We start from the raw sequence: 101,343 nt of genomic DNA on the forward strand, positions 1-101,343 counted from the left end.
TCTATGCTGCTCAAGAATGCTCGCATGAACCTCATGTTTAGAAAACCTTAAGTTTTCAATTGGAGGTGAAAGATCGCACAATCTTTCCTTTAAGCTTCAACTGCCCCCTATTGCAAAACCCTAGAAATATCACTCTAGCGTACAAAGATAAACCCTAATTTAAGTAACTCGAAAGAATCACAAAGCATAATTGATGTCCAAGAGTTTTCAAAGAGATGGAAGATATGAGTGTTTGAGAAAAAATTAGTAAAAAAAATTCATACTTAGAAAAATAGGGTTGTGACTTATATAGTTTTTTAGAATAGAAGGAGTGAACTTCTAAAAATGTTGAAAAAAAAGACTTATGAATCGATTCACTCAATTACATAAATGAGGTGTGAATCGATTTAGTCCTTTAAAAATCATTTATTGGCAAAAAACAAGGATTGAATTGATTCACTCTACAAGGTGTGAATCGATTCACACTACATGGTGTGAATCGATTCACACTAGCAAGGAGTACATCCAACTTAAAAAACACAAAGTAAATTGATCCACTTAGTCTCAAAATTAGGCGCGGATGAATTCACATCAACAGAAAGTGTAATAAGTCATTTCTCATTATGTGAATCAATTCATATGTATAAAAAAGTGAATCGATTCATAACAATAATGCTTTCAAAAACATGTGAAAATGAGATTTTAGATTAGTGATGTGATTCTTAAGAGACACTTAGGCCCCGTTTGGTTTGAGCTTATTTTGAGCTTATGAAAAATAGCTTATGTAAATAAATAAGTTTTTATTTTAATCTATAAGCTCTTATTAACGAAAATTGTATCTTCATCAACGGTTTTTTCATAAACTATCTTAAAATCTTATAAATAATACATAAAAACTTATTTATTTGCATAAGCTGTTTTATATAAGCTCTCATATAAGCTAATCCAAACGGGCCCTTAGTTACATCAATTCTAAACTTAGTTTATGTTTGGTTCCATTTCTAGAAGGGTTGTAATTGATTTTGGAGGTGTAAAATTGATTCTAACATGTTTGCTTGTTTTTGAGTAGAATTGACTTTGCCTCCAGAATTGATTATGCTTAAAATTAAGATTTGTAGCTTTTGAGTATAAAATTGATTTGTACAAACAAGATTATAATTTAACCCACTTTTACATGAATGTATCAAAAGACAGATCACTTTATTTACAACTCATTTTTAATCGAAATCAATTTTACATAATTAATTCACTTAAAATCAATTATTCTCAAAGCATAATCAAACATACACTTAGTTTTAACATCTAATCAAAACAAAGCACAATCCAAACTGTAGATTTAGTGTCAATGCACTTAGATATTTAAGTGGAAATAAAATTCGATCCTTAAGTTTAAATTTTGTTGATGGAAATAAATTGTGATTGAAAACAGCAATAAGATAGAGACAATGTCGTTGGATAATTTAGGGGTGTTCAAAACCGAATCAACCCAATAGAAAAACCACAAAATGAACCAACCCAAACTAAAACCGTACAAAATTGCATTTGGTTCGGATGTAATCGTATAAGTTTCTTGCTCAACCGCATGGTTTGGTTTTGTTTGCGGTTTTCATTTTACCAACCGAACCAAACCAAACCAAACCGCAACATAAGAAAAATGTTAATTAGACATATCTCACCTAGAGCAATACTCATAGAAATTCAATAGAAACTTTTATAAAATGACATAATTTTCTCTTGTTAGATTCCTTCTTTGTGTTTTATTTAAAAAAATGCATTTATGTGCTAATGAAATTTTAGAGAATGATAAAATTTTAGTCTTTTGCATTTCTTACTAAATAGGATTACGTTTTGTCTTTTTTTTTTTTTGTCTATGTTTTAAAATTGGTCTATGTTGTTGGAAACATTCTAAAATGAAAATGAAATTGTAATATTTGATGAAATTTAAAACATTGTTGAAAATATGTTGTGCTTCGGCTTTTTAACTTGATTTTAATGTTAGAAACAAAAAATTGTATCGTCTCGAAAAAAACCCGCATCAATCGATCTAACGCAAACCGCATTGGTTTGGTTTGGTTTGGTTCAAATTTTATTTTAAAGTCAACTGAACCAAAGCAAACCGCGTGCTTTTTTTATCTTGTCGTTCAGATGACTTTTACCTTCAAAGTCGAACCAAACCGCACCACGAACACTCCTAGGATAATTCATACCATAACATCTTGATATTAAAAAAATATAAATAATATTTTATTAAAATAACATGATACAAAAATAGTTTTATTATAAAAAAAAGTTATATATATATATATATATATATATATATATATATATATATATATTTTTAACTAGTTTTTTTTTGAGTGATATTTTAACTAGTTTTTAAAATATACATGTGACGTGATTTGCATAATTAAACTCAAATCGTTGTAATTTCTTCCTAAAAAAAATAGTTATAATTTCTTTATTTTATCGGTTATTTTAGATTAATGAAAAAACAACCTTAAAAAAGTGTTTGTGAAAAGGGGAATTGTAGGAGAAGTGTTCCGGGATTGAAACCCCCGACGGAGACATGGAAAACGACGACGTTGATATGATCGGCGCCGATAACAACGAAGCCGTATGTAATACTTTCCGTTTTTCTCATTCTCACTAACTCAATTTCAGTCCCAAAAACCCTAATTGTGATTCACGCATCAATGTTGATTATGATGATTGCAGGATTTGGATGATATGAAGAAGCGGTTGAAGGAAATGGAAGATGAAGCTGCTGCTTTAAAGGAGATGCAGGCTAAGGTCGAGAAAGAAATGGGATCTGTTCAAGGTCACTCCTTTTTGTTCCCCTATTGAATCTGGCGTGCTTTGTTTTTCTGATATTTGTTAATTGTTTTCAATTCTGTAATCATAAAAAAAAAAAAAAAATTATGTTTTCATATCTGGGTTTTGTTCTTCATGTGAAGTAATGTTTGTTCAATTCGAGTCTGCGTTAAATTGGTTACGTTTGATTTAGCTCTAGTTTGTTTTGTATCTAATTTTATAACCTAGAAAATTAAGATTTAAGTATGTTGCCGATTTTGGTAATGCATTGGTGTTAAGAGTCTTGACATTGGATGAGAGATTGTCGGAGGATATGTTTATAACTGGGGAAATCCTCACCTTACAAGTTGGTTTTGTAAGGATGAGTTAGGGCCATTATAAAAACTTAATGATCAGTGTTGTGTCATTGATTTGTTTGTGGACTAAGACTGAAGATTCACTTGGAAGTTGTGAAAGACGGTGTAACTTGGTGATCTAAGATAAGGCATTTCATTGCATTCCATAGAGATTTTTATGTAGGGTAATGATGCAAGCTGAAAATTGGTCCACTTTTTTTTCTACAACTTTTTAGTTCTTGGTTGATACTTGAGTTTTTTTTTTTGTTAAAATGCTATGGGTTGCTTGAGTGCTCTGATGATTAGGATGCCTAGCATTTTTCCTATTAAGGGATGCATATCGCATGAAGATGTTCTCCATTATGTGGATGGGATTGGAGAGGCGTGTACTGAGATGCTTGGACGTCTCCTATAACAATCCTTTTATTTGACATACTTTTCTAAAAATAAAAAACCATAGGACGAGTAATTTTATATGTATTGTTTCTTCTAATTTTTCTTCTTCTCCTAGCACTTTTACATGGTGTGATCACTGTACTTTCTTGCTGTGCAAGACATTTCGTTTATATATATTGTTGGACTCTTGTCTCTGTTATTTTTGAACGGAAAATTCCTGTCTCTGTTATTGATTGTTATTATCTCCAAACAGATCCCGCTAATGCTTCTGCAAGTCAGATTAATAGGGAGGAAGTTGATGCTCGATCAATCTTTGTGGGCAATGTGAGCTGTCTCTTCCCCTGTTTTTGTTAAAATTTTATATTTTGCTTATTAAATTGTCTTATTGTCATGTTCATAATATGGTCTGTGAATATCATTGAGATTAACAGATACATTTTGTCATAAGTGATTAGTTCAATTATAGTAGCCAACATATACATACGTATATGCTGCTTTTGGGAACAAATTGAAGAGTTTGTTATGCCTCTAGATTTTTTTTACATTAATTGGGTAGGAGGTTTCGGCTTAATCTCAACCGTCTCTAGTATCACATCGTTGTACATGATTTGGGGATCATTAAACCATTATCATGTGTAAAACATTTTGTGGATTTGAAATTTCGCACAAGGTCAATTGTGTATGCATGTCTGTGGAAGTGCCATCATTATAAGATGGTAAAACTTCCAATCATTAACTAGTCATGATTTATCATTAACTAGTCAAGATTTTTCTTACCATATATTTCCAATAGCAAGATCCGGAAAATTTGCAATCTAACACAGATTAGATTGAACAGCATGTGGCATGTTTAACACTGTTGTACACAGCTTTATATGGTTTTCCACTCTTCCTTTTGATCGCTAAGTTTATTATATACAGTGAAATGCCTTTGTTCATGGGTAGCATTGTTCATATAGCGTAGAGGAGATAGTAGGGGATTGACTACATTTAGACGAGATAAGGTGGAAGGAAGAAGCAAAGGAATTGGAAAGTTCTGCTTGTATATATACCTCGGGAAAAATAACATTCTTAGATATTAATGTTTGTGATTAAGTTGACACAAGTAGAATTTAAGGACTACTTTTTTTGCAAACATTTCCATTTAAATTAAACAGTACATGAGCTGGATGCTTACCAATGGTTATTAGTTTAAGAGATTAAAAACTAGACTGGCAGGATAAGTAGATTTTTTATTGAAGTTGAATATGGCATGAGATATAGCAAATGAAGTCTCCCTCTAGGCCAAGTCATACATTCTTTCGTAAGTTGTATCATTATATAGGTTTATGCTTTACCTGATTCTGTCCTCGTATTACTTTTCTTTCTGCCCAGTATGTTATGAGTTGTTACTGTTTGACCTTCTACTCAAAGCTACATCCACCATAGTCACTTGTGCTTCTCCAGCTGGCCGTTATCTTTATATTTCTGATGCTAAGCTACCTGAAACCCCAATCTTGCTTCTAGAACGCCCTTATACCAAAATCCTTAGCTTTTCAATTCTGTTGGACGAATGAACCTTTATCTCACACAATTGTGCATGCAGTCTTCGTAAAGTTTTTTCAGGAAGTCTAATTGTCCATGTGTTGCTTGTATCGGTGCCTCTTCCTTTCCAAAATATTCAGTGAATGACAATAACAATTCTCGCATTCTTGCAAAAACTTATATGATTATCAAGATGGTGATGATGATGATGATGGCTTTCGTCAGGCTACTTGTACTTATTCATCTAGACCTTCCCCCTCTTTCCTCGAGAACTTTTGATTTTAATTTCAACCTGGTGTTTATTTTTTGCTCCATTTGTTATCGATTGCCGTTCATGGTCTTTTGTATATACTCGTACATACATTTTTTCTGGTATACCTAAGCCAAAGTTCTCCATATTTGTTGCAGCATATTATTACCACTGTCACTGTTAATTGAATTATAAATGCATTAGTCTAAATTGAATTTAGCTTCTCCAAATTGAGCTCTCACATTTGCGGGTAAAGTATAACTCAACGATTGATGAAAGAAGTCTGTTTATATTTTAAAACATTCATGATTTGTTGTCATGTATGTCTATGGACTATCTTCATTTATTTTTCATCAATGGTTGATATTTCTTATTCTACCCTCAAAAGTTATTTGTGTACTCTAAAGGAGTTAAATCCATTTTCAGTTCACTATACTCTATCAGTGAAAGTTTGAATTTTGTAAAGATTATGGATATGTAGGTAGTAAAATTTATTTGTTTGATGTTCAATCTTTAGAATTTGATTGTGTTTTCTACTGTGAGCATTGTGCTTTGACATAATGTTTGACTACAATTGCAGGTTATGCTTCCATCTATAAGTTTCTGCTCTAGTCATGCTGCAGTTGGAAGTATATGATCTAAATGTAAAACATATATAGCTGGTGGAGAAAAAAAAAATATTAGAAAAATCAAATTTATGAAATTAAAAAAAAAAAAGAGTGGAAAAACAAAAGATGTAACGTAACAAAAAAAAAAAAACATTAGAGGGGTAGAAAAGGGGATAAGAAAGTTGAGGTGTCAGTTATTGAGTTGAAGAAAGTTATGATTATGGTTTGGAGAATGTAGGGATTCCGATACTGAAAAAAATTAGGGGGGAGAGATCAAAGCAGCATAATCTATTATTTAGTGTGAATAGGAAAGGTGTTTCGAATGGAAAGTTTTAACTACTATACTTCCTGAGTTTTTGTGGACGGATGGACAGAGGAATGAATAATGTTGCAGATCGAGAACTTGGACTTCTACTGGTGAGAAGAGGACACCCTTTATAGGTAAAGAACTATGCATTGGTATCTGGAGTATTGATTGCAAAGCCAAAGGACACTTTTTGTGACGCTTATCACTCAAGAAATTTATAGCCATTATTTTCTAACAGAGGGGTCTTTGATATTCCTGTTTTTATCCATGGGATCAAGAGGAAATTTTGAATAATTTTTCTTTCTGCTTGATTTTTACAATTCACCCACATATAAACTGTTTTCATGGACAAGCAGTTCGGAATTGTTGGGCTGGAAACAGTGATAAATGTGTACTTGGGAGAAAGATCCTTTTAGAGGCTAAAGGGCAAGGTGCACTTCAGAAAACAAATTTCAGGGTGGATAGCTGATTATGACGAAAATAGTGATTGGAACTTTTAATTAACGAGTACACCCTCTAAATAATAACTACGAAATTCCACTTCCTTTATTTTACTTGTCTTTATTTACTGGCCCTTTGGTTTATCTATTAGTAGCTTGTACTTTGGTAGAGCAAAATGCTGATACTAGCAATTGCATGAGTAAGGGAAAATTGATTTCTGTTGCAGCTTCTTTTCATGCTATAGTATGCCCACATTTGAAATGATTTTTTATTTATTTTTTGTTGAGCTGCTATTGAAAGTTGTTCTTCATCAGTCTCGAATTACAGGCTAAATGAAAATATTTGGTTGGTGGAGTAGCTGAATTAACAGTCTTTTCCTAAACTGTTTTCTCTTATGAAAACTATAGCATATTCTCAAACAGTTTTGACTCTGCCATCATTTGACATCAAGGGTTTAATATTTTTCTACAGGTGGACTATGCATGTACTCCCGAAGACGTGCAGCAGCATTTCCAATCATGTGGTACTGTAAACCGTGTCACTATTCGCACCGATAAGTTTGGCCAACCCAAGGGTTATGCTTATGTAGAATTTGTCGAAGTAGAAGCTGTTCAAGAGGCTCTTTTGCTGAATGAATCTGAACTACATGGACGTCAATTGAAGGTTATTACAGCAAGAAGCTCCTGCTTTTCTGAAAAAGAATTTGTATTCCTCTTTGCAGCTATCTATACTTATTTGGACTTTTTTGCAGGTTACTGCTAAGAGGACCAATGTACCTGGGATGAAACAATTTCGTCCCCGCCGGCCTAGTAATCCTTTCATGGGATTTCGAGGCAGAACTCCATATGCACCTCCTTTTGCCTATGCTCCCGCTCCTTATGGATATGGGTATGTATGTTGTACCCAGTTATTTCCTTTCCAAAAATTTCTCTGTTTTCTGTGATAGACATGGTGTAGATTTAGAGCATTCTTTTGTTGATTGCAGAAAAATACCAAGGTTCAGAATGGGGATGCGTTACAGCCCCTACTATTGAATGCCCAATTATGCTAAAATGGATTTATTGATTATTGGATGAATGGACATAATACCCTACACCCTCACATGTTATGCTTTGGCCTCTAATGAGAGTGTTATCTGACTGCCTAGACTGAGGTGGTTTGTTATGTGAAGATTGAACATATTTATAAGAGTGAACCTTGTAAACTTATGGTGTTTTTCTTGTGATTTTGCTGTAGTGTTTATATATATTCAGATGTTCTTTGTAAAATTATCCATCGTAAAAACGGAAGTTCATATATGGGGTTTACATTTGCCTATTCCCATCCCTTACAAATTGCAATATGCTATATGGGTTAATCTCTCTGCTATCTTGGTAGTTGGTATAGTCCCATATCTTCTTGAAGAAGTCCAAACAATGGTGTTTGAATTCGTAATTTTTGTTACTTGATAGACAGTTTGTCTCTTAACTGTCAAAATATATGGTAAATTGGTAAGAGTCCTGCTCTTTACCCAAATGATTTCGCTCATTCCCAAAGTAAAATACCAAACTACCCCTGCGCATGTTAAGTTACGCTAGTACAAATATTTACGCATGTTAACATGCGTTACGTAGGTTAACATGCGTAAGTGTTATTTGTTGAAAAGCATTGCGCATATTAACATGCGTTGGTGTTATTTGTAAAAAAAAAAAAAACGCATGTTAACATGCGTTAGTGTAATGGATTGCGTGAGTTAACTCACGTTGCCATTTGCACTGGCGTGAGTTAACTCACGTTCATAGCAGAAGCAGAAACTGCATGCATGCATGCAGTAGCAGAACAGACTTTTGATAAGTCTAGAAAGACCTGTAATCACGCCACATTCATAACTTAACCAAATTATGCCAGTTTAAGAAGTTTATCGGATAATACGACATAATTGATCAAAATTAATTAAAAACATCGTTTTTCTCACAATCACATAATCACACATAAACGATCTAAACGGTCCAAATTTCACAAATACGCCGGTAATGACCCGTAATAATTTAAACACACTTAATGACACATAAACGATCCAAAATAATTCTTTTCATATATTTATATAATATTAGTTACATATTGGCCATAAATATCAAAATTACACAATAGGCCATCAAAAAATATGCCTACACCGGAAGATTTACCGGAAGCTTTGTTTTTGCCCGGTTTGGGCTCAACGCCATCCTCCGCCACATGTTCCACCATGCCACTCAATGTCTACTCAATAAAAAAATACAAAGAAAACATAAATAAATGACTTGTGCGGCAAGCAAAGCAAGCAAAAAAAAGTGGCGCAAAATTTCAAATTATGGGCACAGACTGGGCAACACACACTAGCGTGAGTTAACTTGCGCTAGTGTTATCTTCCTACGCAAGTTAACTCACGCTCAGACCTAGTACCTACTGACAAAAAATGACGTGACAGGCAGAAAAACCAGGAAAATAGGATGAGTTTTGGTGATACATTACCTGTTCTTTGATGCTTGATGAGCGTAGAAACTTGCTTCCTGGCGATTTGCAATGATTTGGAGTTGAGATTATGACCCAAAAATTCGCACTTTTTGGGTTTTTGGAGGTGGAGGGAAAGAAAAAATGGTGTTTTGGGCTTGCATGCTGGGTTTTGAACTAAAAACGGTACTTAGCGTGACTTAACTCACGCTACGTGACTTAAGTCACGCTACGCAAGTTAACTTGCGTAACGCATGTTAACATGCATAGGGGTAGTTTGGTATTTTACTTTGGGAATGAGCGAAATCATTTGGGTAAAGAGCAGGACTCAATTGGTAATCCATAGTTGGTTATGAAAAATAAGGTATGAAATGAGTATGTATACTAGAGTAACACTTCACTTTACGACCTAATATAAAAACAAAGATATTATAGTCTATCTCATTGGTCATCCTCCATACATACATATACGTAAGTATGTATTATGTATGTACAGATAGAAAAATAGTGCTTGCAATTTTCACCATACATGTCAATTTTGTGAGTAAGTGTTAAGCCAAACATAAAACAAGCTTATATTGTTTTATTCATTTGTTTGTTTGACATCTAAAATCAAATGATACCAAGCAATCATATGTATATTTGTGTGTCTGTGACAATATTGGTAAACACATGTCATAGGGGATGTAGTCTCAAAACAACCGCACTAGCCATTCAAACACTAATCACATTTGATTTCGTATAGCACTTATTATTGGAATTTTTTTTTATTTGGTTTTATGCAGTTGCTTTCATATTGGACTTCTACTTGTCCTTCTCTATGACGTTTGTCCTGTCTTAGTGACAAATTCATGAACGTGACATAATTTCAGTGATTCCTGAAATATTTACAATGATTTGATCTCAAGATTCCACACCCAATGTGATCCAAAAATTTAATGCTTCTGATTCTGAATCTACTGTCCTAGCGTGTATTATGAATCATTCATCAATGAACATGCAAGTTGGAGTCCATAATTACACCTTAGGTTAGAATTATTTGTTCATTACTGGATACCTCTATGGTTGATCAATTGTAGAAAATGAGTCTGTGGCAGTTTTGAGTGCTGAGATATTGCTTGGCATGGATTGGAAACAGAAAGAGACAATGCATTGATTTGAAAACTAGTAATGTATTGAGTATGGACTAATCAACTTTTACTTATTTCACGGAAATAATACCAGCATTTTTTCAACTTTGGTTGAATAGAAAAGAATAACGGGGAAAGCTATATGACCCCCAAATCCAATGGCCAATCCTCACATTTTAGCAACAGTAACACTAAAACTTATCCGAATCATGATTGAAGAGGAAGAGGACCCACCTAAATAATACAAACAAAAACATCCTTGTAGTCTTTTATGCCGAATCAGATTCACCTCACCTCACCAATGTCATCATCACTGCTACATCGCCATAATGGTCTCCAAGGCCCTCAGCACCACAAAAAGAAACCACCGCTCCATCATATGAAGAGATGAGTATTCTCCTTTTTTTCTTTTTACCATAGGTAATCAAAGTTACCCTCTTCCTTTAACCTTATCATTCATTCCACAACCACCTTACTTTACCCAAAAATAACACATTACTTTTCTTTTTAGGCTTAAATATGGTATTGGTCCCTGCAAAATAGGCCAGTTTTGGTTTTAGTCCCTGCAAATTTTTTTTATAGTTTTTGGTTCCTGCAAAAAAATTTATTTTTGGAAATAGTCCCTGACCCCATTTATGTGATGATTTGTCGCTTTTATAAATTAAAAAATAATTATTGTTATATAAATTATAAAAAATAATATTCTTTTCATAAAGTAAGCACATATGCACAAAAGTGACAAATCATCACATAATTGAGGTCAGAGACTATTTTCAAAAACAAAATTTTTTGCAAGGACCAAAAACTATAAAAAAAAAATTGCAGGGACTAAAACCAAAACTGTCCTATTTTTGCAGGGATCAAAACTATAAAAAAAAATTGCAGGGACTAAAACCAAAACTGACCTATTTTTGCAGGGACCAAAAACCATAAAAAAAATTTGCAGGGACTAAGACCAAAACTGACCTATTTTGCAGGGACCAATACCATATTTTAGCCTTCTTTTTATCTTATCTTACAATTTAAAATTAAAAAAGAGGAATAGAAAAATGAAAAGAAATGTCACTTGAACAAATACATACATATTATTATATTAACAATATGCCTCTTTTTTTTTTTCAAACGTTTTCCAGATTTATAACAAGTTTTTTATAATAACACTCATTTTCAGTCTTTAGTAACAGAATTTACACGTCACACTAAACGACAAAAGCTGCTTTAATAAAATTTAATTTAAAAATACACCCACCCTTCCCAGAGCATCATTCACCTGCCCCAGTATTTATCAACCCACCATATATATCTACACCATGTCACCATAATATGCCACGTGTCAATTATCCGGTCCCCACCTTAGACGAGAGTCTTGCATGCCGAAGTTTGAGGGTCCCACATCGCCGGCAAAAGGTACTTCCTCCCATTAGCACCGTGGGCATTATAGCTAGATCCACTTGCCCCATCAACAAGAACCCGACCCGCGTAACCCGGATAAGCTCCACTTCCAAACACACCAGTACACGCCGTTACAGCCTCAAGCGGCGCCGCCGCTGGTCCCTGAAAATACCCGTTGTTAAACGGATTGGTAACAGTACCAGCCAAAAGTGTAGCCAAGTTTATCACCATCCCGTCAACACCCACGTCACCGTTAGGAGCAACTAACGGCGGTGTCTGTGGTCCGTAAATAGGTTGATGAAAAGGCCACGCGCATTGTCCGGGACAGAGCGTCTCAGCGTTTCCAACCCAAATATAAGGAGTTCTCGCTCCACCGTTGCCACGTCGGACAGAACCATGGGTCCCACAACGACTCATACAGAATCCTTCAACGTTAACATCTTTCGCCGTAAGCACAACAGTTATAGAAGAGAGTTCGTTAAATTTCGTAGCTAAAGCAAGAAGATCTTTTCCTTTTAGATTCTTTCCAAGTGTATAAGCAGGGTGTAGGAACTGTTTCCCTACGATAAGAGCAGAGGATCCTACCTTGTATTTTTCAGTAGTTTTCCACCACGCGGAGGCTGATGGAAGAGGCGCACCGGTGGTGCTGAGAGAGTTTACGAAATCAACGATTATGGAGCGTTGGATTGGGGTGAATGTTCCGTACCAGATTAGATTAACGGTGAGCTTTCCTTTAAGAAGCTGGCCGTTATGGTACTTGAGTACAAGTGGTTGTTCTTGTACAAGCTCTCCAAAGGAGAGTGTAGGTAGAACAAGAAGCAACACTGCAGAGAGAACGATGGCAAAGTTGTAATTAGAGGCCATGTTTAGGGTCCAATAAGTTTATTTGAAATTTAGTAGTGAGAAGTGAGATGTAGAGAAGAAAGAAAGAGGAAATCTGAATGTGTTTGTTTAGGTTAAGACACGAATTGAATTGGAAAATGGGAGTGGGTATTTATATACCCAATAAGAGGAGACAGCTGTGAGAAAAAGAGGATGATGAAATTTCCGCGTGGATATTTTTTATTTGGTGTCTTCTTTGCCAGCCTGTCATGGTTTGAATTGGGGTGACGTGGCAGTCTACAAGTACTACGGAGGACTAGTAGTGAGATTACGGATTTGACCCTGCTTTGATTTTGAGTTTATGATCCCAAGAGGGGTTGGTTTTGCTTGCTTGCTTGCTTGCTACACTACACCATGAGTTTCAACACAGGTTTGAACCTGACTAAGTGGGTCCCGTGAGGAATTTGGGTAATCATGTTGGCCTTTGGATTGGAAATGAAGGGTGAGATGGGAGCCATATAATTGGAGTGGGTTTGCGTTTGGGACCTTTGAGTTTTGACGTCATATGCAGAGTTCTAGGAAGAGTGTTTCAGTAAAGATGCTGCTACTGCTGAATTCATCATCTTTCTTTCTATTCTCAAAAAATATCTCTGACACTAAAATTTATTTTTAGATAGTACTCCTTCTCTTTTTATAAAAGGGTAGTGCTAACTTGTGCCCTTATGGCACATGTTAAGAGACCTAAAAGAAAAAATATTTTTTAAAATTTTATGCATTTAAATGATTAAAAATTTAAATATTAAAAGTGATGCACACATTCCAATAATTTTTCTATATTTGAATCATTAACTTGTGCTTTGAGGGCACAAGTTAACATTTCCCTTTATAAAAATACTCCCACTATTTTAAAATTGATTTCATTTAAAGTTTTTTTTTGAAGAAAAAAAAAAGAAAAAATATAATTTTATCAAATCATCTTAATCAATTATTATTGCATTAGAAACTTAAAGTGACATTCATTTTAAAACAATTATTTTAGCTAAAATGACATTCATTGAAACAGAGGAAGTACTTTATAAAAATAACGGGTATTAAAAAAAGTTGTTTGATATAAATTTGTCTAAAAATGTGTTATTTTTATTAAGTTGCTTTTTTTTAATAAATAAATGCATTTGATGTGATTTTTCATCCTCCATAATTATTGGTGGTATTAATAAGGGTATAGTTGGAAGAAAAAAATAAATGCATCTAAAAATTGTAAATAGTCTTATATTTAAGGACAATTTTTTTTTTGAAAGTAGACTTATAATTAGGGATGGAGGGAGTACTATTTTCATCGCTTTCGATTCAATGTATTCTATTTCGCATTTATGATGAAGGAAAATGCAACAATCACCCTATACATACATTTTAACATGGTAAAAATGAACAATCCACTTGACAATCTAAAATCTCATAACAAATCAAATGACTCGTGTCCTAATATTATCAAACAATTCACTTGAAATTTTTTGTTGATGTTAAACCTTTCAAATTAAATTGCGTTAACATAGTAGTTGATAAATCAACATTAATTGTTCGATTTTTTTTTTAATTGGAAAACCATACCCTAATCTTTATTACCATTCAAATTAAGTATCGTTAACATAAGGTTAGTAAATCGACATTAATTGCTCGGTTTTTTTATATTGACAAACCATTGACACTAATCTTTTTTTTTTGTTAATGATAAACCGTTGAAGTTAATTGGCATTGATAAGCCATTCAAATAACATTGACTACATTGGGTCATGGGTTTAACATCCAAAAATCACCTTGATCTTTCAAAAAAAAAAATGTTGACTACAATTTATTAATTCACATTAAAATTGCTTTGATCTTGGCATTTAGACAAAATTAAATTAAAATAAAATCATATTAAAATTTGTTCAGTGTCAACTCTAAATTGCCTACCAATCATCCTATAAATAGTGTTCATTCCCTACAAATTTGTGCACCTCAGCGAGACATTCGTATCTAATTCCTTTTTATCATAAATGGCTACCAACTATAATTCCCTCATAAAAATTAATGACAACAAAAGAAAATGGTGTTTTTTTTTTTGCTAGAATTGTCGTATTATGGAAATCAACTAATTCGACGAACTCTGAGAAACCATTGACCAACCATTTGATTTAAAAAGGTCGGAATGTTACATGAATATTTTTTTGATTATTTTCGCATGCAGGGTAACAAATTAAAATTCATGCCATGGTTTGAAGCGAATTTTTAACAAGTTCAAACTTTCTTTGAAAGAAGAGATTGTCTATATCATGTATAATTTTGAAACCAGTGTCAATAAAATAGAAGAAGTCATGACAACATTGCATAAATATTATCTCAATTTTACAGATAAGACTAAGATCTAATCAATTGATCATGGAATTGTGCCTTATAATTCTTATTTTTTACACTTCGATTTTTCTTTCAAATAATTTACCAATCTGAAGTTATGATCAGTGAGTTTCAATTCAATTAAGTAAATTTTATTAAACATAATAATATGATGTAATATATTTTAAAGTCAATATTTAACTACATAAGTTTGTATAAATTTTCAAGATATAATCGGAATGTTGTCTAAAGTTGAGGTTGAAGATGAATATAATTTCTACTAATAAATATCAAAAGCACGGGACACATGTTTATCTTTGATGCATAAAAAATATCATTGATGAATAACAAAACATGGGTCTAACATTCGTCACAGATAAATATAAAGAAAACAAAATAAATATTACACTCTTATGTATAAAAAAACACGACACACTTGACCAAAAAAAAAACATGAGGCATATACATTTGTCATCGATAAATAAAAAAAACACATGTGTAATATTTTTCCCTAAAACACAAAAAAAATGTGAAACAATATATATCTTTGAAAAAAACACGAGACTATTATTTTTCATTAATACATAAAAACTACGGGACAAATATTTCTCAGTGATAAATATTAAAAAGATATATGACACAACTATTAATCACTGAATCCTAAAAAAAACATGGCAAAAATATTTGTTATTGGTAAAATTATTTTTTTTTAACAAAATTGATGCTAGATGCATTACCCAAATTCATTAAGAAAAAAAAAACAGAAATACGAAGAAAAAAAGGGAAATTAGGTCAACACATTTTCAAAAAGACATAAATCTAAAGTTATGCAAGCCTAACTTATTTCTTAAGTTATATCCAGGTTAATTCTATTAGGAAGAGAAGGGAACTAACAAAAAAATAAAGGGCTAATCCAATGTTAACTAACCTATATGCGCATGACTTTTGTTCTTTATGAATTAATTGATAAATATTAAGAAAACACTAGACAAATATTAAAAAATACAAGGAAATATTTATAACTCATACACACAAAAAAATACGGGACAAATATTTTTCACAATTTTTATGAAGTTTTTATATCTTATAAATATAAAAAAAATGGTTTATGAAGTTTTTATCTCTGATAAATATAAAAAAAAATGGGACATATATTAGTCAATAATAAACGCATAACATATATTTGTCATTATAAATTTTAAAAAAAACATATGACAAACTCTGAGTCAAATATTGTTCACTGATAAAAAAAAAAGACTATTAAAATATAAGTCATTAATACATAAAAAAAATATGGGAGAAATATTTATCATCAGTAAATCTAGAAGAAAAAAAAGGATAAATTTGTGATTGGTACATAAAAATAAACAGAAAAAAAATCGTTGATAAATATAAAAAAGTAATAGAAATATATTTTTAAGTTTTTTTAATCAAAGTAAAAATTAAATTATAAAGATAAGGAAGTGCAAGACTGGGGGGAAGGACCTGACCCAATAAACCACAAAAGCAAAACCCAACAATTCAATACAAAATGATAATAAAGAGAGAACAACACTAAACAACCACTGCCACAAACAATCGCGCGGCGAATGCACGTAGGGGCACAAAAACGAATTGTAAAAAACATAGAATGAATATTCTAAGCATTTAAATAAGTCTATGGATCGTCTGCCAACACAGAAACGACTCAAGTTCCAACAACCCCCTTCAAAGTATCAGGAGGCCATAAATGCCCTTTCGAGGCAAAGCAACCAATTACGAACTTAATCCAAAGAGTCGCATTGGTCTTGAAACTTTAGTCGCATTCCAAGTCGAGGCATGAACAAATGACATAAATCTATCACTGTCCACCAACGATACAAGAAGCAACCACATCGGATAAAATCTTTTTGGTACGATGAACGACTACTACCGTCAATACGGAGTATCTACACACCTAGCCATTTCGAGCAACATCAGGATAAAACCAGTCATTTGAATCGAGATATGCATCCAACAGAACAACGACAGAACTAAAGAACCCGTATGTTTAATCCAAAAAATCATATTTAAGATTTTCAGACCAAATCACAGAGCCGAAACAAAGCCACCACCTATCTTCATCTCCACGGAACAAAACGAAAACAAACGCGAATAAACAGAAACGAAAAAAATAGCAAAAACCAGATCGAGACTAACTCAAAACCGCATCGGGACCAAAGCTCTACAAGACAACAACGACGTTGAACGAAACCAGTGACCAAGACTGTGAAAGGACGGCCGCGACGACGTTTCATCGACGACGATCTGAAACCCATAAATGTATTTTTCATTTATACATAAAAACCCTGGACATATATTCATCACTAATAAATATAAAAAACATGTGACACATATTTGTCATCATTGCATAAAAAAAATACTGACATAATTAAAAATTCATGGGATAAATAACTTTCATCTATAAATAAAAAAATAAAAAAATTGAGATTAAAAGTAATAGAATATCAAACACGGGTTAACACACTAGTATTTAACAAGACACTCAAAACCATTTTTCTCTTTATTTCATTTATATAGTTTTTCTTAATATGTGTGAAATGAACAAATGATTCACATATACTGAGATGAAGGGAGTATTAAGTTTGTAGGTAAAAGTCTGGAAAACAACAATTTTACTGTCAATTATGTATTGTTTATAGATAAATATGTGCTAGTAAAAGTCATATTTAAATCATCGTCATATATTTATCTAATATTTAGTTTTCTGTCATAATAAATGGTGTTGATTTTTTTTTTTTGAATTCTTTGTAGATGAAAATTGTCAAAATTATAACGGAACATCCAAATCATCGTCGACGACCTTACTGTTGAGTAAAGACCAAATCTTAAAATATTAATTAGACCTAGATTTATAGGTCATCCCTCTCATAAAATGTTAAACCACCATGTTTCCAATAATGTGATATTTTTATTCATACCTGTTACTCTACACTCTTTACTATTTTCTTTTCTCAATTTTTCCCCCTCTGAAATTTCGAAGAACGTGTTGGAAGGTACCAGCTCCAGGTGGCATTTAGGGTGGGACTAGGAAAGAGTTCCCCACTGTGGGAAAGTTGATTTTGACAATTAGATCAAATGAAAAACACTGTATTATTATACTCTCTAAACACTAGATTTGTTTCCACACTATCTTCCACCTCCACTCCCCACTCCATGTCCCACTCACCCACATCAGCCTCCCTTTCCCAACTCTTCTTCATCCACTAATTCTCTTGTCTCAGTTTTTTCTTTTATTATGCCAAAATTTCAGTGATAGGGAAGAAAAAGAATGGTTTTCCACTTAAAAACTAATAAAACACAAATTTTCACAGATAATTGAACAGGAGCAATCTTCATGAAATTGTACAAGTAAGAATCTAATTACATAAATTGCAAATAACCATAGCTGAAGGTTAAGGAACTCTAGATATTCAAAACAGTCAAATTTTGGTCATTGTAATTTTCATTTCCCCCTTTTCTTAATTAGGGTTCATCGTTATTTTAATTGAGTTTTATTTATTGAAAATCTTATTGGGTATTAGGACGGTGGAAGAAAGAGAGTTGACGGAATATATGTTTAAAGTTCATGTAATTAGATTTTGAAGATGTGTGTAGAATTAGGACTGTGAAAATCTTTTTTTGTAGCTAAATCCTTCTGGTTCCAATCTTCCAAATATGAAGATGTGTAAGAGAGAAAGAAAAAAAAATGGTCATCCGTGTAGACAAATCAAATTAAATGCAGGTCAATATTTTTTTTTTTAATGAAGGTAAAAATATTTTTTTGTTTGTGGTTGATTTGAAGATTTGCATTTCTCATAGGTTGAAGATGATATGAGAAAAATATATAGTATGGGCAGACCATCATAAAATCTATGCACCTCTTAAATCTAATGGTGGAAAAAAACTTTCCTATGATGGGAAACTCTTTCCCTCACCCACCCTAAATGCCACCCCAGCTCCAATATTTGCCCACGCATTTCACATGGAGTCAAATGGAATTTCAAAAGTGTTGTGCTTGGTAGTATTGTACAATGAAAAAGTGTTGTGGTGGCCTGTTGTTAGACATAAAAAAACAACGAAAAAGAAATCCATTGCATTACAATATGTGTTTACAATGGAAGAAGAAAATTTAATGCATGGGAGCAGATGAAGAATACACCAAGGAAATTAAGGGTTAACTAGATTTTTGACCCGTGCCCGCTCGGGTTTACCGTAAAGAAATTGACATATGAATAATAAAATGCAATACATAATTGGTAACGGTGAAAAAAATAACACGTGATAATCTATAGTAGACAAAATAAAACACTTCATAAAATGTATGAAATCTGAAAATATTATAAAAGAAAATTCAGTAATCCTATCAATAATTCGGTAAAAGAAATATGAAATTTTTAATACATTGGCATGTAGTTTCATCACACTTTGCGAAATACTTCCTCATATATGACATTAGACGTTACATTGGTATCTTCACCATCTTCATCGGTGATCAATATCTTTAGTCTTTCTCTGGATGTAACTCTTGAAACAGCAACATACAACAACTGTCCGTGAGAAAATTCAGGTTAAGTTGCTGCAGACTGAACAAAATTAATAAATAAGGATTTGTTAGGTTAAATAATTGCAAACCTAAAAATGTAGAAAATATTTGCTTCAAAAAATAAAAGGCAAGGATAAGAATGAAATTGGTGCGATGCATTTTTTTTTGATGAAATTTGTTAGGTTAAATAATTGCAAACCTAATTTGCAAATGAGCGGGAAAAAATTAGGTTAAGTTGTTGCAGACTTAACAAAATTAATAAATAAGGATATATTCTAATTCTAACAAGTATTTTTTTTCCTTCAAAAAAACAAGTATTTTTTTTATAAATAATTTTGTTCAAACAAATTTTATTTGAAATTTTTACTTTTAGTAAACTTGATTCCGCGTAATATACAATTAACTACCTTTACGTGAAGTAATTGAAGTCCTAAAGTTTAGTACCGTTTATGTTATTGCAATGGTTTTTGAGAAAGGAAAGAGTCAAATTTATTAAAAGCAGAAAAGCAACGAAAGTTTAGGAGGTTAATACGGTGTGGTGTGGGCATGTCTCATTAGTTGAAAGCTTAAAATAATTCATGTACCACTCGCACAAAAGTCATTTTATTGAGAAAAGTAGAGATGAAATTATGGTAAAGAAGAAATTAAAGTGATTTGAATTGATTTTACATGAAGTTAAGTTTGCACTTTATACTTAAGCTAGTCTTTTTCATTCATTCATTCATTATGCATTTGTAAATAAAAAAGATAGAAAAACAAGTTTCCCGCATAAAAAGAAAAAGGGGTGAAAAGAAATAGTAGGGTGTGTGGATAAAAAGGATGGCAAGTGGAGAGTGAAATATAAGGCAAAGGATCACGTGTGATTAAACGAAGAAGAGCAGTGTCTGTCGTGTTGTGTCATCGTCGGCAACACACGGAGACAAAGGTTTAGGTCGGCTTCAAAGTTTAAAGTTTGAAACCACAACAACTTGTTTTACAATGAAGTGAACCAATGAGGACCCATTCATTCGCACGCCACTCAGAATTCAAGAATAATATTAATAATCCAAATCTAAATATCAACACGTCGTAATTAAGCACGCACTGGAGTGAGGTGAAAACGAGTTTTATCTCTTTATACTCTATTTTTTTTTTTACGTATTTGTTACCTTACTTATATTTAGCGGAGATAAGAAATCGAATCTCATCTCCGTTTTCGATGGGTTCGAGTATCTCCGCTTCATCTTCATCTTCGTAATGGATAATTTTTTTAAATAAAAATAAAATTATTTTTCAGCCTTGCGTGCAATGTTGTAATGTACTATGGTGAAGGAGAAAAGAGAGGGTGGGATATGGAAGAAAAAAAGTGAGAAATTAGATAAGTGAGTGTTATTTGAAACACTATGACTTGACCGTGTAAGTAAAATGATTTAGGGTTTGAATTTCTATTTATATAAAATGGATAATAAATCGATTTTCTATATTCAGGACGAGTTTGTGTATGAGTTTGGGGTGGATACATATACCCGTACCCACGTTTTAAAAACGGAAAAACTATACTCATACCCACCCAGTCAAAATAGGAAAAATCCGTCAAATTAAATTTTAATTCAAATGAGTACCGATCGATGTGAGTTTTGTTGTCATGTCTAATCGTGACTCATGAGTCATGAGTTAGTACCCGTACTAGTACACCCTTAGAAAATGTTTGTTCCAATTGGACGGATTCATTTAATTAACATGCATAAGTGCATGTATAGTACAGTTACCACGTCCATGTCCAATTAAAGCTTTGACGTGGATATTAGTAGACCTAAGGTAGCTAGCTAGCTGGAAATTTAATTATAATATACTATACAATAATTTTGCTTGTTAGAAGTTTTGTATTTAAATCATATTAGGAGAAAAATGATCATAACTATAGTACTAATAGTATATTTAGAAAATTCAAAGTTTCGATATAGGGTAGGTCAGTGAAACCATTCATGCTCATGGGAATTGGCTCGTTGCGATAGATTGAGATAGTCAAACGTACTAGCACTACCCATGCTGTGTGGACCATTTTGAGCCATACAAAAGCAAGGACAATCCTTATGGATATTATCACATTTTCATTGCATTGTGTTACTGTTAGGAGGGGAGTTTAAGATCATCACGTTAAATTAAAGGATCATGCTAATAAATTGTTTTAAGAGTATTGTATACTAGTAAGGAATTAATAATAAGATATTTTATCTCGAAAGTGAAAAAGTAAAACTTATACTATAATTTTGTATGCAAATGTTAACATTTTTTCTACAAATACTTGTAAACTTTTTTTTCTTCTTCCTTGGTATATGAGAGGGCCAAAGTCCAAAGAGAAAACTAAGTAATTAATAAACGAGAGATATCATCAAAAGGGAGACCATTGAGCTCACTAAGTGAGGTCTCCAAAAGAATAAAATTCTAAGAATTCATAGTATGGTTGAAGTTGGCAAGTCAATCAACACGTATGTTGCCTTCTCAAAGCGTGATGAACCTGAATCCGTCAACTACAATTCAAAATATTTTGAATACGCTGAATGAGCATAGGGGTTGTCCCATTCATCTAGCAATTATTTGTTACCATGTCAATAAGCAACTTTGAATCACTTTTAACGCAAATCTGAGAAATGTCGTCCCTCCAAGCCAACTCTAGACCAAGGTACATACCCCACATCTCTGCATGAAGAGCATCATAAACGCCAATCTTGCGGACAAAACCTTTGATCCATCTACCATTAGCATCCCGAAGCTGGCCTCCACAACCCGAACGATCTCTATTCTCTTTGCACGCCACATCACAATTGAGTTTGAACCATCCCTATTGTAAACATTTTTCTAATAAAAGAGATTATGTTAACAAATATCATAAACGCATGGAATTTCGATCTATATTGGCACAATAATATTAAATTAAGGAAGAAGGTTTGAGTTAGAATTCAATGGAAAAGCAAGGATATGGGCTCGTGTAAGTTGGAAATCAAAAATATTTCTACCACATCCCAAAAAATTTCAATTCCACCCAAAAATTTCTTGGTTTAAACTTTTTCTGACGTAATTATTTAAATGATTTTTTTTACAATAATTATTCAAATGAACCGAACATCCATACTTTTTCATACATTCATACAACATATCATTTTATCTTGGGTTAAATATGTTTTTGGTCCCTATAAAATTGCGACCTTCTAAGTTTAGTCCTTACTTAATTTTAATAGCTTTTTTAATCCCTATAAAAAAAATTTACTTATAATTTTAGTCCCTGCTAAAATAAATTTTGTTTAATTATCCTTAAACTCTTAAATTTTTTAACGATTCTTTTTATACAAGTTTAGAACACTATGACAGGTTCATTTACTAATATCTATAATTTTTTAACATGAAATAAATTAAATATGAATTTTTTAAAACGACAAAAGTTTAAGATATAAGTAACAAAAATATGGACGTAGAAATCAAATTTTTGCGATATTTTTATCGGAGGACCTTTTAATAACGTTCTTAACACGCCTGTAAAAAATTGTTGAAAAACTTAATATTGAGTGCAGAAATTTTTTGTAGGATTAAAAATGCTATTAAAATTAAGTAAGGACTAAATTTACAAGGTCGCAATTTTACAGGGACCAAAAACATAATTAACCCTTTTATCTTTGAGAAATGATATTCTAACAACCATTTTGAGACAACGTATGTGACAACTTTATCTCTCATACTCACATTATCTTTTTACTTTCTCTCTCTATTGCTTTGGTTTCCGTGTCACTATCTACTTTTCCTTTGAAAATTGGTGATTGTCACAAAAGTTGTTGATTTTTGGTTGTTAGAATATCATTGCTCATTATCTTTGGGCCTGTTTGGTTTGGCTTCTGAGAAGCAATTCTAGCCCAAATCAATTCTCTACAGTGCCAAAAACAATTCCAGCCAAAAACAACGTGTTTGGTTCAGCTTTTCAGAATTGCTTTTGTCCTCCAAAAGCAATTCTCCATGAAGCTACAAATCCTAGCTTCTAGCTTTTCTAGAATCAATTCTCCTTGAACAACGTGTATATGTTTGTATATTTTATTATTACAACACGTTATTTTACTTTATTGTCCTTTATCAATTCTCATTCTTTATCAATTCTCCTTTAGCTATGTCTATTTTAGTAATTATACATTCAAAAGCAATTCTACATAATTGCATCCAAACATAAATCATTTTGTTTAATCAATTCTACATAATTGTATCCAAACATAAATCAATTCTCTCAGAATCAATTCTGTCAGAATCAATTCTGTCAGAATCAATTCTCTCAGAATCAATTATATTCAAAGCTGAATCAAACGGGCACTTTATCTATCTATTCCTATCATAACATTAACGTATCACATCTTTCCAACCACTCATTTTTATTCTTTGATTAACTATGCACATCAAACATTTTTCTTATTCTTTGATTAACTATGCACATCAAACATTTTTCTATTATTTGCATCATCAATTGAGTAAGCCCCATTCGCTCATTTTACATAAATTAATGTGAGTAAACACTCCAGAAAATGAAGCCAAAAGATGTTGATATTTTCATAAAAGTTTGGCAAGTTCCTCCTAAATTTCATATATAAAAAAGTTTAAATATAATATTATATTTTTGACCAAGTTTATATTAATTATATATATATATATATATATATATATATATATTTATATATGATATTTATTTATGAAATTCACTATAGTTAGATATTTGACTCTAAGAATATACTTTCTTCGATCTTATCTATAAGAAAAAGTTCGATCAACAAAAATTAACGTGTTTGTTCAATTTTAAATCTGATACATCATTTTTTTAGTCTTGTTAACGAATGTTTCCGAGACACTTTTTAAGGATTTTAAATTAATAAATAATTTTTTAAATTTTTTTAAATATTACAGTTTCCAATGTATTGAATACACAAATTATTATAAAAATTTATCATTTAAGATAAGAGTACTCATCAGTATTTCTCAAATCAATAGCACAACATAATTAATAGCGCACCATCTTTACCAATTTGTAATTATAAGTTTTTGTTTTGATTTTTTTTTGTCAGGTAGCATAGTGACTATAATTCACCTTGTAAGGTGAATAAGTGGGGTGTCCGGGGTTCGAACTCCGGCCCCTAGATATAATAATGCATTGTCCTACCAACTGAACTATGCTCACGAGACGTTTTGATTTTTATTTTGAAGTTACATTGGAAATAATTAATTAAAGGGTAGTGTTAACTTGTGCCCTTAGGACACATGTTAATAAATCCAAAAAAAGAAATATTTCCTTAAACTTTGTGCATTCAACTCATTAAAACATTAAAGATTAAATTCAATGCACGCATTCCAATACATTATTTCTATATTTGAATTCTAAACTTGTGCCTTAAGGGCACAAGTTAACATTTCCCTTAATTAAATAAAAGAAAGGTTTGATCTTGACCATAAAAAAAAAATACTTAAAAAGAAAGGTTTGATCACCTTGTTGGTTGTTTGTAGGAAGTCATTGACGTGCTATATCATATCTGGACCAGGATCTGTTGCTGTAGTAAACCACACAGTTTCACACAGTTTTGATTTATGACCATTGGATCTTTATTGGCATGGTACTATTGTAATTTTATCAAAATATCCAATGTCTGAAATGAAAACTGTGTTGTACTTTACAACCACCAAATCCATATCCATCATATCTGTGTTCCTCATTTTTAACAGCATGGTAAGAAAGAAAGGTGTTGGCACAATGGTTATACTTATACTTGTTTTACAAGTAGTGATTTTTAAAACCACAATTTTTTTCCAAATAAAAAAAAGGTTAAGTTTTTTTTTTTTTTTGAAAAAGCCAAATATATGATAGGATCTAAACTAGGCATAAAGTGTGCAAAGAGAAGATCAAAGCAAATTCACAACTCTCTTAGACCATCCATTATTAAAGTATTCTAACTCCATAAGCTATAATATATAATAGGTGCTCCCATTAAGGAGAAAAGAAGATGAGTATTTAAGAAGGAAGAGTTGATCAATTAAGCTCTCTCTCTTTGCATGTCGCATAATATTTTAATATTGAAATGTAATAATATCGAGTTATTGATAGATGATATAATATTATTGGTTAGATCCATTTAAAACTTTTTTAAAAGGTTTTCAATTAAATGATTAAATGCTTATTAAATACTATTATTAAAAAAATAATAAAAAAGTAACGTGTACAAGTGACATCCACTTCGAATTCTCTTACACTATCATTTGCTAAACAAGTAGCAAAATAACATACACCCCAATATAACAACAGCAAGAGACCAAACAACACTACACCAAATCACCTAACCACTTTTATAAAATCAATAAATTGACACCTACATTACATAAAAATTTCTCCCAAATTAACATGAGAGTTGCTACATATACTTGCATCAAGAACCAGAAAAACCCTCCAATTCAAGCAAGTTGACCGCGAAGTGGCGCAAACAATTGAATTTGATCGATACTACTTATGTCACTTCTACGCGGGAGTTGAACTCGCACTCTTAAAGATATGAATTCTCCTTATCAACTTGACCAATCTTTGATGTTTAAAAGCCACAATTTTATGGTATAGAATATTTTAGTATCTCAAATGTAAGATGAAACTAGTCTGTCTATATTATCTATCTATAAATCAACAGCTTAAGAATTAACTATCAGGCTCTTCTCTGTAACCCACTACGATGAAAGTAATTGTATAATATTGTCCTTGTTCAAAAAACTTACTCCCTCCGGTCACATTTATAAGCAAAACACAATTTTTTAAGTTCATTAAATAACTAATGTATTTGGTATATGAAAGTGACTAGATACATTAATTATTCTATGAACCTAAAAAGTTGATTTTTGCTTATAAATGTGATCGGAGGGAGTATAATATTGTCGTTATATTTTCTTCGAGTCATGACCCGTGCCTTGCATTAATGAAAGGGCCTACAATACGTGCAATATGATACTGTACATGACAATCATTGGAAGGAAGGGAGTGAGGGCTATTAATAAAAATGAACCCACCAACACCATTTTGACAAAGAAACAATATTGAAACAACAAAGTGAAAATTATAATGCATGCAGTCTAGAATGGACAACTCCAGCTGTCTTACAATTCGTGCATTTTCATGTACAATTCTTTTTTTTGCCAATGTTTTTCTTCTCTTCTATGTGTGGTGGTAGAATCACATTTGAAATGTGTCCATTTGAGACTTGGAGGACCATATCAATTATTCTGAGCTAAAAGAGAGGCAAACAAAATAAAAGCTTTGGTCGTCACCTACCAAATATGCAAGAGTTCAATTCTCTATTTTCGGCTACTTTTTCAGAATTGGACTAACTTGTTTGGATGATGGTAATAGCAAGGCCAAGCAAGTTGTTGTTTTTCTTTTTACAAGAAGCCAAAGCCAGTTGTTAAAAGTTAACTATTGTATACATGATGTTGGAGGACTTTATTCTGATTTACGATCTTTGTTCCCTCTTTTTGCCTTGTGTTTTTTTTCTTATGATCGACTATATAAAGTAACTATATACATACCTAATAATTAATTACTAGTAATTACTTTTTTTTGTTGAGTAATACTAGTAATTACTATCAGTTAAAAAAAGACTTATATAACGAAGCAATTGAATTCAAATGGTTATTAAGCACCACCAACAATTTTCTATATATAATTCTATGAATAACTAAACTTTTATTTTACTGATAATAAAAAAATGAAACAGATAGATATGTGACACTTTAATTTTAATATGAATAACAATTTTCACTGATAATAAAAAAAATGAAACAGATAGATATGTGACACTTTAATTTTAATATGTAAATCATGGAAACCAATAAATGTTGGTTAGTAAAACTTTTATTACTACACAAAATCTAAATTCAGAAGATTATTGATTTCCATGAAAGTATTGTTTCTCAACACTGTATTTAGATGTATAGAGAGATATTTCTTTGATCAAAATGAATTTTGATTCTCTGATGGGATACTGATATCACTCATTTGAAATAGAGAAATGATATTTGTAAAACCACTTTATTACAACTTTTTGACAACTTTATCTCTCATACTCACATTATAATCTTATTTTCTTTCCATTTTTCTCTTTTTATTGTTTTGGACCAATGAGAAGAGAGAAAATGAAAGTTGTCATCAAAGTTGTCCCAAATGGTTGTACATATATCACTACTCTTTGAAATATCAATGGTTGATTAAGATTGAACAATAACAAATATTAGTTTTTTTACTTTATAATTCAAAATACCAAACTTAAATATATAAAATGTTCAATCTTGATCAATTTTTTTTTTTTTTGGTGAAATTCAATCTTGATCAAATAGCCACTTATATCTTAAAAACATGTGAATATGATTAACGGAAGTTCGATTGGATTGAAATGACATTTGTAAGCAAAGAAAGTTTTAAAAAGTGGTGTGTCTGTCCCACAACAATTTTTTGTTTTTTTGTTTTTGTCAAGTTTTTGTTTCTTTTCTAATGTATTTCTCACTAATTTCATTCCATCCTATTATTCTAATTTTAAGGTTATGGTTTTTGTCTTCCCCCTCTCTTTGTTTGTACTTTTTCCTTCTTTCCAATTTTAATTGTCTTCCCCCTCTCTTTGTTTGTACTTTTTCCTTCTTTCCAATTTTAATATATGATGAGGGTGCAGCTGTCAGCGACTCCTTTGCACCTCCGAAAACAATATATTTTTCTTATATTCTATCCTTTAACTATCTTTTAATCTAAACAAATATAAAAATCAAAAGCACGAAAATGAAGATCACTAATGATAGGTGTACACTTATTAAATGTACATCTATTTGACACTTCATTTCTAGTGGTTGTTGATAGTGGTCGGTCGATAGCAGAGACCGTCTTTTCACAACAGTCGACGACAAATCTCAGACAACAACATAATGATCGACAATGGAGCTCCAACGACGAGCCACCTCCTAAACACCACCATTATTACTAGCAACAATAAAATAAATAAATAAATAAAATTTAAAAGCAGTTTGTTATATATAAATTATTTTATTTCATTTATTAAATTGTTAATAAATGGGTGTCAATTCAATTGGATGTACAGTTTTGAAGGTATCTATAAAACATTAACTTTTAAAGATATGGATACCTCCTTGTACGGTAACATATAAGACCTTAAATAAATTCATAAGACCTTAAATAAATTGATATAAATTAAAATTAAAAACAATGATTAGTTTATTTAATTATAGCTTCCCAAAAAATAGTTTAGTACTTTAAAAAAATAGTTTAGTAGTATATTACATTAAATTTTCAACAATTTGTATTACTTTCCTTCGAAAAAAACAATTTCTATTATTTTTTCAATATTTTCTTGTAATTATTGAGTCTATAATCTCATTCCCTTCACTTAATAAATCATCCAAATGATTCGTATTAGGACGCACCACTGACTTTCCACCTATTTTCTTCAATTATTGTAAGAGAATGATAATGAAGTAATTAAGGATATTTAATTAAAGAATGATAACATGATAGAGAGATTTCACAAAAATGATAAAGATATTTTTCAAAAGAATTTTACATAGAAATTGAAGAATTTAAAAACAACCAGGACCATTCACGTGGCAGTTGCTTTTCACTTTTGGTGAAATTATATAAATTTGATTCTTAATCTCGATCTTCATCTCTGAATTGAATTGTTAATTAGTTTGCTATTTTTCATTTTTTGTACAACTTAACTCTTCATTTTTCTAAAGTGTTCATGGCCTTTTTTCGTGAACATATTATCATGTCCTTAATTTATTATTATTGTTTTATACAAATTGTTTAACAAGCTAGCCCAACTAATTTTAATATATAATGATTTGCATTATCTACAATGAATCTTAAAGTAAGGACATGCATGCTTTCTCATCTTCATCTAACATTGAACAATGACATGTTTCGAGCTCATAAATTATATTTGATTTAGGTTTGCAAATCAATACACTGGTGTGTAACCCTTGAATAATGTTACACTGCCAATCCTCTCCATTTATTATTCTCTCCATTTCATCAATTTGGAGAGATATAGATACAAAAAAATTTCGAAAAACTAAAAAGTAATTAATGATTGTGGGACCCACTTAATAGTAAGACATACTATCTATTTTATATGTCTATCTCTCTCCAAATTGCATACTCCATTTATTATACTAAATGGAGAGGATCTTTACCCCAGTAACTTCATACTCAATATTAATTATTACGAAATTGATTGTTGGATTGAATATGTTTGCGATTTTTACAAAAATATGAAATCATTTAACATGTTGTTGAGATGCATAAAGATTAATGTTATTCAATAAAAATAACATTAATTACAATGCACTTTAATGATACTATGAATGATTTTAGATTTTTGTAAAAATTTATAAAGATGATCTTTTGACATACATTAGTTTTTTTTAGGAGAATGTGTTACATTAGTTCAATTTCAAATAAAAAAGGGATAAACACTTACAAGAGTTGGTTGGATTGGATATGCAAAGGGAATCAAGTTCGATTTCTATTGATTTAGATTTGAGACCAGATTGGCAGAATTACTGTAGATCGTTACGACTTAAGCAAAAGTTTTTTTTTTTTTTTTTGTGGAAACGACTTTGGCAAAAATTATTTTGAGTTTTAAGAAAACACATCGTTCATCAAAACATACACTAAATGACATTTTGATTGTACATTTACACGGTCAAATCATTAGTTAATCTTATAAATGGCCCAAATTATAGAGATAACTCTTATAAGCATGGCATTATGGTATACATGTCATTATCTTTATTATTATGAGATTAATATGTAAATTGTACAATTATAAGTCTATAATACAGTCTCTGACAGCTTAATATGTGAAAGGAAACGGTAGTGAATGACATATGAACAACAAGTTGTGATAGAAAATAGGGTCAAGTTTAATCAAGCCGGTGGTGAAATGAAAGGCTTAAAGCCTTAAACCACCAATTAAACTAATTAATCACAATCAGTTATCCACTTGCTTGCTCCCTGCATGTCCAGTTAAATTATTATACTAATGTCTTGCCAATGAAACAGGAGATTTGACCTATATTATTATCCATGCCACCAATTTGTTTTAGAGTAATTAATCACATCATGATTATTTAATTAACACTGGATTAGTTTAATTCTAAATCAAATGGGGTCCTTCGGGGAAACAGCTAGTAGCCCCTTAGACAAAAACTTAAATCAAACATTAGAAGTTGACAGTAGTCGTTGATCGGATAGGTTCAAAGTGAAATCAATAATTTAGGACCCATTTGACTTTCTAAAAAGGATAAAAATCAAAGTCTTAGATGGGGGCAAATAAATGGAAGCAGGAATGTGAAATAATACGTCGTACCGCCTTATTAAGATTTAAATTTGGATTCTCTACGTTCATAAATCTCAAAGTTCCTTACATTTAGGAAAAAAATAATGAATAGCTGATAAATTAGTTTATATTGAAAAGCGGGGATAAATTATAATAGCACATTGATTGAATTTATAGTGTTAGATAAAATTAACGGTTGAACTAGTTTATAAATATAAAATGATATAATTAATTAAACCTATTTAGTTATAAAGGTCGTGAAACTACATGTCATGCCACATAATAATATTTTAAGCTTATTTTATTAAAGAGAAATTATATATATATACAACTATTTTAAGACAATTCTCCATCTCCTATGTTCTCATTGTGTTATTACTCTTTCCCCATCGCTTTATCTATGTTGTTTTTGTCCAAAAAACAGAGGGAAGAAAATAATTTCTCAAAAGTTGTCTCAAAATAGTTGTACGGATATCGTTTCTCTTTATTAAATTTTGTAGTTGTGTTAAATAATGAATTTACTAACATTTTATGTAATTTAAACATACAAGAATACATCGAATTTTGATATATTTAAACGTATTATTATAAAACTGAATTTAAATAAGATGTCAAATTTAGATTCTTTAAAAAATCATGTTAAATTTTAAAAATAAAACTTAATGTTGTTGCCTTTTTTATTTGTTTGTCTATTTACGAAAGTCTACCTCACTCACAACTTGAACGGGGTAGATTTTCGTAAGAAAAAAATATAGATTTGGATCCTCTTCATTCTACTTTTCGTTTGATTTATCTCTATTTTTAATTTAAATTTGCCTCTCATGTTTGATGGTTGATATTCTACTTTGACAGAATTTTTAATGAAGAGATCCCATTTTAAAAAAAATAATGAAGTAAGATTTTAAACAAGCTTTCAGACTATAATGCTTTAAAAAATAGGACAATACATCTTAAAAATGATTATGTTGTAGGTAATATGACTCATACTTATAAAGTAGGTTAAATTTAGGTCTTGCAAAGTTTAGCACAGCCTAATATATTCCATCCTATCTAGGTCCAATCTTTTGTGAATTTAATTAAATTAAAATCAAAGTGTATAAAAAAACCCCATTCGAGATCTCAGTTGAATGCATCATATCAGTAGATACAGACCTAAACTAATTAAAAAAAATTGCAGTATGTTATAATAGAGGATGACAAGGGCCATGTCTAATTATTATGATTAAAGAAGAAGTTGTCCATAAACAACGCTCCAAACTTTATTTCGTCAAAAAATATAGAGAAATGATATTTTGACAACCACTTTTTGACAACTTTTGGACAACTTTCTCTCTCATACTCACATGATATTGTTATCCTCTCTCTTCCTTTTTCTCTCTCCATTGTTTTTGACCAATAAGAAGTGAGAAAAACAAGGTTGTCAACAAAGTTGTCATCAAATGGATGTCAAAATATCATTACTCAAAAATATAACAATCTCCAAAATTTATCCGAAACAGAAAACTAAAGAAGAGTGGTTTAATTTAATTTAATGCCCATGTCTTAACCACGGTCCCCATAATGCTCATATTACTATCATTGTTCATAACAAAAACATTTATTTTTAGACTTAGCCTCCAATTTATCTTTCTATTGGCCAATTTAAAATAATTGTTTTTTTTCTTCCCATTTTTTTTTACTTACTGTATTATTTTATTTACTTTTGCTCCATTCTTCACATAACTTTCCTATTTATTCTTGTGCATCGTTATTACACTTATTTTGACGGGCATCCTAATTAATTAGAGATTCGTAGGGTATGCTATTGGCCCAATAACATGCATGAGTCAACGTAAAATATTATTTAATATATTGTGGATTGTTTTATTAAGTATAAACATGATTAAATTAATTAGGCATTTCTCTCAACAAACTGAATTGTGACACACAAACGCACACATTAATTACATTTTGCTAATAATGCATACTCGTAGGATATTATTTGAGCCTTATCTTTGATATGTTTGTATTATTTTGTTCTTAATCTACCGTGGAAAACAGCATCGATCTTTCCTCCTACCCCCTTTCGGCTGCTTATTGTTGCATGCTTATCGTGCATTCATTATTTTTATGGCTGAAAATGAATTGAACATATTCATATGAGACTTGATAGTTAATTTATTGAACTTGATTCATGAATTAGATGAGTTAAATTAAAGTTGAAAATTAAGTTTGTTAAGCAAATAAGTTGAACTTGAATTACATATAATTTGTCTCTTTTAATTCATAAGTTGGCTCAATATATAATTTGTCTCTTATAATTAATTTTTTGAAGTATTGTGTATAATTTAATTTTTGTTTAAAATAAATTTGTCTTGGAAGTAAGAATAATGTTGCTAGAAGATGATGTTCTTGACCTTGAGTCGAGTTGAATTTGAGTTAAAAATTTTTTTATGACAAACTCAAGTCAAATTTCGAGTTGTTCAAAAATTTACCGATCAAAACTAAATCAAGTTTAACTCGACTTATTTTCAACCCATGTATATCCTAGACAATTTTGAACGTTTTCCCTTTAATTCACAAAGTACCACAAGCTATATATGTATATTAGGTTAAAATGATGAATTGGAAAACAGATTTAAATAGCGAGTCGTTAAAAAATAAAACATGATAAATAGATAAAGTCATTTTCAAAATATATAATGTAAATCAATTTTTCACAATTTAAGAATAAATTCTTACATACTATAACTTTCATTTGATATATTTTTATTTAAATGTGATATTTATAATTCATGTAATGGGTCAATTTACAATATGAGCATTATGCTGTCAATTTTGCTCCATATACAAGTAGACATTAAATTTGGTTGTTGATATATTTTTTTTTTAAGCATTGTGGATATTCATTATAGAATTCTTGAAACAAAAACTTCCAATTGTATTAGGTGACCCATGTCACCCTACTTATTTGTGCTAAGTATGGATAACTTTTGACTATTACTTTTTCCAATATCCTATCTATTTCTCACGCGTCCTATTTTTTTCTTCTTAAAATACCTTCAGTCGCATGAAGCTCAGGAAGGAATACGATGCGAGAACCATGTTCTTGATATTTGGTTAGTACAGTACTAAAGGACCAATCAAGTTGGATGCTTCTTTGGTTAGATCTGTTGAAGAAATTCAGAAAAGTTTGTTCTGGCTCAGGAACTGTGAAGAGATCAGGGCTCTGCTTGAGGAACAAGACGAAGAAGTTAATTTAGCTGATCCATGATCTGTTATGTTTTATTTTATTACGTGTTTTACGTTGTCAAATTATGTCTCTGAAGTATTTGAAATTGTTATATTTAATGTACGTCGTTGAAATTAAATTTCTTGTGTTAAAACACATTTTTGTAGCTAGGGTGCAAGTTAGGTTCAGATTATATAATCTGAACCAGTTCAACACAGGTTTTTTGTGCGGTCCATATTGCACCAAAAATTTATGTGGTACATACGCACAAAAACTTCTATAAATTAGTATGCTTGGTTCATTTGATGTAAAACACAACAAAAAACTCTAAAAAATTATCTGAAAGGTATGAACACCAAGATGTTGTTATGAGCTAGATCTTGTTGCCATGAAAATAGAAATATGTCAGTTGGCAAGACAACGTGATCTAACTCAAAACAATTCTCTTGAAACACCTAGCTTTTTCATCATTTTGTTGCAGATCTGATTACGAAGTGGTTGTTGTGAACTTGATCCAGTTGATTTGCCGATAGAAATATGTCAGTTGGCAGGCCAGTTGGATCAAGTATAAAAGCACCTCTTCAAACACCTTTCCATAATTTTCACCACTTCTGTTTGTATGTTGTTTTACGCCGTTGAATTATGTTTTGTACCTTTTTTCCCTATGTTATTCATAATGGAAACCCTCTAAAAATCAAACTTAAACACTGTTTGTGACAATTCAGATTATACAATCCGAACCCTTCCAAATTGTGTGGACGGTGGCGTTACACTAAAAAGGTTTGAACGGTTTGTGGTGTGTTTAATGTTTTTTTGATCAGTTTAAACATTTTAAATGTTTCCATTAATTGTAGTTACAATGTAGGATAGGTTTAACGCTATAAATAGCCTTGCATGCTTCATCATATTCATTCATTTCTCATCCTTTCTTATGTTTCCATCTAATTTTTTTAGTTAGGAGTGTTTATGATATCATGGTTACTGCAAACCGCTCATCCAATCCCTGAAATTGATTTACGGTTTATGTGGGGATTGTACGACGGTCATGAGAGACCTTTGAGATCAATTACGATACACTTACTTTTTATTTTATTATGTTTTAGAGTATTCAATCCGAAAATACCTAATAATCTGTTTTAGATTATAGAATCCAAACATAGGGTATTTTTCATAAGAAAATAAAATGGTGCACGAGAAGCATATAAGGTGGAAAAAGTAATAGTCTAGACTTCGGCATATCATTGTTAATGAAATTGAGAATGGAACTTGGAAACCCATTAGATGCGGTAGAAATGGGTCTTTGATCTATCATTTAATAATATGACAATTTTAAGAGAATTACTCTTTTAATTTGTGATTTTGCTCATTCCCTTAATTTAACGTGAGTTAGCTCACGTTCGACGTTTTTCAGTGTGAGTTAACTCACACTGGAACGTTTAAGATCGGTTGAACCGGTTTAAAAAGTGATTGAACCGATCTTAAAAGTGTTAGCCTGAGTTAACTCACACTCAATTAAGGGAATGAGCAAAATCAAAAGTAAGAAGAGCAATTTTTCAAATTTGATGCATATCAAGCACGCTAAATGTGTTTTGTGCAATGTCAGGACAACAACTTAATTCTAATTTTTTTTCTTTCTCGAAATGTGGAGGAGAATAACAAACTCAACTTTAAATTTGAAACCTTGCACCAATGCTAAAATGGTTAAAAGGTAGGAGAAAAATCACTCTCATCATCTCAAAGAGACACACTCACTTTTAAACTTCAACATGATGATACAATAAGCAATTGACCTTATTTATGCTAGATAGTCAATGGAAATAGTGGCAATAGTTAATACATCAATTGCTTCTAGAGGAAGTGTTCATAACTATTCCAATTGCCTCTGGGAAGCAATTGACCAACTATTACTATTATTTCAACTATAATTTCAATTACAATGGGTCTTTAGGGTAGAGCTGTCAAAACGGGATATCCGACCCGTTTAGGGTCGGCCCTAACGGGCTTCAGACTTTATTGGGCCGGGTCGAAAAGCCCGGTTGAAAAACGAGCTTGAAATATACTACCCAAGCCCTGCCCTACATAGGTCGCGGGTAGGGTTGGAAATGAGTTGAGTCGAACCTGTCTGAGCTCGACTCGTTAAAAATTGGTTCGGTTCGAACCTCGGTTCGAGTTTGACATGAACTTTTTTTTCAGCTCAAGTTCGGCTCGTTTAAAGTTCACGAACAGTTTGGTTCGACTCATTAGGTTCAATTCGTTTGTTCAAAACACATAACTTTAGGTATGGAAATGAGTAAAACCACTTGAACCACGTAACTCAAGAGTCAAAGAATTTAAAATTTTGACATATAAATATATTGGAATTTATACCAATTTTTAATGGACTGGATGAGGCTATTATTACACATAGTAATTAACATTGGTATGCAACCACCAAATCTAGTTTTGCCTTCTTGTGGCATATGTTTCTCTTATTATGGATAATCGTATTCTTCATTTTCCATGCATGTTTCGATGTGAGACTATTTTAGTTTTGAAATCCTTAACAACAACATTGTCCATGATGTTGTCTATCAATTTTAATGTAGCTCATTTTTATCCTATTATTGCTAAGTGTTTATCTTAGTTTTTAAAGTGTGTGTGTGTGTCTATATATATATATATATATATATATATATATATATATATATATATATATATATATATATATATATAACCGAGTCATCTCGTGAACCAAACGAGTCGAACTACATATAGTTTAAGTTCAGCTCAATTAGTTGACGAACTTAATTTTCAGCTCAAGTTCGGCTCATTTGGTTTATAAACCAAGTTCAACAAATCAATTGTCGGATCGAATTACGAACTTTAATCGAGTTGGTTTGGTTCATTGCCAGCCCTAGCCGCGGGCTAAACGAGTCGGTCCGTATTAAAAATTACATTTTTTTATAAAAAAAAAAGGTACTACAACATACTCCTATAAAATTTCTTATAAATAATATTTTTAATATGTTTAAATAATGCCTAGTACATAAATAAATTGTACACATTTTCGTACAAACGTCGTAAACTAAAATGGCGGGGAAAACAATTTTAAATAAATTACATACATTATGGTTATAGATATTTACTAGATTGTCGACCCGTGCACCACACGGGTCTTATGAGCTGGGAAAACAGTTGCACCACACGATACAAAACTGTTGGAAAATTGTTGCACCATTCATGAAAGACTCCAATAATAAATTGTTATTGATGAGTAATCTACGTGAAAAACCTTTGCCTCTATAACAAAGGACAACAACTCCAAACAAAAACTAATTCGGCTCAAAAGAGTACAAACGCTTGCATTCTAATGCTGATGCAATTGACACCTGTTATCCATGTATCTGCTAAACCATCAACATTATGAAGGACTTTCAAACAATTCTATTTAGTTGTTGGTTCAACAGTATATAACAAATAAGCACAAAATACAAATACACCTAATATCAAAACTCAAGTGACCAAAAAACCATTGACCTTCCTTGCCTTTATTCTCGACAATTGATCAACTTGTTACATGTACAAAATTATAAATAATGAAACAAGTAAATATAATTTTATATTTGTGTGTTAATTCATTGAATTTTCACTTTTATTTTTTACTTTGATAATCAACTAAGTAAAGAATTATTTGAAAAATATATATAATTTATAGAAATTTTTTGTTATGCGGGCTAACGGGCTACCCGCGGCCTGTTTGGGCTAGCCCTAACGGGTACTAGACTTTTTAGGGCCGGGCTAAAAAGCCCTATAAAAATTCGGGTTCAATATTTAAGGCCCAAGCCCTATAAATAATCGGGATAAACGGACCGGTCCATTTTGACAGCTCTACTCTAAAGGCCAAATTCTAATTGAAATAAGAGCATAGTTAATACATCAATGAAAACACGATCGTGTAGAAATTGAAAATGTCAAACAGACCGACTTAGAGTTAATAGATGGTGCAAGAGAGAAACTAGCATGTTAGGTTGGTGGCAATGGAACTCGATCTTTATCACCATGCTATGCTATCTATTTTAAATTTTATTTACTGTCAATTTTTGACTGGGTGTATCTAAACATTACTCATTAAATGTTTTCCCACAATTGCAAATAATATCTTAGCTTTTATTTATTACAAAAGTTAAACACATGAATCACTAACCAATTAATTGGGTTTAAGTGGTTCATGAGCTTCATCACAAGACGAATTATTTGACATAATTAAGTTCGATTCTTAAATAGAATAATTCTTAACCATACTATATTTATCCATGATCGAACTCTAGATTTCAATTTCAATTTTGAACGCACACAAAAAAGGAACACATAACTCACCGCAACATCTTCTACTTTTCAAATTTCAATTTCAAAACCAAACTATTGTAGTTATTATAAGAAGACCCTCCAATTGATGTAGCAGCCTCAGCCTTATGCTTCAACTCCAAACACTTTTTCCTCATTTCTCCCCCCTTTTCTCCCTTCATAAGTTCCTTCACTAACCCTTCAACTTGCTCTCTACTAACATCACTCTCAATTTCTATTCCAACCCCCCATCTATTACATGCATAAAAACAATTGGTTTGTTGTTCAGCAAAAAAAGGCCAGCAAGCCATTGGCACACCCTCACAAATGCTTTCCAATGTTGAGTTCCATCCACAATGAGTTAAAAAGCCTCCAATAGACGAATGACTTAGAACTTTCTCTTGTGGGGACCACCCCAATATTAACCCTCTATTTTCAATTTCTTTCAAAAATTCATCATTTGATATCACCTCATCTCCACAATCCACAAGATTAGGCCTAATGACCCATAAGAAATTGTATTTGCTATTAGCTAATCCCCAAGCAAACTCTCTTAATTGCTTGGTAGTCATAATCACTAAGCTCCCAAAATTCACATAAACCACTGAACCTTTGTCTTTTTTATCCAACCAATTCATGCAGTTAACATCTTCCTTCCATAAATTAAAATCAATGGAATCCAATTGATTATTTGTACTTGAATTTGAATTTTTTTTATGTAGCATGGATAATGGACCAATAGGGTAAAGGTGAGGGTATTTCATTTTGATTGTATCTAATACCTCTTGCTCTAATTCTTGGAAGGTGTTAAGGATGATCCCTTTTGCTTTCATTGCATTGTCCACTGATTCTCTGTTGTAATTGAACATTGTATCATTAGAATTTGTAGTCCTAAAGAAAGTGGGAAGGTCTTTCAGTTTAACTCCCCTCATTGCTGGTATCCAATCAACTTCAGTTTCAAGATATCCATCACACACATTCTTCTCATCTAACAATACAACAAAATGAATAAAAAAAAATTAACGAGTTTAAACATAGCCAGCAGTACCCTTATATTATAAGATTTGTATAAAGTGAGGGAGACAATTGATACTGCCTAAAGATAACAAATTTATAATAAAAATGTAAAGTTTAAAATCTAATTTTTGGTCCTATATTGTTAAAAAAAAAAAGAAAATTGTTTGGTCCTATAAGTATACTCAGAGTGACATTTGATATACTCAAGCGCGGGTTTGAGTAGAAATTGAACCTCCAATTTTCCACTTCACAATGCTTGGTCCGTTTGAGTTTTGTCGTTAGGCTCTTTTAACCAACAAAATATCCTTGGTTATATAACAAACATGGTTCTGCCTTTAATCATTTCCCTTATCTGCGGGTACAAGGTAGTTAGTAGTGTGGTATGGTATAGTGGGGGCGAATGTAGTGTGGTATCAATATCATTGATGATGAAATTTGCAGCATGGGAAGGCATCTAGTCTAGTATGGTGTGTCGCTAAGTGGTTGATATATTCACCTCACCACTATCATTAATTCATTACGTAATGGAATGTCTGTAAACTATCAAATCCTATCATGAATTGTGCTTGCGAATTGTTTATTTTACTAAATTTTACCCCTTAAAAAATCAATAAAGTTCGAATCAAGGTTTTCAAACTTGATTTAGATTGAATCAATTTACAAACTTCGCTTATAAACTCATATGAGTACTTCATATTAAAATCATTATAAATATGACATATATATTTATATAATACTATAAACAAATCAATACTTCAAGATTTCTCTCCTAAAAAAAAAAATAAAGATTTCAATTTAACTATAAAGTATTCTTCAAAAAAAGAAGAAGCTATAAAGTAAAAATATACCGGTCATCCTAATAAAGTGTCATGTTGATAAACTTATATCGAACTACATAAATTACCACTACCGAATCACAAAGCATCTAAAAAACTATATATAAAAAAAAAAAACAAGAGTTTCATAAGTTTTTAATGTTATTAAAAGTTAAAACTATCCACGCAAAAAAAGAAGTTAATTTCTTTGAATTTGGATTAAATCGAGTTAATTTCATACGATTATGTCCAATGTCAAAGGGTTTACTATGTGCTAACTAACTCGGGTAAAGGTCGGATTCATCTTCAATTTTAACATATTCAATGTTACAAGCAATTTAACTCAAAATCCATAATAAAATAGACGTTAAATCGAGCGATTTTTCAAGTTGAATATCAATTTTAATGAACTTATAGTTTTTGCATGAGCACTAATGTTTATAGATGTAACAATCAATCAAAACATTCAAGATATATTTCATGTCAAAAATTAAAGGCAAATACACTTTTTTCTTGCTATATTTCTTTTTTGTGTTAACCCTTCGATTCCTTTGAAGAATTCGTGCATAGTAATCTGAAGTCCGGTTAAAAGATAAGTAAAGTTTGACAAAGAATTTTTTCATCCAATAATCGAATGCATGTTCTCCTGAATAACTGCTTGAACCTAATTGTTTAACATCCAATTAATCTGATACATCATTTCATGAACTTAAAACACATAATTTATCATATTTATTAAATAATGCGACAACATTAGACTATAAATGTGTTAAATCATGTGATTCAAAGCATGAGTGACAAAAAAATCTATATTTGCGTGCATTCGCGGATAAAATTCGTCATGGACAAGGGGTGAGTATCTTAATGGATATTTATGAGCAAAATAAATGGATATCTCAACTATTCGTTACTTAATGAATATGGATTCAAATTCAACTATACTTGTGCCAACAATTATCCAAACCCATTAATAAATTAATTAAATTACTTAAATATCCTTAGTAAAATATAAAAGTTACCTTTTAGATTTAGTCCAAAAAAAACCTCGATACTATTTACACCCTTCCTTTCCCTTCAAACCTCACATTGCTTCAATATAACTCGGATATTTATGTTTTTTTTCAATGTGATGAACTTTATTTTCGTTAGAAATGATATCTATGGATATTATTATGTTTTGGTCAAAAGAAGAAAACAAATATGATGAACATTTTTTGTTAAATTTTAGGTAATTACAAAAATTAATTTTTTTTTAAAAGAAAATGTCATCCATGGATATCCTAAAATATCTACACGCTCCTCAAAATTTTGTTGATTACCCGCAGAGATACATATGGGTGGATAAACATGTGTATCATGCTATTGGTGCTCTGCTCATAGATATCCATATAAGTGGCATGAGATGTTGGAGGATTCACTTAACTCACCCACAATGGGTTGCATCACTGAAGGTATTAGATGTAATTAATTATTACATCTAACTTAAGTCACCCGCAATTAGTTATTTTTTAAGGGAAGAAAATTTCAACCAGTTTCTAACAAACAAACGATGATGTAACAACAATTAGCCTAATGTAGCTAATTATTAAAGCGCCTTATAATGTGATTTGATTCTCATGCATGTGGAAAATAATGGCAGAGTTTTGTAACTAAAACTGAAAACAAAAAAAAACACACAAATAGATGAGTCATTTAATATTAGAAAACTATATCCAGAGAAATACGTAAAATTTTTCAATATAAAAGGAGGCAATATTATTAATTTAAATAAATGGTACCTTTAAGTGGAAAATAGCCTCTTTTCTGAAGCTCATCAAAGTTAAGATAGCCCAACATACCACATCCACTAGGAGTATATAACATAAACTCAGGAATATTGAATTCTTGTGCAACTTTCAAAGTAAAATTCATTACACCATCAGAAACTATGCATGTAACAGGAGGCACATCTTCATTTTCTGAAGAAACAAGCTTTGCTATAAGATTTCTGAATGAAATCAACCCACCAATAGGCATTGCATTGCACAAATCTGGTAGGTCCATTATTCCACGTTGATTTTCTGGTGGCAAACCATCAGATATGGTCTCAAACCGAAAATCTGGAAGGCCCTTTAAGGAATTTTGGCCACTAGATTCTAACAAACGATCAAAATTGAATTGTGTGTGGACAAAGGTGATTAAAAAGCCACTATGATGAAGGAGTTTTGCTAGTTTTAGCATTGGGTTTATGTGACCTTGTGCTGGGAGTGGAACACAAACCACATGGGGTCTTGATGGTTCCATTTTGTTATTGATGGTATCAACTTCAATTGTGTTCATACAAATTTATGGTTATTGTTATTTTATATATATTGTTATGCATAGTAAATGTTTTTATATGTATTTATTTAATTAGCACTCTTGTTTTATTGTTTGACTTTAGTATAGTTCTGGATTAATTTTATATGACTGAAAAGAAAAAGACAGGTCCAAATAAATACAAATAGTTGATATAAGCAATGCAGGCATTGAATATACAAATAACTAACATGTCATTGTCATGTGGGGCTGGGTGGGAATGGGTTGATTCCTTCTGATACATAAATAAAATTACATAATTTTAAGGTGACTACTTGGCTAGGGTGAAACACAATGAATGATACCTCTCATGTGATAAGGTCATCATCCATTGAAAATGAGAGAGAAAGAGAGTATACAATTAATGAAATAAAAATAGAAATGAGATTTTAAGGATAGAGATTTAGAAACATGAGAGAACATGGGAAAAAAAATTGAGAGAATACATTCTTGTAGGAATGAGTGAATATCATATGAGGGTCTATTGAAATCTCCATCATTCAAAGGAGAGAGAAAAAGAGTTTACAATGAAAAAGAAACTGAGACTTAAGGATGGAGATTTAGAAATATGAGAGATAAGAGAGTACATTCTCATAAAACGGAAATAGATCATCTCATGTGACATGATGGTCCATCTTAAAACGAATTAAGGAGTAGGTTTCGACCTTTATATTATTTCAATTTCAATACGGAGAAGTTTTTGGGGTAGGATAGGGAGACTAGATCAAGAAGTTTTTGTGAATTAGGGTATGTTTGAATTGTTTTATTTAACATGATCTCTTGTCATAAGTATTTGTGTGATTCTTTGAGAAAGTTTATAAAAACAACTTATGTGTATGCATAAGTTATTTTCAGATTATTATTATAAGTTTTTCATAATTGTTTATGAAAAACAACTTATAGGATATATTAAGTTAAGCATTTTGTCCTTACAGTTTATTCAATTATAATTCGGCTTACTGTCATAAACATCATAGAAACACCAGACCTTGAACACGACACATTGCGTGCATATGTCAAAAAAGTTCCATGCTCGGACAGATTTCTATTTTGGTAAAGCTTGTAATATTCTTTGAATCCAAGGAATCAAGCCAAGTTGGAAGGCAGGCTGCTTTAGAATTTTTTTGGTATAAAAACAAAGGAAAATTATACATTTTCGAGCAACTAAAGATATTAAATGTCAAGGGTATCTGGTTCTTGCTTCTTTAAATTGTGAGGAATATCGAACAGAAGCATATCTTCACTTAGACACAAATGAGATACACCATTGAAAACACATATTCTGATTTTCCACTCATTTTCTCAGTTTCTCCTCTCTTCAACTATAGTCCTTGATTGATATATTAAAAGTGAGCACTTGGCATCCCCATATTTTTAAACGTTTGTAACTAGAACTTTTCGCTATTTATGGAATAATTTCTGGTTTGAAGTTTAGTCACAATTAAAGCATCTCGCCCTCAAAATCGAACTCGAATCACGTTGATAGTCACAAATTACATGAGATACCTAAAAATATATATGTTTATAAGTAGGAGGCATCCCCTACCTTATAAACCAGTTTTGTATGATTGATTTAGATTGAACACAAATTTTAAGATAATTTCAAAATATATTCGACATCAGTTGGGCCATCCACTTTGGATCACTCAGGTCACGCTTCAAATATCCAATCCTAAGGGTCAGGGGAATGTTGAGAGTCTCACATAATATGAAAAGTGACTTGAAAATATGTTCATATAAGTGTACAACACAAATTTGAAATTAGTCCCAAAACAAATTCTAACATACATTTCAGTGTGTCTTTGTGCCTACAAATCTGCATTTTAAATATCTTGATGCTGCATGCATGCTAGCTGGGATCACACTGCAAACAATGGAAGTTACATCCAAATACAGAAGATACAAAAAGGGTGCTTCATCTCCTACAAACACTACTGTACATGGTTGCAATGCTTGCAGAAACATTTGCAGTTCTCATCACCAAAGTAGAGAAACAAAAGCACCCTGCAGAGGTAGTTGTTGCTTTCTATGTAATATTTGTAATTCAAATTCGGAACATGGGAAATCAAGGGAAAACTGTTTGGTTGGTTCGGTGAAAAAAATTGGAAACAAATTGTTCAAACTTGACAATTCAAATAAAAATGGAAATTTTCTTGGTTGGTCATCATCACCATCTCCTTCAATTGTCTTTCCCACATCTTTTCCAAGAAGATATAACAAGCGTGCCGTTCTCTGTGGTGTTTCTTATTCAACAAGAAAATTCAGGCTTAAGGGAACCATTAATGATACAAATAACATGAGAGAGCTTCTGATTAAGAATTTTAAGTTTCCAAATCAATGCATAAGAGTCCTTACAGGTACTATAAACTTTTATCTTACACTATTATAATTGAGTAAACTGTAACTTTGGTTATTGAATGTGTACGGTGTATTCATTATAGTAACTGAATTAACCAAAATTACAAAAAAAAATATCTCATGTATGTCTAGTTAGTCAGTTTGATTCTCAAATGTGATTTCTCGAAAGTTTGTTTGTTTGGTACTTAAATGTATCCTCTATTAGTCAGTTCGGTCCATCAAATTACTAACAGAAGATTTACTCGATAATCAAACAAACTTACATAATTTGTATTCATCATGGTCTCAGCTACATTGTGCTACAAATTAATTAATTAATCATATTTGTAAACTAAAACGAATTTTATGCAGAACAAGAGCAGAATGTCGATTTAATACCAACGAAACACAACATATTGGAGTCTTTAAGGTGGCTTGTGAAGGACTGTGAGGCAGGAGACTCATTAGTCTTTTACTTTTCCGGACATGGCTTGCAACAACCAGATTTCAAAGAAGATGAAATTGATGGGTTTGATGAGACTCTTTGTCCTGTTGATTTCATTAAAGAAGGAATGATTTCCGACAATGAAATAAATTCTACCATTGTTTGGCCACTCAAAAAAGGTGTCACACTTCATGCTATTGTTGATGCTTGTCATAGTGGAACAATTCTTGACCTTTTACATATCTATAACTATCAAAGGTAAATCTAATTTTATGGTACACAAATTTGACTTCCCTAAAATGAATGAATAAAGATTGGTAGACACCCTTAATGTGTACATTCCTTTGTAGCACTCTGAAAAATTTCAGCTAATCAAATATATGGTCTGTGTGACCACATTTTTTCAGTTGCGTGACCACTATTTAGAAGCTGAAAAATGTGGTCACGCAACTAAAATGCGCGTGACCACTATTTTTTCACTTAGTTAACCAAATAAATTCTGGAAAAATAGTGGCCACGCAACTAAAAAAATATGGTCACACAGACCATATATTTGGTTAACTGAATTTTTTTAGAGTGGTACAAAGGGGTGTACACATTAAAAGTGTCTACCTATCATTGTTGAAAATGAATAGAGAAAAAAGAAAAATAAATCAATAGTTAATATCTCCATACACTTTTTATTTGTAGTACATGCAAATATAATATCAATTGTACGTTGATCTGTTCAGCGATAATAGATATTATTTAAATTACTCTCTAAATAAAAGTGAATTTCTCACTTTATAGGAGGAGTTAAATCCATTGTACTAAGTAGGATGATCTAATTTAATTTCCATTGTATGTGATTAATTTTGTTTTTGCATATTACCAAAGTAAAAAAACAACTATCTTGCAGTGGCATTTGGGAGGATAACAAGCCCCCTTCTAGAGACCCTATAAGAAAACATACAAGTGGTGGATTGGCTATTTGTCTCAGTGCTTGTGAGGATAGCCAGATGGCTACTGATAGTGCAGTAAGAATAAATTAATCTTGGATGTTTAATTTTCTTAGTATATGAATATGTGTCAATGCAATGCAATAAATTAATTCAATGAACGTAGGTTTTTGGCGGAAAGGGAATGAACGGTGTTCTGACTTATTTATTCACAAAAACAATTAGAGAATACCCTCATGGAATTACTTATAGGGGTCTACTGGCAAAAATGCATGAAGAAATTAAAAAAATTAACAGAAACAGATCATGCAGTTACCGCATCTTGCACCATATCTTCCACCGTAAAATTATTGCACAGGTTGGATTCCATAACTAGCTAATATAATTCCTTGTTTATATTAATCTTTTTTGTTTACCATGTGCTCCAATTACCTGTGAAATAAAAATAATAGAGTTCTATGTATATACTATATATAGTATGTTACTTTACGAGATGTATCATGCATGCATGATTAAGTTAATATTATTGTTTGCAGAACCAAAGCTTTTTGAAAGACTAGAAAATATGTGACATAATCTTTGGAAATCTAGTTTGCTTAATGTTGTATGGATTTGATTCTTGCAACTTTCATTGCTAAATCATATTTTTCTCATGCATATATTCCTTTGGAAGTACAGTTTAGAACTTTTAGCAGGAACAATTCTTGTGACCTATTTAGTGGTTGGCATTTTATCCCTAATTTGTTGTAAACAAAATCTAGTAAAGAACCAATTTAGTCCTTCACAATTTGCTCAAAGTCCAGTTCAGTCATTGACAAAAAATAATATTTAAATTAGTCAATACTCAAATTAGTCATGACAATTTTATACGAAGGACAAATTAGTCTGTTGATTGTGATTCATTATAACAAAAGGACTAATTAATGTGGCTTCGAATGAAAATATAAGAACTAACTTGGGTGTCATTGAATTGTCAAAAAGCAAAACATGGCGTTTTTTCCCCTACAAAATATAACTATTTGTCAAAAACAACTACTTATTTATGATAAAGATATTAACGATGAAACTGAATGCATGTTGCAGGATCCTCTTTTATCATCATCTGAGAAATTTGATGTTTCTACAACAATATTCACATTGTGACAATGAGAATACAAGTTAATTGCAATTTGCTAGGCCTTGATTTGGAACTGGACAGACTGAACTTGTAGTATTTCTTTTTAGAAAAACCTGAATCAATGTTCGTATTCAATTTCAACCGTAGCATCAATAATTGTGATGTTCTACAGTAACAAGTTGTATTCACTTTGTGATTGCATCAGGCCAATGATTGCAACATTCTTAAGGAATATAAATTCCAAAATAAGTTTCCTATGCTTTTTTCTTACACCACCACCACCAAACAGCAAATACATGAACAACCATAGTTCTTAAATCACCTCCAATTAGGCAATCTATTGTGAATTTGTGATGGATTGAGTGGCCTTCACAATTTCACATCAATCTAAAACAATCAATTCATTATTTACTGTGTAACTTTAAAAAACGCATGTTGAGTCCCACAACTTATTGATATATTGTTATGGATGGTTCACTTCAACAAGCAATGTCCTTTGCAAGTAGCTGTCTCGTCAATTTTCTCCAACGGTGAAGGAAAAACTAAGGACTCACGTTTTAAACTTAAGGACTCAGAGAACAACCGTTGGAGGTGCATAAATTATACTAAACTCGAGACAGCGCTCGTATTCTTGTCTATGCACTTGCAAGTTAATATTGCAACAAATAATTGGTGCAACTCCTAACACATAAAGGGACTTCAAGTTCATTTAAGTACGCAGTTACAATGAGACAGATTTAGAGCCAAAGCTCGTAATACACTCTTTCACATTTTGCGCTACTGAACAGCTTAGCCTATGATCGACTGCTATATCATCTTCTAATTACTCAATTATACAAAACTGTAAGATCAGAATAGTTCATTCTTCATAAACTTTTTTCAGGTGTTATTTCTAATTGATTGTAAGACTTAAGTTTTTTCCAATAAGCTCAGCCATACATTTTTATATGCGAATGTCAAGCTTTACGGTACATTACATAAATATGAATGCTAAATTTCATGGGCTCCTTATTCTTGATTCTTCATCTCAACAATAATTGTCCATAGACAGAAAAACAAGTCAAGATATTCACTCTCCACTAGATAAAGCCATTAGAATCCTATTCTAAATAGACTTAGCTGAAGTTAATGTACACGTTCTCTAAACTGTTTTCTATTAATCCATTCATAATTTCTAAGCCTCATTTTTCTTTCATTGGCTATACCATTCATCATATCTTCAAACAAGAAAAGAAAATTATCACAATGGCAAGTAAACAACATAGATGTAACCAATGTGGAACATTGCTTGTGGTTCCAATAGCAGTCCAAGCCTTTAAATGTGCAATGTGCAATGGCATCACACATGTTCAATCCACTGGTCCAATGAATCAAGCCTATAACTCTCTTAATCATATTGCAGGTCTATTTAGAGGCTTCATGAATACTATAACCACTAGCTCAGCAATTAACAGCAACTCCAGTAATTATGGGACAGCTCATTTTGGGCATTATCATCAGCCTCAGCCACTAAGGCCTTCATACCCTTTGGTTCCTCCTTCTCCATATGGTTCCAAAAGGGCAGTTTTGTGTGGAATTTGCTACCATGGGAGGAGTTACAAGCTTAAGGGCTCCATCAATGATGTAAAGTGTATGAAGTACTTTCTGATTAAGGAGTTTGGGTTCCCAAGTGACTCCATTCTCATGCTCACAGGTATTACCACCTTACAAACATAATATTTATTTACATTTGGCATTAAATGTCCATAAATATATGTGATAAGAACACACAAGATTTGATCATGGAGTTCGGCCAATTGTGCCTATGTCTCCGACTGCAGAGTTGTGCGATACCTTTCTATTATTCAAGCTTAGAGTCTAAAGATTACAACTTGTGTTTAAATTACAGTTCAATTTACAAGATTACCCCTAAACCATAGCGGGGTGCCAGCTCAAGCGACCTAGTCACTTTTCAGTAAACAATGAGTTGTACCCAACAATAAATTATTTGGGTTTCTGTCACCAAAATACTTTGTTGTTAAGGATCTTAGTCATTGGATCAAGATGAGGCAACTCACTTTAACATGATATTTTAACAGCATCTAATCCAAATCCGATCACAAAAACAAAGAACAAAGTTTGAATTTTGAAATGATACTAGCATGAGTATTATCTATTAGGCAATGTAAGATTACTTCAGTCTTTATATGAACATTAAGAAACCTACCTGCAGATGATAGGGAGGAGAGAAATCTACTAAAAATCCCAACAAAATATAACATTCAAATGGCTTTAAGGTGGTTGATGGAGGGTAGCAAATCAGGGGACTCATTGGTGTTCCATTACTCAGGACACGGCACACAGGAAGTGAACATGGATGAAATTGATCATAGGTATGATAATGCAATTTGTCCTGTTGATCATGAGCACAAGGGGAAGATACTGAATAATGAGATTAATGCAACAATTGTTAGGCCACTACCATTTGGTGCTAAACTTCATGCCATTATTGATGCATGTCACAGTGGGAATGTTCTTGATTTATCATTTGTGTGCAAGATGAACAGGTAAGTTTATGAATAATGCTTATTTAGTTAAGTATTAAGTGTTAATAATACTCTTTTCTTGTGAACTGAATCTATTTTAACAGGGAAGGGTATTACACATGGGAGGATCATACAAATTCAAGAAATTATGAAGGCACAAAAGGAGGGGTAGCAATTTGTATTTCAGCTTGTGATGATGATCAAGTCTCTGTAGATACCTCTGTTAGTAATCATTTTTCTCTTTCACATATATGTGCAATTTTTTACTTTCTTATTGAGGCATGTTTAGATCGCTAGTATAGAATGAAATGGAATTGAATAGTCTAATAAGATTTAAAAATATGAATGTTATCTTGTATTATTGTATTCCATATCATTCATCATATATCAGCAATCCAAACATACCGATTCGTTGGAGAAAGAGATTGATGAATTTATTTATGTGGTTTGGTATAGATAGGCCTTAAGTGGAAAAGAAGTTACAGGTGCCTTGACTTATAGTTTCATCCAAACAGTGCAAAATGAACCTGGATTGACCTATGGTCACTTGCTTAGTACCATGCGTTCTACCATTCATGGCACTAAAACAGGCATAGTTACCCTAAATGGTCCAATTGCTTCACTTTTAAATAGACTACTTGGCCTCCGCATCAAACAGGTATTTTACTATGAGTTTCATATTAGAATAATAATATTTTACTATGAAGTATGAAGATGATGCTACAAAATAATTTGGATTTGGATTTGCAGGAGGCACAATTATCATCCTCGGAGTTGCTTGACATGTATAAAAAGCAGTTTATACTATGATATGGTATATTCTCACCATCACAGAATAGTGATATATTGGAGAATCTTGAATACCATTTAAGGTTGTTATATAGCTCTTGATAATGTTGCACTTTTCTCTTTTGTCTGTATGATGTTGATTATAACGAGGCTATACCTCTCTTTCCATTTGAACTTCCTATTTACTTTGGATTTGTTGTAGTTCTTTTATTTATTTATTTTGATTAATCAATAGTTAAATGGTTTTATCTATATCCATATATACTCTTAATTGTGTTCCATTTAGCCACCAAATGTTTGTACAAAGGCTAGCTAACCAAACATGAAACATGAACTTCTTAAACACAAACTACGGTTCCTTTTTGGTCTTTAAACTTGAAATAAAAGCCATCTAAAATAAATATGATACAGCCTTTGAATGAGGGTTTGATTATGACTTATCAAATCTAAATTTCAAATCTAAATTTCAAGCATGTTCTCAAACCAATATTAAAATTAGAAAATGATACAAATATTCCAATTCTAGAAAAATGTTTTCTACTGTAACAAATTCTTATTCTTACTATATGATTTAAAGAAAATATGATGGGCCATGCGCTTTAAAATGTACAGAGGCTACTAGGTCAACCTTATATATATAGGTGCAAAATTATTGGCAAAATCCAATAGGGTTGAATAATATTTCTGACAGGATATATGCACAAAATGAGTACAATGCCGCACCTCATCAACAGAGGTTTATCTCTTCTTTCCTTTCAAAATACCTTCATTCTGAAGGTGTAGTCAGTGTAAGAACAGAACCAAAATCATATATTAATATTTCCACATCCACAGCTATTGATTTTCACTTGGAGGGAGGGAGGGAAAAGCGCACTCAACTCGTCAATTTTCTGACCCTTTGCACAGCAAGACTAGCATCCTTGTTCTGTGGTTCAAGAACAAGAGCATGCTTAAAATCTGCAGAACATAAGAAAGAGAAAGAAAAAGGACCATTAAGGATGATATGAAGTGCAAGGTTAAAAAATAATTGTAAGAAAATGAACTGCATATGAGAAGACGAGTGATATGGCAACTAAAAGACACAACAATGAGCTTCACTACGCTACGGAATTTTCCAGTGTCTCAGAAATGATATATATATATATATATATATATATATATATATATATATATATATATATATATATAGACACACACACGCACACACACACATACATACTAGTTTTGGAAACATACCACTAAAAACAGAAATGATGTATTTCCAGGAACGGAAAAAAGATATTTAAGCTTGTAAATTTACATAAAATTTAAGGCTCACCTTCAAGAGCCTCCTTATACCGAAGTAGTGATTCTCTAGCAGTTCCACGTCTCAGATATGCCTTCACATTCTGCATGGAAATTACGCACTATTCTCAGTACAGCTGGAAATTACACACTATTCTCGGTACAGCATATTAGTGTTATAGAAAGTTATACAAATTCAGCCGGTATCATAATTTAAAGAATCCCAACAAAATAAAGGAATCTTTGGAATTAAACATCATCAAACCGATCATTATCAAGGTGCACAAACAATAATCAGCTGCTATCAGTTAAAGGGTGCAGCCAGCTCTGTGTTATTTTGAGGTGGGGAGGGGCGTATTGTAACATCTCAGAACATGAGGAATACCCCATTCGTAGAACAGTTGGTTATTAGAGGGTAAAAAATGAAAAATTAGACACCAAATATTAGAATAGAAAATAAATTGGTCCATGGCCACTGTCATAATCCCATCTTCTCACCTTCTTATCAAGCAATATTGCCTTACTGCAGTCTTCTTCCGCTAGCTGAAAGCTGCATAAGTTAACAGGTGAGAACGGCAATCACAGGAAAATGGTTTAAGTGTGAGGATACTTGACAGACAGGAAAAACCTCATACCATCCTAGCTTTAAGCAAGCAGCTGCTCGGTTGCAGTAGTAAGTTGCATTCGTCCCATTCAATTCAATAGCCCCCGTATAGTGAGTGACTGCCTTATCCCATTGCTTTTCTTTAAATGCCGCGTTTCCCTGCAAAAAAAAAAAAAATCTTTTAGTAGCTTAAATAAAATTATCCAACCCCGATTTATAGCATATAAATCACACTAGATCAAGAACTAAAAACTAAATCCTCGTGGATAAAATTTGAATGAACAATTAATCAGGAACAGTTTCATGAATAATTACTACAGATTTCCACAGATAATAGATGACTATATAATTGCATCGTCGCTCATCAGCCATACTTTTGAATTGGGTAAAAGGAAAGAGAGACTGACATTTATGTTAAGGGGATAAATCCAAGTGTACTTCGAGTGGGCATCAACAATGGTTACGAAATTTAGAAGTCCGCTTGAAGACTCAAAGGGGGCTGATCCACATAGATTATTAACAAGGAATTGAAATGATTCATTCGAAATAGTAGAAGAAATAGATGGAACAAAATGGACTTCTCTCAAGAAAGTAGCATCAATTTTATTAGGTAATAAGTTGAGAAAATGGAAGTAGCCGTCAAAGTGCGAATTTCAGAAGAGAGCTGAATTCAAGGAAAAGTCATAAGGCCAAGACCAACAATAAGCTATCCATACAGAATCGGTGGGTAAGTGTGAGAAATCAGGAAAATGTGTGGTGGGAATTTAAGAGTAACTTCAATCTTAAACTAAAAATTACCTCTCTGAACTTTGGGAAGAATGGAGCTGTGCCCCTGTATCTATAGAAGTGCAGGTACAGGAGCGATTGGTATTTTGTTACATGTTACAACTACCTAAAACAAGCAAAATGTAACTAACAACTAACTACGACACAAAGCGTAAGAGAAGGTATTCTGTGCAACAGGTTGCATAGTCTGACCTAGGCAACAGCATATCAGAATACTATCTTTTTCTATAAATTATTTTAAATTAGTTTTAAAGAATGCATTACAAGAGCCCATGAACAGATCATCAGTTTGCTCGAGTTCAACTTTGCTATTAAAATAAGGGTCATGCTAACTAGTGCCTCCGGGGCATTAGTTAAGGAAAGCAAAAGCAGAAAATTTTGCATTGAAAAGAGTATTTTTTACACTTTTAAGAGTTTGAGTACACAAGTTCCAAGATTTTTTTACTATATTAGTCTCCTTAACTAGTGCCCCTAGTTAGCATTTTCCTAAAATAACCTAATATTTAAGTTCAAATTCAATTCAATTGAATCTGAATTAAGCCCAAGCTAAGCTATCGAGCTTTTACTAAGGCACGCTTACAGTTTTTTGTAAAAGGTTCGGTGCATTTTCCAATCATACTTCGGATTTAAGGTGATACTAATCCAAGTCCTCATTTAATAACAACTTCGGATTAATTGATATTTGCATCTCATCATTTAAAGGGGAGAGAGAGGGGGGTGGGGGGGTGGGGAGGAATGTTTAAGATTGATATATTTTTGTTGAGAGTGTTATAAAAGAGGGAAATGATTTGGAGATTTTGCCTAAGCCCTCCAAAAACCCTCTCGCAATACGTTTTAAATTCCACCAAATAGGAGAGTTTTATTTTTCTGGAGAAAAATAAACCCCCCATGCAAAGTGGAGCGCGGTCATCATTTCCACTTCTCGTTCCACATTCCTTTTCCCCAAAGCCCACCCTTTCATTTCCCTCCTAACTCCAAAACAAAACCTAGAACCCCATCAAGCAGAATCCAACTACACATCATGGCTTTACTAGATAACTGAACTGACAAGCTAATAAGAAATGATATCCTGCAGAAAAATGATTATAGAAAACTAACCTTCTCCTTTAAAAGTTCAGAAGGTTCGGTATTTCCATTGATGTTTGGTAATGGAATGGAATTGAAACCAGAGCTAGCCTGCTCTTGAAGAGCTGTATACATATCCAAGATAGTGTCTAGAAGAAATTTGTCACCTCCATGGTTTGAGATGAATGAAACAGAAATACAACAATCATCATGATATCCTAAAGGAATCGTAACCTGGAAATAATGTAAGAGCAATACACAAGTCCATAAAAATTTTAGAGCAATAAATAAAATCGAGAGAAGATTTTTTTTGACTCTAGAGCTAAAGGATATCAAATTACCTGACAACAACCAGACATACTAGCAATGCTGGATAATGCAAAACTTCTATCATGGAACTCAGAGCAAAAACCTTTCTTTGCATTAAGCTTTAGTGGACTGTCTGCTACAGAGGGAATAACTAATATTCCACCATCCTGTTGGACAATCAAAACAAGGAGATAGTAGGGTAGCATGGATACATAAGAGTACAACAACAACAACAACCAAGCCTTATCCCACTAAGTGGGGTCGGCTACATGGATCAAATGACGCCATAGTGTTCTATCATAAACCAAATTTGGATCCAACTCATTGACCTCTAAATCTTTTCTAATGGTTTCTCTAATAGTTTTCCTAGGTCTTCCTCTACCCCTTTTAACTTGACTCCTCCATTTGATCTACTCTTCTTACCATGGATACATAAGAGTAGACTTGCCTAAATTATTTTGGCCACTTCACTATGAGAATCAAAGATCTAGGTTATCTTGCAATATGAATATATCTACTTTTCAATACATATATATGTAGATTGAAATACCCTATCAAGACGATCCAAAAGTTATCAAAGAAAATATTGTCACTCTGGACTCCAGGCTTGTCTATTTTTCAGTTTTCTTTTCTAATCTAACTTATAACAACATAATAAGGGTTCCTTACCATAAAAGAAATTGTACAAGAAACTAGTCTCAAATAATAATAATTAGTCTTTCTTAAATTAACAGACTTTGACAGACAAGAAACGATGGTACGAACAGACAAGTACCTTTAACAGACTTTGAAATGCAGCATGCATCTCATGCCTGACTTTATACAAGGCTTTTACATTATCGTATGTAGTATTAATGGCTTCATAAACATGTTTGGGCACAACACGGCTTAACCTGCGTTTGACTGATTTAACCCATTCTTCATAATTGGATTTAAATTCATATCTGAACAGATGAAAACACATTTGTCACATAATGCAATGATGCAATATATTCTATCAAAAGTAAATAAATAACTACATAATCAAGAAATTATTACACACTGCATAACATGTTGTTGTGAAGTAGATAGAATTATCTGCTAATTGCAAAATACATTTCCTGTCCTAAAAATCTTTCAATTTTTATTTAAAATATTCCAGGCACAGGCATCCCCAGTGATATATGGGATTCACATATACTAAATGATACTGGGAATAAAGAAAAGAAAGTTTAGGCCACTGGAAACAAAGTAGTGATTGAAATGAAATCTTTTTTGAAAATTAGGCGTTCTTCTGACAGATTTTTACAACTTGTCATTAAATATTTATGTTGAGATCCCACATTCAGTAATTGATTAGAGATATCCCAAAAATAGCCCTTACAAGGCTTTAGACAGCCCTCAACCCTTTAGCTAACTTTTAGGCTGGTCCACATTCTAAGATGGTATCAGGGTCTATTCTAGGTTTGTTAAACGGCCACCTGCATTTCTCCAAGCTCCAGATCTCCAAACATGGACATCAAAAGGTGTGTTGAGATCCCACGTTGTTTAGAGATAGGGATAAAATAGACCTTGTGGTTGTTATAACATACAAGTCTTTGGCCAGTCCTCACCCCATGAGCTATTTTAGCAGTCAGAGTTAGGACTAGCACATATTCTAAGATTCAAGGATGGAATTTTCTTTAACTGCTAATAAAGCACCGTTGACAATGATAAGAGAGTTATATGCAATTTACATGCCTTGTTTTTGGTAGATTTCATGAACAACAAGTTGGATAAGAACAAATATATTAACTAAACTTTCCAACAATTTATAAACTAAAGAAAAAATCGAAGGCATAATGGCATATGATAGGTCGGTTACAGTTTAAACGCTACACAGATTAATCGGTAACAAACAAGTACTCTTCACTCAGCAAGTGGTGGTGGGGGGGGGGTATATTTATAAAAATACTAATAATAAAAAAAAAAGTAACATTATGCATGCAATACCGACCACAGCAACTGAACAATTACTTTCTAATTATCAGAATACCTATTGTAAGCACTTGTGTGAGCTTCAGTTATCCAGTATAATGGAGTGAGACTCTCTGAACATTAATATAGAATAGCTTTGCTTTGTAATTACAGTCAGTTGCTTATTTTTCATAGCTGGTGATTACTGTTATTAAACAGATTGTCGCTTTATGCTTATCCAGTATAAATTGCCTTTTGTGTTCAGCTTATAACTTTTCTTTGGAGAGTCTCAATTACCAAGATTCATTTTGCCTCTTTAAATGGGTCAAACCTTTCCTAGACCCAATCATGCCAGGACTTTAATGGCATCAGGTTGCCCCCTTTTTCTTCTTTTTTGAGAACTGTCCAATACTTAATTCTTTACTCGTGCACCCTCTTTCATCCTTACTACCTTGTCATTTTTTCTATTATGAAAATTATATCAACATACGATACAAATAGAATACCTTTGTATTGAAAGCATAACCGAAGAGAGGGTTTTCAATATAGATGTTCCATTTTGTTGGGGTGCCGATTGCTCATGAAGCCTTAGACTGGGCACCTTTTTAGCAATATACTCACAAAGATCCATATGCTTTGGAGCCTGATCTGCAAAACCAAAATGACCAAAACACTTAATAATTACACAAAATTCCTTTTGTTTGGTAATTTTAGAGATCAACTTTTGTCTTAAAGAAAACATGCATTATAACAATCAATTTCACTAAATCTCCAGGAAAAAAAATTGGTTTTCAGAGACCCAGAAACTTACATCCAGACATATTCTCGATAGCTTTACCAATGACATATATTGTCTTTTGTGTAGCATCTTTGGATGATTGAAAGAGATCATCAGCAAATATGATACACCTTGACTTTTTGGTATCCACTGAATTCAACTGAAGTAAAGCATGTCCAACACGATGTAGGACAGATGGATCGCGGGCAAACCATCCTGCAATGCAATTAAGTAATCAGCAATCTCAAAAAAATACTAAAACATATATTCAAAAAATGTTAGAAATATTTGAGTCCCGTTCACCTCACTATGTGTAATTTCTTATTAACTTCATCAGTTTTTTCAACTAGTCAATGTTTTAACATGTGTATCTAAATTCACATTCTTAAAGCAGATCACAAGGATACTGCAGAACTTAAGATTTGAAACATATAAATTATGACCAAATCATAATCATAGCAAAAACAGCACAAAACTATGCATCTTACCAATGGTGTCTAAGCTTTGTGCATTTGGAAGAACTCCAATGGTAGATATAGCCCCGTGGGAGGGTCTAAAACCAAAAATACCACAAAGTGATGCTGGAATTCTCACACATCCTGTAGTATCAGTACCTACAAAGACACAATAATCTTTCATGTTCTCATACATAGTTAGGATAGTAAAATCAAACAAACAGCTATTGAGGCCACAACATGGTATAATTGTAAGTGCCCATTAATCATGAATTAAAAAAGAAACAGGATTATGCATGGTAATCTATGCTGCAATTATGAATCAAAGAGATCACAATAACAGACTAAGACCTGGGATCATGAAACTATTACTGCCCTTATATTGTATGGATAACAACAAAAATTGAAAACAACTCTTTAAAACACTGTCAATGTGTCATTTCCCTCTACCACAAGGTGTAATATTACTAACTAAATTCAAACTACAAATATATGAGCTCCAAACATTTGAAATATTAGCACACATTCCAGATGATATAACTTCGATTCAACAAACAGAAATGCAGTCCAGATCAAATATTTTTGAGCTGGAAGGGACTACTTTTATTCAATAGAACAAGCTAACAGGAACAGTCACAGATTGATAATCGATTTTTAATTCAAAGAAATACAGCCAAAAAGCTCTTCCAGGAATGTAGTTTAGTAGAATACAAGTCATAAAACAAAATCATATCAGAATCGCCAAAATGAATATAAGTACTAAATAAATCAGTAAATGACCAAAATATGAGAGGTTTCAATAGCTAATAATGAATGTGATAGATCCATAAATGACCAAAATATTAAGAATGTAATAAATAAACCAGTAAACCTTATAATTTGCATTTCAAGCAATTAGAGGTAGAAATTATTTATAGGTGCCATGCAAACCCACCAATGGCGAAATCAACAAGTCCCGCAGCAACTGCTACTGCTGAACCACTAGAAGACCCTCCCGGGACACACGATGGCATCTGAGGATTAGTTGGAGTACCATAATACTTGTTCTCACCAGAAAATCTGAGATAATAATGCATTAAGTAAATCACATCTGAACAATTGTTTAAGATAACTATACAGAGCTAAGGAATTTCAAAAGTACTCCTCACCCAAAAGAGAATTCATCCATAACAGTCTTGCCAACACAAGTAGCCCCATTGAAGAGCAGAGCGGTCACCACCATCGCAGTCTTCTCCGCCTCCTCGTGCGTTCTCTTCCACACAGGATTTCCAAACCCCGTCACATAGCCCTTCACGTCAAATCTGAAAAACCCCAACAACAGAAACCTCGTCACACCCAGATAAAAATGTCACATACTAAACTTTGATTCGGCAAATTTAAAAATCTGAAAATCTGCAAATTTTCTCTTTGACCCCAACAAACACAACATAAAAATAAAATTAAAAAAACTAACTCTTTGATTCGGCAAATACTATGAATGAACCAATGCTCAAAAAACATAACAAGAAGAAGAATAAAAATGTCCAAAAACTAAAACTTCCTTTATGGCAAATCAAATGTTGTAATATACAAATACATCACAAAATATCAGCAAATTTTGTATACAACCCCAAGAAACAAAAAACAAAAACAAAAAAAAATGAACTTTTTAACTCAACAAATTTTAAAAATGGACCAATACTTGAAAAACATTAACAACAACAATGATATCCAAAAACTAACACTTTTTTTATGGCAAAATACAAATGCATCACAAAAATATCAGCAAACTTTATAGACAACCCCAAGAAATATAAAACATAAATAAATTAACGTTTGACTCAACAAATTCTAAAAATGAATCAATGCTTAAAAGAATTAACAGCAACAATAATGACGTCTAAAAACTAACACATCCTTCATGGCAAATTAAGTATTGTAATATACAAATGCATCACAAAATATCAACAAATTTTGCATACAGCCCCAAGAAACATAAAACAAAAAAATAAGTTTTTGACCCAATAAAACTAAAAACTAACCAATGCTTAAAAAACACTAACAGCAACAATAATAATGTATAAAAACTAACACATCTTTTATGGTAAATCAATGCTGTATCACAAAATATCAGCAGATTTTCTATTCAACCCCATCAAAGAAAAAGTGATAAAAACCAATCTTTTCTACTCAAATAATTGAACCAAAGCTTAAAACATAATATCAGCAAATTTTCTGAGCAACCCCATCAAAAGAAATGTATAAAAACCCAATCTTTTCAACTCAAATAATTGAACCAAAGCTTAAAACACATATTCTAAGCCACCCCATCAAAGAAAAAGTATAAAAAATCAATCTTTTCTGCTCAAATAAGCTTAAAAAACTAATCATTCTAATCTCTTTGTTTGAGAAACGAACGTGTCACTTATGGCAAAAGTGAGAGAAGAAAGAAGTTGCTTGGCGGCAGGAGGAGGAGGCTGAGGAAAGGGAAGAAGCTCAAAGCGTTCAATAAAAGCACCAAAATCAGGTTTAGGAGTATTGCGGCAGCGTCTTCTACGGCGAGTCTCGGAGAGAACGACGATCCCGCCGGCGAGTCCAATTCCGACGATTAACCAGAGTTTGGGATTGGAAGCGTGATCCTTAATCAGCTTCAGTGATTGCGACATGGTGATTGATCGATCAGAGAAAATGTGTGAAATTGGAAGAAAAATAAAGAATGGGTTTTGGAAGGGTTTTACTACTTTTCAAGAAGAGTTGAGAAAGAATATTTAGGTTCGTGACGGCTTCAATTGAAAAAAAATGTCATAATTTATTTTTCTCACGCCACTCTTTTTGTTATTTATCTATCTAACTCATATTTTGTTTTTTAATTAGATTAAATTATGTTCTTGTTGCCTAAGTAAGTTTTATTTTAACACAAGCCTGTTTTGGTAAAAATTGTGTGAAACTAATTATAATTAATATCGGGTTCTTTTCTAGTTGTATATTGATAAAAAAAAAAAAAAAATCACCATCAAAAAAGGGTTATTTTATTTTATTGTAACATCATCTTACATAATGAACTAATGGATATCAATTTGATAAAGATAAAACGTGTATGTGTATTTTAAAATTCAATTTATATTTGTTTTAGTTTATATTTGTCAAATCAACGTTGATAATTTCAATTGTGAAAACAAAGAGAAGCTGTGAATTTTTATTTCGAATGACAATATCAATCAATACTTGATAACTAGACTACTCGAATATTTGTCCTTGTGAGCTTAGCTCAGTTGGTTTGGACAATGCATGATATAATATATGCAAGGTCCGGAGTTCAAATCCCGGCCACTACAAAAAAAAAAAAAAAAAACTACTTGAATATTTGTGGGTGTTGATCTAGTTTACCTTTGTGATAAGGCTTGATAAGTGCTCAAAAGTATTATAATTCATGTGTTAAAATAGGCATTTTAGTGACTTGTTCTGCAAGTTATCTAAGGAAAAGCAATCATTTGTTGTAATTTCACCATTTATGCTTTATATGTCTAATTTCATCCCTCTTATGCAGGAAATGACAAGCAAGGAACAAGAAAGAAGCTCAAGAACCAAAGTCAGCACGCTTAAGCGTCCTCAACACACTTAAGCGTCCAAAATGCCGAGAGCAACTTAATGCACGCTCTTGGTACGCTTTCAGCACGCTTCCAGAATTCAAGCAGCTCGCTTAAGCGACCTCGGCTCGCTTAAGCGACCTCGGCTCGCTTAAGCGACCTCAGCTCGCTTAAGCGTGCAAGTTCGAGAGAGCAACCATTCTGCACGCTATCAGGACACTTTTGGTACGCTCCCAAAGTTCAAGCATCACGCTTAAGCGACCTGAGAATGCTTAAGCGAAGTCCTTCATCTGCAGAAGATAAGGCACACGTGGCAGCTCCCAATTGGCCAGAGGAAGATATTTTGGTAGCACGCTTAAGCGACCGTAGCACGCTCAAGCGTGCAGACACGAATTCTGCTCATTTAAATAGCTTTCTCTTCTCTTTCCACACATTCTATTACATTTTCTTTTATATTTTTCTGGTTTTAGAGAGAGACAAGAGCATTTTCTAGAGAGAGAAACACAAAGTAAGGTAGTTAGGAGTAGATTCAAGCCAAGATTTGTTGAGACATGATGGATCTTGTCATGGAATCTTCATCTTTTCTTCATCCTTTGCAAAGCCATCATAGACATATGTGGCTACATCTATTCTTGTGGTTTTGAGGTATTCAAACAAGCTATTATGTAATCTCTTGATCTTTTAATATATGGTTCTAGCTTATTTATTCAATATTGTTGTTATTCTTGCATTTAATGTTTTATTGAGATTCAAAATGATATGGACACATACTTTTGAATCTAGAAATAGAATAACAATCTATATTAAGTTATCACTCTAGACATGGATGTTAATATTTGAAAATCACCTTTAATCTATAACTTAATGCTTTTGGGTAATTTAATCGGTTGGGAAATCGTCGATTAAACTATCCAATCGACTTTGTGATCGTTTAAATGTTTGGGAAATCGATGTTTAAACGATCCCTTAGATCAAGGCAACTCCCTGTGGAAAATAGGAAAATAGTTTTACACAAACAAACATTTTATATCCAAACACTTAATATGATAAATATTGTGAAAATGCTTAAGATATACGCAACTCCCTGTGGATACGATCCTATATATACTCACATGTAAATAGTTTTATGAGATGTAAAAATCTTACATCAAGGCTACATGTGTCATGTGATTTTATTTGTCAATGAGTGTTATATACACTCTCTTTTTAATACTCACTCTTATTTTGAAAATCATGTGGATACCATATTTTGAAAATAGATCCCAAAAAGGTAATGAAACTTACATGGGTTTCATCCAATAAGAAAAAGAGTGTTACAAAAAGTGTTCCCAACGTTTTTCTTCCCTTGTTTGAATTGGGATATGAATTAATATTATGATAATTATTAATACATGATTGACACCTATATTTTTTTTTTTTTTTACATTTTGTCACCTACATTTATGTATATTTATTTATTTTGCCAATTAGGTCCAACTGCAATGTGTCATGTATTGCTCTTTCTTTTACAAGGTGCCATGTATTGATATTGCTACATCAAGAATATCTAGACTATCTATAAAAATAGTGCATTATCAAGAATGGTTTATGTTAAAAATTAAATTTTATAAATTATATATTGAAATTGCAACTTAAATATAAAACATTAGTCTTATATATCATATGCAACTTGATTGTGACAAACGAGTTCTCTTCAACTTTAAACACTCATTTGCATTTGCAAATTGTGATCTTATAAAAAAATGACAAATTGCGATCTTATAATTAGGAAGGAAGGAACCAATGACTACGTTCTATTGTCTAACAAGGCATTGTATATTCATATTCAATCTTCATTCCAGTCAACCGTTGATAAAGATAATTTGAAAACTATAGGTTTGGACGTTTGGTGTGAGGAGGACCGAGAGAGTAAGAATATTCAACATTCATTCTTTGGACTCAGTCAACTCCACCATCAAACCAAAAAGAGAAAAGAAAAGGGAGAGATATAACAAGTTCACATCCCAAGGTGGCGAACGCCTTAGCTAAAAACGGACTTCCTCTTGATTTCATAAGCATGCCCGGCGAAGGGGATGGGGTCAACAAAATGAGAACAAATGATTTCATGTCTCAAGCAATTACCATACTCACCTGAATTGCAACCGGAGATTAATCAAGCAATATTTCAAGCAATTACCGATCGGTTTTAAAATAAATCCCATGTTCAATAGTGTATGAACTGTGGCCATCCATCATCACACTGCTCCATGACATCAACCATATTACAAAGAAAAATATGATGTATGAATCTATATCACAACCAAGGAATCAATAAATTCTAAATATCACACCACCTAAACTCAAGAATCTCAATTTATAAATTTTTATACATATGAAAGGAAGGAGGCAAATGCTATTTTGAAGAAAAACTCCAAATAACGAGTAGAGTATGGGATTGCATCCTTCTATGGGAAATCCTATATATATACCCTGAAAATTTAGAGTATGTATATGTATGTATGTTCCCTCTTTCATCCCTTGAAACGAACTACAACGCAGGAAATATCATCCTTACTGTCTCTGTTCAATGCCTCAGTAGCTAGTTGTTTAGCTGCCTTTTGTGGATCCTTTATCTTTTTTGCAATATCAACGGCTTCTTGATTCGCCATTACCTGGAGGAATAAATGAAATGTTAAGTACAAGATCGTTCTTAATCAAAGGTATGGAGATTGAAAATTCTTAAAAGATGGATTAAACCTATTATGGTTGATGCACAAAGAATCTAGACTATTTGGATTGGAAGTGGAATAATAATAAAGTGATGAAAATGGAATGAAATCCTACATGATGCAGTGCCAATAGCACATTTGTCCAAATACATGCCACTCTTAGAATTTGGATTTTGGAATGTAATTAGTTGTGTGGATAGTCGTTGAAATGTCGGGGAAAAAATTGGTTGAGACAAAATAAAACCTACTTAAAGGAATGAGAAGTACATTTTTAGCTTTAGATAATAATAGGCAAAAAGAGATGAGATCAATCACAAACCTTCCATAGACCATCGCTAGCAAGTATCAAAAACTCAGTATCTTGGTTAACATCAGCATACTGAATGTCAGGATCGGATCTCAGGTGTGTTTTGAGGTTTTTGTCTCCAAATGCTCGAGAAACCGCAAGCTGCCCGTTCACTCTAGCAACATCTCCTGATATAACCCACATGAAGAAATTATTACAAAATCAAAAACAACAATAACCAAGTCTTATCTCACCAAATGAGGTAGGCTTCATGGATCAAACAAATCCATAAAATTCATGACAAAATCGAAAACACTAAAACGAAAAAGAATCGCGGTGGGGGTTGTGTCAACAATTGGCATCCATGTAATACACCTTTTTTTATCAAGATCCTTGTAATACTTAGAAACACTTAGCGATTAACCTTCTATGCAAATATGGTTTGTATCAATCTAACTCTGAAATACAACTACCGAATCATTAGGGTATGAATATATCCAACATATTTTGGAAAAAAAGCGAGGACAAGAAACCTTCTTTTATTTCACAAGGACTGCAACTTATTTTACTCCTACAATAATAAATGAAACTCAAAAAACTGATATTTTAAGATTTAGTTAACCAATTTTTCCCTTCTAACTTTCATTCAACCCATTCTATACTTTTGCAACGAGTACAAATCATGCATATGTCATAATCAAAATCTATCCCCATCCCTCTCTCTGTCACAGACATATCATCTATTTCTTTCCCGCGCTATAATTGTCCAATGCAAATGAGATCACACAATACCATAAATGAACGAAACGTTATGGAGCAGTAAGATGAATCAGCGTTGAACATGTAAAACCAACACAACATAGATCTCAGGGTTAATTGGAAAACCTGGCATGTTTGAGACAAAGCCGCCTCTGTTCTCAATGCTGCCACGTTCCGTATTAGGTTCATGATCAGTAGACATTTGTACCGCTACCCCTCCCCTTGATAGAACTGCTCGGGAGTCTCCAACATTGGCGACCCATAGTTTCTGATTATTTATGAGAATTGCAGTCACGGCAGTTGATCCTCCTCGCCCCAAATCAGGACTGTGAGTAAGAATTGCCTGATCTGTCGACTCATAAGCTTTAGAAATGGACATGAATGGATCATTCCAAAAGTCGTCCTATATAAAATCACAACATAAATAGTTAACAAAAATAGTTACAAAGGTTCAACAAGTATTACGTCCCTTTCCAAAAATAAAAAACAAGTAAATTAAGTCAATTTTACAAGGTTCTTTCGCAAGAACGTTATGATACTTTTTGCCAAAAGTATGGGAATTTGAGAACAGAAAGAAAATTGTCGTACCACAGACAACATAAAATAGAAATGAAGAAAAGCCCTTTTCCGGAGAAATCAAATGTGAGGCAATAACCAATACATAATATCTTTAGTTTGATTCAACAACTCACTTCCTTCAAGATATTAGAAAAGAGATGCTTTTGCAAATATGACGGTACACTGTCTCCCAGGTGTCCATCGTATATAGCAAAAAGTCCTAGCTCTTGTCCTTTGAAATGGACAATTTTTGCTACGTGATAGTCCTCCATTGGATGGTTGGCTTTCCCTTTAACAAGGCTGAAGCCATATTTGACCGGCGACTGACTGCTCTTGCCTTTGCCAGAGTTGCATGAATTACGCCCCTAAACACAAAAATCAAGTTCAATAATAGAAGAGTTTATAAGACATGTTAAACCAAGCCACATTTCACAAATATATAATAAAGGAAAGAAACATTTTACATCTGTATACGTAGGAAACCAACCACAGTTAGAAATGAAATGGAGAAGCACACTTCGTACTCAAAAAACTCATGTTTTCATCTTAATAAGCAGCAAATTTAATAAGACCAGAGAAATAGTGATAACTCCATCATCATCATCCCATAATCAGTATATTGCCTATCAGCACAAACAACCACGATAAAAGAAACCGAATGAAAGTTTCGTAAAATTTTGGCGTAGGGCTAGGACCTAACTCATCCCCACAAAACTGCATAGTAAGTTGAGGACTAATCAAGCCTAATAAGCATTGCCTGGGTCAAATCTCTAGTTGAAGTGTAGGAGTCCAAACACACACCTCATACCTCTATTGGAATAAAAATGATCTATATACCTCCCTCACATCTAGGACTAAACATCAAGAGCGTGACAAAAGTGGGTGAAATAACAGAGATCCTATCCCAATAACAGATTTAGGATAGACTCCACTACCATCTCAAAATTAGGTTTAGGGTATAATTTAACCTCACAAAATTGGCTTAAGGTAGGGACTACTCAAGCCTTACAAGGACTAACTAGGCTGCAGCTCTAATTGATATGAGATTTTAAGCACCCCTACCTCAAACTCGGTACTGTGCATATGAAGCGTGGAATAATTACAGGAATGTGGACAATCAGTGATAGTTAGACCATCACAAGTTCCAATGGATCTGAAACTCCTATTGTTTGATAATGTTCATATCCATTAGTTATTTTCCTCGTGTCAAACTTGTTTGGATCTTATTCAAGCATTCGAGTGTTGTATTCTTGCCCGTGTCTTGATTTCTGTCTGTTTTCCCTGAATTAGCTCATTCCTATTTTCCTTTATCTGTTCCTCTCTGTTTGGTTCATGACTGAGTGTCTCGCTAAGTGTTATGCCTATTTGATTGATGTACCTAAATTGGTTTCTATATTTTTGGCTTTATTAGGCTGTTTATCTCAATTTAGCTCTACTCCTGTTACAAAAAAGCATGAATTGAGACAGGGGATCATGGATATATTAAACGAGCACATCAAAAACCAATGTAAGATGGTAAGATGGTAATATTTGGTGTAATCCTATAGTAACAGAAAAGTCCTTCATGACGCCACCATTCTCTATAACTAAACATTAGTACAAGATAAAGCATGCTCGTGAACTATTCGCACTTCAAGCTTAAAGAATTCTTGCATAATCTTACAAGCTTGCTTGGAATTGAGCTTTTAGAAGAACTTGTACTGACAGCCACAAAAACAAATCTATACTTCCAATTTCAATTTTTATCAAAGTAAGCAACTCAGTTGGAGAGAAAAGAGACATTGAAGGAGTTATAACTAGTAATATAACAACTAATTTACTAGCATGTGCAAACAGCGTTGTCAAATAGAGGCTGCAGTGGCCCTATAGCATAAGAGTATAGCAGAATTTGATGAACAAATCACTATTGCCCTACTATTTAGTAGAAAGTGTCATCAAATAGCGGCTATTTTGGCACTATAGCCTTGTAGCGTATCAGAATTTGAAAAAACCACTATTTTTTGCAATTGACAACACTTTTTGTAGAGAAAACCCAATTTGGTTGCTGACAATTTTCTCACAGATCAACTTAGTCCCCGACAAAAAATAAAACCCAAAATAGTTCTAGTCTTTGACATTTTCATACGCAGGACAAATTAGTCCCTAACTCAATAAAACATGGGGACTAATTTGTCCCTAGTAAAAATATGTCAGAGACTAGTTTGGGAGTATTTTTTGTACAGAAAATTGTGAAGTAACAAATTGGATCATCACTCAAAAAAAAAAAAATTAGAAAATTTTGAGTCCAACAAGAAACTATTAGTCTCATGTCAAGTGGACATACACTATATACGATATAGTAACAAACCAGGTCAACCAAGTACCTCCTTGTGAAATCCAAAGGAAAACTCAAAAATTATATGCATGGAGATTGATCATTCGAAATAGAAAAGAAGAAATATTACAAAATTGGGTAGAAGAATTTGTTCCTCACCTGACTGGAGCTGAAGCAACAAAGACTGTCCATATATTCCAACTCCCACCTCAAATTTTCTGTATATAATTCAGCATCCAATTCTTCAGCTAACCTTCAACAACAAAAAACATCACGTCAACGAAAGTCCATAACTTTACAAAAAATAATATCCAATAACAGTGAATTATCAGCACAAAAACACGATCATTAAAAAAAAACAATTTTTTATCATCCAGAACAACACCCCATAAAAAAAAGGCATAAATTTTTGTAATCCGAAAATTCCTTACCTATTAAAAATGAAAACTTTGATCAGAAAAAAGCAGAAGGAAGATCTGGGTTGTGTGTGATTGTTACAAGGGTGTTTAAATTTGATTGATGATAATATTAATAACCGTTCTTGTTAAGTTATTATGTGTAAGAAGAGAAAGTCGTGTGTTGAAGTCGTTTTGCTAAGAAATGGAACAAGGTTGCCCTTATTGACTTTTCGGTTTCAGTTTCCCGTGTCGTGTGTTGTTGTTTATTGCTTACTAATGCTGACCTGACACTGTTTCTTTTGTTTCTTTCATTATTGTTACAGCTGTTTTTGTTTTCATACTTTGTTCATTCTTTCCTCATTTCTTTTCCATTGCATTGGTTGTGTTGTTGTGTTTCTCACCTTTTTCCTGCCCGTGTGGAGGTACTGTGGGGTCCACTCATAGGGTCGGCAAATTTTCTTCACCCCCTCAGTCTAACAACAACTACAAAAGGTTTTTTACTCTTTTTTTTTTTTTACACAAAAGATTTTTTAGTTATTTTATAAGGTAAAAGTAAATCACTTTGGATTAGGATTTTTAGGGGGATTTATTGGATTAGGATTCTAAGAAATTTTAAAAGACTTTTTAATTATGAAAAAGTCTTGTGGTATTCAATCAAGACTCTTTGCAATTTAAAAAAAGTCTTGTGGTATTCAATCAAGATTCTTTGTCATTTTAAAGAAGTCTTGAGGTATTCAATCAAGACTTTTCATCACTTAAAAAAAGTCTCATGGTATTCAAAATCATTCAAATTTCAAAGGATTGTTTAATAAATTAGATTTTGATGGATTTTGTGAGATTGTCTAGTGAAATTTTAACAAAAAAAAGTCTTTCATGAAGACATAAGATTTCTTGGGATTGTTTTTCTTTAAAAGATTTTACTATCTCTTTCTTATCCCTTCTTCCTTCTCTCTTCTCCCTTCCCTCTCTCCTCTCTTTTCTCCCTCCCCTCTCTCTCCCTTCTCTCTTCGTCTCTCTCTCTCTTCTCCCTTCTCTCTCTCTCTCTCTCTCTCTCTCCCCTTTCTTTTCTCCCCCCCCTCTCTCTCTCTCTTCTCCCCCTCTCTATCTCTCTCTCTCTCTCTCTCTCTCTCTATATATATATATATATATATATCCCTCTATCTCCTCTCTTTTCTCCCTTCTCTCCCTCCTCTCTTCCCCCTCTCTCTATCTCTCATAAAAATAAAATAAAAATCTCTCCCTCCTCTGTTCCCCCTCTCTCTATCTCTCATAAGAATAAAATAAAAAATAAGAGTATGTATTCAAAATATTATGATAGAGAGTGTGTTGTAATCATTTCTTTTCAACGAGTCCTTAAAATTCATAAAATCTTTTGAAATCTTATACTCCCTCCGTCCCATATTACTTGACCTAGTTGACTCCGTCACGTATGTCAATGCACAATTTTAAACTTAAATTTCTTTAATAATTTAGTAGAAAAAATCACGAAAATTTGATATTTTGAAAATATTAATCGAGACGAATCTAACAACATCTTATATGCTATATTTTGTTTTTATATATGCTATATTTTGTTTTTATATATTAGTAGAAAAATAGAGTCAAAGCATGTTACATGAATAATGCAAATATTCTAAATATGTCAAGTAATATGGGACGGAGGGAGTAAATCCATAAAATCCTTTAAAATCTTATGATGTAAATCCATTGAAATCTTGATTGTCTTTTAAAATCATGAAAGTCATTAAAATCCTACAAAAACTTTTAAAATCTTTGAGACTTTTTTAAGCAAAAATTGTCCTTCAAAAATTGATTTTACTTTATAAAGTTAGAAATTGCACCTTCTTGTTCTAGCAGAATTGATTTTTAAGTTTAAATTTATTGTTTAATTCAATATAAATATATAATGGCAAAACGTCACATTTGATATCAAACTTCACTATTTTAACACCAAAAAACATTTTTATCTGAAAGAAAAAAAAACATGAGTCAATTAAATCAAATTATTTTTAAACAATTAAGTTATAGTTTATCTACTCTCTCTTTTCCTTTTCTCAAACCCAAGCCGTCGCAATTTTTCTTCTTTTTTGATCTACTAAAGAAGGGTTATTTAGGATCAATTTTAATCTAAAATCACTGGTTCAGTTTGTTTTTCTTTCTCTTTTATTTAAATAAGTGATTTTTCACGTATGTTTAACTTTTTTTCGTTGGTTTTGTGATTTCGTCGTATAGCAAGACTTTATTTATTTTAATTCTCCGTCTTTGTAAGGTGTGTTTATTATTTTTTGTCTTAGTGCAGTGTTTATTTGATTTATGTTGAAATATTAGCTTTGATCAAATTCATATTCAGTCAATGATTTTTGCGTCGTAACCCACTTCAATTGGTGTGGTGGTGTTGGCTTGGGACAAGAGAGTCTGCTCCTCCTCAAGGTCCGAGGTTTGATTCTCCCCGCTGTTAATTTGAGTGGACTAATTTAGTTTTGTAAAATAAATGACTTTTGCATCGTCAATGTTGCAGATTAGAAAACATGACTATTTCACTGGCTTGAATATAATCATATTTGTAGGCATGTGTACTTTGTCGTTTTATATTATTAACATGGATGTTGTTAGTTTGTTCATATATTCATCATTTTTGTTTTTAACGATTTTGAATTTGTATTTTATGAATGTACTCTATCAATTTAGAATATCGTTTATTTTTATAAAAAAATTACTGTAAAATTTATCTATTAAAAAAACTAAATATTTTTTATTTGTTCTATATTTTATATGTATTAACAAATGTGACTCAAAATTTTGAGGTAGAGCTTAATTTGCAACTTTTATGATTTTATTTGATTTTATAAATTAATCTTTACAATTACGTGATGAATATACTCCCTCTGGTCACTATTATAAACAAAAGTCAACATTTTAGATTCATTCAATAAATGATGTATTTGGTCAATAATGTAGACTAAAAACATCATTTAATGAATGAACTTAAAAAGTTGATTTTTACTTATAATAGTGACCAGAAGGAGTATCTTGCTTAGAAGATCAACAACATAAAAAGTTTAACTGTAGGGTAATTTTATCAAATTTTCACGTCAACAATAGCATAGTTCTTTTTTTCAACGCGTACTTTCATTTACATTAGGAGAATGCTAACCATTGCCCTTTGGGGCATTGGATAAGGGGATAAAAATAGAAATATAGTATTGAGAAATGGTGAAAAGTGATAAATTTAACTTTTTAAAAGTCAAAATGTTGTTGAAACCAATGCAAACATGCTACTTTTGGCTTCCTTAACCATTGCCATCACCCTTTACATTAACTAGTGGATCTCCTCCATTAAATGAAGTCAAACCTGCAGGTTTGGAATTTTCGATCAGATCATTAACTCTACAGCCCTGAGCAATGGTTAGCAAGACCCTTTACATTAACTAGTGGATCTCCTCCATTAAATGAAGTCAAACCTGCAGGTTTGGAATTTTCGATCAGATCATTAACTCTAAAGCCCTGAGCAATAGTTAGCAAGACCCTTTACATTAACTAGTGGATCTCCTCTATTAAATGAAGTCAAACCTGCAGGTTTGGAATTTTCGATCAGATCATTAACTCTACAACCTGTCTGTCATCTTTCTAGAGCCTAAACGCTGAACAAACGTACAAATCTGCAATTTATGACTCATCAATGCAAAGTCAAAAATCTAGCATCTCTTTTTAGGAGCATTTTCAAAGAGGCGCTGCCTTCCTCCCAATACTCCCCTTATTACGTTACTGAGTAAATGAATTAATTTCTATTATGGTTGTAAAAATTAATGTTGGTAATTTATCCGCGGGAGCTGTGCTATATGTCGCGAGCCACATTTTCACGAGAATTTCACGATTTTTTTATATTTTCTTTTTATAAGACTAGACTGCACACTAGCTAGTTACAATCATATAAGCCTGTTAAGCACCGAACACCGTCCCATTGTTAATTGAAGAGGGTATCTAAAATTGATATTCAGCTGATTGTTTTCCATGGCGTCTATAAATAAAGTGTCAAGCTTATGGAAAATATTATTACAACTGCAATTAGAAAATAGATGTAGCAAACTCTCTTTGCTACCATCATCATGAACCAAAGGTGATTCCAAAGAGTTACAATGCACTGCAGGTTTCAACTTTCAACAGAACACCAAAGAGTAAGAACTACCTGTTCTTTGGCATCTTAAAAGCTTCAATTTCCTTAAGTTTTTGCTTCTCTCCTATAGCCAAATAATCTTCACGGGTACACCCTCAATCAAAATAAGAGGAAAGTGCAAAGGAGAAAAGGTTGTTGTTGCCTTAGGGGGGTGGAAGATGAAAGAGATATAGGGAGAGGAGAGAAGACAAACTGAATTAATTAAATTAAATTAAAAAGTGAAAATAGTGAAAGTTGTTGTTGTTGCCACGTCATTCGGGACACGTTCGGGACGAGTCTTGTCACGATAACAAGCATTTCTCTATCCGCGGTAATGTAATGAAAAGATAGGATTGATTGACATGGAGTATATGTCTAAATGCTAACTCTACTGGTGTGTTTGGATGATCAAAGAAAATGAAAGGAAAGAAAGAGTGAGGAAAGATTATACGAGGAAAGAAAAAGAATAGAAAGTGAGAGGATTGTTTTGGTTGTTTGGTATAAAAGAAAGTGGAATAGAAAGTGAAAGGAAAGAGTGATGTGTATATTTATAAAAAGACAATTACATCCTTGAAATGTTTTGGCTACATATGTCATTTTAAATTAAATATTGTATCTACATATGTGTCAAAATCATAATTTTCTTGTACTATGCACTAGCACCATGTTAATGGTCCCTTAAAAAAAAAAAAAAAAGCACCATGTTTTTTTTGAACGGAAAAAGCACCATGTTAATTCCTAAAAAAAAAATGTACAATGCAAATAATATATGATATTGAGGGTATTTTGGGTATTTTACCATGAAATTGATGCATTCCTCCTGTTTCCGTCCTTGCAGCTGTGGAAAGTTTTTGAGTGTGGGTCCCACCTCAAAACTTTCTTTCCCTATCCTTTCCTTGTCCTGCCAAACGGTGGAAAACTACTGTATCCACTCACTTTCTTTCCCTATCCTTTCTTTCCCTTGTCTTTCCATGGATCCAAACATACCCTATATAAATACTCCTAACCTGACTGATTATGATGAATGAATGAATAAAATAAATTATTTAAATAAGAGAGTACTACCTCCGTCCCTATATATAAGACCCTTTTGCTAAAATTACGGGAATTAAGAAAATGGATATTTGTATTAAAGTTGTTAGTAATTACTATTGTTTTTACAATTTTATCCTTAAGAGAGAGAGTTAATTTATGTTTTCCATATGTTATTTATTGCTAATTGAAGAAAAATATGTATGATAAATAGGGGCATGTATGTAAAGAAATAATTAATGTAGTTGAAAATAGCAAAGGGGTCTTATAAAAAGGGACAAAGAAAATTCTCAAAAGGGTCTTATAATTAGGGACGGAGGTAGTAATTGATTAAGAGAGAGATAGGAACAGGTTATGTTTGGTAAGAACAGTGGATAGTTTATAGCTGATAGCTGATAACTTATACCAGTTAGTTGATGACTGATGACTTATAGTTGATAAGTTAATTAAAGTGTTTGGTAAAATCAACGGTTTAATTAGCTGCTAAGTGCCCGTTTGGTTCAGCTTTGAATATAATTGATTCTGAGAGAATTGATTCTGATAGAATTGATTCTGACAGAATTGATTCTGAGAGAATTGATTTATGTTTGGATACAATTATGTAGAATTGATTAAACAAAATGATTTATGTTTGGATGCAATTATGTAGAATTGCTTTTGAATGTATAATTACTAAAATAGACATAGCTAAAGGAGAATTGATAAAGAATGAGAATTGATAAAGGGCAATAAAGTAAAATAACATGTTGTAATAATAAAATATACAAACCTATACACGTTGTTCAAGGAGAATTGATTCTAGAAAAGCTAGAAACTAGGATTTGTAGCTTCATGGAGAATTGCTTTTGGAGGATAAAAGCAATTCTGAAAAGCTGAACCAAACACGTTGTTTTTGGCTAGAATTGCTTTTGGCACTGTAGAGAATTGATTTTGGGCTAGAATTGCTTCTCAGAAGCCAAACCAAACAGGCCCTTGTGTAAAATGACATAAAAAGACATTATTAATTTATAATAAAATTAACAACCAAAATATTTGAAATTTGCTAATTTAAATTATTAATTTATATATCTTTTATATAATAGATATTGACTCTTTATTTTATATTTTAGTATTTATTTTCATTTCAGTATACTTTATAAAAAAATATAACGATAAAATATAAAAAAGTAAAATATATAGACGTAACAAATAACAATAAAACTATTTGTAAATATATATATATATATATATATATATATATATATATATATATATATATATATATATATATATATATAAACTAGACGTGAATCCTTCTAAGAAAATAAAACTTGATGCAAGACAAGTTTAATATAATAATGGGCAAAGAATTTAACCGAACAAAATAAAAAGAGTAATGCTAGCAACACTCTCTTTTGAACACTCTTTTTAATACTCACTCTCCTATTGGTTTAAATCATTATGGGTCTACACTTTGAAAATTGAACCCACACAAAATAGTGGGACATACATTCATTCTACCCAATAAAAGAGTGAGTGTTAGAGAGAGTGTTGAAAAGTGAGTGCTGCTAACATTCCTCAAATAAAAATAACGTCCTTCGAACAAAAAATTAATGTAACCATATACAATTAAATTATCCTTAGGAAAATGTAAAATGAAATGTAACAGTAAAAACGAAATTTTATTCAAAAAAAAGTAGATCTTTCATTTGTGAGCATTTAAAACATAGATATTTTATTTGAAATTATAAAGGGTAAAACTGAATTTTAGATTAAATGATAAGGGTAAAATTGAAAGAAGAAATGATAAGCCATAAGTTCAAACGCTACTTGGAATAGCGTTTGAAAAATAGTTTATAAGCTCGTGAAATAACTATAAGTTCGTGGTGAAAAATATTACCAAATAGATCTTTTTTGGTCAAACAAATTTATAAACTATAAGCTCGTTTTTGTGTCTTATCAAACAAACCCACAATATCACCAATATTGCCAAAGTTCTATCCTAATTTGCATCTCGAAGGACCTTAGGGTTTAGCTACCATGCCGTCCTCCACAAGTGGCAAATGTTGTAATTTGAATTGTGATTAAGGCTATTGGAATGAAACACGATTTATCGCAGTCCTTTTATTGTGACTAAAGTCTTCCCATGGGGTAGCAGTTTTATCCCCCCTTCCACTTGTGCCTCGTCATGTTATTGGTAGTTCCTAAACTAGAACTTTCTCTTTAATAAGCAGTCTCAAAGTATTTGACATAATTTAGTATCTAATAATCTAAAGTATATGAATATCTGCTATGTATATGAATATCTGTTATTTTAGTCTCTAACATCTTAATATAATAGAGACTAAATTGATGAATTTTATATTGTTTGATTTTCTTTTGTCTTATGTTATACAGATAACTTATTCATCGGGAATTCACCAAAAAAAAAAATGAAATTCACCAAAAAAAACTTATTCATTGGGGCTTATTTGATAAACACTTATGCTATAATTAGCTGTAAATACATTGTTACTTGAAACACTTGTGCTATATCTAATATCTAAGCTAAGATCTTATAGGGCATGGCTCAAGAAAAAATACCAAAGAATCTATAGATATGCACCTCTTTTGTCCTTAAAATTGGTCGTTAAAAACTGAGCTGACAATTATTTTGACTGACAAGGATATATGATGTGATTCTAAGGATTAAAATATAAAGACTTTAAATCCTAAAATCCCAATTCACCTGTCCCTTGTTTAATTCCAAATCTGAATTAGTGTGTTAGTATATATGGTTTCTGCCTTTTGTTCATTTTCTAAATCAAGGCTGTTACAAAAGGTGTCTATCATCGTTTTCTAAATTTAGATTCATATTAACTTAAGGTGTGTTACAAAATTCTCAAATTCAAATTCTTCCAATACCAATATAACTCTTCTAGGGCTCATGATCATCATTTGAAAGGGATCCTGTGCTTTTGTTTTCTAAATTGTTCTAACTATGTTAGTATATATGGTTTCTGCCTTTTGTCCATGGTTATATTATTACATTTGTTGCTTACCTATCTTAGTACTATCATCATTTGATGTCTTAGTTAGAAACTACTTCTAAAAAATTCATATCTAGATGCCTTAGCAGAAATGGTCCACTGCCTATGTTTTATTGACCTCTATATTTTGTCTAATGAACTCACAACAGAAATAATTGAAAGATTCCACCTTAACTACCAAAAGTTATAGGAAATAAAGATTTGGTTTTGAATAAATTTCAAGATAATTCAAGCAATTTCAAGGACTTATAAATTATAGAAAAGAATCAAGCAAAGCATACTTTCATTTAGTAGTATAATACTAGTATATATGGATCTTGTTTCTTTCAAATGATGATACACACCTTTTATAACACACCTTAAGTGAAGTGTTAAACCTTAAAAATGGCACTATACATCATTCTAGCTTTCTGATATGAAAGTCAAATCCCCACCCTTTCCGATGACAGCTAACATGTATGCAGGGCCGTTCCTAGAGTTTTTTCGGGCCTTAGGCATAATATGAAAAAAGGTCCTTTAGATAATACATCATAATTTTTTTAGCTCATTGTTGTGTTTTTTTAGCTCTTCATTTCATTTTTTTATTTCGTTTTTCACTACCAAATAAATGTTTTTTAGACAACATCTGAAAATAAATTAAACACTCTATATACACCAAAACAAAATACAACATCGTAGAAGTAGATAAAAATAGCACATGCGAAGTAGACTGAAATTTTAGCACCTCATTTTCAACTAAAATAAAATTTGATTTGTTATGAAAATTATCTCAATTTCTTGGATAATAAATATCGTCGATATTTTTAATATTAGTGAAGCACATTATTAGGAACAAAGGGCCCAAAAAAATATCACCAATTTCTTCGATAATAAATTTTCGAGCATATTATTAAGAACAACCAAATTTTTTTAAGGGAGGGTGTATATAGAAATTATTGTGCTGCAGGGGATATATATAGCAAATTTCACTAAAAGGGCCAAAAACATTAACAGATTTCAGCCCGTTCCTATATCATCTCAAAGTTTGGGCCTTTTCAGAGAATTTTGCTATATATACCCCCGAAAATCCAAATATTTCTATATACACCCTCCACCTTAAAAAAAATTGGGCCCCCTACCGGCAAGGGCCCTAGGCCGTCGCACTCGCGGCCTATGCCCTAGGGCCGGCCCTGCATGTATGCCGTTTCTTTAGCTAATGTAGTTTGTTATTAATATCATCATGTGATTCGATTTTGGTATTAAATAAAAGATTTTATGAATGAGGGATGAATTGGTATGATTAGAGATTTGGAAGTGAACAAGGGAGGGATGAGTTGAGATTTTAGGATTTAAAGTAATATTTTTGGTGTGGTTTCTGTCACTTTAGTCGCTAGGGTCACGTCATATATCTTGTCAACCAAAACAATTGACAGATCAACTTTTAACGGCCAATTTTCACGTCAATGACAAAGTGGTTAACGATAGTTCACATCCAAGAATTGTTTTATATTTTTTTTCGAGTCAGAGACCATTATGGGAATGAGGTGCACATCCAAATAGCAAAATGGTTGTTTCTTCGAATAAAATATGACTATTAGAGTCATGCATTTCAACTACAAATATTACAACCAACTGCATGCATGAACCACCAATATATATCTCTCAAATAATGCAAATCTCTCTTATTCTTCGCATACTAAATATGCATTTTTGATTCATACATTTCGTGCACAAACCACCAATATATATATATATATATATATATATATATATATATATATATATATATATATGGGCAATGCTAATGTACACCCTCTTGAATTTTAGAAGGCGTGCATTAAAAACCATTTCTTTTCTTTTTAAAGAACTTAGATTAAAGGGTAAGAGAGTAATTTTCTTTGTTTTTTGAAAACATACAATTAATTTCCCCAATTTTTTTCTTGTTTTCCCCGTAAAGAGGTTTTGAACTACTACCATCATTTTCTCTCTCCTACCAGCACTCTTCATTTCTGGTTCTGCTAGCTAAACTTTTGTGTCATTATATGTTAAGTTTGTCTTCTACCAAAAGAATATGTTAATTTGTCATTCTGGTTGGAATTGGAATTTCAATAGCTCTAGTTTTGACACAAATTGATAACCCTGTGCTGATGAACAAAGGGAATGAAGGTATTATAAAAAATCATGGACGGTGGTGTTTTGTTTCTTGCCAAGAGCAGAGATGTTTCATAATAAAAGACAATGGAAATAAAGATTTTGGCGTTGGTTAATCAAAACAAAGAATAAATAAAAAATAGAATAAGGTTTTCTTCTTTCCTGTGCCACAGCAACGTGATTGTTTTTGAGCAAGAGAACATATTTTTAATTACTGTTATTATGACAGGTAGAAATATCCGCTCCTTTGTATGAGAGTGCACCAGTAATTTATGTTTTTAGTTACTTGAGGGTGTCTTTCTTTATTTGGCACCTTGTTGTCTGTAAATATTTAGCAGCGTCTCGCTTTTTGCACCTTTTGTGCAAGGTGTTTCATATGCAGTTTTAATATATCTCATTTTAGTTTATGCAAAAAAAAGAAATTGATGAATATGAATGACAAAATTACTTTAAGAGACATATGTTTTTAATGACAATTGAAGAAAGAGAAAGAGTACTTTAAACCAAAGTAAAAAGATGTATGATGCTAATACGCACCTTAGTTACTTACTAAAAAAAATTTATAAATGTAATCTTAGCAATGTCATGAAAATACACCGTTTTAAAAGTGAAATTTTTTATGAAGAGGAAAAAAAGGTCAACTATGAAGCATTTTTTTGTATGAAAAAATTACCAAGTGTTAAACATTAACACGTGCCCTAATTGATAGGAGGAAAGGAATATGATAAAGTCAAGTCAAAACACAAAACACAACTCAACATACCAACCAAATCAAGATCAATCAATCCTGATCCTCATCACCGTACGTACTCAATCCCCAAAGTATATCATATTCATGTCATGTCCTTTGCACAACATTATTATTAGAATATGCCACGATGTCACACGTGTTTAACAACACACCTACGTGTATGACGTGAAATCTCGCCACGTGTATACCTACAAACTTCCCATGTTTCTCTTCTCTTTGTTTTTGCTCGGTTCTGATCTTCTTCTTCTTGTTTGAGATTCTCTGTTTGTTATTCATTCAGGTTTCAATTTCAATGGCATTTTCACTTAGGACCAAAACCTTTACGTTTATAGAAGGAGAGGCTCCAACAACTCAGTGGTGGAATGAGATTGATGATTCAGATCAATTGCAGAGAGGCATTTACTATACCCTATGTGCCGCTTATGCAACGGTTTCTTTTATTGCCCTTGTATGTCTTTTTCTTGTATTTTCCAGTAAAATCTTAGATCAATCACTCTATTATTTTGGTTTTCACTTTTCAAACCTTTGTATTTCTCTATGATAAAAATTCTGGTTTTTGATATTGAGATCTCTAAAACAATTATACTTAGTATACTATGAATGTTTCCAAGGCAAATTTTATTAATGGAATCGATAATCATACTTTTTTTCTTTCTGTTCTTCAGATACAATTGGTGCGGATTCAAATGAGGGTACCTGAATATGGGTGGACAACACAGAAAGTTTTTCACTTGATGAATTTTCTTGTCAATGGAGGTAAAGAGTTATGAATCATCTAGTAGCTCTATTAGCTTATATTTTTGTTGGAGTGTCCAAGAGATTGCGTAGAGTAAGAAGAGACTGTGAGTCTCCTACATCCCATACTTGCATCACCGTTACAACCGACAGAACATACCACCGACAATACCGATGAGTTTCGATACAAGGATTTAACACCATGGTCCACTACCGCTCCCCAACAATTTGGACCGGTACGTGCTCTTATACCAATTGTTGGGGGAGTCCAAGTGAGCGTCAAGGAGTAGCAATTGACTGATGATCCATGACCACCAAGAGATTAGGACATCACATTTCCTCCCAAAACCTCAATATATGTTTTCTCTCTTATATATTCAACATTGAACTCGTTCATAGTCAGTATGATATTCCTATTCACACTTGATTTATATTGATTTAATTTGTAATTTGTAAATGCATCTAATCACCTGTCACCCTGTTAGACATTAGATATATGTGGAGATATTCTAATAACTTAACCAAACCAAGTAGCATGATAGTATGTGATTTGATTGAATGTATTTGTAAACGTTTTACACAGCACCTAATATCTATATTTATTTATGATATTTGCAGTGAGGGCTGTTCTTTTTGGTTTGTACAAAAGTGTTTTCGCAATTAGACCAAAGGTATTTTCCTATTCTCAAATCTAAAATAAGAAGTCAGTTCATAAAGAAATACAAAGATTCAATGATAACATTCATATTTAAAACTTTTTTCCCATTTTCTATTCATCTTTACCTTATTTTCCAATCATGTTCTCACCTGTTATGTCATCATATCATGTTATAGGTATTTGAGCAGGTGCTAATGGAAGTTCCCGGTCTTCTATTTTTCTCTACTTATACATTGCTTGTCTTATTTTGGGCTGAGATATATCACCAGGTATATCAACTTTCTTTTAATAGAGTTCAAATAACAAAATATATTTTTGCTTCAAATTATATTCAGTTTGTGTGCCTCAAATGTATTTCAGGCTAGAAGTGAACCTGCACAAAAACTCAGGCCCGCTTATTTCTCAATAAATGGAGTTGTTTACCTCATACAGGTAAGCATACAGTGTTGATTTTCTTGAATACCTCTAGTCCTTTAAAAGTTAATTTAATGAAAATGCCTCTTTCTCATATTTTTCCCATCTGACATTTATAGATTTGCATCTGGATTTACATGACTGCAAGCAAAACTGTCGCTGGCATTGAAGCTGCTAAACTCTTCCTTGCAGGTTATTTCTACTAACATTGTTTTAGTTATTGATTTTTTACTCAGAATTTATTCCATGTGGACTTGGCACGGTCATATTTTTTGTTGAAGCTTCAAAGTGTAGCTTTTGTCAAAAATCATGGTAACCGTGATTCTGTCAAATTTGCGTCAATCCAAACATGTATTTAGAAGATCAAATATCTATGTCGATACTATATTTATTATGAAGAATACTGAGCTTTTTTAATGTATAGTATTTATATGGGGCAGTGAACTTTGTTATAATGTTGTTTTGCAGTTATATCATTTTTGTTAATGTATAGTATTTATATGGGGCTCTGAACTTTGTTATAATGTTGTTTTGCAGTTATATCATTTTGTGCTGCTCTTGGATTTTTGTTGTATGGTGGAAGGTATATAGTATACTGTCAGCTTTCAAATGGCACCATTCTTGTTTCGTCAGTTTAGCACTAACCTGCTCATAATGATGTAGGTTGTTTTTCCTTTTGATGCGCTTCCCCATCGAGTCTAGAGGTCGTCAAAAGAAGCTTTATGAGGTTAGTATCTGACCATGTAGTTCCTCAGGTCTTCTATTATAAGCAAAAGTAACTAATATCATATTTATCAAGAAATTTCGGTAAGTGTAATTAACCTTATTGACATTGTAAAAACAAGTGCATATGTTCAAAGTGTAACATTGTAGGAGTACTTAATCGATAAAATTGATACCTATTTTTTTCCATCTTGGCAGGTTGGGTCAGTTACAAGTATTTGCTGCATATGTTTCTTGATAAGATGTGCTTTGGTGAGTTTCTTTCTTTTTGAAACTATGTATTACATGTATATATGAAGTTATTGTTTTTTGACAAGATATTGGTTTCTATGTAGCTTGCTGTTTCTGCATTTGATCAGGAAGCAGATCTTGATGTTATGTCCCATCCCATGCTTAACTTAGTGTATTATTTGGTAAGTTTCAAAGTCTTCCAACATTTCTCATATTGCATTTGGTTGAAAAATGTTTTGAAATGTATTGTTATTTAAATGGAATGGTTTTGCTTTGTTGATTATTTTGTGGTGCAGTTGGTGGAGATTGTTCCGTCAGCGTTGGTGTTGTTCATTCTGCGAAAGCTTCCGCCAAAGCGAGTTTCAGATCAGTATCACCCCATTAGATAGTTGTGTTGTGTATTCCAAATTCTCTCGGCGGTTTTCAACAATCTGTTCCATTTTATTAATTACCATCGTCTTCAATACATCTTTTGATCTCTGTGAGCTCCACAATCGTTCCATTACTGTTCTGTATATTCGTAATTTTGTTTATTGATTTGTTTACTAGTCCTACATGTCTTTTAAATGTTATTTTGCACAAATTGAGAGATGATTTTGCTATTGTCAAAAAAAGAAATGATTTTTTATTAATTTGCAATTTTCAAATATGTCCTACCCCCTACAGTTCGTTATAGTGTATGTTAAAGTATAAATGAAAGTACAAAATTTTCTTACAACATTTTATTTAATGGTGAGAGTTATTGATTCAAGGGTGAAAACTAATTTGTATATGATTACTAGTGTATTTATCCGGCGTTGCTCGGGTTCGACATATTCAAGAAGATTAAAAAAAATTATGTATGTTATCCGCAAATAAAATTTATCACGGATTGGTATGTGACGAATATCTTAATAAATATACACGAATATAATAAAATAAACCATATTATAAATACTCGTAAATTTATAGAAGCACATACAGAACCCACATGGGTTGGTCTAGTGGTATTGGCTTGGGATCTGGAAGTGTGCTCCTTCTCAAGGTCTCAGGTTGCCAAATCAAATATTGGTTTTAAAAAATAGAAAAATAATAAAAATATTGAGAATGAATGTGGAAGTGACACGTGGCATAAAAAAATCTTACTTTATATATTTTCATGAGTATTCAGGCCAATTCTATAATTATGTTATTTGTTCTTTACATTAAATCATTTAAATTCACGCAAATTAATGGCTCGTTCTTTATTCACTTGTTTAATGTGAGCAAGTCAAATAATCTTATACTATACATAAATGTGTATTCACAACTTGATTAATAAATCCCATCATATCTTATTTAATTTTATAGTAAAATTTATTGATATAATGATAAAAACTAATTTATGTATGATCTAAAATTTATCTCATTCAAAAAAATAAAATTTATCTCATTCTGCACAATAGAAGTTGCCTTCTTTGTATATAAAAGTTTGATTTGCTATATCATTTTATCATTATTTTTCACCAGATGTTAAAGTTAGATAAGTTAAATTCACCAACAATAAATTGGTCTAATCGTATAGGTCTTGGTCCACTTAATCCACTTAAATATTTGGTCAAGGATTCGATTTTTAACCCATCTATATGAAGGAAAAAAAATCCATTTGAGTGATGAGAACACGTCTTATGTGTCCCATAAACTCTCCGACGGATTTTAGCCATCACTAAATGGTGGTAAAAAATTTATACCAATTTTATACCCAAAAGAAATGTTAAGTTAATTTCAACTTCGTGAGAGAATGGTAAAATAATAAGAAATGTAAATATATACTATAAATAGAGGGGATACAAGATTTTAGATTGACTTTTTCACTATTTCAATACAAATTTTTCTATAATAATGTTATATTGTTTTTTTAAGTGAATTATGTTATATTATTAATGTCATTAAAAAAAATTCATATTATATTTGATATACTATTTGTGTCACTAAAAAAGACAAACTATGAAATTCACAAACATCTAATCTAATCCCTATACATTTAATCAAATTTAATATAAACACCATTTATAATTCGTAAGCGTACAATTTATAAGCGTTAGCGTAATAAAAAGAGCAAAAAGAACGAAATTGAGATAAATACACCTTATCTCACTTGTTTTAAATTTTGAATTTGAATTATGATAAAATTAACTCTAAAAGGATAATTAAAAAAAAAGACATTTTAAATGAATGACGATACTCAGACCATTTTTACAATACAAATGTTAGAAAATCATAATTTAAATTTATCGATCAAGTCTTCTCATCATAGTTTTGATTCTTCACAGACTCAACAAATTACAGAGAAAAATGAAAATACTGGACTAATATTAATCAACATCTACCGCTTTTTTTTTGGGTAAATTTGGAGTACCTTCCACAAAAAGTTACAGAATAATATATCCTTAGATATTGGAACACGTTATTTTTAAAAAGATGGTCTCTCACAAGAGTTACGACATACTCCTATACACCACGAGTACCAATCCTCGTTACCCTAGAACAAAATGAGAAGTAGCTCACCAACTTCTAGGAGAGACATAATTAACTGCACACCATCCACGAAATTTAAAGAACCTAAAGGAGCATGAGTGATATATTCTGCGGAACGACGTTTTTCTATATACTTGTCCAATTTTTTCTTTGAAGCAATAGAGTTTTCAAGAAGGTTTATATCATTCTCACCTAAGAGTAGTGCTACTAAGATCATCTTCAATGGAGGTTCCTTACTTAACAAGGACCACTCCCCGTCAAGGATCCTCATTGGAGGAAGAAAAATAAGTCTATTAAGCAACGAACAATTATATAAGGATCTTCTCTCTCTCCTAGGCAACTAACGGGTCTCACGTGTAAAAGAAGTAATAAAATATGTATCGCTTGATCCCACTTGCAAAAGAAGTAATAATTTTTTTTTGTGTAATGATGTAAAGTTAGTGGACCTATTTAGAATTTTGCAGATGTTTCCGGATTGTAAATTCCGGAATAATGTTTTACCAGAAGTAAAAATATAATAAAATGCGAATAAAAATAATAAACAGAAATAAAAAGACATAAGCATAAAAAGAAATCATTTTATTAATATATGAACAATACATTACAATAATTTTCAAGCTTTCAAGCTTTTTAAGCTTATTACATCCTAAAACTATTTCTAATCCTATCCTATTACATAAGCTATACCAGTGGCTCCAGCTCTAACTCCAGCCACTGATGGAGAGGAAAGAGGGTGGGAGGAAAGAAGATGGCGGGGAAGAAGAAATGTTGTTGGTGGGGAGACACAGGGGGCACAGGTGCCTCTGGGGAACAAGAGACCATGATGGTTAACATGACACCCAGGCAAACCAACCTCACATTCAGACTCACCCCTACTCTATTGACCGATCATATGACCCCTGATGGATTTCCAAAGAGGCCTCTTTCTATGAAAGGCCAGCGATGGAAACTGTAACACCCCGTTTTTCCCAACATGAAAATTTCATATAAAATCAGAGTATTTAAATCATAAACGGAATGTCACATACTTCTTGCAAATCATAAAATAGATAATAAGAATTATCCTTCAAAATTCATCATCATAAAATCTTAAACTTCGCAGCGGAAAATAGTTCAACATTATAAAGGTCTTGGCATGCAGGCCTCATCAAAAATCTCATAGTTTCAGTTCAACATTTATTCATAAAAAGTTCATAAAGACACGTAAGGAATAGTAGTAAAAGCAAGCCCCCATCCCGTTACGTATCAGAGCACCTAGACACAATGTGAGGAGTCCACTCACGAACGAATCTAGTCTTTATTACCTGCAAGTTACCCATACGAAGGGCAACATTTTCAAGCAGAAGGGGTGAGATCTCACAGTCAATAAATTAAACATATAATTCATCAAAATGCATTTAACAACATAAAACATTACTAACATATCAATATTTATTACTTAGCATCATATCGATCATAATCAAATATCATCATCAATTACCATCATTAAATATCATCATTAAAAATCATAATCAAACATCATATACAACTTAACACTTGACTTGACAACGCGACTCAACTTGACAATGCAACTTTTCAACTTAAATCATCGTGAAACTTCTTGATATGCAAATGCATGTGGTACCATTCGGGGCATCAAGCCCCCAACATAAATGAGCGTAATTAGGCTCCTCAACATGTGAGCATAAAGCTGCCGGGCCTCAAGCCCCCAACGTCGTTTGAGCATTAAGCTGCCGGGCCTCAAGCCCTCATCTTTAATAAGTATGCAATGGACTCAATCTTCCTACAACTTAAACAACATCATGACATCTCTTGTAATTCCATAAATATGGACAACTTCTTAATTCTTTACAACTTAGACCTACTCATGCAACTTCAAGACATTAAATGGTCAACAGCATCGAATAACAGCAAATTACAACATATAACAGTGCTTGAATGTATTAACATCATTGGAGGAATGAATTACATCAACATATACATCATAAAACATCATAAAACATCATAACATTACTCATGCTTCATCATTAATAATCTCAGTCACCTAAACAGACTTCTGGAACATTCTGAAACATCCTAAACAACCCTCATTCTCACCTCTAAGATCAACTCATGACTTTACGTGTGAAAGGATCGCATGGGGAACAAATTGGGCAACTAACAGCTTAACTCGCAATGGCGAGTGGTTCTACTCGCAGTGGCGAGCTCAATGGTCTAGCTCGCAGTTGCGAGTGCATGGGTTGCTCGCAGTTGCGAGTAATGTTGCTCGCAGTGGCGAGCGGTGGGTTCATAGCTCGCAGTTGCGAGTGTTTCCGCTCGCAGTTGCGAGCGATACCTGTCAGTACGGCCATAAACCTAAAAATCTCAACTTTTCATCTATCCGCATGGTTCCTTCATCCAATTAGCATCTAATTAACACCCTAGGTAATATCTAAGGTCTGTTTGCAGGTTTTGGATCAATCTAACATCTTTTCATGGTTCAATCCTCAAATTGGTCATTAACCCTAATTCCAAATTCTCACAAAAACTCAACCTAATCATGCTAAATTCATTTTTCATAATCATGCCCTTAATAATATTGAAAGTTAGTCTCACCCTTACCTAGTTATTGCAGAAAATCGCAGCTTTCCTCTTGTTCTCCTCTCTTCTGACTTTTCTCCCTTTTTCTCCAAAAACGTACGTACTGTGTTTCTAACTTATGTCTGCCCTATTTATCTTTTCACATTACGCTACTCACCTCTAAACTTACTCATCTCACCTCACAGCCCAACTTATAATATTTTTATTTTATTTCTCATATCTTATTTTATTTAATAATAAAATAAGTCACATCAACATAACAACTTCACAAAATCGTATACTTCACATCAATCTTGAAAATCACATAATTTATCTATAAATCACGTAAACTACTTAAATTTTTAAATCATATAAATCACATAATATATATGCTAAACTCGTCAAATAATTAAATAATTACGACGGGCGTTACAGAAACACATCGTTGTAGAAGAAGAGAAAGAAGAATGTGTGACTTGCATTGAGAAAATGAAGCCTATTTATAGGGGAGGGAAAGTAAAAAATGTGTGCTTAGCCATAATTACAGTCAAAAAACGTGTAAAAACACGTTTTTACACGGTGACCACCGCCCAAAACGTTTGAAAAACGTTTTCTTTGTGGTGCAGACCACCGGCCAAAAGCTTCTGATGCAATCCGGAATATATAATCCGGAATGCACATACATTCCGGATTATATATTCCGGAAAAAGACGATAATGGGGTGGATCAAAGGAGAACTTCCGCCTTTGTGTATGGTGAGGGTTGGTTCGGATTTTAGAATCCGGATTGATTCAGCATTGGATTCTTCTATGTGGCCCACGTTGCACCGACAATTTTTGTGGTCCACAGCGCCCAAATGCATCTATAAATAGGGGTCCCTGATTTCATTACAAGTAAACTACACCAGGAAAAAAAATCATAGAATTCCCTCGCTTTGATCCGAACACCAAGCTAGCGGCAGTCTACTACAACGGTGGAACACCACCCCATCTGTTTAGGATTCGCGACGATGTCACCCTCTCCGGGCTGAAGGATGAGCTGGATCAAATCAACCGTCAACTCAACCACAGAGACACGAGGAGGGTGGTCGGTGTTGAATATCGATGTCCATTGTCCGGCTCAGCCGGATCTCTACGCTTCAGCCGAATGAAACTCACAAACGACGGCGACGTGAGAACCATGTTCTCTGTCTTTGGTCAGCACAGCGCTAGAGGACCGACCGAGTTGGACACTTCGTTGGTTAGATCTGCTGAACAAATTCTGAAAAGTTTGCATCGGCCCAGGAACTACGAAGAGATCAGGGCTTTGCTGGAGGGACCAGAGGAGGAAGAAATTAGTTTAGATGATCCGTGATAATGTGTTTTGTTTTAATTAATCGCGTGTTTTATGTTGTTTTAATTGCGTGTTAGTTATGTGTTGTTGAATTAAGTTGTTGCATTATGTTTTAATTGCGTGTTTTATTATGTTTTAATTTACGGCAAAGATGTTCATTTAATCGATAAAATAACCAAATATATGCTTTTCGGATTACTAAATCCGGAAAACACAGGGCGTAAGTATATTCCGGAAAACGAAATCCGGAATGCCTCAGCATAGGATTCTTTTGTATGGACCACATTGCACTAAGAGTTTATGTGGTCCACAACATCCAAGGACCTCTATAAATACACCCTCTCCGGTTTTGATCTTCAATACCAGCAAAACACACAAACACACCAAAGCAAACCATGCAAATTTTTGTCATCAAGCTGAGGATCTTTCTCATGCTGTTTTAAATATATAGATCTCTATATAACGGCATGATGAAGATCTTCAGCATGCTGTCAAAAATATATAGATAGTACTTGATGTCTCCTTGATAGATAGATAACTCAAAAATATCAAGAGGTTTCTATGAGTTAGATCGTGCTGCCTGCCAGATGAATATGTCATTTGGCAAGGCAGCAGGATCTAACTCAAAGAAATCCTCTTGAAAACACCTTGCCTTTCTTCATTGTGTTGCAGATCTGACTCCAAAGAAGAGGTTCTTATGAACTCGATCATGTCGGTCTGCAGATTGTAACATGTCAGTTGGCAGGCCGGCAGGATCGAGTTCAAAAGCTCCTCTTCGAACCACCTTCCCAAAAGAATCATCATTTATGCTATTCTGGTGAGGTTCGGACTATATAATCCGGAAATACTTCGTGCATTCCGAATTATAAAATCCGGAACCACTCAGTAAAAATTTGGCCGGCGACGTTTCACCAAAGCTTTGGTCGGTTAGTGGAGTTTGAATGCATTTTTTTAAGGTTTTGAATGTGGAACACGTTTTATTTGACTGTAATTAAGACCTATGACTTATATAAGACTATAAAAAGGCTTGGATCTTCAACATTTTCCTTCATTCTTCTTCACCTCCTTTCTTACATTTTCTTCAAAAAAAATTAGTTTTTTAGGTACCTTTTATCAGTGTTTGTGGTGTCATGGTCATTGTTGACCTGCAATTGCATTTCAGCTTATGCGGGGGTCGTATAACGGTCAACAGAGACCCTTGACATCAAAGAAAGACACAAAATATTCATATCGTGTTTGTCCGAATTTTATAATCCGAAAACACTAACAATCTGGTTCGGAATATGTAATCCGGACCAGGGGCATTTTTGAAATTTTTGCAGGGCGCGCAAGAAGGCAGTAGGGTGGGAAAAGTAATACTCACCTATTTAAGTACTTTTTATTTAAGTCATTATTAGTGATGTGTACACATGGGGTCCATTTAAGGAGTCCCTATTAGTGGACTACCATTGTGGATGCTCTAAAACTCTCTTTTAAACATCGTCTCTAATACTCACTCTTTTAAACACCGTCTCTAATACTCACTCTTTTATTGGTTTAAATCATTGTCACTCTACATTTTGAAAATAGAACCCACAGAAAATGGTGGCACATACATGGATTCTATCCAATAAAAGAGTGAGTGTTAGAGAGTGTTACTATCCACACAATGGAAGGTACAAAGGTGGAGTCCCCTTAAATTAATGTTTTTGATGTATGAGTGCTCATAAATACTCAATTATTATCACCTTAATGGTACACAGGTGGAATCCCTTTAAAATGTGTACTTATATATACTCTCTCAACTGTCCCGTTTAAAGAAAAAATTTGTTTCAAAATGAATGTTATTTACACTTTTCAATCTAAGATAATTTTTATTCTTCCAATAGTGCCCTCTAATTATTAGTGTGCACACTTCCAAAACATCATATTCTTCCAAAACATCATATTCCATATCTATTGACAACGTCATCACATTTTACAGTATGTGTGCGAAAATCTTAAAAATATTCATTTTAAAACAGAGGAATTACTAAAAACATTAGTAATGGACAATTTCACATTTCTATCAAGAAATGGAGAGATCCTTCGTTCCTTACCCCTGTATTACCGCACCATAACAGTAACATAAGCTATTTCGACGGTATCTAAAGATCTAAACAGTTAGACGAAAAGCAAAACCGGAATTAAATAAGACTATGAATAAAAAATTGGTATATTAATTAATAGCTAAAAATATATTCAAACCCTATGTTATATAAATATCAAAATATATATAAAAAAAAAACAAATCTTGTCTAGATTTCAGCATTTGAACTGTCAAAACTGAACGGATATTCTACTTTTCACAATCTATTTATACACAACCTACGATCCAAGCAAAAAAAAAAAAAAAAAAAACAAAAACTGACGGGCAGTCTATTAACAGGAGAGGAAAGAAGTAGCCACCGCAAAGGATCAATCGAATGCCATAGGTAAGAAGTTGTCATCATTAAAAAGCATTTGAATGTCAACCAAATCCTCCACACCATCAGCTGCCTCTTCCGAATTTATCGAACTCAGATTACATGTCTGCTATATAAGATGACCAAAGAAAATATCAATCATTAAGCAAAAAATATTCGTTAAGTATAGGCATAGGAAAAAAGACATTTTAGAAAATACCTTGGTTTGACGGTAATCGTCCACTACATTTAGCAGACGCCTGTATTGGGCCCGAGCTTCTGGATACTGAACCATGGACTTAACCCTTAAAAGGGCCTTTTGGAACTTTTGTTCACTCTGTTTCCTCCCTTCCTTGAGAAAATCATAGTCATCCTCCTTTTCGGGAAGGCTGGTTGGTTGGTTGGGGACCTTATTAATGGCATCTGATCGAAATCCACGTAAACCACTGCCCTTACGCCTCCACCGTAATATAACCTTCTCCAGGATTCCCACGGACCAAATGATTGGTTTGTACTTCTTTCTTACCTGGTGACCTCTTACATGGGCCTTTAACATCATGGATTTCAAGTCAGTAGAAGGATGTATCAAATGTATAAGGACACAATTAATGATAAAAGGAAGAAGAAAAAGAAAAGTTATATCAATGGATGTACTCAGTCCCCAGCCTTCTATGGCAATTGGGCTGGAAAGCACAGACATACATAAAATAAACGAACAATCTAAGAAAAAGAGCAGCTGGATGAACCTGGATTTTGACAACTCTTTGACGAATGAACAAGAATTCTTTTCTCTTTGTCCAGCCACGGAACTTTTTCTGTATTTGTACTGCAGCAGCATTGGCTGAACCCTCCCCATGTCCAGATTTGGATGACTTAGAAGCTAGAAGCGAAAGAGCTTGCTGATCTGACAATCCAAACTCCTCATCATCCTCTTCATACTGAGCTAGCTGCTTTCTTTGAAATGATTGCATTCTAAATACTTGATGTATTCTATCAGCGGCTTGTGTAGCATTACGGACAGCATCAAGAGAATCCTTAAGGCATATAGCATCTGGCATATCCCCCCAGTGCACAGGCGTTGCAATTCGTTCTGAAATCGTCTGTACTGCTTTCATCCCTAAAGTTTCTTTTGTGCCATCTTTATTCACATCATCCATTGTGAGTGATTCCAGGTGGCTAGTTAATAATGACTCGGCAAGAAAACCTGAAATTCCTTTCTGGCCATCGCCAGAAGCAAGATCTGCAGGTGTTCTTCCTGAAGGGAATGCTGGACATGGATCTGTCAACGCTCCAGCAGCTGCACCCATGGAGACAAGGAGAGCAACCGTTCTCTCTCTGAGCATATAATGATTAATTAGCATTAAGAACCACTTCATGATTTATATTAAATGGACATTACAGGACAGTTTCGAAAAGCAATGCTCTTAATAACGCTGAAGGCTTCACAGGATATAGATAGAATAATCAAACCTGACTTTAGTACACCAATGTAATTTTTCCAAAAATAATTTTGAACTATTTACATTCCCATGCATGAAAAAGCCACGGTGAACTAGGCATCAAAATAGTATGTATGTGTTATGCATATTTCTGTAAGTGTGATTAACAAACACGCCAATGGATGGAATTTTCATATCTCCTAATGGTTTCATAAGCAATCAAATTCAAAATTTCCAAAATATGGAGATGGGCAGTGTAGCAAAGTAAGTTTCAACCAAAAAATAGTTGCAACGTGCAAAATCTACTCAAAAACAATAAAGAAAATATATTGGGTCTGTACCTGCCACATGATGCAGCCCAGTGTAGAGCCGTCCATCCATTCACATCACGGAAGTTGATATTAACTCCAGAAGTTACAATTGGTGCTATGGCCCAATCATAACCAAGAGCAGCAACTAAATGTAGCACACCTTGCCCATCTTTACCAAACACATGAGGCCCTTTACCAGTTTCAGTTACTTTGTGAAGAAGCCATGAGTACAGCTTCTCCTTAACCTGCCTATGAAAGATATGTGCCTTCAACCTGTGTTTTGAAATATCCATCTCTCCAGTTGGCTCTTCATTACTCGAATATTCATCTTTCTCTTTTAGTGAAATAAGCTTATGAATCATGTTACTTTTCTCCATATCAACCTCAAAAACTTGATCTGAAAGATGCACTGAATCCAAAGTAAGTAACTCCTCCAGTTGCAAATGATGTCGCATTTCAGTTGAGTTGTTAAAAAAATCTGCCAAATCTACATTTCTAGTAAAGCCCTCTTTGTACTCAAATTCCTGAACTTCACTACAAGCAAATCTATTGGAGAAGGTTACATAGAAAGGAACCCGTCCAATCTCATGAGGTGGAGCTTGACAGCTCAGAATTCCATTAGCTAAAATCGTAGCTGGAACTTCCACTTCCCCAAACATACAGGACCAGCTACACGTTGTCACTTCTGGTCTACTATTCACAAATGTTCCAATAATCAACACCTGTATGGTTTTGAAAAAGAGTAAGAGCATTAATCATATATAAAATTCTAAAGCAAACAGTGAAATCATCAGGATACATCATGAAATACAAAATAATTATAGAAGACGGAAGAAGTTCAAATATGAAAGAATAGAAAAATATGTGCATCTGAGCAGAACAAGAGTTGATAAATAAACAGAGTATCATCTTAGATTCACACAATTATATAACTTTTAGGCAACAATTTATTGTTCTGTGGTTTGTTCTTTTATTGGATATGCTGAGAATAAGTAATTTTTAGGCAAGCATTTATTGTTCTGGATATTTCTTATGTATGATACATTCAAGTATTCTTTAGATATTTACGGTAAGTACCTCAATTTCTGAATCAGCATAAGCCCATTTAGGTGAAAAGTCATGTATGCTAAACAGCTGGTCTTGAGATAGAGACAGGTCCAATGAGGTATCATCTATCACATTTCCACATTCATCCGTGCCCCATGAAATATCAGGGGAAGACTGCATGTGCAGATCATCCACTGATGCAAATTCTTTAATCCATTTAGAGAAGCTGTCAACCTTCGTGAGGCTCTCTTTAGCATTCATAGAAGCATGCTCCGTGTGCAAGTTGTGATGCACAGACTGCTCTTTTGGCTCAAAATCAAAAGAAAATAGGTCAGGATCAATTTCTGGACTTGCATAACCAGTTTCTTTACCCAAACCCAGTAGTTCAGCGGAATAGTTAGATTCAAATTCCATGCTTAACGACTGAGTAAAGCTCCATTTTGGAAATCCGCCCGCATTTTCTTCAAATGGGTTCTGGAACAACAATTCAAATAACAAAATGGAAATAGTTATTTATTATTGTTGAATTTCAAAAACTGACGTAGGTAGATCAAATATAAAATTGAAACAAGGTCAGTGCACTGACTGACAGCCCCCACTCCTACCAAGATGTTTGGCAATAGTTCACGCTCAGTCAACAGGTCAGAAAAGATACATTAGGATCACGATCAAATAAAAAAATAAGTTAACAATAAAATGGTAAGATAAACCTTACTATGTCTGATAGCATTTCTATAATTTCAAAATCAACTCAAAATTCAGTACTAGTACTCTACACATGTATAATACATATAACCAACTTGGGTTGGCCTGGTGGTGTTGGCTTAGGACCTTTGGAGTATGCTCCTCTCAAGGTCTCAGGTTCGATTCCCCCGGTGCCAATTTCAGTGGGCTAATCCATATAGAGATTTGCTCTGGCTTTAAATGGGGCCCCCAGATGTGGACGGCGGAATTAGACCCCTTGGACTAATCAGTCCATGGACCGGATTCCGAGTTTTCAAAAAAAAAAAACGTATATTACTAATATATACTGATTCACAATTCAGTTACTTTGAAAATTATTAGTACAAATGGGCCAATGACTAACTTCATTGAAAGGGAGTATCCATATTCCCAGGCTACTTCAACAGCCCAATAACTCAAGTGCAATCCGAACTTAAAATATCAGATCTCAGATTCAATAGATCATCTTACACATTACATAGTCGACATCTAAAACATCTTATAAATTTGATATCAAGCAATAACTCCCTCAATCGAAAGATATCACTAGCAGTAAGTACCTGCCAATTTGATTGCAGAGACTGTGAGCCACTTCCTTCGTTGAAGACAGACATTGAACTTGATGGAAAAGAATTGGATGATACAGGGGAAGGTTCGGTATGCGTTCCTGAAGATTTATCCATGACATTGTCCCAGGACCCTATGTTGAGTGCTCTCTGACCCTCGTTTGAATTGGATTTACCCCACTGAACAAGTGGGAGGTAATTTGATCCTGAATCAATAGGCCACAACAAAATTAAAATGCAAAATCCTAGAATGACTGGAGTCATCGCTAAATATTAAATGTTCAATAGAAGTTACAAAATCATTATCTCGCACAAAAAATATATTTGAGAAAGAAAAAAAAGGATAGTAACCTGAAAACGGGTGCATAAGATATGGACTATTTGAATGAGCATCAATCTTATCCGTCTGTGGACCATTTCCCGGATTATGCAACTCATGAAAGGTGCGAAACACTGAGCTTGCTTGGTGAATATCCTCTGGGAAGAAATTCATTTAAATCTTTTAGCAGTGCCCAAATGAACCAAACTATTAAGTAATTACATGTTCCATAAGAAATTATATGTTGCAACAGTGAACTGAGATATTCAAAGCCTTGGCATATTAAATCAGATTATAAGGACCGTGTTTTATAATGTATAATCCTCTGTTGTCAATAGCGGTCTAACGCGGCGCGATCGCGGCGCAGAGCGGCTGAAAACAGCCTAGCGCGTCAGAACGCGACCGAGTCGCGCGTTAGGCAAAAGCGGAACAAAAGCGGGTCAACGCGGGCAAAAAGCGGGTCAACGCGGGCAAAAAGCGGGTCAACAAAAAAATCTCATCAGAAACCACAAAATCTCATCTCTGTTCTCTGTTAATCATCCTTTTTTTTACAGTCAAAATGAAGAAGAAAGGGAAGAAGTGAAAGATTGATTAGAGATCTAGGAATTAATATGATCAAGATGAAGTCTAAATGTGAATGCAAAATAAAATTTTCTCATCTATATTAATACTAAATATATTTTTTTCATACTTTTTTAGTCCTTAATTAATAATATAATATTTAGTTTTAGTGTCCGCGTCATGTAAAAGCGCACGCGTCGCGCCCGCTTACCGCGCCGCGTCAATTTTTGGGGTGGCCGCGCCGCGCCGCGTTTCCGCTTTGACACAACTATGGTATAATCCATTAGACAATATATTAGAGTTACCTGAATCAGCATCTTCACATAAAGAAGTTAAAGTGCTAGTTGGGCTCATGGAATCCATATTTCTTGAACGCATGTTACCGTAATTTGCAGGAAAGCCAGATGACATAGAACTGCCCTTTTGGGAATCTGATGTAACCTCCTTAGTATCTGTACTTATGCCTACATTGGTCTTGTTAACCTGAAAGATGAACAACCCATAAAACATCTATTAAAAAGTCATCAAACAAGCAAGTATCCAAAATTAGCCTCACAAGTTTTCTTCCTGTTTTCATGAAAATTACCATAGAAATGGCCTTTAGAGTCTTAAAAAGGATTATGTGGTTAACTCAGTATCATCAATTTGGGATTTTCATTGATTATAAATAGAGTCCCTTCCCTTGTAGGAAGATAATAACACAATTTAGAAGTAGAAGAGCAAAAACAGTATTATAGTGTAAGAGATGAGTGATGAGAGGAGTGAGGATGAACACCACGAATCAATTAGTTTTAGTGAGGGATAACGAATAAGAGCAAAAACTGTGTCTTCACCCTAAATATTAAGGCATTAGACACACAAGATAACTATGGGCAATGGATCCAAATGGTAGCCACAAAAATTAGCATGGTGGATAGGGCAATTACCTACTCAATGAATACAGAGACGGATAATTACCAGAAAGTTTTAGTGGATAGTACCCCTCACACATTTATTTATATATTAGTATTAAATAAATAAGAGGTTGACTCTTATTAAATTCAGCTTGCTTAGTCAATAACCAGTTGGATAGGATTCGAATATAGCATTACTTTATAAGTTAATCAATTCAATTCGTTTTTTCTCTAATTTCACTGTTACTTTGATAAAGAAACTCAATACTGATTTGGCTTGAGTAATATCCCACACATTCACAGGTTAAATTAAAAGTACAAATTAACAAAACCAAGTTGGTATGCTTGATGAAGAAACTCAATACTGATTTGGCTTTGAGTAACTAGATCCCGCGCATTCATAGGTTAAATTAAAAGTAAAAATTAACAAAACCAAGTTAGTATGCTTGCCTTTGCTTAGTGCTTCAGGAAAAAAATACTTGGCTTACTTAAGTGAGGTGTGACGTGACAACTCAGATTGATGATATTTTATATATTATAGTCATACTTTCCAACACTAATTTCATCAAACAATGTTATATAAGAAATTAATAAAAAAAATACATTAACATGCTATTAAGGATAACAATGTTTTCTAAAGTCTAAATATAAACCAACACATGAGAAAAAAAAAACACAAAAATACCACCAGAAATTACAAGTGTGAAATAAACAAAAGAATCAAAATTACCTTAACATCCAAGTAGTGGACAAATACTATATCCATCATATCCCTGCAGTAAAAAGATAATTCAGAACACCATATGCTGATTAATTTCAAGAAAAATAAAAAATATTTAAGTAAAACTTTTTTGGAAACCTGAAAATTTGCTTGCAGGAACAGTTAAAATTAAAATGATAGATTCAAATAATAAATAGTTTTTTTAATGGACAACTAAAAATGAACTAATTCAGTACTTTGAAGCTCGGCATGCAACTGCCATGTGGAATGTTGATGTACTATGATTTAAAGACACTATTCATTACACAAAATATTAAGAAGTAAAATAGATCATTATACTCACGGTTCAAGCCTCCAATAACTTCGCCTCTGGAAATTTTCATTATCTTCTCCATGGGCGTAGTAGCAGTGTATCTTATCGCTACCTTCCACCTATGTTTGAAAGATATCACAATCACAGCAAATCATTATTTTAAAGTAGAAAAACTTATTTTCCAATTAGAGAAGATTAGCTGAAATAATGTGAGCTATCCCATGTGTCTCTCTCATGCAAAGCATTAATTAACCGCAGAATCAAAACCAAAGTAAATTACATTGTTACCTTCAACTTCTCATGAGCTTCCTTCACAGTTTTTCCATCGTTCTTCTTTCGCCAGTTGTATCCATCCCTTCTAAAGTGCCTCAAAATTTTCCGATTGAAAAGAAAAAGCGATCCACCTGAAATCATCAAATACATGTCAAAAAGTAGTTTGTGAACATGAAGTGACAATGAAAGTAAAAAAATATGAAATGAAGTTAACTGTGAAGCAAAACTTTAGCATGAACAAAAAATTACTAGCGGTGCCCTACAAACTACAGAGAAGATTTTCTGATAGAGTCCTGTGCCTCGAAGCGCTCGTATTCTTTAATAGAAAAAATATAAACAGAATGTATTTTATTTCAGACAATGAACAGTTAGAAAACTCCACAGAATCACAAGGAGCCAACAATTATAAGAATTCAGCTGAATCTAAACAGGAAGACGGCCAATTCCAGTCTCCACGTTTGGCATCTGGAAGGTTGTCAGGAGAAAATCAGAAATACCCAATTGCTACAAACAATTCATAGAGGACTATTGATTTTAAGCTTCTTAAGCAATTCTGACAGATATATGGAAAAGACTCAAAAAGGTCGTACTAATAAACTAAACATAACATAGGTAGAAACCATACTCGGTGGCCGGGTAGGCGGTTCTTTTGAGATTTCAAACATCTGATAGTTGCTGAGAATTCCTAATATCTCTGCAGGGCGTAACCATCGATGCTGTGCTTCAAACTGTAACTGCTTAAAATCTGCACATTGATAAATAATTAAATGTAGAATGCATTTAGATATTCGACTACTGTATCCACATACACAGTCACAATTCACAACAATTGATACAAACTTGAAAAATGCAGCAATTTATTTTTGCTGCTAATTGGCGACGTAACTATAATGAAATACAAAGCAAACCACTACAAGCACATATTGCAAAATCACGTATAAATTTCCAGACAATTAGCATATATTGAGAACAAAAACAGATTCATTGAAGTCAACTTGTAGTCCAAGCCATTCGCATTAACATATCCTAGTTTAATAGCCTTCAAAGTTGTCGCCAACTAAACCTAATCGATTCAACAGTAATTCAAAAGTCAAAACCCTAATCCTCTATAACAAACCAAAACTGATTTTCACAAAAAACTGATTTAAATCCGATATAATCAGTACAAGAATAATTGATTAACTCGGTTCCAATTTCGATAATCACAAAACATACAATCAAAAATCTACAGAACCAAAGAAAGGCGAAATCAGTACGAGAATAATAAAATAAAATCCAAGTTAGCAATAAAAAACGTAGTCCATTGAAGTCAAATTATAGTCCAAGCCTCTCACATTAACATCTTTTAACCTAAACACAATCAATAGCATTCTTAATTGTCGCCGATTAAACCTAATTAAATCAACAACAAAGAATCTTAAAACCCTAACCCTATAAAACAAACCAAAACTGATTTTCATTGACCCTGATTTAACCTAATTAAATCAACAACAAAGAATCTTAAAACCCTAACCTATAAAACAAACCAAAACTGATTTCCACAAAAACTGAATTGAATCGAATGGAATATTATCGATTAACACAGTTCCAAAACAGATTTTTACAAAAACAAAATCGGTACGATAATAATCAAATAAAACAAAATTCATTGAAGTCAAATTGAGGCCAAAGCCATTCACATTAAAATCTCCTAGTAACCTAAACACAATCAATAACATTCTTCATCGCCGTAATTCATTCAACAGAGTAATTGAAAACCCTAATTCTATAAAAACAAACGAAAAAAGATTTTCACAAAAACTGATAATATAATATAATCCATTAAATTAACAGGATTTTTATTCAAAAAAAAAATAACAGGATTCCAAAATCACAGAACAGAATAAAAAATTCACAGAGTGAAATCAAAGAAAAATGAGTACGATCAAAGTTAGTTGAGAAAAAAAAACTGACCTAATCGAAGAGCCATTTCGGGAGAAGAACGCTCCGTCATAGTGAAGACTGAATAATTGAATATCGAATAATGAGAGAAAGAATGAGAGAAAGATCAACGCGGAAAGGGAGGTGTATATATAAGTAGAATTACTACTACACCACCGTCGTTCGTTCTTTCCTTTTCTTTTGAGTTAATTTGATTTAACTTCGCTCTTTCCAGTCAGCTTCTTTCTTCTATGACACACTGACGTTATGGATTGATTTGATTACTTCTTGAATAGACTTTTTCTAAGTTCACATGATAAACCAACCTGAGTTAGTTGAATGAGATTACTCCCGAAATGACTTTCACTTTAGCCAATCATACTTTCACACGTGGATAATAGGTGGAGCCACCCATTCTTTTAAAGCACGTGTATCATTTCTTTTCTATTTTTTTTAGACGATCTTTAATCTTTAATAATAAAAAATAAATTGGTTTGGCGACAATGTGTAAGGTTTGAGGATCAAACCACAAAAAAAAAAATTATTATTTACTTTTTTATTTTTTATTAAGGGTGTAATTTGGTCTTTAACTCATTGTAAGGAAAATATTTTATTTTTATTAAGGGTATAATTTGGTCTCTTACTCATTGTAAAAAAGAGATTAATTTATCTATGTAAGAAATTATCAATGATTAAAACGAGTCCTTTTTAGTTAAATCTTTTAAAAAAAAGTACATCAAATTATCTTTTTCATTGTAGTAAAAAAAGTACATCAAATTATCTTTTTCATTGTAGTAAAAGTTGTACCACCTTCACACGGTCTTCCTCCTCGCACTTCTCCTACAAGGGAAATATCTTCTTTTTTTTTTTACAAGCCAACAAGGGAATATCTGTTTTTATTTAGGCTAAATTACACCATGGGTCCTTTAAGTTTGAGGTTTGTAATATATTGGTCCTTTAATTTATTTTTGTTACACATAAGTCATTTAAGTTTGAGGTTTGTAACAGATTGGTCCTTTAAGTTTTTTCGGTCGCACATAAGTCCTTTAAGTTTGAGGTTTGTAACAGATTGGTGTTGATTTTTTGTGTTTAAAATAATATTTTAGGTGAATATAACATTAATTCACGATATTTGGATATATATTTTAGTAGATTTTTTTTTTATTTAAAG

At 32.7% G+C, this 101,343-nt stretch overlaps 9 protein-coding genes and 2 long non-coding RNA genes across 18 annotated transcripts; 4 read left to right on the forward strand and 7 right to left on the reverse strand.

Moving 5' to 3' along the window:
* The first annotated feature begins 2,507 nt into the window (after positions 1-2,507).
* Positions 2,508-7,968, forward strand: LOC146932669 (polyadenylate-binding protein 2-like). The gene is made up of 6 exons (XM_085704388.1): positions 2,508-2,593; positions 2,695-2,797; positions 3,775-3,845; positions 7,123-7,314; positions 7,403-7,539; positions 7,637-7,968. The coding sequence occupies exons 1-6, from the start codon at positions 2,546-2,548 to the stop codon at positions 7,683-7,685; spliced, it is 600 nt and encodes a 199-aa protein (XP_085560514.1). The 5' UTR covers positions 2,508-2,545; the 3' UTR covers positions 7,686-7,968.
* Positions 7,969-8,704: 736 nt separating this feature from the next.
* Positions 8,705-9,279, reverse strand: LOC146932670 (uncharacterized). The gene is made up of 2 exons (XR_015007193.1): positions 9,142-9,279; positions 8,705-8,889 (listed from the first exon to the last, which is right to left on the reverse strand). It is a non-coding gene; the product is annotated as an uncharacterized LOC146932670 (long non-coding RNA).
* Positions 9,280-11,316: 2,037 nt separating this feature from the next.
* Positions 11,317-13,113, reverse strand: LOC146932671 (protein EXORDIUM-like 2). The gene has a single exon (XM_085704387.1). It carries the CDS (start codon positions 12,504-12,506, stop codon positions 11,604-11,606), a length of 903 nt encoding a protein of 300 aa, XP_085560513.1. The 5' UTR covers positions 12,507-13,113; the 3' UTR covers positions 11,317-11,603.
* An 8,510-nt stretch (positions 13,114-21,623) lies between these two features.
* On the reverse strand, positions 21,624-25,102 carry LOC146932672 (uncharacterized). The gene is made up of 2 exons (XR_015008398.1): positions 24,892-25,102; positions 21,624-22,239 (listed from the first exon to the last, which is right to left on the reverse strand). It is a non-coding gene; the product is annotated as an uncharacterized LOC146932672 (long non-coding RNA).
* Positions 25,103-38,289: 13,187 nt separating this feature from the next.
* LOC146932673 (7-deoxyloganetin glucosyltransferase-like) lies at positions 38,290-42,467 on the reverse strand. Its single transcript, XM_085704391.1, has 2 exons — positions 41,927-42,467; positions 38,290-39,304 (listed from the first exon to the last, which is right to left on the reverse strand). Exons 1-2 carry the CDS (start codon positions 42,465-42,467, stop codon positions 38,361-38,363), a joined length of 1,485 nt encoding a protein of 494 aa, XP_085560517.1. The 3' UTR covers positions 38,290-38,360.
* A 20-nt stretch (positions 42,468-42,487) lies between these two features.
* On the forward strand, positions 42,488-47,579 carry LOC146932674 (metacaspase-1-like). Of its 2 annotated transcripts, XM_085704396.1 has the most exons (5): positions 42,488-44,842; positions 45,195-45,525; positions 46,166-46,283; positions 46,372-46,563; positions 47,289-47,579. In XM_085704396.1, the coding sequence occupies exons 1-5, from the start codon at positions 44,332-44,334 to the stop codon at positions 47,346-47,348; spliced, it is 1,212 nt and encodes a 403-aa protein (XP_085560522.1). In that variant the 5' UTR covers positions 42,488-44,331; the 3' UTR covers positions 47,349-47,579. The 2 variants fall into 2 exon arrangements, with proteins under 2 accessions (XP_085560522.1, XP_085560523.1); XM_085704397.1 differs by lacking the exon at positions 46,372-46,563 and having other exon boundaries at positions 44,197-44,842.
* A 782-nt stretch (positions 47,580-48,361) lies between these two features.
* Positions 48,362-50,888, forward strand: LOC146932675 (metacaspase-3-like). 5 transcript variants are annotated; one of them, XM_085704395.1, is made up of 6 exons: positions 48,362-49,015; positions 49,652-49,694; positions 49,776-49,868; positions 49,952-50,069; positions 50,308-50,505; positions 50,598-50,888. In XM_085704395.1, exons 1-6 carry the CDS (start codon positions 48,451-48,453, stop codon positions 50,655-50,657), a joined length of 1,077 nt encoding a protein of 358 aa, XP_085560521.1. In that variant the 5' UTR covers positions 48,362-48,450; the 3' UTR covers positions 50,658-50,888. The 5 variants fall into 5 exon arrangements, 4 of the variants coding, with proteins under 4 accessions (XP_085560521.1, XP_085560519.1, XP_085560520.1 ...); XM_085704393.1 differs by having other exon boundaries at positions 48,363-49,015; positions 49,535-49,694; XR_015007194.1 differs by having other exon boundaries at positions 49,535-49,868; positions 50,304-50,505.
* Positions 50,889-51,119: 231 nt separating this feature from the next.
* TOC64-V (translocon at the outer membrane of chloroplasts 64-V) lies at positions 51,120-60,642 on the reverse strand. The gene is made up of 13 exons (XM_085704390.1): positions 60,250-60,642; positions 59,001-59,153; positions 58,787-58,911; positions 57,886-58,011; positions 57,431-57,613; positions 57,126-57,267; positions 55,460-55,628; positions 54,717-54,851; positions 54,409-54,609; positions 52,556-52,683; positions 52,419-52,470; positions 51,955-52,024; positions 51,120-51,593 (listed from the first exon to the last, which is right to left on the reverse strand). The coding sequence occupies exons 1-13, from the start codon at positions 60,495-60,497 to the stop codon at positions 51,511-51,513; spliced, it is 1,815 nt and encodes a 604-aa protein (XP_085560516.1). The 5' UTR covers positions 60,498-60,642; the 3' UTR covers positions 51,120-51,510.
* A 2,938-nt stretch (positions 60,643-63,580) lies between these two features.
* LOC146932677 (putative protein phosphatase 2C 9) lies at positions 63,581-68,678 on the reverse strand. Its single transcript, XM_085704398.1, has 6 exons — positions 68,475-68,678; positions 68,203-68,296; positions 65,864-66,094; positions 65,298-65,574; positions 64,446-64,600; positions 63,581-64,069 (listed from the first exon to the last, which is right to left on the reverse strand). The coding sequence occupies exons 2-6, from the start codon at positions 68,233-68,235 to the stop codon at positions 63,929-63,931; spliced, it is 837 nt and encodes a 278-aa protein (XP_085560524.1). The 5' UTR covers positions 68,236-68,296; positions 68,475-68,678; the 3' UTR covers positions 63,581-63,928.
* A 10,807-nt stretch (positions 68,679-79,485) lies between these two features.
* Positions 79,486-82,908, forward strand: LOC146932678 (tobamovirus multiplication protein 1-like). Of its 2 annotated transcripts, none has more exons than XM_085704399.1 (12): positions 79,486-79,566; positions 79,796-79,963; positions 80,181-80,271; positions 80,869-80,921; positions 81,085-81,177; positions 81,269-81,340; positions 81,442-81,514; positions 81,860-81,905; positions 81,986-82,049; positions 82,244-82,297; positions 82,381-82,458; positions 82,573-82,908. In XM_085704399.1, the coding sequence occupies exons 1-12, from the start codon at positions 79,486-79,488 to the stop codon at positions 82,663-82,665; spliced, it is 966 nt and encodes a 321-aa protein (XP_085560525.1). In that variant the 3' UTR covers positions 82,666-82,908. The 2 variants fall into 2 exon arrangements, with proteins under 2 accessions (XP_085560525.1, XP_085560526.1); XM_085704400.1 differs by having other exon boundaries at positions 79,521-79,697.
* Positions 82,909-90,841: 7,933 nt separating this feature from the next.
* LOC146932679 (calmodulin-binding transcription activator 2-like) lies at positions 90,842-100,462 on the reverse strand. 2 transcript variants are annotated; one of them, XM_085704403.1, is made up of 13 exons: positions 100,206-100,462; positions 98,878-98,997; positions 98,268-98,383; positions 98,010-98,098; positions 97,676-97,718; positions 96,358-96,535; positions 95,524-95,649; positions 95,167-95,378; positions 93,914-94,357; positions 92,867-93,558; positions 91,833-92,421; positions 91,307-91,633; positions 90,842-91,213 (listed from the first exon to the last, which is right to left on the reverse strand). In XM_085704403.1, the coding sequence occupies exons 1-13, from the start codon at positions 100,243-100,245 to the stop codon at positions 91,100-91,102; spliced, it is 3,090 nt and encodes a 1,029-aa protein (XP_085560529.1). In that variant the 5' UTR covers positions 100,246-100,462; the 3' UTR covers positions 90,842-91,099. The 2 variants fall into 2 exon arrangements, with proteins under 2 accessions (XP_085560529.1, XP_085560528.1); XM_085704402.1 differs by having other exon boundaries at positions 90,842-91,216.
* Between the last annotated feature and the right edge of the window lie 881 nt (positions 100,463-101,343).

Source organism: Medicago sativa, chromosome 4 (genome assembly GCF_051527215.1).
Source record: "Medicago sativa cultivar Bolivia chromosome 4, Bolivia_mono, whole genome shotgun sequence".
Lineage (NCBI taxonomy): Eukaryota > Viridiplantae > Streptophyta > Magnoliopsida > Fabales > Fabaceae > Medicago > Medicago sativa.

Coding starts and splice junctions, on each gene's coding strand:
- LOC146932669 (XM_085704388.1), top strand. CDS start 2,546: ATGGAAAACGACGACGTTGATATGATCGGCGCCGATAACAACGAAGCC. Junction 2,798..3,774: donor AGAAATGGGATCTGTTCAAG/GTCACTCCTTTT, acceptor ATCTCCAAACAG/ATCCCGCTAATGCTTCTGCA. Junction 7,540..7,636: donor CCCGCTCCTTATGGATATGG/GTATGTATGTTG, acceptor TGTTGATTGCAG/AAAAATACCAAGGTTCAGAA.
- LOC146932671 (XM_085704387.1), bottom strand. CDS start 12,506: ATGGCCTCTAATTACAACTTTGCCATCGTTCTCTCTGCAGTGTTGCTT.
- LOC146932673 (XM_085704391.1), bottom strand. CDS start 42,467: ATGAACACAATTGAAGTTGATACCATCAATAACAAAATGGAACCATCA. Junction 39,305..41,926: donor AGGCTATTTTCCACTTAAAG/GTACCATTTATT, acceptor TTGTATTGTTAG/ATGAGAAGAATGTGTGTGAT.
- LOC146932674 (XM_085704396.1), top strand. CDS start 44,332: ATGCTAGCTGGGATCACACTGCAAACAATGGAAGTTACATCCAAATAC. Junction 46,284..46,371: donor AGATGGCTACTGATAGTGCA/GTAAGAATAAAT, acceptor CAATGAACGTAG/GTTTTTGGCGGAAAGGGAAT. Junction 46,564..47,288: donor ACCGTAAAATTATTGCACAG/GTTGGATTCCAT, acceptor TGCATGTTGCAG/GATCCTCTTTTATCATCATC.
- LOC146932675 (XM_085704392.1), top strand. CDS start 48,451: ATGTACACGTTCTCTAAACTGTTTTCTATTAATCCATTCATAATTTCT. Junction 49,869..49,951: donor TTTGTGTGCAAGATGAACAG/GTAAGTTTATGA, acceptor CTATTTTAACAG/GGAAGGGTATTACACATGGG. Junction 50,506..50,597: donor TTGGCCTCCGCATCAAACAG/GTATTTTACTAT, acceptor TTGGATTTGCAG/GAGGCACAATTATCATCCTC.
- TOC64-V (XM_085704390.1), bottom strand. CDS start 60,497: ATGTCGCAATCACTGAAGCTGATTAAGGATCACGCTTCCAATCCCAAA. Junction 58,012..58,786: donor ACTTGTTGATTTCGCCATTG/GTGGGTTTGCAT, acceptor GTGTCTTTGTAG/GTACTGATACTACAGGATGT. Junction 51,594..51,954: donor GTATAAGGAGGCTCTTGAAG/GTGAGCCTTAAA, acceptor TATGTTCTGCAG/ATTTTAAGCATGCTCTTGTT.
- LOC146932677 (XM_085704398.1), bottom strand. CDS start 68,235: ATGGACAGTCTTTGTTGCTTCAGCTCCAGTCAG. Junction 65,575..65,863: donor TTTCTAATATCTTGAAGGAA/GTGAGTTGTTGA, acceptor GATTTTATATAG/GACGACTTTTGGAATGATCC. Junction 64,070..64,445: donor CTAGCGATGGTCTATGGAAG/GTTTGTGATTGA, acceptor TTATTCCTCCAG/GTAATGGCGAATCAAGAAGC.
- LOC146932678 (XM_085704399.1), top strand. CDS start 79,486: ATGATAAAGTCAAGTCAAAACACAAAACACAACTCAACATACCAACCA. Junction 79,567..79,795: donor CAATCCTGATCCTCATCACC/GTACGTACTCAA, acceptor TTATTCATTCAG/GTTTCAATTTCAATGGCATT. Junction 80,272..80,868: donor GAATTTTCTTGTCAATGGAG/GTAAAGAGTTAT, acceptor TGATATTTGCAG/TGAGGGCTGTTCTTTTTGGT.
- LOC146932679 (XM_085704402.1), bottom strand. CDS start 100,245: ATGACGGAGCGTTCTTCTCCCGAAATGGCTCTTCGATTAG. Junction 98,099..98,267: donor AAGCTCATGAGAAGTTGAAG/GTAACAATGTAA, acceptor TTTCAAACATAG/GTGGAAGGTAGCGATAAGAT. Junction 91,217..91,306: donor ACGATTACCGTCAAACCAAG/GTATTTTCTAAA, acceptor CATCTTATATAG/CAGACATGTAATCTGAGTTC.